Source organism: Brienomyrus brachyistius, chromosome 6 (genome assembly GCF_023856365.1).
Source record: "Brienomyrus brachyistius isolate T26 chromosome 6, BBRACH_0.4, whole genome shotgun sequence".
Lineage (NCBI taxonomy): Eukaryota > Metazoa > Chordata > Actinopteri > Osteoglossiformes > Mormyridae > Brienomyrus > Brienomyrus brachyistius.
In genome coordinates, this window is record NC_064538.1 from 13,535,895 (window position 1) to 13,647,412 (window position 111,518).

At 45.8% G+C, this 111,518-nt stretch overlaps 6 protein-coding genes across 43 annotated transcripts; 1 reads left to right on the top strand and 5 right to left on the bottom strand.

Moving 5' to 3' along the window:
- Positions 1–455: 455 nt before the first annotated feature.
- On the bottom strand, positions 456–16,377 carry wu:fl23c11 (interleukin-17 receptor C). Of its 3 annotated transcripts, XM_049018184.1 has the most exons (18): positions 15,979–16,377; positions 15,290–15,345; positions 14,737–14,819; positions 14,380–14,506; positions 12,700–12,724; positions 11,992–12,117; positions 10,464–10,580; positions 10,235–10,341; positions 9,950–10,055; positions 9,642–9,683; positions 9,197–9,336; positions 9,051–9,110; positions 8,783–8,843; positions 8,373–8,611; positions 7,780–7,830; positions 7,644–7,695; positions 7,142–7,237; positions 456–1,685 (listed from the first exon to the last, which is right to left on the bottom strand). In XM_049018184.1, the coding sequence occupies exons 4-18, from the start codon at positions 14,488–14,490 to the stop codon at positions 997–999; spliced, it is 2,022 nt and encodes a 673-aa protein (XP_048874141.1). In that variant the 5' UTR covers positions 14,491–14,506; positions 14,737–14,819; positions 15,290–15,345; positions 15,979–16,377; the 3' UTR covers positions 456–996. The 3 variants fall into 3 exon arrangements, with proteins under 3 accessions (XP_048874141.1, XP_048874140.1, XP_048874142.1); XM_049018183.1 differs by lacking the exon at positions 15,290–15,345 and having other exon boundaries at positions 14,380–14,819; positions 15,979–16,376; XM_049018185.1 differs by lacking the exons at positions 11,992–12,117; positions 12,700–12,724; positions 14,380–14,506; ... (1 more) ...; positions 15,290–15,345; positions 15,979–16,377 and adding an exon at positions 11,242–11,983.
- A 3,802-nt stretch (positions 16,378–20,179) lies between these two features.
- Positions 20,180–37,629, bottom strand: brpf1 (bromodomain and PHD finger containing, 1). Of its 5 annotated transcripts, XM_049018160.1 has the most exons (18): positions 37,227–37,567; positions 36,289–36,488; positions 35,962–36,112; positions 34,674–35,455; positions 33,335–33,524; positions 32,829–33,116; positions 31,593–32,107; positions 31,056–31,221; positions 30,487–30,618; positions 28,962–29,090; positions 27,384–27,750; positions 26,863–27,171; positions 26,482–26,760; positions 26,249–26,396; positions 22,886–23,019; positions 22,668–22,783; positions 22,428–22,582; positions 20,180–21,785 (listed from the first exon to the last, which is right to left on the bottom strand). In XM_049018160.1, exons 4-18 carry the CDS (start codon positions 35,414–35,416, stop codon positions 21,602–21,604), a joined length of 3,855 nt encoding a protein of 1,284 aa, XP_048874117.1. In that variant the 5' UTR covers positions 35,417–35,455; positions 35,962–36,112; positions 36,289–36,488; positions 37,227–37,567; the 3' UTR covers positions 20,180–21,601. The 5 variants fall into 5 exon arrangements, with proteins under 5 accessions (XP_048874117.1, XP_048874116.1, XP_048874112.1 ...); XM_049018159.1 differs by lacking the exons at positions 35,962–36,112; positions 37,227–37,567 and adding an exon at positions 37,579–37,629; XM_049018155.1 differs by lacking the exon at positions 35,962–36,112.
- Positions 37,630–38,413: 784 nt separating this feature from the next.
- Positions 38,414–78,998, bottom strand: LOC125745370 (serine/threonine-protein kinase WNK2-like). 27 transcript variants are annotated; one of them, XM_049018152.1, is made up of 30 exons: positions 77,178–78,998; positions 65,709–65,881; positions 65,392–65,612; positions 65,085–65,242; positions 63,838–63,926; positions 63,389–63,608; positions 61,845–62,118; positions 60,545–60,660; positions 59,478–60,290; positions 57,631–58,946; positions 57,376–57,426; positions 57,090–57,222; positions 56,298–56,468; positions 55,171–55,401; positions 54,883–54,932; positions 54,277–54,439; positions 53,095–53,211; positions 52,511–52,678; positions 52,373–52,424; positions 51,964–52,065; positions 51,144–51,823; positions 49,582–49,639; positions 48,842–48,918; positions 47,631–48,223; positions 47,052–47,266; positions 45,883–46,095; positions 44,907–45,005; positions 43,206–43,250; positions 41,914–42,221; positions 38,414–41,329 (listed from the first exon to the last, which is right to left on the bottom strand). In XM_049018152.1, the coding sequence occupies exons 1-30, from the start codon at positions 77,820–77,822 to the stop codon at positions 40,985–40,987; spliced, it is 7,896 nt and encodes a 2,631-aa protein (XP_048874109.1). In that variant the 5' UTR covers positions 77,823–78,998; the 3' UTR covers positions 38,414–40,984. The 27 variants fall into 27 exon arrangements, with proteins under 27 accessions (XP_048874109.1, XP_048874108.1, XP_048874100.1 ...); XM_049018151.1 differs by having other exon boundaries at positions 57,090–57,324; XM_049018143.1 differs by adding an exon at positions 57,478–57,528 and having other exon boundaries at positions 57,090–57,426.
- Positions 78,999–81,338: 2,340 nt separating this feature from the next.
- ninj1 (ninjurin 1) lies at positions 81,339–96,652 on the top strand. Of its 2 annotated transcripts, none has more exons than XM_049016897.1 (4): positions 81,339–81,579; positions 90,243–90,480; positions 91,833–92,014; positions 92,923–96,652. In XM_049016897.1, exons 1-3 carry the CDS (start codon positions 81,523–81,525, stop codon positions 91,973–91,975), a joined length of 438 nt encoding a protein of 145 aa, XP_048872854.1. In that variant the 5' UTR covers positions 81,339–81,522; the 3' UTR covers positions 91,976–92,014; positions 92,923–96,652. The 2 variants fall into 2 exon arrangements, with proteins under 2 accessions (XP_048872854.1, XP_048872853.1); XM_049016896.1 differs by having other exon boundaries at positions 91,833–92,008; positions 92,923–96,651.
- A 348-nt stretch (positions 96,653–97,000) lies between these two features.
- card19 (caspase recruitment domain family, member 19) lies at positions 97,001–102,353 on the bottom strand. 4 transcript variants are annotated; one of them, XM_049016894.1, is made up of 6 exons: positions 102,244–102,353; positions 99,852–99,991; positions 99,404–99,560; positions 98,675–98,743; positions 98,007–98,072; positions 97,001–97,850 (listed from the first exon to the last, which is right to left on the bottom strand). In XM_049016894.1, exons 2-6 carry the CDS (start codon positions 99,933–99,935, stop codon positions 97,735–97,737), a joined length of 492 nt encoding a protein of 163 aa, XP_048872851.1. In that variant the 5' UTR covers positions 99,936–99,991; positions 102,244–102,353; the 3' UTR covers positions 97,001–97,734. The 4 variants fall into 4 exon arrangements, with proteins under 4 accessions (XP_048872851.1, XP_048872849.1, XP_048872850.1 ...); XM_049016892.1 differs by having other exon boundaries at positions 102,182–102,341; XM_049016893.1 differs by lacking the exon at positions 102,244–102,353 and adding an exon at positions 100,857–102,167.
- Positions 102,354–104,529: 2,176 nt separating this feature from the next.
- LOC125744735 (sushi domain-containing protein 3) lies at positions 104,530–111,256 on the bottom strand. Of its 2 annotated transcripts, none has more exons than XM_049016891.1 (5): positions 110,820–111,256; positions 107,965–108,147; positions 106,818–106,965; positions 106,155–106,304; positions 104,530–105,431 (listed from the first exon to the last, which is right to left on the bottom strand). In XM_049016891.1, exons 1-5 carry the CDS (start codon positions 110,905–110,907, stop codon positions 105,197–105,199), a joined length of 804 nt encoding a protein of 267 aa, XP_048872848.1. In that variant the 5' UTR covers positions 110,908–111,256; the 3' UTR covers positions 104,530–105,196. The 2 variants fall into 2 exon arrangements, with proteins under 2 accessions (XP_048872848.1, XP_048872847.1); XM_049016890.1 differs by having other exon boundaries at positions 107,959–108,147; positions 110,820–111,254.
- Positions 111,257–111,518: the final 262 nt, after the last annotated feature.

Genomic DNA, 111,518 nt, shown 5'->3' on the forward strand with positions numbered 1-111,518 from the left:
GCGAGAATATTTTAGGGATTATCCCAGCATGTGTGTTATTGATATGGCAACAAATAGGGCATAATTTTTTATCGTACTGGCACCCGTTACCCACCCCCTCCCCCCAAAAAAACACTAACTAGTGTTGCCATGTTTTGCATCAGTGCCACAGCACCACTTTTAGCAGTGCTATGTCTGAAAGCGGGGCTGAATCTATATATTCCAAAAGTGTGATTTATCTATGGTATATAGATACATAAGATTTTAATAAAAACGATTCCCACACTGTGAACTTCACTTTCCTTGTGTCACCTGGGTTTCTTATCGGTTCCCCTGCAGTGTGTGAGTCTGTGCATGGCAGATTCCTCCCCGCTCCTTTGATTCCCCAGTTAATCTGCCTCCCCCTACTGTTTCCAAAAGAACCTGATCCTGCTCACATTTCAGCCAAACAAAATAGGCACAAAAGACAAAACAAAGATGATCTGAGTGCTGTACATTCACAGTAACATGAGCAATCAACAAAATCTGTTACAAAATGTAATACTAATTACTTATTAAAATAACGATGATGTCTTGCGGCCAATAAGGATTTCCCGGTATATGATATCGACACACGCTGTTACACTTGGTAGACAATAATTGGCACTAAGCTAAATTCAGTTACCAACCCTGAAAGAAAAAACTGCAAGAAGACTGAGTGCTGATGCAAACAAACTGAAAGTCTTTCAGAAAGGCAACACAAATAGCTCATGAACAAACCTTCAGCTTATCGTCACACTAACATTCTCATTTAAAAACAACAATATCATAATACAGTTTTGGATATAAAAGAAGTCAACATGACTGCATCTGGCTATGTACAAACATACAAATATTTAAAAGAGAGTGTTTGTTTCAGGACGAGGTGCGTCCGACTAGGGGGTAAAAAGAGGCCTTTTTCAGGCTGGATGTGTCCATGGAACTCAGTTAGCTCTAATCCAGGGAGAGAGGTCTGATAGCGGGGGCAGAGGTGGGCACTTAGGCACTGGGGCTAGGGCGCAGGGGAGCTGTCTCCCACAGCGTTCCCTGTAATGACCTGGTGCCACCCTGGAAGTGCCTGGAAAGCCAGTGCCTATGCAGACCCCTGGCCTTGTAGAGGCCCAGCACCCACACCCACAGCCTACCCTGCAGTCTTCCCAGCCAGGAGCCAGCCCACCCACAGGGTGCCACCAACTCCATCACGAAGTCCAAGTGCTGCGAGGGTAGGCTGTACAGGGACAGGCCTTGGAAAAGCTCGGGGAAAGGGTGACCATTCGCTGGGGCCGTAGGGGGCAGTGTGTCGAACTGCACCAGGGTGAAACGCCTGCCGGCCTGACCCTGCAGCTGGTCCGCCAGAATGCAGCTCAGCGCCGCCACAAATACGTCTGGGTACGGGTAGGAGAAGGGCCGAGTCCTGCCTGCGTCCTGCGGCCAGCTTTCAGCGAGCTCCCAGGCCGTCCGTGTCACAATGAGCACAGCCTTTCCACCCCTCCGCTGCACGTTCTCCAGCTGCGCGTGCAGCCAGGGCACGGCTCCCAGGGTGCACAGTTCTCCTCGGCTCCACAGGTCCCCACTCACGCTGAAGCCTGCCGCCGACAGCATGGAACCCAGCCGGTACACCAGGCCCGGTAAGGCCGGCTCCGTGTCCGGGGGAAACAGGAGCACCATGTGGCCCCGGTTCGCATCTCCTGCGACGAGGGAAGAGAACGTGAGCTGGCACCATGTTCATTCACCTTGCAGACATGCGCCTGAATACACATCAAGCAGCTCATATGGATATCAGCGTCCATGTCAGTGCTCACACTGCATGGCACTTCATAAGAGAGAGAGCAGGAGGGGCCAGAGGATTGGGCAAATAAAGGTTACCAAGAAGGAGAAAAGCAGCCATTACTTGACATGATTATCCTCGACATTTCATTATATTTACTATTGTTATAGCACCACATATTCAGGCACCATTTTCTACCCCTGACGTGCAGAAATGATCATTTATCCTTTGTAGAATTCTGCAGCAGAATAGGTAAATGAGGCAAAGATTCAAATTGTTCTTTTTTTCTTAAACTTTCCTTTCTATATATATATAGACCTTGCCTTGTGCACTGGGACACAATCATGCTGGAACAGAAAAGGTCTTTCCTCAAACTGTTCCCACAAAGTTGGAAGCATAGAATTGTCCAGAATGTCTTGGTATGCTGAAGCATTATGAGTTCCCTTCACTGGAACTAGGGGGCCTAGACCAACCCCTGAAAAACAACCCCATACCATTATCCTCCACCAAACGTTACAGTTGGCACAATGGAGTCAAGCAACGTACCGTTCTCCTAACACCTGCCAATCCCAGACTCGTCCCTCAAAGAAGCGTGATTTGTCACTCCATAGAACACGTTAACATTGCTCCAAAGTCCAGCAGTAGTGTGCTTTACACATATATAACTTTTTCACCTATGTCCAACCAATACTTGGCCTTGCCCTTGGTGATGTGAGGCTTGCATGCAGCTGCTCGGCCATGGAAGCTCATTCCTGAAGCTCCTGGCACACAGTTGTTGTGCTGGAGTTAATGCCAGATAAAGTGTGGAGTCAACAGAGCGTTGGAATGTTTTATACACTATGTGCCTCAGCATATGTTTCTGTTGTTCCTAAAAGCTGCCACTTGTATCCCACTTGTAGTTGACTTTGGAATATCTAGCAGGAACAAAATTTCATAAACTGACTTATTTCACAGGTGGCATCCTACGACAGTACCAGACATGAATTCACTGAGCTCCTCAGGACAACCCATTTCCCATGTCTCTTATCCCCTTTTGGCCAGCAAATGCTCACCTCCTGCTTCACCTGTGTCTTCTTGTTCCATAGCCTTGTTGATTGGTTGATTAGCATTTTACATTAGCTGTGCATTTAAATGCCTGCCTGTGTTCATTTCCCTACTCAGTTGTTGCTCATGGCACCATATATTTGAAGCTCTGCTTGGTTTCCTAGTCCTGCTCCCTGTTTCACCCAGTTGTGTTTCTTTGTGGTTCCTTTAGTAAATTTATATTTTTCCCTGCTTGTTTGCTCCCTCGTTGTCTCTTTATTTGTAGTTTATCCCTTTGTGTTCAGTTTTTCTTTGTGTTTGTCTTGAAGTCATACAGGTAAGTGGATCGTCACCATTTGTCTGGCTGCCACACGCCACACCGTAACAAATGTGTCTGACTGAAACACCTGAATTCAGCGATTAAGAGGCGTGTCCCAATACTTTTGTCCATATAGAACATATTTCACCATAGTCCAGAATGTGTGCAGTCACTAGATATATCATATAAATATATCAAGCTAATCAAATACTCAGGTGAAAGTCATTTCTAAGGAATAGTTGTGAATGATTGTTTCCCCTCGAGTTTTCCCATCCATCCAGCTTCCAACCACTTGTCCTGGACAGGGTTGCATTGTGACAGGGCTTGGAACCTGTTCCAGGAAGCACAGGGCACAATGTGGGGGATTCCAGTATCACTGTGTGTAACTTCATCGTAAATTATTGTACAATATCACAGGAACGTGCACTACAGTGTATTGTCACTAGATTCGTCCAACTCCTCATTCACTTGATATGAACCAACCCCCACAAAACATTTTAATTCTACAACTAAAGCATCTGGACTAATTTGCCTGCCCAGAAAAGGATTAAAACTAAAGTTCAAGATGTTTCAAAGGAAGCTGGGCAGTAATGTCTATTAGAAATGAATTAACAGTTAACAAAGACAGTTACTCATGCTCATATTCCTCCCCCTAGAGAACTGAGGCTTGGTTTGTTCCTCTATCCATGTCTTTTTGCAGGAAGCACAATGATGAAAGCTGGTGCCTCATTCCATCTGAGTGTCTGTTCTTTATCAAGAAGGAGTCATAAACTCTGAGCACATACTCAAAAAATCTTAACTTTATATGCAAGGGAAACGGACAAAGCCCCGATCATACAGTCTGTCAAAGTTATCAGCATGGGAAGATGCAAACTGTATTTTAAGAGGCATTTGTGTCATTTTCATGCCTGTAGAAATGCTTCTTATTTGAACCATATAATGAACTAGCACAGCATCACATTTCCTTTCTTATGTGGGGGGGTCCCTTTATGGTTTAATGGGGAATGCAAGATCCCCAGACCCCTTGAACTATTAATGAGATTCTGTGCATGAATACTGTGTCAGGGACAACTGGCCATTAGGAATATCTCATCTGGTCTTTTTATCAAAGTGTGTACTAAATATCTGACGGATAGGCATGGTGGTGTTGAGAGGTATAGACAGGGTTTATAAGGGGTTAATGGTGAGAAGTTCTCATTTGGCACTGATACGGCAAAGTAGAGCTGCAACAACTAATCAATAACACTGATAATACTTGGAGATAAAAATAACTGAGAAAGCATGTTGTCATCAATTTGTTGCATTTTTGAATTTTGCTTTGGAAAACACTGCCAAAATAGCATATACCATTATATAAAGTTCAGTCCTTAGCAAGCTTAATATGTCGAAGACAGCAGATATTTGTTTCTATGCCACTTTATCATTTTGAGTTCTTCTTTTGTTTTTTTTGGGCTATGTACAAACATACAAAGTTTTGTTGGTACAGTGGTATCTAACACGGAAAAGAAGCTTTTGTTACATACCATCAAAACCACAGCAAATAGCAGCTCACTCAGCATGGAGCCACCTGTGCAGACCAATAAGATCAAGCTCCCTTGCAGCTCATCATGGAAAGAGATGTGTGCCAGTCCTGATTCCAATTAGCACGCACTGTTAGCCCAAAGCTACAGGAGACCATCATGCTACTTCCTGGTGAGCAGGTCTACACACCAGCGAAACAGTCAAAACCACAGGAGCCAGATGTTAATCAGATGACCTTTAGATAAGTCTGTCCTCTCAGGCAGGAGACACATTGGTGATATTTAGGTGAGGCTAAGTACACAACTGTGCACGTACGGCCCAGAATAATAGACTTCATGTCACATGAAACATATTCCCAGAATGGCACAGGTGTCATGATTGTGTAAGAATTGTGTTGATTGTGCATGGGTACAGAGATGATGAGCATGTGATGAACAAGTCCGGTTGGGGACCATGCACTGGTACCGTGTGATGCTGCACCCACCATATGACAAAACTTGGATCTAGGTTGGTAACCCCCCAGGCCGACACGCAATCCAGTCCTACATTCCAGAAATGGCCGTCCATCTGTCGCAGCCAGGCGTTAACTGGGCGTCCCCTTGACCTGGTCCAGCTGTTTGGGTCCTCAACAATGAGGATCCTGTGAGCTGGATCCCCCAAGGAATCACTCAGGGAACTGCCACATGGCTGAAGTACCAAAACTGATTCTCCCTCATAATGCAGGTAATGTGCCTCATTCAGGACTTCATGAGCAACCGCTCATTCAGCACAAAGTCAAACCAGCAGTACCTAAGGATTCTCCAAAAAACACATTACTAAAGGAGTCAAGTTTTCATCTCAGGTCACTGAATAGCCATACAGCAATTAGAGAGCACCAGGACTTGGACCTTCATCCTCCTACAAAGATATTGGGATCACCACACGCCCTTTTCCAGTGACTGCATGATCCCCTTTGCTCCCCCAACGTGTCCACTGACTTCACAGGAAGTTGACATGCCCTCTGCAGACAGACACACTGTTGATGGCTGCACCCATGAGGTCACTACAGGCCTGGGTCTTGGTTTTTATCCAAGACACTCACAAGCCCAGACACTCAGACTCCTCGCTCAGTCTCTTGAGACCCCCAATCAGAGCCTCCATTGACTCTGTGAAGATCATAGCATTGTCGGCAAAGTCAAGATCAGTGAATCTTTCTTCACCAACAGATGGCCCACAACTACTGGATCCTACTGCCTCAACTCTGCACAGCACTCACAGTACAGGTATATAGGCTGGCCATGACGTTCAACAACTTTGAGGGAATCCCGCAAAGTCTCAGGATGTCCCACAGGGCAGCGCGAGCAAATGCTTCATGAAAATCAACAAAAGCTGCAAAGAAACTCCGCCAATATTCACATTTGTGTTTGATAAGAACCCTCAGTACCAGGATGTGGTCGAATGTAAACTTCTTAGGTGTAAAACCAAACTGTTCCTGTCACCGGTAGGCGAACAAGTGATCAAAGATCCTGTTCAGGATGACCCGAGCAAAGACCTTACCTGGCATTGAGAGCAGTGTTATCCCCCTATAACTGCCGAAATCCAGGAGATCCCCCTTCCCTTTCCAGATAGGGACAAGTCCCATTTTCCAGTCAGTTGGAATGATGCCCGTTTCCCAAATGGAAGCAAAGACTGCTTGCAATGCTAGGAGGACAGCCTTTCCACCAGCCTGGAGAATTTCACCCCAGATACCTCAGATCCCTGCGGCCTTCCCTACCCTCAGGTGGTCCCAGAGATGTCCAAAGTTCTAGCTGGAGGATCAGCTTTAGACAGCTGCTCAAAGTAGCCGACCCAGCAAGTCACAACTGCAATATCATCACGTGACTGTGACTCTCTTAGGATAGATTTGGATGCGTATAATGCTTTGATTTTGATTTGATGCAGTTAATTATACCCAGGATGAACAGAATAACCTTATTCATCCAAATGATCACTGATCATCACTTTTGGAATGTTAATTAAGATGAACTACTTAGTCAAATATAACCTTCACATGACTTGTGGTCAGAAAGTCCAATGAAATAAATATTCTCCATTGAAATTAATGACCATTCATATATTCACGTTGACTGTTTGTCTGGCTGATTGGAACTGTCTGTCCTCTGGCATACATTTTTCATAATGGAAAGTACATTCCAACTGATGTGTTAACTCTCCATGCTTGAAGAAGAATGGTGAGTGATAAGTAAGATGGAACTGTGAACATAGTCTCAAGTCATGCAAACACAAATCCTTGTAACATAAAGAGAAAACACCAGCATCAGCACATGTATGTAATCTAGCCCGAATAGGTTTTTATTATCTAATGTGCAATCTCTGAAAAATAGTGTGGAAAGTAACCTTAGGAACAAAATTAGTAGAGGTTTTTCCACAGTGCTTCAAGGGTAATTCCTTTGTATATAATAATGCATGGTCACTTTACAAGCTTGTGCAGTAGGCACCCAGATAATAGACATAAATGTACCATACTCACTCACCTTTGAAGCTGCCATGCAGCACACTGGCTAGAAAGACGACCAGGCAGATTAAGAGTAAGGTAACAAGGACCAGTAGACTCCAGTTCCTCCTAGGGGCTGGAAGGGTATAGTGTGAGAGTTAGTTTGTGTGCAGAGTGTATCACACTGTGAGTCATTGATCTATGTGACATACTATGCTGTGTAGTGTGAGTATAGTTTTCTTACGTCTTTAAGAAAACATCATGTTAACACTGGTATATGAAGTGATCTTCACATAGTTTAAAATGCAGTTATGTACCTAAGTACTTGCCTTAAGTTTTAATGCAGTGGTTCCCAACCTGGACCTCAGGGACCGACAGTCAGTCCATGTTTTTGCTCCCTCCGAGCTCCCTGCCAGACAGTCAACTTTTTGCCCTCCCCCGCCCCCCCACACACACCCCAAACTCAAAATTTCGACTGTCTGCGAGTTCCCGAGGACCAGATTTTGAAACATTGCATTAGAAGATGACGCTTGCAAACCCACCTGCAAAAGGACACTGGATGGCCAACTCGCCGCTCATCCGGTATATTTTCGCCTAAGCAGAAAGCCAGGGAGTGGTTAGACGCAGCTTAATGAACCCACAAGCTAGAATTTAGCCAAACAAGAAAGAGAATCTTACCGCTACGCAGAGCATGGGATGGGGAAAAATTTGATTGAATTCCCCTTTTCCCTGCAAAGGTCGACAGATGTCACCAGATGCCAACATTTTCAGATTTAAGCAAATACTGTCATCAATCGCCTTACATCCTATTGAGTAACATCCACTCACTCATGCTGATGTATGAGGTCCCATAACAGCCTAGATCAAATTTATTGAGAGATGTCCGTAGTGGACGCTAGCGGACAATTTTACCATGTGAGCGGCATAAGACAAGGGCCAAAACAAAGGGAGTGTGCTGCCACTATAGAGGTTCGGTTAAATGTGTGTCATATTGTTATACAGTATTTTTGACCTCTCCCATATAATGATCAAGATACGTCCACTGTGACTTATGTCCTCACTTCTGCAGGGTAATCCGGATGCAAGATAGATACTAGTAATCATTTTGATTCATTTTTTTTTTCTCAAACTTAGTGAGACGAGGAATTAAATAAAGAGAAATTCATAAATGAATTGAAGCTGACATAGCTAGAATAGGTCATTGAAAGCAACTATTCGTAAAAGCAATGCCGCCTAGCTGGTGCATTTAAAAGTCAAATATATACACATACCAGATGCCCGCGGGAACTGACAGACCATTCCGAGTCCTGGTCCTTCCTCAAATGCACCCTAGAACCCTTCTTCTCTTTACAGCTTTGCAGAGCTCCTTCGACCATCTTTTCACACAACCACAGTTCAGCCTCCACCCTGCAGGGGGTGCTAAGATTCCAAGTGAGCACTGTGTCACCCCCATTGCTTTGAACAGGCTCCACAAGCAGCGAGATATTTTTCCAGGTGTTGTTGAAAAACTCTAGGAGAAAGATGTAACACCCATTAAACATTTAATATGTCCAGTGCTCTTTCTGATGGTTGTTTAATGACAAACATATGCCATGAACATGTCAGTTTTTCTGTTAAGATTTCATTGCTTCACTTCTGGCCAGACCTATTTGGTAACTGAAGCATCTGAAATGTTACTTACCTTTGAGGTCACTGAAGGGACAGCTATTGACACGCAAGGCATCCGTTTTCATCCACCATGCCTTATTCCAGAAGGGAGAAGGTACACAGTGTGTGTTGTTAGTATAATAATTGTGAAAAATCATTAAAAAAGTCTTTTCCACAATATACTGTATGTTCTCACTTGTGGAGTATCAATCTCTAGAAAAGGCCATATAAGTTCAGATTACTAAGGTCTAATCATAATCATAATCATATACAGTATAGAAATCATTAGAAGGTTACAGTACCTGAATACAAAGACATGGAGTAACAGAATGAAACGGAATTGAAATATTATCCTTTTGATCCTGCAAATAGAAAACACCAAAGTAAAGATAATCTGCAGAACATTTTGCCACAGAACAAGGTCTCAGGATTAAAGTGCAGAACTGACCCATTTATGATATATGCAATCTCCTGTATCTTCGTATTTCAGACACATGGACAGTGAAGCCGAGCTGTTTTTGTCCTCATTGGTCAGGTGCACTATGACCTCTTCCTTCGTCCAGTCAATCACAGTGTGCAGCGTTGGAACTGACAAGCAAACCAGCCAATCAGAAGCAGAAAAAAATGCTCAAAAGGAGTGTGAACTTCTTGGTTGAAAAGTAGGATGTTACATGTTTTGGTAAATATGGCATGAGCTAACAGGGTACTTCATTATCACAGCTTTTATTACTTATTATCTATAAATCAAATTATTTCATCACAACATCAAAACGCCATTATTGCAATGAATAATTATTGGGAATAATTAACCCCGCCAGGTTAAATTACAAGCATGCAGATTGACCTTTGATCCTGACAACTGGTGAACAGTAAATGTGAGTGTGGTCACTTACCATCACAATCTTTCACAATTTCCTTCTGGGCTGTGGAGCAGACTGAGAGGGAAAGAGGGGAAGTTCTGTGTTTTAAATTCATCACGCTCTGTTTTCATCACATCCCAGAATGCCAGCAATTTCCACAATAACGTAATAGACAGGTATAAGCTCCAGAGCAGCTCTCCTAATGCCAGGCACTACAGTTAATTAAGTGTTGAGAATTCTTGGCATAACAGTCAGTAGCCTTCCGGTGGCCAATCAAAATGACGTCAGGGGCTTTGCTAATGTTTCCCTGTCACATATCATGAAGAGAAGCGCCATCATACCTTCTTGCTGAGAGGGCAACACGATGCTCTTGTTCGCAGCCTGGGCGGACACAAACAGATGGCTTCCGAAGGCCAATTTATTAGATACGATCAGGGACAGCCACATCTGGAGCAGAGAGGAACTCAAACTTAAAGTGCTAATTAGACACTCGGCACTACCAGAAATATGTTTTATGTATAAATGTATCACTCTTGTAGTCTGAAGAGACACGTAGCGTACACAGAGACTTGGTTACACTTCATAGAGTCACGAGCAGTGAGTAGATTAGTAACGACTGTGTTTACCTCAGGCTCATCAGAGTCCTCCAGGGCAGCAGGGGGCAGAGTGAACTCTATTATCTTGCATACACTGATAGAGTTCGGAGTGGTGTGACACAGTACGAAGGACTGAACTGTAAAAAAAACAAACAGGCAGCAAACAGTAAGGGCGTGCTTAATACACACCCTCGCTTACCACCCACACGATTAGGTGAACAGTGAGACAGTTTCAGCAGAGGCAGGTTCTGACTCAGACCTGACAGGTGGGAGGGAAATCTGGGTTGACTGTCATTGCTCCCACTTCCCATGTTGCTCACGGTGGCGCCGAACTTATCGCTGGGCCCCCCTGATCCCTCTGCTTCACCATTGGACCCTGTGGGAGACGATGGACCAATCAAGCATGAGACAATATGGGTGCCTTGAGCACCATCAGCTAAAAGTTTACAAAGCAAAGGGGCCAATAGGGGGCACCCTTCTGACTAACATTACCACCAATCACAGAGATGACAAGGGCGGTGTGTATTTATCAATAAAAAGAACTCCCACATCTGTGAACAGGCCATGTAACATACCTCCCCTGATAAACAGGCCCCTATAAGGTACATTTCAGTTTGAAATGATTAATGTGATGCAATATAAATGAGACTCATAGAGGCAATGTATGAGTGACAGAGAACACGCAGTTTCGCAACCATCGCACGCTCATGTACATGGATGAGTGTGGTACAGTGGAGCTTTGAATCCCTACCAAAAACGAGAGCTGATAACGAATTGGAACAAAGTCAAGTTGACAACAAAGACTATTAGAAGTTAAGCAGAGCATTAAATGTATAAAAACCTTGGCATGACAACAGAACATTCCTGACACCCCTATTAAGCTGTTATCTTGTAAGACACAAAAAACTGTTTCTTTTTAAAGAGATCTTGATTAGGCTGCACAATGGACAAGGCACTAAATTAGCAACATGACACCTAGAGAAAGGAGACATGACTGAGGCCACATGCAGAGTTAGTGCTTAAGTGACTGATACTACCTTCGCAACATCACAGCAGCTAGAAAATGAATGCGCTCCCTTCAGCACAGTCAAAAAGGCAGGACAGCCTTGAGCTGGACAAGGAGAATAAAGGAAGGGCCGTGAAAGTAAATGGCACTATATAACTGCACACACTCTGACATTATTTGGTTATTTGGTGTGACAGCAAGCAGCCGTATAAGCAGGCAAATGGCAACAAAACTCGGTCGCACAAACACAGAATAGTACTCACTGAGCCGTTTGAGCAATATTGGGGGTTGTACTCATGTTGATATGCACAGAGAACATGCTTCACATTGTCAGAAAAAAAGTACCAATTTGTACCTTTGAGGGTACAATTACTTATCACTGGGGCTGTACCATCGAGGGGCTGTCAGTTGTACCCTTAACTGTATGTAAATATACCTTTTTAGCTGCAGGAATGGACTCTGAGGATCATTTTTGTACCATTGGGGGTACATTAATTTGGTTTGTACCTTATGGTACTAAACTATACCAGGGATGTACCCTTTTTCTGACAGCATAGAGTGCTTGGGAATTGTTTAATCGAATAACAAGGTCAGTCTGTAGCTGTCAGACACAATGCATGTTTGGTAGGCTGGACAGAAAGGTGGATAGACAGACAGACAGACAGACAGACAGACAGACAGACGCACAGCAACCCTGGCGGTCGATGAGGGGCATATGAGTGTACCGTGCGTACAGGTATGAGCAGAAGAGGCCAGAGGAGGTGTAGCTGGGTGGGGGTACCTTTGACGGTAAGGTAGATCTCTACACAGGGTCTGCAGTCCCGGCTGTGACGGCAGCACAACAAGGCTTTCAGCTCCAGCGACAATATTGCTACAGGGCCAGATCCATATCCAGGCTGCTCCCCGTCTACAGAACAGCACAGGACAGACACAGTCTCAGAGCAGATATATATGACATACAGCAGGGCAGTGTTTCCTTCAGAACCCTCGTATTTCACATTCCAAGGCGAGATCAACTCATGTGACCTACCAGCCCATATGTTACATGTCACCAAGCAGAGTTCCAGAAAACATCTCTTTGTATTATCGCACGTACATCATCTACAGAGCGGCTAACGTGATCTCAGCGACGCAGAACAAACATGCTCCTTTTTTAGAGATCAGTGATGAGTATCTGCTAGGTTTTGTTTGATAGCTGTCCAAATGTTGAAGGTCATTCATTCACAGAAGCAGCCGTACAACACGTGTGTGCAAATCAAAGGCTTCGCGTTATCCCTTTACCCATCTGCTCAGATAAAGCTTTTATGTCATGCGCTGGCCGTTGTTTACCCGTCCATGTCTTTCAATAGCCTTTAAAAAGCCCTTTCTGATACTTCAAACAGTTCTGCATGACACGACCAGCTTCTCGTCACATGACACCACTCTCTGCCCAACTGTGTCTCCAGCTCTGTCCAGCCAAATCACTCTCAAGGCCATAAGTTTCACTCACCCTTCAGTGTGCACTCGCGTATGTCCTGTGAAGAGACAAGTTACAGCTGGTTATGATCAGTGCAGTAGATTGGATACACTTTAGAGACACAGAACATACAATAGTGCATTTTTCGGGCACACACACACACACACACACACACACACACACACGCGCACAGCCGTATACGGGACCCAATGCGACACATAAACCCATCAGTGTGTCTCCTCGCTCTTTACACTTGTAATCAAGTCCTAAGGCAGGGACAATGAATCGGACGTCACATCATGATGACTGTGCCTATTAACAGCCATTGACATTAGTAACAACAACGTCGCATAATCACGTCATTTTGCTGAAATATGCCACCGCTTTTTAAAATAAATGAGCAGCGATTAACAGAGTTAGCTGCTCACTACACGATGAGAAACACGTCGCTGTCACAACAGTAGGATGAGTAAAGGGAGGACAGAATGACCCCATGCTTTCACTTCTTCATTTCTTTCACTCCCATAATAACCCCTTTGTAGGATATTAATCATAAAATAAATGCACAAAACATAAATGTTACAGTAAGAGTTCATTCATCCAAATCTGAACTTGGGGAAAAAAGGCTCACATACAGACAGACAAAATACACAAGAATCTGTTCTGTTTAGTAAACATTTCACTTCTCATTTTTATATGTCAGTTATGCAAAACCCTGCTTTAGCCACCACCTTATCTGTTAGCGACTCAGGTTCATTCCTACAACACATTCCACGAGGATATTCTGTGGGAAAAAAATCTCCAAAACAACTGGAAAGCTGGTGGATTTCCATATTACACTAAAGTACTAAGCCTACAACTTTTGTAAACGTTTACACATCTCCTTGCACTTTTCTGCGGACCCACAGACATGGGTATGCACATACTGCTAATGAGAAAGGTTCCCCAACTATTTCCCCCCCTAGGCTAAATTCCATCATTAGCAACAAAAACAGTCAAGGTCCACTACATCCGAAAATGCAGACGCGGGGGTCCCCGTTGATGAAACTCGTATAAAATTCACAGGCCAGAGAGAGGTAAAATCGTATAATGCGAATTCAATTGTGTTTCCGTCCGGAAGTGGACCTTGCCAGTTGACCACCAAGAGGGACAGGCAAAAACACACATACATGCCTCCACTTCACCCCCTCCTCTCTCATGCCTGCATGCAAATCCACATCATATCTCACACAAGTAGGCAAATGAGTTGGTTTAAAAGAAGCACCATCAGAGAAAGAGAGAAACAAAATCAAGCTTTGTTCAGGCTATTTGTGGGTAGGACACTCTGTACACTCTTCACAGTATCGCTGTTAGTTCAAGCTTCTTTTAGACCGGAATAAAGTGTCTTTTCCTATCCATCTACCCATCCATTGATCTGTCCATGCATCCATCTATAAATGTCAAATATATTCAATAATCCAAAGCCAGGCACATGCAGGGTGCCGGTCCATAGTACTAAAAGACTCAATAAGAACTAAACACTGGACATGGGTGGAAGGATGGTTGCAAAACAATTTAAAATATTAAATTAAAAAGGAAACATAACAATCATGGAATTTTTGCAGTCAACACCTAAACCTAAGGTGAGAAAAATGTGAAATTTATTAACGTGAAGCATTTCAAAGCAAATCAACCCTGGAATGATGGACATGGCTTTTAAAACTCAGCACTGACCTGTGAACAGGTAAGATGAGTCCTGTGGTCCAACTCAGTCGTTTCCAGGACAGCGGCAGAGCAGATCAGCACACAGCCAAGTGTGCAAAGGCGAAGCACCAGCCTGCTCATGATGTCAGAGTCGTCCCTGCAGCCAAGAATCAAAAAGGTAGGGCTGCCTCGCTCTTTTCCCAAGTCTGTTTGAAGCAAACACCTGATTCCTGGAGGTCTAAGACATTACTTTAAACAAGCATGGTGCATGTACACCTGAGCACGAGCCGTCCTGTTGTCTTGGAAGTCTTCCATTGAACAAGACCGGCTCCTACTACTTTCCAGTATAAAAGGAGATGTTAACCACTGAAGTGTTTTAACACCCACAAAAATTTGACTTGGCTTCGATGTCCTGAAACATGACACCAAATATCTAGTAAAGGGACTGCTTCCAGCGTTCTCGTTGTTGCCTGCGAGAGAGAGAGAGAGAGAGAGAGAGAGAGAGAGAGAGAGAGAGAGAGAGAGAGAGAGAGAGAGAGAGAGAGAGAGAGAGAGAGAGAGAGAGAGTAATCAAACAACTAATGGACAGACATTAACCACCAAAATCATTCATTGACCATATGTAAGGTGGATGACATAACATAATCTACATATACTTACCGTGTAAGTTTCTTTGTAAAGAAACCCAAAGAATAAACACTAAACATAGCATAAATGTAGCCGCAAGAACACCTTTCGGGTTGTGTCATTTGTGAGTAGACGCCATATAAACATGCTATGTTTAACAAGGACTTAGCTAAGGTTAATGACGATGATTAATAGAAAAAAAGAATTTCTTTCAAATACACTATAAATGAATATTTATTTATTCGAATCTAATTAGAATAAAAACTTTTTTTTATCACGAAGTCGGAGAAATTAGAAAGAATAAATTGTATACCTTAACTTAACATGAATTTGGTGCGAAAATGGCCTCGGTGACGTAGGTGACGGTCACTGTAAATGTAATTATACAAACAATTAAAGGGTTTGCCACTGATCTGCGTTAATTCAGTGAGCACAAAATTTTCTTGTGTTCAATTTTCTCGTCTCCCCCCAACCCCCGCCCTCCAATACGCTCAGTAAATTTTGCCGGTGACCCACCGCACCCCCCACCACCCTCTTTGAAATATCTTGACTTCTAGGTATTACGGATTGGAAACTAATATTATACGGGTTATGTGTAAGTTATGTACTAGTTATGTCACAAAACAACTTGTCCCCATCTCTCTCTCTCTCTCTCTCTCTCTCTCTCACACACACACACACACACACACACACACACACACACACACACACACACACTTAAAGACCGACTTAGAATTATCAGTTACCATGTTGGCGGACCTTATATTTTGGATTCTCCAGAAGTCGGAGAAAGTCACACGAAGAACAGTGACCAACTCCCAATGACATAGATGTGAGATATCATGCCCTGGTTTACGTTTTAAAACACTACGTAACGTCAAATGTTAATAAGCTAAATAAATAAGACGTGAATTCATACCCGCAAGTAGACAGCGTGCTAAGTTTAATCGATTAGGATAATTAAGCGGCAACCGGTCAGATTCTAATTCAATTTTTACTTACCGATTTATGGACAAAAGACTTTCAGTCCTTCTATTTAGTTAAACAACACCTGAACAATCTTTCACTGGAGAAAAATAACCGAATCAAGATACCTACAAAGATTGTAAATCAATTAAATATAAGCTGTTCAAAGACATTATGTACGGAAAAAAGATGAGGGTGCAGAAAATGCAGGGTGCCCCGATTCTCGCTGCCTGTACTCGCTAATGCTCGGTTAGCAGGGAAGCGGTGCCGCCAAGCTGGTTAATATCAGTCTAGCGTAGCCGGGCGAAGATATTACTTCCTCCTGCGCAATTCCGTGACAACATCCAAATTCCAAATGAATAATACTTCCTCAAAATTAAAAAGATTGTTTTATTTTACATGTAATATTTATATTACAAGAATGTTTTAATGCTGCACGTTTCTATTTTTCAACGGCTTCTGTAGTATCGGGTCGTGCGGGGGCGGCATAGAACGAATAGCAATGGCAAGAGTGCCTTAAAGGTGGGGTGGGGGGGGGAGCAGTTATAGGATGAGTGACAGGAGCCCTAAAAAATTGGTAACATAATATCATCAGTCTGGGTTGGGGGCCCAAAATTTCTAATGATTTGGATAATGTTTATTGTTTCAGGGACCCCATTCAAAATCACTTTGGGGCCCATCCCCCCCATAGTGTAGTAACTAACTAGGGGGCTCCCACACAATCGCATGGCTTGAGTGGTGGTAAACATGGCCGCTGCCCAGAGTGGATGTCAGTACATTGCAGACCAGAAACACTCACATACCACAGGCGAAGTACACCTACTTGTTCATGGACTGGAGGGGAATAACAGAGGACACCCTCGAGAACCATTTCAAACTTAAATCCATTGGGTTCCACATTGAATAAAAGAGTAAAGTAAGATATTTCCTGTTGCAGAGTTTATAGAATGAATAATTAATCAGAAATTGCTAAAATCACTTTCAGCTATAGAGGCAAACATGACCACCAAGTGAGATGGACTGTGCATCCGTGTTATTTTCCCTCGGCAAACAAGTATCTTATTTTGTTTCTTCATCATAATCCCCAAGGAGGTTCGAGCAATTTCAGCCAGCTTCTCTGTACTTGTGTGTGTTTTCTATTACAGTGCAAAGACCAGCTGGTTGGGTGCATGGCAAATACACCTTCACTCTACAACATGTCTGTCATTAGCTGCTCTACGTGTCTTTGGGCAGTGGTGGCTTGTTGGTTAGGGAAGCGCACTTGTAACTGAAAGATTGTAGATTCAAATCCCCGACCAGCAAGGCACCACTGAGGTACCCTGAGCAAGGAACCTCCCCCAAGCACTGCTCCCCGGGTGCTGAATTAGCTGCCCCCTGCCATGTCACATATGGGTTAAATGCATTGGACACGTTTCGTTGTTGTGCACTGTGTGCTGTGGTGTGTCAACAATGAGCACTGTCTGAGAAACATCTGTGTGTGACTACACGGTGGTTCCATGTGACGGACTAGTAACCTACCTGTAAACATACCCTTTGCTGAGGGAACATTTGGAGCTCATTTAGTCACTCCGAGAGGATATAATGAAACTATTAATTCCTGTGGGGAAACTCTCATTCCCTAACATTTTTGTTCCCCATACAGGTGAGAACAAGCTTGGGGGTCACAGTAAGGGGGCAGCACAGAGAGCTCAGGGTTAAGGGCCCAGTTCCAGGGCACATGGACATGTGACTGTTCTGCTGTGGCCAGCCTCGAACCGGTGACCTTCTGATAACAAGCACAAAGGCTTAGCCCATGTGGTAAGCCACACACCATTATATTACATTACGCAAATACACTAAACATCTTTAGTGTTCCCTCCACCTTAGTTATTAAAAATAATATTAAGAGGATTAATCTCCATTATATGAAAAATTACCTGTCTGGTAAAAAAAAAAATGAACATCTGAACAAACGAACCACCAAGAGCGTGTGTTTGGCCAGGGTCCAACTACATGTCTTTGGCGTGAGGAAGGAAGGCAAAGTTCCCAGTGATAGCCCAGCATAAAAATGCTTGTAGGTACACGCAAGTGCAGTTTGACTGACGTCCATCGCACAGCAGTTTGATAAGCTTAGTTACTGAAACAGCATAGTACATAAAGGTCTTCACCCACTCCCCAAAAAGAGGGTTGTAAAAACAGACAGGGCTCCTGATAAGCTGCGCTGACTTCCTGTTGGCAGACCTCCAAACATGAGCCAGAACTACCAGTCAGACTGATCCACACCTTCTACAGTAACTGTTCTGCCAAAGGCATGATGGCTCATAAATCAGTTATGAAAATTTCTAATAAAATACAACACTATTGCAAAGACGTTCTCCATTGAAACAAAATACTCAAAGTAACATGTCTTCCTGTAATCATTTGTTGGGTTGCCAGTTCTTGTTTGCACATATTACTGGCCACTTGTTGGAAGCTCAGTCTAGCAGCCAGCGTAACTCAGCTAATCTCTTACCTCCTGTATCTGACTCCTCTGTTGCTTTGGACAAGAGTCTGATACAGAAATATGAAAGTTCATTATCAGTTCAACAGTGAGATTGCAACAAATTTGCATGGCAAATATACCTTCACTCTACAACATGTCTGTCATTAGCTGCTCTACGTGTCTTTGGGCAGTGGTGGCTTGTTGGTTAGGGAAGCGCACTTGTAACTGAAAGATTGTAGATTCGAATCCCCGACCAGCAAGGCACCACTGAGGCAGCCTGAGCAAGATACCTCCCCCAAGCACTGCACCCCGGGCACTGAATTAGCTGCCCCCTACTATGTCACATACGGGGGCAATGCAGAGGACACATTTTGTTGTTGCGTGCTGTGTGCTGTGGTGTGTCAACAATGACCACTGATCAGTAAACTCTAATCCTACAGGATTTGTAAGTCTGCCCTCCATTTCTTCCAAAAATCGCACTGTCTGCATGGGTGCATCAGATATCTAAGAAATACAGCATGATTTCATTTCTTAAGCTTATTTTACTGAGGGTCGCTAAAGGGATCTGTGGTCAAAAACTACTAAACCACAAAAAAAAAAAAAAAACGATTAACTCTGAACTGTCTGTATAATGTACAGATAGAATTTAAAAACTGACTGGTAAGTAAGCAGATGTAGGTCTAACCTGTGGACTTAACGAACCCCAGTCCGACATGAACGTGCTGCAGCTGCACTTACCATGATGGAAAGGCTTTGAAGTGAAGACTTTCTGAATCTTACCATGGCGACATCTTAGCTTCTCTGATTGCCGTTACAGCCGAAAATTAATTGCTCACTCCGTTTACCTTGGTCCAATATTTACAACAGCTCCACTGACTCCAGGTGGGAGCACTTTACAATGATGAAAAGGGACAGAACATAACAGCAAATAGCAGTTCCTACAAACTACCACCCAACCTTCAGCCACACATGGCATCACACACCACAAATGCTTAACTGGAAAAAGTGACATTTCATTGTCCTGAATGGTCATTCTTTGAACTTGACTGGGTTTCGATATGTAGATTTAGACATTATTGATGCAATACAATATAAAGAGTACATACTGTTATTCCACAGCCTGTCAGTTTAACCTGGAATATTGCCAGGAATTTAACATATTGCTTATTCAGTTAAACTGATCAGACTATCATTCATATTAACTGGGTATTAAAACCCAATTTTACACAGAAAACAGGTGAAAAGAAAGGTGTATACAGTATATAAGACACAAGGAAGCCGGAGTACAAAATAAACACCAAGCTTTCCCCCTAAAAGTCATTTAAATTGTATTCTAATGTAAATAACCATGGTTCACCAGACATGTATCTCGCAGGTAATCTTGCCGCCTTTTTATTAGGCAGAAAGATATAAACCTCAGCTGCCTTCTGTCTCTGCAAAGAGCATGATACTCATGTCCCTTGTGAAGTTGACAGGCAGTCACACACTTAAGGGAAAAAAAGGCGAGTGAACAGATTCGGCTTGAAAAGGACAGAATCCTGCGACACCACTGTTCTCCAGATGTATCAGGGTCCAAAGGTCGGTGAATTTTTCCTCCATTAACTAGGTTAATAATATACTCTGATGGACTTAAAACACTAACAGATTAAGCTGAAATGAAACAAGAATGGAAAAATAGGTGTAATGACACCAAATGAGAATACAAGACATAAAGGCTTGAATATAAGGCCACTGTCACACCCTCTGCACAAACAAGGCACCACAGAAATGACACAATTGTACAAAACTGAAACCTTTTTATTAAAGTTCTATCTTAATTTTATATATATAAAATTTCTAATATCATTGGCCTGAAACTAGGACAAACAAAACCATGTGATCAGCCACCATGTCACTAGTCCACTCAATGGTAGGGCTGTCATTTTTCCCTATATCCTATATCCACATTTCAGTTATACATTAACGTTATTCACCAACTTACTGATCCCGCCACTAAACAAAATGGGGGGGGGGGGGGGAGGGCACATCAAAAAAATGACTGACATACAATATCCCCACAGTGCAAGTATCAGAGGCTCCAAATCCTTTAAGTGACACATAGGGATCATTGAGGCAAAATAAATAATACAATGTTCATGATCACCAAAGATTCCCCTTCAGTTTTCCCGAACACAAAGTACATCTCTTGCATGCACTGTAACATTACCACAGTTCAGTCTGTGCTGAAATTACACTTGACATTTCAACATGGATCCATGGAGTGTTCTCATGCTTCTGATTAGTAATACATCTAGTCTATTTATATCTTTACCATAGAAAAGGTGGGCTTGTAGATGTACATCTCCAACACCGCGTCACAATCGCGTCCTTAGGACTGATCCACATAGCAAACAGCTTATATGCAATGATAAGTACACATACACAGTAACAGGTTCACAAGGCCAGCAAAGATCTGGATTAGGCTTTAATGAAACAGTACTTCCATACATCTGTGTTGACTTTCCAGACTCTTAAATACAAAATATAAGTCTTGAATGAAATGGGTCCGTTTGTAAACAAGTACAAGTCACTATCGCCATCCTGTGCTTTTGTACTCGCCCGCCATCAGACAGAACCCAAACCTACACTAGTCTTCAAGGGAGTTACTAGACCAGACACACCAGAGGGAGCGACTGAAGGAAGGTCCGAACCGTGGAGGCACTGAACAGTACGCCACCAGAGATGATGATTCGTACACACCTGGACTTACATCCCATTCATCCAACCCGCATGTTCTTTTTTGAGGGTGAAGCGGAAGGAAAGAGACAGTGGGACTGAGGGAAACAGCTGAGCGACATGTTAGTCTGTGTACCACAACAGTCACTGAGTCAGAAACATAACAGTATTACTCTGAACTGCGTCATACTTTGCTCTGGACACTGTTCCTACAAGACGTCAATAAATATTTTCTGATTCAGTTTTAACTTCATTTGGCCCGCCACTGTTGCTGAAACTCCTCAGGGATGTGTGGGTGTGTGGGGCTTTGGAGAGAAGGTCACCTTATCATCTTAGACAACTGTCTGCGTGCACACTGGTGGTGCCCCGGCGATCGTGCGCGTCCTCTTCCGTTCCAATGGGCAGACAGTCCTCTCGCTCGGCACCATCCCACAGAGCACGAGTGCAGGTTCGTTCGTTTGTGTGTCTGTGTGCGCGTGCTGCTCAGTCTGTATCACTTGTGTCGCTGCTGGGGACCCCCTGTACTTTGTTGCGATGCTGCATGGCTCGATGATAAGCCACCTGCACTGACTTGCGAATGTTGGACTTCCTTCCCTCCAGCATCTTCTCCTTGTCCAGTTCCTGGTCCACACCCAAGGGAACCAGTTTGGACCGTGGCAGCCACTGCCTGTGTACACACACACACACACACACACACACACACACACACACACACAGGTTTGTAATGATATCTTTGTGGGAACTCCATTCATTAGGATTATCATTAGGATATCTCTAATCCCAACATGATGACCTTAACCCCTAACCAGCAAAACTAACATTAGTTCCCCACAATGTAATATAAACATAATACACACACATCACCGTAATTGGCTTCACGCTACCATAAAAGGCAACAAATGCATGCCATTTACTAGTCAGACTCATGTCACTTCTGTAAAATTGCAGGACGTTTTATAACTGCACAGATTTTCATGGGCAAGAAAGAATAGTATAAAGAGCTATATAACTCTCTGGAAGAAATGTGAAGCTTAGATATTTCAGCCATTAAGCTTCAAGGCCAGTGTCAAAGGCTTGTCAAAAGTATAGCTCAGGGACAGGCGACCCAGATCCTAGAGTGCTGGTATCCAGCAGGTTTTCCATCTTATCTGGTCTCTGAGGAATCACACCTGATCTCAGGCAGAGAGCAACTCAACCTGCGGGATATCGGCACTCCAGGGAGTTCTACTTATACAAAAATGTTCTGAGAGCAGAAGAAATAATGATTCGTTCATTATCATTAGGTGAGGGGGAGGGAAAGAGCACTGACCAGGTCCTCTTGTTATCAAAAAAGAGCACCAGGAAGAGGTGCTCTCGGGCCTCCTGAGTCATCTGCTCCCCCAGCTTCAGCACGTCCAGTGGAGGCACTGGGATGGGCACACCGCGGTGAAACATGCCCTCACGGGGCATCTTGGGGTCTATGATCTGCATGCAGGGCAGAGGAAGTTAGCCAAGGCATCACACTTCAGTTAAGAGGTGATGCAACACAGGGTGATGCTGGTCTGCTCACCAACGCGGGGTACGAAGGGTATCCCCGGCACTTGGCCCACACCAGGTCCAAAGCGTCAAGCGATGTGTAGTCCTCTGACGTCATCCAGCACCCAGACCTGCTCCGTGGACGCACCACTGAGAGAGACAAGCCTCAAATCAGATAAACAAAACACACATGGCCTCAAGCAGACACCGTTGCACACCCCCACATCTTCTCTGCCCAGGTGCGGTACTTACTGTGCGACATGCCCCTCCCCCCGCCTACAGAGTACGAGTCATTCTCGGTTCCTGACGTGTCTTCGCTGCTGTCGTCTGGGAAGGTGGAGCGGGAAAACGAGGGTTTCCCACGACCCTGTTTCGATGGAGTTGTGCTGAGAGGGACAGACAATGTCAGGTGAATCTCAGAGTACTGTGGCTGGAGGCTAACTTCATTCCCGGTACATACACAGGCATAAACAATATTACATTCCAGATTCCACTCCTGAATTCCCAAGAAGACACATGCAAAGATAACTAAAAAGATGTCTGCCACCGGATGCATGAAAACCCTGGAATACAATTCCCTTAAAACCACCACTGCAAAAATCAACTTATGACTAGAGTCAACTGGGCATACACTTTGGAAACAGGTTTAAGAAATAAGAAAAAAAGTCTAAGGTTTCATTTCTGCCTTTTATGGAAAGCTAGCAGGAAAGACCAAAACAAAGATCACAAGAGATACCAGTGTTAACTGATATATTGTGTATCAACTGATGTTTATTAAAAATCAATATTGGCTGATATTTAGACTTTAGTCAACATTTAAACTTAGCAGCACCAGAGCCAAAAGACTGGAGATGGCTACACTGAGCAATCAGCCATTCTCCACAGTTGAGGACAAGGATGTCATTGACTCATTTCACCACCTAGAACAGGTTTCAAAGTAACAAACGGTTTTATATGGCCCACAAAGTTCTTGATTCTTTATCAAATCTGACCCACAGATCTATGCATAATTTCTCAGAGAATGAAAGACAAAGGTGACATCATTCCACTAATCAATGCCGGAAGGCTCTGTAACTTTCACTGCTTACACAATGTGCTCTGAGGTTAGCTGGAATTGGTATCACAAACAAACAAAAAATACACCTGTATTGGTCAAAATTTCCACATTGCTGCACCATTAATCACATTATTTGTGAAGTTACTGAAGAAAAATTAGCCTTGTTTTTTATGAAGATGAACTCGGAAGACCTCTGAAAAAAAGAGATAGACAACCAAGATTTATTTAATGACACCAAATACCTTAAGTAAGAGTCAGTATATTCCGAAGAGGAACAAGATGCATCATAGCTAATGCATGACTGAAAAACTCAGGCAGAATGCCAGGGCAGTAGAGGATTTTTTTCCATCATAACAAAGCCTTCCAACTGTGTGAACATCAAACCATGGATTATTAGAGGAAAAACCTAATTGAACTTAAAAATTACACTGGACAATAAGCCAAATTCACGATGGAATACTGAGAAACTGACATAGCCCAGATTGCAGGGATTCTACAGCTGTTGACTGAGTTGGGGGGGGGGGTTCCACTGGTAGTGTGCCAAGTCAGCTCCCCACACAGAAGATGCTACCCTAGCCCATCAAGCCACAATCCATCACAACCTGTGATTAGACGGCAATGGGGCTAACATGTTCGAAATGTCTAACAACTTTGCACACATTTTGTATTGTTTTCCATTGACATTTAAGATATTAAGGCAGCCAGTTATCCAGTTACAAAGTTTAAGTTTGCAAAACCAAGCAGGTGAAAACCTGCATTTCCTCATTGTGAGCACTGTACATTGCAAAATAGCCTTCGTTGGAGGTTAAATCAAACATAGGCCCCACAGACACAACATACCCCCACACCTTAGTTTGGGACATTGTACACAGAGTACACACTGAAGAGCACATCTGATACTGTTCAGCTCACACCAGTGATTTCATCAAAAATATCAATAAGTAAATTCGGTTTTTTAGAATACAATACTATACAAAAATCCCAGGCAGTGACATGATGCTTAAATGGTTATTATAGATTTACACCAATACGACAATCACAAGTGTCTTTTGACTCAACCATTACCCTATCTTGTCTGTCTGATCAATGCCGCATTGAGTTTACAAAATCTAAATTAAATTTCTCCACCAGCTCAATTAATTAACAAATACATATACTTTCCTTTTTCCATTCTTATCCAGGATTAAGAACACACCAAAATCAAATTCAAATCAAATTTGCCATAGTGGAAACCCTACATACATATGAACCCTGAGACCAATAAGGACTTAAACAAGGCTGCACACTATCACCATGCATATGCAGCTAGTGCACAGAACATGTAAAAGAAGCTGGATTGAAAGAAAACAAAATGTGGACTGACGGACTACAGGAGAACATTCTTCGATGTGCTGATGCCATCACATAATGGGAAAATAATAAGTGAAGACAGTTACACGGAAAGGTAAAAACAAAAGAAGGTGAGCATACAGCGAAATGTTAAGAAAACAAAAGGCTGAACCACAGTAACAGCAGCTAACTTGTTGATGGAAGACATACAGCTTTTGCCTCCTGAGTACAAATCAGCAACAAAGGGTGCAGCAGTCAAACATGCCTCAGACGGGCACTTGGTAGAGCAGCGATATGGAACAAAGGAAACAAAAATCTTTAAGAACAAAGATCAGAATCGTCCAGATATTTCCTGGGATTCTGTATGGATACGAAAGCTGGACGATAAGAGGACAGGAAGAACACTGATGTCTTTTAGCTATGATGCTGATAAACACTTAATGGCTTCAAAAAGGCAAGAAACCAGAGGAGTCTTCTCTGAACCACCAACACAAATCACCATCGATCTTATTTTTGACATATTATGAGGAGACTTAAGACCATAATGTCTGTAAAACATAGTGGATCAGTACCAAGATGGACCCATCACAATCACCACCACAATGAAGAATGCATTTGGAAGCCTGAAGCCCGAGACAGAGGACAGGATATACTGGAAGAATGCTGTCTATATAGTCATCAGGAATTGACACAGACTGGATAGCAATATTAACAAGAACAACCCATCCATCCATCCATCCATCCATCCATCCATCCAATTCCAACAGCAAAGGGCACCAGGTTGGGTTACACCCTGGACAGAATGATAGTCCATTACAGAGCAATCCTACACATTCTACACTACAGGCAATTTAAAGACACTAATTAGCAATTAACCTAATTGGATGCCTTTGGAATGTGGGAGGACACCATACAAGCTTCACCCACGCACGCAGACAAGCACACAGCAGAAGTGGGATTTGCACCCCAAAACCTGGAGGTCTCAGCCTTCAACAGTATTTGACAGACTTCCAATGGCTTCCATAAAAATTTTACAAAAATATTCCTCCCGTTCACAACCCATGATGCAATACCCAAAGAGATACAATGGCCAAGAGGGGAGAGCAGAGAGTAGGGATGCCGGAGGGCTAAGGGGGCAATAAGGGGAGAAAGCAGGTACCAGGCGAATGGGCAATAAGGGGAGAAAGCAGGTACCAGGCGAATGGGCAATAAGGGGAGAAAGCAGGTACCTGGTGCGGTCGGAGGCTGCGCTGCTGCTGCTGCTGGTGGAGGACTCAGAGTCCGAGCTGGAGCGGGGCAGGCTACGCTCATTCCTGTACACGCGGAAGCTCTCCGTCACCGGCTGGCTGCCCCCATCAAAACCGTTACTAGGCAGGCCTGGGGGGGCATCGGGTATGGTCAGATGGCTCTAGGGTTACCGGGAGCCAAAGCTCATGAGGCTGGGGGGGACCTCGCTTCTCACCGGGCAGCAGGTCGTCATTGTCGCTGTCGCTTTCCGAGCTGGTGCTGGACCGAGGGCTACGCGTCCGCTTGCGCTGCCGGGGAGAAGAGAGCAGAGGCAGCTGGGGAGGCCCTACGGGGCTGGGGCTCACACCAGGACCTCCGTGTCCCACGTCGCGGTTCTTGGGAGGCCGGCCGGGTCTCTTGGGTGGTCCGGCCGCTTTGGGATTTTTCTTGGAGAAGAGGACAGAGGTGCGGCGTCCCACCTCCGGGGCCAGTGCGGAGGAAGAGGCAGTGAGATCTACATGCAGGAAAGGAGGGGCGGGACTTAAATAGGCATCTGCAAGCAGAGGTAGCAGATTCACCCCTCACAAGGGTACATTAGGTCATCAGCTGCTCTCACCCTTGCCACTGATCTCATGGCTGCTACTCTCCCCTCCCTCATCATGGGGCGTCGTGGCAGAGAGGAGGTGGGGCATAGAAGGGCCCCGCTCAGGCCCGCCCCCTGTGTCTCTGGGTCCAGCCCCGCCCCCGCCCTCACGCTGGTGAGCAAGCTTGCGCTTGATGACGGTCATCTCCTTGCGCAGGGCTTTGGCGCGACGCGAGCGGCCGATGCTGTGTTTGCCAGCGCTCACCTCGTCGAAGCGAGCCTGCAGCACACGCAGCTGCTCCTCCAGTGGGAGGCGCCGCCGGTTCTCAGGCAAGTGCAGATCTGGAAAGTACGGTGAAGGAAATTACGGCTATGCTCAAAGCGCCAGAACGCGCAGTATGGCATTTTCAGTCTACCAGCATTCCTTTGGCATATTGTATACACATTCCTTACACATTCATATATACATATTCCACACCATTCCTTATAAGACCTCCCCCTGCAGTATTTCAGGAGGAAAGACCAGATCATCGGAAGGGCAGAGAATCACTCACCATCCTCAGAGGGCAGCGGCCTCTCTCGGTCCCGCTCACGTTCCCGCTCACGGTCCCGCTCACGGTCCCTTTCTCGTGGTGGCTCAGAGCCAGGCTCCCGGGGGAGGTGCAGTCCGGTGTCATAATCAAAGCCGATCTTCTCGGCCTGCCGCCTGGCCTGCCGGAGCACGCCGCCCCCTGTTTCTCGGAGGCGCAGAGCCGCCCGATAGAACACCGTGTCCTTGGCATTGTACTTGAGGCAGTTGTTGACAATGAGACCGAAATCAGCTTCAAAAGCGTCGAAGCTAAGGTAGCGATGAGTCTCCAGGCACTTCCACATCGTCTGGAAGTCCATGGGCTTCTCTATGTGGTCCAAGTAATCAGGCACCTGAGGAACAAGGTACAAGAAATGAAAAATCTGGCCCAGGAGATGGTCTTATAAGTTACACGTTTATTCCACTATTTAATTTGGCCTTAAAATCCATCCTTCATTTTCCACATAGAGTAAAAACCAATGCAACATTGTTTCGTTAATCTGCGCCAATGTACAAAATTACATTCCAAAAATATGAAAAAGTACATTTTTTTGGTAAGAAAACACCAAACCTGGCATACAACAGAGCACTATATTTTATAACTGTATACATATTTATAACAGAGCCGGACTGATCATCAAGTGATAATGATTACATATTTTAATTTTGCACTGAATTTTCTTTTGCCATCAAAGGCTTGCATTCCTGACTCCTTACTCGGCAGGATCGCAGCCTTCATTATTGGAACGGATCTGTTTCTCAAAAACACTTCATACCCTTCACTGTCTTGTCTTTAGGTGAGCAATCAAATTTGCTGTGTTGAAATATCAATTCGTAGATCCTCCTTTAGCAGAGCAATGTTCACAAAATGCAATCCTAACATTTTCGTTAAAATATTAAAATAACTCCATGCCCCAGACATTTTTCTCACCGTTTAAGATAAGAAAAAACTTTATTTATCCCGAGGGAAATTCTTTTGTCCTTTACATGAGTAAAGGTAAGGTGAAGAAAATAATAGTGCAAAATAGCTATGAGTGATACTGTATTGTAACTATATAAATACACATAAATACTCATACTCTGTAAAAAGTTAAAAAAGAAAAAACTATAACTAAACTATAACAAACATAATAAAATAACAGATTATTAGAGCATGTGTAATGAAAAGTGACTAAGTGTTTGTGCCTTGAATAATTGCAATAGCAGCATTGATGATGGATAAAACAAACATTCGATAAACAGAGGAGTAATATTGCCCGATCCAAATGAGTCTTAATGACAGATTCTGAAAAAGTCATCTACAGAATGAGGAAGAGTTATACAGTCTTAGTGCCACCAGTAGAAAGGATTTCCTGTGGCGTTCGGTTCTGCATTTGGAGGCAATTTAGTATGCAGTTTAGTATGCAGGTGTGCAAAGAAGCATCAGTCACCATTTTAATGGGAATTATTGCTGGTAAATATCAGTTCTTTTTTAACCACTGGCCAATGACCGATTGTTGCTGTATCTGCCAATACTGATAGTTGGCCGATTCAATCAGTGCAGTGAGAACCTGATTGGACTCACCTCTGCCAACGGCACCGGCTCGGTGAAGAAGTGGCTGGTGTCTCTGTCCTGCAGCTGCTCCAGCGTGTTTCGCAACAGGAACAGGAAGGGAGTCAGCTGCATCTCTAGGGCCTGCTGCTGCACCCTGATCTGCGAGGACATGGCACCGCATTAAGGCTCTGGAGGCTTTTGTTGGTAATCTTCGTGCGTGTTTGAACGCCTCTGGCAGACCGTACAGCCAGATACAAGACGGTAAAACAAGAAGCTGCGAAGCACGAATAAAAAGACGCACATTTAGAATTTGGTGATCAGTGATCATTGTTGACACACCACAGCACACAACAATGAAATGTGCCCTCTGCATTTAACCCATATGTGACTTTCGTGACATAGCAGGGGGCAGCTAATTCAGCGCCCGGGGAGCAGTGCTTGGGGGCGGTACCTTGCTCGGGGTACCTCAGTGGTGCCTTGCTGGTTAGGGATTCGAAGCTGCAATCTTTCAATTACAAGTGCATTTCCCTAACCATCCTCACCACTGCCTACATGTAAAATACCTGAAGAATACAAACTCAGTGTTGACTCTGGCAGTGCCATGGGCCAAAGGTAGCTGCAAATTTCAAGCAAAGTCAACATAATTTTAGCGATGTATGAGAGCTGATTCGATGCACCACCTGTACAGAGGCAAACTTTTTCCATTTGTTCTGATCCCACCCACTACCAACTGGCTCAGACACTGACACCACTGGTTAGGTCAGCAGGACTAATTATGCAGTTGCCGGCATGCGTTTCATTGTGAACAGTAAAATGTGGCAAGTGTATTTTGCAAATAGCAAATGTAACTGTGTAATGTTTGCCGTGGAATGTACATGATTCATTAGTGTGTAACTAAGTGGCGTGTAAATCGTGGGCTTCTTTGTCTGTGCTGCTGCTAGTATCAGACCTGTAGCAGTTGAGCTTCCATTTGTTCTATGTATGTAGGTCTGCTGCATCAAAAACACTTTGTGTTGTAGTGTGACATAGAATGAACAAGGCAGATTGTTCGCGCCAATAGGTTCGACTCCTCTACAGACGTCGTCTGAAGTATCTGGCCTCCTTAACTGCCTGCGAAAAAGTAACTGGCCATGACTGTTGTGGTCTGAGCGCGGCTGAACGCCAGCGTGAGGCATCGTGGCAGCGTGTAGCGAATCACACACCACTGTCTCCTAACTAAAGGAGTGAGAACTCCTAAGCAGACGGTGAATGGACAGGCTAATGAATGCATATTTAGCAAAGAAGCCTCTAAAGGTATAGCAATTCAGAATATGCAATTCAAAAAAAAAATTTTGGAATCTAGCAGTAGTTTTAGACCGTTTAGGGGAAACTCTGTCTGTTAGCCAACTGCTGAAATCTTGATTTGACTGATACCAGACCTGTGGTGTTCACTTATTGAAAGCTATAAGCCTGAAGGTGTGGTTTCCTGTGTGACCCACACACAGCCTGCTGGTGGACACACGCCGAGGGGTGTGGATCCGCCGGCCCATCAGAGCAAGGCCGCGGCAAGACCCACCGCCTCTCTTTTCAGCTTCTCCCTCTTGCGGATAAGCTCCACCAGGAGCCTGGCTCTCTCCAGGTCGTGCCTCAGCCTCTGCCAGGCCTTCAGCTGCTCCTTCAAGGCTGACTGCTTCTCTTCGCTGTCGTTCTACACACACACACACACACACACACACACACACACACACACACACACACACACACACACACACACACACACACACACACACACACACACACACACACAGGCAGAGGGAGAGAACCACAGACAGCCTTAGACGTCAGCACAGTGGAGGGGTGCATGTGAAACTTCTTATGAATCTGTCGGTGTAACGCTTGTATTAACAGCAAGGCGGGCTGTGTGACCAGGCATGGCATACTCTGCTGATTAGACTTCTGTCCGATATACCAGCCATGTTTACAGGGCTGTTCTCTTGAACTGAACAGTGTTTTTTTTTTTTTTTTTTAGCAGAGCCTAGCCACAGCCCGTTCATACGCACATGGGCAGGTGGCTTTGACGCCCTCTAATGGCGAGACAAGTAATAGCAAGCGGGACAGCACACGGCATGCAGGCACGGCGCTCACTGCAGGAAGCTGCTCTGCATGGCGCTGTGACTGCAGGTGCGTCTGCAGACGGCGCAGCAGCGGCACGCCATTACGGCTCTGCCTCTTCAGAGTCCAGTAGCTGTGCAGCCGCTGCATGAACTGGCTCTTCCTGGGGATGGTCAGGCGGCTAGTGATCTTGCTGAGCCTGATGAGAAGTGGAAGCACACCACTGTTACCACAGGAACGCACCAAACCTAGGCAGATTAATTGAGATGTTCTCACAGCATGCAAGCAGCTATAGTTATCTTCATGGCAAAACCTAGGTTACAATACCAGTTTAAATAAAATAAAAAAAATAAAAAGACAGCAATAACAAGATTATTCCATTTTTTATAATTTGTAGGTAAAGTGCTTTACATTGGCTTTAGTTCAATCCAGAACTGCCTCTGGTTCCAAAGCTAGGCAAAGGGAGGTGTGGAGTATTTAAGGGTCCCCCATTGTTCAAATACCATGGTCTGAGCAGCACTGTACACGTATGACAGATGTTTGCCTGTGTGGCGGTGTACTGGCCGGTACCTGTGCAGGGGGATGCAGGGCACTGACACCACGGGAGCGGCCGCCCTCTTCTCTGCCAGGATCTTCCGGGCCCTCTTCATCTTAAGGCGTGACTTGGCCTTGGCTCGCTTCACCCTCTCTGAACTCCAGCCCTTGGAGTCCTCGTCATGGGGGCCTGGCTCGTCCTCGTCCTCTGGCTCCCCCTCACTGTGAGAGGAGTTCAGGCCGGCTCCCCCCACGCCACCCATGGGCCGCATGGAGCCGGGCGGCGTGTGGATGTCACAGTAGGCCGTCTTGCGCACGCTGAAGGACGTCCCGTTGGCACCGGTCTCCCTCACGGGCTCCATCTTCATGTAGAGGCCAGCCTGCTGGGCGCACGTAACATGGAAGGCCGTGTAGCAGTTGGCCTTGTGGCACTGGATGCAGGCCCCGGAACCACGCTGCTTGCAAATGTAGCAGGTGAGCTTCCAGCGAGCCGGGGGAATGTGCTCGATGCTGTCGATGGGCTCCAGGAACACAGTGTTGGCAAAGCATACCTGCAACAAGAAAATGAGCTCCTAAGATACAGCCAGCATGTGTTCAGTTATTGGACCAGTGAGGGCCACGGATGATAGCACACTCTGGGGCATCACGCCCAGCCCAGCCCATCTCACCTGCCAGCAAATGACTATAGACCTTCACAGATACTCCACCCGCTTGTCGGGGGGGGACATTTTGCCTTAAGGCAAATACGCCGAATACAAACAGGATTCTGAAAGCAATTTCACCCTAGTTAGTCGCTCAAACAGGAACATGCACTATGTGTGTACAATAGAACGATTAGCTGGAATAGTCTAAATGTACATTAGTGGAATCTAAATTTTCATACTGTCTAGACGTGGCATACAGTGTTCCCAACTGCGGACAGGGGGCTAGTAATTGCCGAGTGGTCAAATGTATCAAATGAAACACTTGTTTTATTTTAACACACACAAATTGTGAAGCACAAGATTTTCTGCACGTGTGAAACATACAATATATTACTTATTAATGTTACATATACCCTTGCACTACATCAGTGTTTCTCAAATGACTGGTCACAAGTATGTGGTTTTAAGAAAGAAAAACCCCAGTTTCAAGTCAAATCAGCAAAACCTTCAGATTCATGTAGTATAACTGTAGGGGACGTATGAATGCAAGGAGGAGGTTGTGCATGTGCTTCTGGCCTTTCGCCTGCACCGGCGGACGGAAGGCTGGTGGGCCGTGCCACATCCTCACCTCGGGGATCCACAGAGCGCACACCACGTGGGCCCAGCGCGCGTCGTCTGTCTGCTTGAAGGCACCACCCTTGTTGGGGCAGAGGGCACAGTCGACAGCCCGGGATGGTGACTGCAGACAGCGGCGGCACAGCCACTGACCCTCGGGAATGTAGGGCACGCCGTAACACTCCTGGTGCACGGCCAGGTTGCACATGTCACAGAACAGGATGACGTTGCTGTTCTGGCACTCGCCATCATTGCAGATGCAGCACACGGCGTCCTCGTCGATTAGTGAGCTTGGGTCGGCCTGTGGGGGGGAGACGACACGCTATGGGCTGCGGTTTTCAGCTTCACACATTGATTTTGTACCTAAAACCAGGAAAACTAAGCGATAATACACAAAAAAAAATGCTTAAGATATATAAAAACTTTGAACTTTTGACTCAAATCACTAACACTCCGACCACAAACCTGCCTCTTAACCTTCAGGTCATCTGCTGCGTACAGAATGAACACCATGCACACCTTGTTGTGGCTTTCGAAGTAAGACTCCTTCTCCAGGCGGTCCATGAGGTATTCAAAGACCTCCTGAGGGACAGGGGCCACGCCATCGCTGCGCCGCTTGTTGTTCATGATGTCCAGCCAGATGTAGTCCTCCTCGTCAATGTCATACTCCACCTCCTCATCCAACTCTTCCACTGACTTGTCTATGTACCTGGAATTAAAGCCTTTTCAAAGCCCGGCTGTAACAAACTACAGAGACACATCAAGCCAGATATATATTTTTATTTACAAGTAAAATCTTTATACAACCATCTCAGGATTAAAATCGGGAGGAAAAACTAGCATTTTCATATAAATTTTCATAGTCTTAAATAAAATGGGTAAGAGTACAATTGTAAGTTTGCAAACCCCTTGGAATAATTTCGATTTCTGCCTGAATGACTTTGAAAATGTCACCTGAACATGAGTTTCATTTAAATATAGCAAAAATGCAACCTGTCATAACTTCACTTAACTAACTTTTAAAACAAAGTCTTTAGGGGAAATTATGTGAAGGATATTTAAAAATAATAATAATAATAATAATAAAAAGAACCTAACTTGAGTCAGGTGTTCAGCTCAGGTGTAAGTGTATATTTAAATAAAAATGGATGATCCTTGACTCTTGATAATGTCTGGCATGCTATAAGATGAAGAAGCAATGAACAAGCGTGCCGTCTGTCTCAAGCTAGCTAATAACTTCCCAAAAGTTCAGTGTACAAATGAGACAGAAGTATTACGTTTAGGTGAATACAGAGGGCGCCATGTTTGGAGAAACCAAAACATTGCACACCAACAGAAAAGTCTCACCCCAGCTGTGAAGCGAGGTGGAAAAAACAGTATGGTGGGGGACCCCTATACTCAAGGGACCAATAAATTTCAAGTACCAGGAAATTCTACAGTAGTGTGTCAAGGTGCCTGTCAGACGTAAAACTCAAAAGGTGGGTCACAGAACATGACAAAAATAGTCCATTCAAGCAACACATCCTAAAGACACACATGAACGGTAACTTTTGAATTAATATATTTTGGCCCGTTTCTCATGTCGCTGATTGGTAATCGTCAATGAAGATGACACATACACACTCAAACACATTTTCCATAGATTTTTTTTAAACCATCCGTTTAATAAAGATGTGGCCATGTAAAACATGTGCACCATTTGACTTTATCATGATTACATATAATTACAAATGCAATTATCAGATTACATTTTAACAGCTTGTCATGCAAAAATACTTCATCAGATCTACCAGAAGAGCATGCTTTGATAAAATGCATAGCATTGTGGTCCCTGCGACCATCGTTGAGCAGCTCTTACCTGTAGTAGGATGAAGGTCGTGGGGGAGCGTCGGGCTGCTCCTGGTCCAGCTCCCGGTACACCACCTCTGGAAGTTTCACTGCGGGCCCCGTGGGGACGCTGTGACTGTGATGGTGAGCCGAGCTCCCTTCCCTCTTCTTCTCTTTGCTCTTGTGCTTACCGGACTTGGGCGTGACTGTGCCCTTCCCACCATTGGCGGCAGGGGTGTCAGGTCGGTCCTTATTACTGCCAGCCCCCGCCTCGCTCCCGCCACCGTTCTCCCCGCCATTGCAGCCAGGCCCTGTGGAGGGTGCATCCTCCTCAGTGCTCTCGTCCTCGGACACCACATCCAGACTCTCGAAGATGCTGATGCGGTGCATTTTGCCGTGAATCTCCAGTTCCACCATACGCTGGGCCTGTGCGTAGGTCATGGCTTCCCGTCCAGGGGAGTGTGACCGCTCTGAGAGGCCTGGACTGCCGGGGGTGGCCCCCTGGCCTCCACACCCAGCCCCACTCCCCTTCTCTGCATCCCCGTCGCCATCCTCCACCCCAGGCCCGGATACCCGTGGTGGGCGGCCCTTCCGTTTTCGCTGTGGCGTGCACTGTGCAGACGGAGGGTTGTCATGGTCGTAATGGTAGAGGTGGTACTCAATGCCACTGTAACTCTTGTAGACCTTGCGACAACTCTCCACGGGACACTCGTACGGGGGCTTGGTGGCCCGCAGATTATGGCAGAACGTCTTCACATCAAAATCCAGTCCCATGATGCCAATGGCTGGAAAAAGAATCTGGGCACCTTACATCTGTAAGTGATCAAGGAGCAAAGACAGGGTTAGGGTGCCCACACTGGTCCACGTTACGCCTTTCACTCCATCCCAAATCTCACAATGGACTTGAATTCAAATTCTGAAATTCAGAAAGCTTTTTACACATTAAACACTTCTGAAAGATTTACGGTATGCAAACAGCAAATAAAATTTCCCGCAGACTTCTTTTAAAATGAATGTGTGATGATATGTGCTGAAAATGGTGTTTATAAACCTCGCACCAGCACTGACTGACACAAACCAAAAGCACAAATACATCTAGATGATTTCCAGTTATTACGCAAAACATCTTAAAATAGACAGAGGCTGTTTCGAGAATTAGTTAGGGATAATTACAAAAACCAAGTACGGCTACGAAATGTACAATAAACAGTGGGACCACAAATATTAGTTTTCCGATACGTGAGTTTTTTAAATTTTCACCAACACGAGACGAACGGTCATATCCAACTCACAAAAAAAACACCATAATAAATTCTTACTTCATTTGCAAGTACCCATTCTGCGGCGGGTTCGGCACCGTTTGGGTCTTTGGGGTAAAAGAAGTGAATGATGCCAGGAAATCCAATTAGAAACCGGGACTCTCAGTTCGGGCTGCGTATGTACGGCAGCTGGTGAACGCCAATGCAAACTCTGATGGACATCATCATCAAAATGAATGTTTTTAACCATGAATTTATTTCAAAACCAAACCTACATAGTTTTTTGAACCACGGACACACACGAGTCTTGCCACGGTCTGGCCATTACACACCTCTTTAAAGACGGTAGTATAAATACGGCGTTCGGAACGAAGACAAGTTACTCACCGGCTCTTTACTCAAAGCTCAGCGGCCTCATGGGTGACGCCGAGCCGGCGCTTTCTCCCGACGGCCGACGGCGAGCGCAGCGCCGGCGGCTTCGCTGCTGACAGTGGCGGTGGAGAAGAGGCGACGGTTTGGGGAGAATGAGCGGCACCGTGCCGTGACCCGAGTCGGTCTACCTGCCACCCAGCAGGGCTCGGTGGCAGCTTTCGAAGGGAAACAAAGCAAAAGCGGACTCGGAGTTATTGCAGCGAGGGACGCCAGGGCGAAACGCTGTTTGCTGGTATTTAAAACAGCGGCCGGAACTTACAACCACGAGAGAATAACTTGTTTTAGTAACTAGGAAGTTAAAGTTAGCTGCGGCACACTGTGCTAATATGCGGCGGCTGCCGCCGTCTTTCGCGCGACTTTTCCGCGCGGTGTCCGCAGCACGTTCTGCACTAAACATTTCATTTATTTGGGTAAATTCGTGCCACTATTCGTAACAAACAAACACGAGAAAAGTGTGGGGATGGAAAAACATTGTTACCACAATCCAACACACGTTTACTTCATACGGCAGGGGATACATTGTTTTCCCTCCACATCGGAACCATTTTCCAGGATTTATTTTGGCACTGACTGCTATCAAGGTTGGCTTTTAAAACGTTTTTCCTCTTTCTTCGAAGCAAGTGAGCGGGTAGTAGTCCGTAAAGTCATTATCACGAAATATTTGTTAACGTTAGCTACATCCATAGCCATACGCGTTCAGCCACCATTAACCGACTACAGACCCTGTTAGCCCCTTACGCGGCTCAGCATGCGACGGCTAATCCGCACAATCAAAACACCTCCAAAATTGCTTTAAAAAACACATAGGTGCATGTGGTCACATTGCCCGATTTGTCTCCAAAAACGGCACGTAACCTCGGCGAACGTATGTCTTCATAAATAATAATACTCACAACAACTGCAGGCACATCCTGCCCGTGTAGCAGCCTAAAACCTCTCACCGGGAATCATGACTGGAATGCCCTTTCTTTTTAACAATCTGATTCGATAAATGAAATCAGATAAAAGCGACCCCCCAAATCAGGACGAATTCATTGTGAAGAGAATAAGAACAGAGCAATGCGAACAAAAGGGAAGCCAGTGCTGCTGATCGCCATGGGCGCATGTGGGCACTTTCGACAAAATAAGCGATTTATCTTCCCCCATTTTTGTATCACCTACAGAAGCGCATACACAAGTTACAGTTATGCGTTATACAATTACTGTTAAATGGAAATCTGTAGTAGACATTCAACAAAGTAATACCTGCCTCTCTCGATAATTTTGTTTGCTGTTTTTCCTATTCTTTGCGCCTCGTGGCGAATCTGGCGTTATGTTTTGCACCGCAAACACATTCCTGACACCGATGCGGGTTAAATAAGCGGGCAGATCTTTCACACGGCGCTTCTTTAAAACATTTTTTTAATCCACGTAGAAGGGCACACAAGCATGTGTCGTGTTAGTTAGTGTAAAAAAAATGTACAGATTTCAGCAGAAGTGAATCAGCGAAAGTGGATACATCGACGGGCGAAAGCAGTTTGCGCCACAAATTTAAATATTGGTCAATACACCCGAGAGATCAGGCGTTTTCCTAGTACTCCACATGGGGAGTAAAATCAAAGAACGTTATTGCACTAATGGATGCTCGTTTTTAAAATATATAAAAATGAATATCGCCAAACAGCATTATTTTTGCATAACAGCATTAAGATATAGGGAAATGATTTTGGTGTTAAACACAACAAAATTACCTGAATGTCATTTACGTACAGGTGGACATATGTACAAACACCGGAAAGCAAAATCTGTATTTTACATATTTTAAAACTTCGAACTAGAGCTTCAGACGGCGTTAAATATAAATAAACTGAAAAAACAAGTTGAGCAAGAGCTTTATTAAATAAAGACAAACGCATTAAGCAAACAAGGAATAACAAATGGAGTGGCGAAGGTAAAAATAACGTGAAAGTTTAGAAAAGTTACTATCAAGACGTGTATTACATGGCACGGCGTGGAAAACAATGCTATTTGTGAAAGATTATATAAGAAAACAATACCTGTAAATTATCTTAATATTTTTCCTAATATAGAGAGGACGCAGTTTCGGGCATAAAATATGTTTATTCATTACTTTAAACATGTACAGTCTTTGTGATTGAGCACTGATAACTGGGTCCAAAAAATGCCAGAGGACTATACAGCAGGCAGAAGCAGTTCCACACAAAATTTCAGTGCAAGCCTCAGGGATTTAAACCAAGTTCAGTGTTTGCTTATGTAGCGTTCGCGAATGTACAATAGATGCGTATCTCATGTAACAGAGAACAGAAATCTATTAGTATTGGAAGTATTTTGCCATAACATTAGATTCTGCACAATAGTCTATAAAAATCCAATTCAAACCGAATTGATGTATTATACAAAAAAAGCAAAAATCTGAATTACATGAGAACTGTACAACTCACAGTTTGACAGGACAAGACAGTGATGCCTTTCAGCCTGTGGTAGAAAATATTTCATGACAATGAACATCTGAACCCAGATTTAACTAAATACAGCACAAACTGTATCGTAAGCTTTTCGTCAGTCTTCTTCAACATACTGAAATAAAGGGCTCTTGTCACAATGTGGCGTAAATAAAGATTTGGAATTGATCTTGTGCAATTTCCTTTGAGTATTTATTGACTTACTTTTGTATCTATGGAACAAATAAGACAAAGAACTAACACTTAAAACCAGTGACCCAAAACAGACAAGCGGCAATTTTCCCTCAAATAACCATTTTCAACCTAGACGGAAGATCAGCTAAACAGACAGATTCACCGGCAATGAATTCAAAATGTAGATAATCATAATCATAAGACATCTCTCTTTTAGGGAAGTAACTTAGGACCACGCGGCCAAATACTACAAATTACGATTTCAGGGGAACAGAAACTTAGTCTAGAATCTTTGACACAGTAAAGTTTTGTTCATTGGTGTATATATTACAGAACTTCCTACTGACAAATCATCATGCATATTGTGTTATTAACAGAGGCAAACTAATTAATCTTTCCCATTATGGCAGGAGCACAGTGGACAAACTAGCAGCATTGAAATTAACCTTAATGAGAAAATTAAATAATCAGTAAATAACCACAGTGACTGCATTTATCTCCCCCCCCCAAAAAAAAAAAAAAAAAGAATGGATAAATACTTCCTTAAAAGTAATTGTGTCCGGAGGAAACACAATTTGACACATTAAGTGATGCATTTATATTGTGTGCTCGATGCTTAAATCAATAAAAGAACCCAATGTCTATTTTTGAAAAACATTTCAGAAGGCAGCAACACAAGCTCTGTGAATCGTCACAATTGCACTTAAGTCTCAGACAAGAAACCTCTAGACAGATGAGCTGCTACATTCTCTGTTTCTCATAACCTTCCCCTAAGTCATCAAATAGTTACCCGTTGCCATGTGGCAAAACAAGAAGCAATATGTATAGCTACTTTAGTTACTGAAAGCCTCGGGTTAGGTTGTACCCCAGCGAGCATCCCAAAAAGCAACTCTTACTTCTCTGCGAACTTTGATCTCATCCAAGAAAATAATGCTCAATTTTATTGTAGTAAGAGCTTCTACAGTTAATAGTGCAGTGCTAGAAGGGCATTTGATGTAAACCACAAATCTGTTTATTTTCAATGCATAAAAATCAACCAACAATGTACCATGAACCAATGTGAGATAAAGACAACCAAATGTTTCTATACTTATATGACGTGAAAAAGCTCTGTTCAAGGCACAACACTCTTGCAGGGTAATTCACCTTAAAATAAGTTCAAGTTATTGAAAATCTTTTACAATTTCAAGCAATAGTGTTTTCAAATATGAACATTTAATTTTAATTAAAAATCAAATGGCAATGGCCTAAAATAAACAATGGCAAAATCCAAGGGAACATTTCACAGTGATTGCATGACAAAATGTACACACAGTATGGCTATGTGCTCAAGTAAGATCAAACCCAACAGCACACAAATTCTACACGCACGCAGGTTATTTACACACAACAATTATTTACACCCTTGAAATTATCTGCAGGCGAGTGCACTGCAGAGAAATGCCAGTGACACCTGACCAAAGCGCAGGTCTGAGTTTTCATGCGGAAAATACTGGCCAGGAAAAGACTGAAGCCAGGCGGTGGTCATGTTTGGATCACAGGGCAGGGATGGAGAGAATCTACATGGTCCCTCAATCATGTATCAGGGAATGACTGAAGCTAGCTAGTCCTCATGGTGGAATCATCATATAATAGGGACTGGCTGCTAGTAGGTGGTCCTCAGGGTGGGATCATGTGACAGAGACTGCCTGAAGCTAGGGAGTCCATATGGTGGGATCATGTGACAGGGACTGTCTGAAGCTAGGGGGTCCTTAGGGTGTGATCATGTGACAGGGACTGCCTAAAGCTATGTGGTCCTTAGGGTGGGATCATATGACAGGGACTACCTGATGCTTGGGAGCCCTTATGCTGGGATCATGTGACAGGGACTGATTGAAGCTAGGTGGTCCTTATAGTGGGGTCATCTGACAGGGACTGGCTAACAGTAGGTGGTCCTTAAGGTGGGATCATGTGACAGGGACTGGCTGATGGTAGGTTGTGCGGATGCAGAGAACAGGGGCCAGGACAGAATGCAGTTAGGTAGTCCTCATGTTGGGGCTGGGTGGGCTCACTGGGTTTCGCAAAGGAATGGGAAAGGAGTGCAAGGCGGGGTTGCCCATAGAAGGGAATGGCACCGCCCCCGATGTGCCCAGCACTCCCACAGGACCGCCAGGGCAGGCCAAGCCTGGCCACGGCATTGCAGACATGGGTGCTTGCAGAACCCTTCCAAAGGGACAGGATGGTGCCATGTAGCTGGGCGGCACAGGCGTGAAGAGGCTGCTGTTCATCCCTGGGGCAACTGCAGGGGCCAGAGCCGCCGTCATCGGGCAGGAGAGTGGCAGCTGGTACTTTGCTGCACTCTGCGTGCTATTGCACTTAACCTGCGGAAAAAGGAGAAACTTCACCCATGTGGAAGGATTTCAGGTGATGCAGTGTAAGCCTGGTGAGATGCATCCCAGAAGTTACACAAAAGCTCAGATTTCAAAAGTGCAAAGAGTTGTGACTGAACTCTGAACTTCAGCAGATGCTCCTATAGTCTTATACACTATCAAAGTTTTGGCCAATCGTGTCGCAGGTGATGCAATACACAGATGGTTTGCCATACAGGTTGTGTCATAGAAACTGCACCTCAAACAATACAATCATGGTAAATGACCAGCAAACCAACGTCAGGGAGTGAACTACAGGGTCTCTCAATGTTTGATTGATTTTTAATTATGAGGGTTTCAAACAGGGAGCTGTCCCCTAAAAAGGCTCCTGGCATAAGCTATCATTCAGCATTAGAGGCTTCTTCCCATATATTATCTGAGATACTAAAACAGGATCCGCAGAAATGAAATGAATGACGTTAATTACACTGAAGAGATTTAAACTGAACAAATCCTGTCTTACTCCCTCCCCTATGTGCCCCCCGCATACTTCACCAGCGTGACACTTCTTTTTTGCTCAATCCCCTTCCAATCACCTCATTGGCTGCTGCGCCCATGGGCATGGCTCTGGTGTCCAGGCCCCGCCCATGCCGCCGCCGCCGTTGCTGCTCCCTGCTCTGATTGGTGGGGGGTTTTGCCTGCGTGGCCGCCAGAGTCTCCTTGGCCCAGTCGTCCACCAGCTTATGCAGATCGTCCGTGAAGGTGGCGCTCTTGTTGTTGCTGTTGTTGGTCTGAGCCTGGGTGAGGCCTGCCAGTGGCAGGGGGGCCGTGGAGCCGGCCGGGGGGGCCTGCTGCTGGCTGTGCCGGGAGGCCATCGCAGTTGCCCCGCTGCCGTGATGGGACCCTGTAAGACAGGTGGCTCCTGAATCTGCACTCCACACAGCTAGGGACAGAGCAACACACCACAAGCCCCTTTTGCATACATGTGACATCTTCAGAGTCTGAAACTGTGGACGATTTCTGCCTCACTTAACTAAACGTATATAGCAAGGAACCACGATTTCACTGCACGTGCAGTAGCCTCTTCTACTGCTTCTGCGTGATTCTAGGCTGATTTGATCAAAGACGATTCCAGCTCTTTTTTGAAAGACTAACCGGTAACAGCACCTTCATAATGCTTTTATAATATTCAGTGCATCTTAATAAGCAGCATGTAATTATACCTTAACATCCTAACATACCTCCACAGCTTTAACATACATTAAAAACCAACATTACACATAATTATTTACATAATTATTATATTTGTTCTCGTCACATAATGTTTATTAATGTATATTAAAGCTGTTAAATTAGGATGTTAAGGTATAATTACATGTTAGGTTGACATGAATTTTCTAAGAATAAATTATGAAGGTGCACTGAATGACTGTATACTGAATGCATTATAAAGGTGCAGTTAACATTCATTATGAGCTAATCTTACTGAAGCTTGTCTATTCCAAGTATAATATATATGCAAAAGGTCTAAAAGGATATTTCATTTAAACACTGGAGAGTCATTTCAATTAGTTATCCTTTTAATAAAGTAGGGGAATCCTATGCTCTCAAACTCCACTCCCACATAGCAGAGAACAGCCATACCTTAATGCTGATACAAAAAAGTAAGGTCACAGTGATGCACAAAACAGGCGGTCTAACGTTTTCATGCACTAGGAGGAATGAAAAAGGAAAGAAATGGCAAGAACACTACGCTCACGGATATGACATGACACACACCCTGCGCGCACTTCTCAGCGTTCGAACGGCCATGGACTTTGTGACACAATAATCACATCAGACTGCTCATGCCAAGTGGAACAAGGAAAGAAGTAAATGAGATAGTTACTACTACTCCGCTCTTTGCCTAGACATAGCCGTTTCAGGGTTGACCCTATAAGGGGAGGTACAAGACACACACACAGTTAGGCCTCGACAGACGTAACCAGACAGATCGGTGGACAAGCTGTTTCAAAGCAATACATACAGCCAGTGTTAACGAAAAGTTCAACTAAATGAAATTAAGATTAACTGAAAGGGGGGAGGGGGGGTTATAATCAGTGATTTGGATGCTGTAATAAAGGGCTTATTTTCTTCATAAATTTGTGCTATTAAAAGTTAGCAGGTCTCTTGCAGCAAAAATGATATTGGGGTGAGCCCATTCAATATGCTCTGTCATCATTTAGCACTACTGGAAAAACTGCTTCAAATTATTTCTCTAAACGGATGCTACCAGAATACAAACATAACCCCTGTAATAGGGTTTACTGAGGTACATAAACAATCATCCATGCAAAAAAAATAACTAAAAATAAAAAACATTCCAGACTGAAATGTCAATAAATCTAAATATAGAAGAATGAGCAGTTTTCATTTACAGTGCAAAAAACAGGATAAAACTTCAAGGTATCAATGGTAGCTAATCGTAAATCTAAACGGATAACGATAAATTTATATGAGTAGACAAAAGGAAAAATTACAAGTTCGGTGACTGAGAAAAGGACCTATTTGAGTGATCTATTTAAACATATAGTAAAAGCAGCAACAAAGAAAGAAATAGATTATCCTCAGCTCTTAAACACTAACGGCAGAGCGAGAACATCTATGCACTGATCCTCTAAAGACTACGATTAGAACTACCGCTACATTTAGTGGATGTCATACTGGACAGCGAAAACGCAGTGCTCCAGCCAGAGTATTCTCAACCAATTCGGTGACATGGACATGGGCTGTGCCTCTGGGAGCAAAATGCGGGACAGAGGGGCACTTTAGAGGTCAGGCGAAAGGGACTGGAAGGAGAGCACTGTTAAGAGTATATGAAATGCCAATTGGAAGAGGATGGGCACTAGCTGGAGCACTTCTGTATCAGCATTTTTCTCATGCAAGGAAAGCAACAGAGTAGACAGTTGTATTAAAAAAGTAATATTGAAATACAGCCCTTTTCAAGGAGTAAGTGCCCATCAGTGCCTTCCTAGTTCTGTATCGGCCTGTCACATGCACGTCTTCAAAGTCCCAAACATGTGTGAAAGAGACCGCTCTTCAACCGGAGGCCAGGCATCTTCCAAGTTATTATTTGTGTTTTGGACACTCCGCATAATCGCAAATCAAAAGGATTACTGAACAGACAAAACGGGGGATACAAAGGCTTTGGCACACAGGCTGGTGGTGGTGGGGGGGCAGGGGGGGCAGGGGGAAGTCCGATTCGACATCACTGCCCACGCTTAAGAGAAGAAGACGAGCTCTTCCACATATGCTTTTGGTGTCCAGAGACCAGAAGCAGAGTGCACAAAAGCATTTGTATGGGGGGGTGGAATGGGGGGGGGAAAGGTGGACAAAAAGTACAAGTGCATTATGGGGAGGAAAAGGAAAACCCAAGTGAAAGCAACAGTGCAAAAGGCAGGGAAAAGGTTATAAAAGTTATTAACGAAAAGGAACAAAAAAAAAAAACAAAGGTGAGGAATGAGTCAGGCGGCCTGCTGGAATGACGAAGCAGGTCAAAGGAAAGAGGAAGCGAGTGGAGATGAAAGAAGGTATAAAGAAGAATACAAACAGATGGACAAAGAGACAGGTCCACTGAGGAATCGAGCACGTGGTTTGCTACTAGATTTATAGGTCACTCTCTCAGGAGTTTGGTGGTAAACCGTCCAGCCTGCAAATGAATATAGAGGGAAGAAGAGAAGAAACAGAGAGACTTGTGAAGTCCACACAGCTGGCATGGAAAAAGCCCCTCCCTCCAGAGCCCCGTGGGGCCCTCAGCCCCCCCCCCCCCCCACAGCCACAGAGCCCCGGGTCAGAGGTCAGGTCAGCGCTTGTGGACCACATGTTAAAAGAGTGTGTGACGGCGTCTGCGGATTCACACGCGTGTAGCACGGCAGACTTGGGGAAGCCTTTACTCCTGGCCCTGGAGAGCGTAGCATGGTGCCACTTTTACCGAAGATCATAACTGCAGATGCTGAAACTGCCACAATTTGCTCAGTTAGACATTGTGGGGCCTCCTGTGCCCCCACCACAGTCCTACAGGGCTAGGAGTGAGGACCTCACCTCCCCCCCCCAGTGATTTTGATTTACAGATGCTATGTTGGCATGTTCAGCGTGTGCCGAATGAAAAAATAAAAGAAAGAGATGGAGATGGGACGTGTAAACGTTTCGGGAAATGACGCTTTGGGACCCAGACGCACTGGCCCACTAAACTCCACCCAGCTGTCGGTAGGTCCCGCCCTCTTAGCAGTGCTCTCCGAGTCATCTGTGGAGCATCCCAGACTGACACGCTGGTCAGTAGCGTCCCCTCATAGGCTAAGGTGTCAGAAGATGACATGCCAACTATCCAGAGCTTGGAGTTAGCACGCGTGGCACCAGGTACAGTCCCTGCCAACGTGCCACTCTGGCTAAGCGTGTCACCCAGAGTTTGCTGCATGCTGTGGAGTGTAGCTGGTTCGCACGTGTCCATGTGTGAGAGGGGGGTGCAGCAAGTGTGCGTGCGTGTGCGTGCGTGTGAGAAAGGAGGTGGTGCAGGGGCCGGCGGGTACCTTGGCCTAACCCACTGTGGGCCTCTAACCCTTCGCTCTGAAAGCCGGCATAGATGTTGTCGGAGGAGAGCGAGCCTTTCAGAGAGCAGGGCTGCTGGGTCTGCACAGAATCCGAGGCGGAGGCGGGGAGGGTGCCGGTCGGGGAGAAGGCCTCGCCGTCCGCCAGCCCTGACACTTTGGCTGACAAGTCAGCAGGGGGCAGCGCGGTCTCACCTTCAGGAAGACAATGCACAGGTGTACCATACAAACACAGGGGTCGACATTCAGCACTCAAATACACACGTGGTCCCACCACTGGCCAACGCACACCATCACAACGCATGTGTGCGCCACACAAACATGCATCCTGCCAAACAGAAACAGGAAACCCGCTTGCTGATCCATAACCGAATAAAACACACCATCAGAATCTCCATCAACTGCCCTTCCAACTACTCACACGCCACATTCTGATTCCATGGGCCCCATTTTTTAAAACATACAGCAACACCAAGTCGACCGCAAACACCAAACCCCACACTGGCCACTTTGGATCTGAATTCAGGCCATGGACACAAATCTAGACACCTACTAATGATATGCGTTACACTGAAATAAATGGTGAAGGGGTAACATATTTGAAACAACGCACCATGACTTTTAAACAGACAGAGCAGAGAAAAGGTCCAAATCAGCATTTCCCAATCCGGTCCTCGGGGACCGACACACAATCCCCAGCAGGAAGTAAAAACGTGGACTGTCTGGCAGGGAGCGAAAAACATTGACTGACTGAGGGTCCCAGAGGACCGGATTGGGAAACACTGGTCTAGAGGCGTGACAGGAAGTTGTGGCGTTAAAGCCGTGGCACACAGGTGGCACAGGTAGCCCTGCAACTGACGCATAGTTCTCCCAGTACGTCCCAAGCGTGGGGGTGACCCTCCTCGAGTGTGATCGGCTTGTTCCCCCATTGGCATACCATGCCCCATGAAGACGTTTAGCCATGCCGGTGTTGATGAGATCATAACTCGCAATAAACAAGTGTGGTACTGCTGACGTTCTACTTTATTTAGGCATTGATACAGTTAGGGAGCCGGTCCCGTGCCCCCTGTGGGTTGGGCCCTCTCAGGGTGGGTAGGCCTAGCATCCCTCCCGCGGGCTGCATGGCTCCCACGGCCCCTGTCCACACTCACTGGGGTTTGTGCTGATGTTCTTCAGCTGCTGCACCACTGGGTTGAGCAGCTTGCCGGCTTTCAGCTTGTGCTTGCTAGCTCTTCGCCTCCGGCCTGTAGGGGGCGCCGTGTGGAGGAAGCCAATGGTGGGAGGGAGTTGCTTGCCCAGTTTCTTATACAGCAGTTCGATTTCCCCCCGCTGATGGGCCTGCAGCTCGGAGATCTCCTTCATGTGCCTGCAAGACAAGTGTGAATGTTGTCGGTGAGAAAGACCGGGGGGCCTGCAATTCTGACAGGATGCATACAAGAGAGGTTAAGACGTGCTAGTATGGGTCCAGAACAAGGGAGGGCCAAGATCCTGCTAGTCAACATGTTCTATAGGACTGCAACTGTACATGTATTTGGTCCCCACACTCTCACAACGTAGGACTGGACCTCTTACACTGCAGATGACAGACAGTGCTACCCACTGATTCACCATAATTTGTTAACATCCATGCGGTTACTTAAAGTACCCAAACACTGTCTAACAAGATATCTGCCGCAGGGCGTGAGACAGGTCACGCGCCAGAGGACATTCCCGGTTCCAGAGCTACTTACTTTTCTCTCAGTCGCTGCAGCTCCTTCTTCATGTCAGCGTCCTCGAACTCCGAGTCGTTGTCACTGCTCATGTAGGAGGAGTGCGAGTGCAGGGAGGAGACGGGCACACTGGGGGCGTCGCTGCCGCCATGCCGAGCTGGGGAGTCCGAGCTCTGTGTACTGCCGCCGCGGCCCGATCGGCGCAGGAAGGCCACGGCCTTCTTCATGAGGTCGGCACCACTGCTCTCCGGGCGTGCCTGGCTCGCCGGCGCGGGAGTGCCCGGCCCCGCTAAGGCGCTCTCCTCCTCCGAGTCTGAGGACTGGCGCGGGCAGTCCGTTGGCGTGGCACCGTGTTCCTGGCCAGGGGGGGCGCCATCGGGGTAGAAGTCAGGGGGCGCGGAATAGCGGTTGCTTTGCGTCTTCAGGGTGACGTCATCTTTGGTGTTGATGACCGAGAACCTGCCAATCGTGGTGACGGGCAAATCTTCACCGTCTCCGTTAGACAGGGACCTGCAGCCGCCTTTGCCACTAGGGGGCGCGTGAGAGCCACATGTGCTCTTGCTTTTCTTGTTTCGCTCTAGCCTGCTCACTATGTCCGGTGCAGTGGGGATGAGCTTACGGGAGACGGAACAAACACAAACAAACCCTCAATGAACCACAGCATGCTCTAAAACACGGATGTCAAACTCCGGTCCTGGGGGGCTGGAGCCCTGCACATTGTTGGGTTTCCCCTCATTTAACACACCTGATTCAACTCCTTGTGCTAATTACCATGTCGCTCGAGCCAAATCACTTATGGTGGAACAGGGAAAGAACTAAGCTACACAGGGCTCCGGCCCCCCAGGACCAGAGTTTGACACCCCAGCCGTAAAACAATGCCACATTTGTACTGCTCAAAGCAAGCCTGCATTTAAATGTGACATTTTAATTGCATCAAAAGGAAAACTGTATAAAGTCAGGAACGTTAAGGAGAACAGCATGGATTTATGGAGATGTGACATGCAATGTCCATGTCCCTCTACCTACATGTCTGATAAATGTATTTTAAATCACTGTGAAATGGGTTGTTAACAGACGAGGACAGCTACTGAAACATTAAATACAGAGAATGACTAACCAAATGTCACTACTGTAAGTATTTAAGGACTATTGTGGTAGATGGAAATTAAATCTCTGTTTTTCAAAGAATTACAAAATAAAAGTTTGAAAAAGGCCTGAAATGGAGAGAATACCTGGAATTGGCTCTGGGATTCGGTGTGTGAGCTGGAGTTCGGAACCGAGTCTCTCTTACTTACTGTCCTGGGGGAACCTGCAGGCAGAGGAGACACCCTTACTGTGTCCATGAGCAGAACATCACGGAGAACTGCCACCCACAGCTAAAGCACACCTGACTAAAGACTTCTGTTTTTAGTCTGTCTGCGCTGCTACAGGAAATCGATTGGCAGAAGCTTTCAAACATTTGACAGAGCAGGACACTCGATTGTTGCTTCCTTAAGCGATTACGTCCCCCTAGCGCCATCTGTGGCCCTGCCCTTGTTAGGTCATTAGAGACTATGGGAGAAGGGTATGGGAGAAGGGGGCCCTTGTTAAATTACACTGCAAATGGTGCCTAAAGCAGGCAGAAGCTAAACGTCGTCTTTGGTTTGAAAGACCTTCCATATAAGTTCTCCTGAATTCAGTTTTATACTAGTGGGGTGTTATTCCTTTAAAAATTCTTTTCTCCTCAGATTCTTAAAAACAGGCTTTGTTATGCGCGTGCCCTACATACAACCATCTGACGCTTTCATCCAAAGCAACTTACAGTACAGGGAAGTGTTGCAAATTGTGTGCACCTTAGGGCATTCGAACCCCTGACTTTTGCATTTTTAGCGCGGCGCACTACAGGAGCTGGTCACCATCACACCAACACACAATCTGACATGTTCTGTGGGATTCCTGATTTGTGACGGAAGGTAGAGAGTGACGCACATACCGACCACAGCAGAGTCACTCAGCGTAGCCAGGCTGTCGGTCCTTTCGGGGATCAGGGGCTGCAACACAGAGCAGTGACATTCAGGCAGGCTTGGCACTGAGCTGCAGGCCAGGGAACTTGAGCCAGTTCATGCTCGCCCACTGGCTGTGTGTTCTGTGCTCCTATTTTAATGGAGCCAGCAGCTTTAAGGCTCACGCATCCGCTTGGGGTGGGGGGGTTGAGACAATTAACCTTGGGGCTCACGCCAAAATATCCATTAACCCGTTCCAGGAAGCGAGCGGCATTAAAACACAATAATGTTCTGGACATCAGGCAGGCCCGTTCAGAAGAAGCCTGGCTTGATACATCCCACAATCCTCAGTGCTAAACAGCTAAGTCCAAGGTACAAAGAGGGTAATAATCTGTAATCTGGAAACAGCTGCATTGACAAAGGGTAATCCTCTACAATCCTCAGCGAAATCACTTCCCCGGCAGACTGAATGGATGAATGATGGAAAACCCAAACCTGGAATCACAGTGACTTTCTGTTGGTTAACCTTCAGGGATCCCTTGGATTGGCTCTTTAATTTGTGGAGCACAGCAGTATTATAGTTTAGAATTTTTAGGTTATTTTGTAATTATTTTCAATTTTAATTTAAATTAGGTTTTATTAGTTATTTTAAACTTATATTAAAAACTAAACTGAAATGTATTTCAGCTTCAGTGTGTTTTAGGAAATTTATTTCTAGTGATAGACTGAAACTTGTGAAGCTATTTTATGAGTTCGATCTTCAGAGAATCCTACATGAATATTTAGTGCATTATGTACGAAAATGGGCCAAACATGTTCCAGGCACTATTAATGCTCACCTAAAGGCAACATACTGGATTACGTTTCCCTGAATGATTACCACCAACAAAAATATGTTGTCATCAGTTAACGATAATAATCCTGGTCGTGACAGTGTCGAAACAGGAATGAGCAGATGCAGAAATCTGGGGGGCGTGCGAGGCCCGGTCGCCTGGGACGGCTGGTCAGTACAGCACCTCAGAAGACTGGCAGACTCTGCTGGCCATGTGACAGCGTTCCCTGCAGTCAGGAGGGGGCCACTGGCTGCAGTCGCTCCCAGAGGAACAGCCTCCTCATTCAATGTCATCCACGTGATCTAATTGTGCCCAAACGGACATTTCATTACCGGCTCCACATGGACTCCAAACTCACTTTCTGCTGCAGTTCGACGTGACTGAAAGCTTTGTGTGAACCAGTAAGACGGAGCGAAAAAAAAATACAACGGTAAAGCTCATATTTCGTAATGGCAGGTTGCTGAGCGCAAACGGACTCAGAGGATGTCAGAAGTGAGACTGAGGGACCTTACAGATATCTGAAGGCCGGAATACGATGACATTAGCGGGAACATGAACCTATTCCGTTGTCAGAGTACCAATTTCTAAAAAGCTAAGAAAGCCACATTTAAAAAGAAACGACACAAAGCCGTCTCACACCACGGGGAGAAGAGTAACCCCCTGCAGGTAGGCATCCCCCCCCCAAATCATTGTGAGAATAAAGGATCCCTAAGCTTTACCAAACCGTCCCCCCCAGAGGGAGAGGGGGCGAGCTCCACTCCAGGCCCTGGTGTCTCTGGTGGCCCGGGGGCCGTGTGTGGGGACGCGTGCTCCTGGTACAGCAAGGTGCGCAGCTTTTCATCCAGCGTCTTGATGGTGCTGTCCACAAAGCCGACCCTGGGAGGGCCCTCCCCGTCGGATTCGCCCGGCCCGGACAGCTGGCAGGGGGCGTGGCCTGAAGCGGCCACCTGTGGGGCCATGGCGGGGCTCTGCGGCTGTGAGACGGATTTGGCCCCGCCCACTGATGACTGCATGGGCGTGGCAAATGGCTGCTGCATGACTACCAGCGGCTGGGCTGGGTCACCCTGCCGGAGGAGGGGCTCCCCCCCCGGGGCCACGGCCTGGCCGGCCTGCACGTCCAAGGACAGGGGCGAGACGATGGGACAGCAGGGGATGTCCGACATGACGGCGGCCGCACACGCCACCTCTGCCGCCTGCTGAGCACCATGGGTGGGCGACACAGGGCCCGGGCGACCCCCCGGGGAATCCTCCACCAGCATCGCCCCCATTGCATCATCAGCAGTCCCTGTGGATGACGGCGAATGCAGGGCCTTCCCCCCGTCCGGGTCGGGGTCCGGTGGAGCAGCGGGGGCCAGGGAGGGTGGGGAGGGGACCCCAGACTGGACAGGCAGGGCTGGCTCTGGGGACAGAGTGAGGGGACGAGCCGGGTTTGTGGCAATACAGCAGACATGCAGCATCACGTCTATGTCAGGACAGGAGGAGGGCGCTACTCCCACCGTCTCCTCAGAAAGTGTGCATGTGTGCGAGCGAGCGTCTCACCCTGTGCTGAGGAGCTGGCCGCGGCTAAAGGCTTCCTCTCGTCGGGAGTCGGGGACTCGACCACGGGGCAGATGATGAACCACCTCTTGCCAGTGTGCAGGACTAGCAGAGGCCATGGGGAAAGGAAGGGAAGGTCACCCACCGAGCCGAGCGTAGGTTCAAGCTGCAGACCAGCCCCCCCCCCATTTCTCAGAACAGGGCTTTGAAGCTCTCAGCGGGACTGAAGGAATTACGCTTAAACACACGGTTATCGTTTAACGCACTGTAGGCGAGACCCTCCCTCCACCATCCCTCTTACTGAGCACCACCTGTGCATCACCACTTAAAAATAAAACCCTCCTGGCTTCACCTCCCCAGGCAGGGACCAGAATCCCCCCCCTCGCCTGTGATAAAGCAGAGGCAGGCTTACCGTTCTGCTGGTAGACAGCCTGGTGGGTGTGAAGCTGTGGCGTCTTCGCTCCCTGGAACAGGAGAAACGTGAGCCGTCACACTCCACGTCGAGGAGGGGGGTTGAGGTGTCAGTAAAGCGGCTCATGGGGTCACATACCTCCCCCCCGGGGAAGCTGCAGGGGGCCTGCTGGGGGCTGGTGCCCTGATCGGAGCTGCGCTCGCCCTCGGTGTCCTCACTCAGCATGTCCTCCGCCTTGTCCACGATGTCCTTCAGCTGCTCGATGAAGATCTCCTTCTCCAGGGGCAGGATGAAGTCGTTCTCCACCTGGGAACGCACATGATCATGTTCCAAAGCAGGGAGACACGCAGAAGGCAGCTGGAGCATGATGGGGGGGGGGGGGGTGCAGATCACAGCCCCAGGTCCCCCGGTTCCCCAAACGGCCCTGGCACAGCTCCTCTGCCTGCCCTCTTCACAGAGAAGAGTCCTGGGGCCCCAGGTCATTTTCAAAATCACAAAATTAAAAAATATGATGGCAGAGGGTAGAACTCAGCAAGCCAGTAAAAAGCAGTGTCAATAACTCTAATTAAGGCCAAGTTTGATGAGTAAGAAACAGCCCTACAATGACAGCTCAGTGGTGGGCTTTGGGGAGCCCTCCCGAGAAACACAAGCACTCAGAATAAGGCAGCAGAGCCGTGGCGGGTTGCCGAGTGACAGTGGCAGACGAGCAGCGATCATCTTACCATGTACGTGGCGATCTCCTCCGGGGCGTCCCCGTCCAGGTCGAATTTGAACGTCACCATCTTGTTGTTGTGGGTCTCCAGCTGGCACTCCACCATCTTGTCTCCGGTGTTGCACACCTGAGAGCGACAAACGATGTCAGGGAGACGAAACGGGGTCACAGGGCAGCATCTTCCTTATGGTCCAAAGCAGGAGTGAAATGGAAGCCAGTGAAGACAGTGGCCGTGCAGTGGCAGGGTGGGGGTGGCAGTGGGGGGGCCGCTTCGTCGACACTGCGGCTCCAAGGACCTTTTCAGAGCTGTTTAAGCCGCGGGTCACCCTGGGCTCTCCACGTCACACCAGAATGGCAAATTCAAGAACTAGTCAAATATTTTCTCGTATTCATCATGGTCCCTTGTGTCCAATGAAATCACTTATCAAAAATCTATTATTTCAGGAGCGTGAAAAAATGCATTTCCTCAAAAACTTAAGCTGTCCCTTTCTTCACCGCCACTTCAGTGCTTATGGCTTCCATGATTTACGAAAGCAGTAGCATGTGGCGCTCTGCTAACCGAATTTAATAACCAGAAACGTGCCGAATTTATACAGACTACCGACTTTTGGGCCTCATAATGCACCTCATTAATATTTTAGGCACGTTATTGATCTGCTTACTAAACTGTGGGTGTAAGCAAACACCTGAATAGTACCAAAAAGCTGGGGTTTACACCTGTCATCTAACACCTTGCACATGTATATAATCGCGATTTTATCGCAACGTGATATTGTGCAGCCCTAAAAATAATCCACAAACCACCATGACAAAAATGTTCAACTAGTACTAATTTTTGTTCTAGTTAAACAGATGACTTCATAAAACATTTTTTCATTGGTTAATTAGACGTCAAACAATATCAATAGACAGAGGAGAATTGTATTCCAGAGGTGTATTCCATCTATAGTAAAAAGTCACAATTGTCAGAGAGTGGACATGTGTATGGCCAGGCAGCGATGATATTAATCTTTGCATAACCTTGTCTCTCACTTTGGTCTCTGTATCTGTATGCAAACACATTTCCCCTTCAGATCCCTGTAGTATACATATCCATCCATCCATCCATCCATCCACCCACCCACCCACCAGGGTGCCGCTCCTGCACCCCCTCTCGGCCCATGCCGTGCAGTGTGAGGGCAGGCAGACTCACATTGAGCATGCTCAGCTTGGCCTTGCTGCTCCTCTCCTGGCGGGAACGCGTGCGTGTCGAGCGCCGGTGATGCCTCTTCACCCTGGCATCCACCCTGCTGCCCCCCGGCGTGCCCTCATAGCCGTCGCTCATCTCCTTCCCCGAGGTGGCGTCAGAGTTGACACTGCGGGGGGAGGGGGGTGTTTTCAGTGACTATGCGGCAGAGCTACAGGTCGCTATGTCAAATGCCATAGTCAAAGGCTCCTATGAACTACAGGTAACATGCCTATACGCATCTGCACACTCACATAGATAAACACACACGTATTCAAATCTTTGTGGTGACTATGCATTCATTTCAATAGGCAATACCCTAATCCCAACGACACCCTAACCCCTTACCCAAGTAACCAAATAAAACTGACTTTATGCTATTTCAGTTTGATCACAGTCACAGATTTTTATAAAACTGAGGTTATCCTTAAGGGGACAGAAAAAATTGTCCCCACAAGGTAAAAAGAAACAGGTTTTTAATCACACTTTGGGGACATTTGGTTCCCACAATTTAATATATACATAACCCACACCCACACACACACACACACACACACACACACACACACACACCTGTCGTAGTTGTAACTGTGCAATGGCACTTGTTTGTCTGCTTGAGGTTCCTGGAGGCAAATAAAAAAGAAAATACAATCAGGTACCCTGAGAGGAAAGGCTGTGGGCTGCAGACTGGGGAAAGTGCAGAGGTGTGGAAGGCAGCCGAGGCTGAGAAAACCATGGGAGCTCAGTGTGTGTGTGTGTGTGTGTGTGTGTGTGTGTGTGTGTGTGTGTGTGTGTGTGTGTGTGTGTGTGAGTGAGAGAAAGCAGTGCCCCTGAGGGTGGGGCCAGCATGCCCGTTCACACCTCCTGACTTGCCGCTGCGGGGGTTGTGCTGGCGAGAAACTGCTGACTTGACTGCTGGCTGCCAGGGGGCTGCGCAGACGGAGCTCTGCTCTGCTCCTGCAAGGCCATGTCTACGACGGTCTTTGCCGGTAAAGACGTTGCTGCAGGGGGGCTCGGCTGCAGCTGAGCAGGCATGCCTTGCCGGCCAGCATCCGTGGGCAGGGCAGAGGGCGCTGGTGTGGGCGTGGCCACCTGCAAGCATGGGAGACAGACCCAAGGGCGTGAGAGGTGCAACTGACCGCTGGCATGTGGTGACACCCAGAGAATGCAAATGATCATGCTGCAAGGGGAAAGCAGAGCCCTGGATATCTGCTACTATATCTGCTGTAAACCAAATGCTGTGGTTTAGACGTTACTCTGTGAGAATCGATGGAGCCAATGCGGAGATGTTTACCTCCGGGAGGTTCAGAAACAGACAGAGCTGAAATATCAGGCAAGGAGGAGCTACACTGAGTATGAGAGGAAGGGGTAGGCTGGTGAAGCCTATTAGCGGGGGGTTCCATGTTCATGCCCAACTGCTGGGGTAACTGGCCAGGCACGGCTACAGCAAGTAGAGGGACAGGCTCAACGGCACCCCCTGCTGGGAGGCCGGGGAACCGCAGGAGCAAAGTGAAGGGGGGGGGCAAAAGATGATGATGACCTGTTCCCGAGTCCATATACAAAAGGGAGGGGGGGCAGGTGCCGGGATTGGGAAAGCTGGGCTGAGGATGAACAGGAGGAGGAGTGTAAGAGCAAAAGAAGCCTCTGCTGAATTAACAGGATATCTGGAAGGGAACTGGAATGGCAAACGCCGGAAGAAAGATCAAACAGACTTGGATACTACAAGCCTGTAGAGGATAAATCGCTTGAACTCTGGCCCATGCAGAGAAACCAGCACTGATCCCATTATACCGGCCAGGATTGGTGCCATCTGCGCAGACTCCCAGCCATCTAATCAAGCACAACCACACTTGTCTGGGCCATAAATAGACAAAACATGTCTGGACACCTCAATTAGTTTCTTGTCACGCAAATCATTTCACACTAAAGATTCTGCATTTTGATTCTGCGTGTCGGCAGACTGGGAATGGATGTCGGGCCACGGCTACCTGTGTGAGCTGAGTCACCGGCACGGCCTGCGGCGGCTGGACCGGCGCTGCCTTCTGGCTGCACGGCTGCAAGCTCAGAGCCTTCTGCCCAGCCTGGTTGGCTGCCGAGTGCGGGAGGCTCTGTAGGTTTGCTCCCTCGAGCTGAGGAAAGTTCTGCCCCGTGGAGAGCTGCTGCAGTGAGAAGAGGCGGAAGGTGGGGGGAGAGAAAGCGAGAGAGGGGAGGAGGTGAGGGTAACAGGAGGGGGGGGCCCAGTCACTGCAGGGACCCACGTTGCTCCTTCTGTTCCCGAGTGCAAGCAAACGGCTGGCATTTAACAAGCTGATCTGTAGCCTGAATGAGCTTATTTACCTTCACATGAAAACCTCAAAATAAAAGATGCGTATAAATCCCAGAACCTTCGAAAATGCCATGATGCCATCACTTTAAACCAAAAGACAACTGATGTAAAACATCTAGCGGGACACAAATGTGAATCTGCGTGAAGTTACTTCAGCACCCCCTCAAGTGTGGTTTCAGTCAAACCTGGGGGGTGCAGGAGGAATGTGCAATCAGAGGAACGAAGATCTACCTGTGACTGCAAAGCTGCAGTGTGGAAATAGGGCTGGAACTGTGAGATGAAAATGGAGCACAAGAAAAGCACTCATCTCCTACACAGGGTCACAGTCTGCGGACGCAGCTGTGACTCAGAATTACGCTGCCGGAAACTGGGCACCCACCACTGCAAACGGACAGACTGCCGCCAGTCCCAGCTGAGAGTGTCTGAGCCGTCGGGCGGCCGGTGCCACACTTACCTGCTGGCCATGCTGTGCAGTCAGTGTTGCAGATGCGTAGTTTTGAGAAGCCAGCTCAGCTGACTGTGCTGTGGGTGGGTAGGTCTGGGCAGGCTGCTGAGTTTGCTGTGGGGTGGCTATTGCAGCTGGGTAGGTCTGCGCAGATTGCTGGGTTTGCTGTGGGGTGGCCATTGCAGCTGGGTAGGTATGCGCAGCTTGTTGGGTTTGCTGTGGGGTGGCCATTGCAGCTGGGTAGGTCTGCGCAGCTTGTTGGGTTTGCTGTGGGGTTGCCATTGCAGCTGGGTAGGTCTGCGCAGCTTGTTGGGTTTGCTGTGGGGTGGCTACTGCAGCTGGGTAGGTCTGCGTAGCTTGTTGGGTTTGCTGTGGGGTGGCTACTGCAGCTGGGTAGGTCTGCGCAGCTTGTTGGGTTTGCTGTGGGGTAGCTACTGCAGCTGGGTAGGTCTGCGCAACTTGTTGGGTTTGCTGTGGGGTAGCCATTGCAGCTGGGTAGGTCTGTGCAGCTTGTTGGGATTGCTGTGGGGTGGCTACTGCAGCTGGGTAGGTCTGCGCAGCTTGTTGGGTTTGCTGTGGGGTAGCCACTGCAGCTGGGTAGGTCTGCGCAACTTGTTGGGTTTGCTGTGGGGTAGCCATCGCAGCTGGGTAGGTTTGCGCAGCTTGTTGAGTTTGCTGTGGGGTAGCTACTGCAGCTGGGTAGGTTTGCGCAACTTGTTGAGTTTGCTGTGGGGTAGCCATTGCAGCTGGGTAGGTCTGCGTAGCTTGTTGAGTTTGCTGTGGGGCAGCTACTGCAGCTGCATAGGCCGGTACACCTTGCTGGGTTTGCTGTGGGGTAGCCATTGCAGCTGGGTAGGTCGGCGCAGCTAGCTGACATGGTTGTGCAATTGATGCAGGGGCTGAATAGATTTGTGCAGTCAGTTGGCTCTGCTGTACAGTGTTTGCTGTAGCCGAATACATCTGTGCAGTTACTGAGCCATGCTGTGCAGTGGCGGCTGCAGATACATAGGTCTGTGCAGATGCTGCAGCTGGGTACACTTGCGCAGTCTGCTGACTTGACTGAGCAATGGCTGCTGCAGGTGGGTAAGTCGGTGCAGGTAGCTGGCACTGCTGTGTAGCAGCTACTGCCTGGTAAGTCTGCACAATCGGCTGGCCAGCCTGTGCAATGGGTGCTGCAGCTGGGTACATCTGTGCAGACTGCTGGCTTGGCTGTACAGTGGTCATTGCAGGTGGGTAGGTCTGTGCAGCCTGCTGGCTCGGCTGCACACAGGGCACTGCATCCGGGAAGATTCGTGCAGACTGTTGGCTTGTCTGTACAGAGGGCGCTGCAGCTGGGTAGGTCTGCACAGTCTGCTGGCTCGGATGTAAAGGGGGCACTGCAGGTTGGAAGGTCTGTGCAAACTGCTGACTCTGCGGTACAGAGGACGCTGTAGTCGGGTAGGTCTGTGCAGGCTGCTGGCTCATCTGTACAGAGGGTGCTGCAGCTGCGTAGGTTTGCGCAGCTTGTTGGCTCGTCTGTACAGATAGCGCTGTAGCTGGCTGGGTCTGCGCAGACTGCTGACTCGGCTGCACAGAGGGCACTACAGGCTGGAAGGTCTGTACAATCGGCTGGCTCGGTTGCACAGAGGGTGCTGCAGCCAAGTAGGTCTGTGCAGTCGGCTGGTTTGGCTGTACAGAGGGAGTTGCAGGGTGAAAGGTCTGCGCAGTCTGGTGATTTTGCTGCATAGTGGGTGCTGCAGCCTGATAAGTTTGCACAGGCGGCTGGCTCTGCTGTAAAGAGTGAGCTGCAGGTTGGAAGGTCTGGCCGGCAAGTGGAAGCGGAGCTGTGGCTGTGGCAGCTGTTTTGGGAGAGACAGGCATCCCAGACTGGAAGAGAACAAACCTGTATTAAAAGCAACATATACATGGATTTACACTTACAACTTCAAGCACTTGCTGAAAGAGAAAATTGTTGTGCATCGATAAATCAATACTGAAAAGCATCCAAACTGCAGTGTGGATTTCCTACTGAGGAGAAGACGCCCCAAAAGATCTGACAGACATCCATAGACCAGCCGCCTTCCCTCGAGAGAAAAGTAGGAAAGCAAAGGTAGGGGAATGTGGGTAGTGAGCCAGTCACAGCAGCCTCAGTGCACCCAGAGGAGCAGCTGGTAGTTGTAGGGAGGGGGAGGCATGGCCTCTCAGACGAGGAAGAAGTGACAGACCACCATGTTTTAAAGACCCCTTTGCTGCCAGTGGAAAAGTAAGCGAAGCAGGAATGAAAAGAGGAGTCTGCTGCCCCCTGCAGGCAGAGGCCCAGACCCGCAGACCCCAGAGTAGCTGCCCCATGCTCATGGCATTCGCCAGGACTACAGGTCATAGAGGCAGGTGGTGCTCGGCCTCCGTCCTCTAACCTACCGTGACACCGGGCCAGTTCCCGCACGCTAACTCCACGTGCTGTGGGCAAAGGGGCGCCTCGTCACTGCACCTGTGCAGGCGGCCGGGGCACTCATCCCAGGGCCGGGAGTGTGACCAGCTGGGAGCCTCCTTGTGGCCAAAGGAGGGCCGGCGTGGGCCTCTGTCAGGAGAGCTTGGAGGGAGGGGCGGGCCGTGTCTCTTCATGTTGATGATATAGTGCAGAGACTTGTGTAGGAGAGTGAGTTCTGGGCTCTCAGGAGGGCCCCTGCTGGCCGTGATGGGCGGGGCCCCACACAAGGAGGACCTGCAGCCGGTCCACGGCCCACAGAGGGACATGCAGGCTTCGCAGCAGGGCAAGCCGGCCACGTACTGGGGCGAGCTGGGGCTAAGTGGGGAGCCCAGGTCCGAGTGGCGCCGAGCCAGATGCTCGGCCGGGGAAGGCTCCACGGAAGAGTCACTATGGCGACGGGCATCCCAGTGCAGCAGGGGGGGGTGAAGCAGCAAAGGGGGCTTCAGCAGGGCAAAACCTTCGCATGCAGGGGTAGACTCTGAGGAAGACGCGTTCTCATCTGCGGCCCACATGCCCCTCCAGTCAGAGGTGGTCGCGTGCCCTGTGTGGCAGCAGCACGGTGGTGGTGTTAAGGGACGGTACGTGGGGCTCAGGCGAGCGTCGCATCGCACAGCTTCAACCAAGGAGGCGCTGGCCCGCCTGGCAGAGAGGCAGCCCCCTGCAGGCGGCCAGGCGCTACAGCCGTCGGAGCAGTCGTCAGACAGGGGGGTCTCCCAGATCACACAGGGCACACTGGAACGGTGCTGCTCGCACAGCGGTAGGCAAGAGAGAGAAGTGTCAAGGTCGCCCGGCGAAAACAACATGGCTGCACCAGTCGCGCAGATCTGAGCACGTATCTGCTGTGGGGCTCCGATTGACATCTCAGAAAAAGCGGAGGAATTCATTCGTGCCTCACTGCAGGAATGAGGGGGGCAGTGGGCGTCTGTGGGCACGAGGCCGGCTCAGACGCGCACAAGATGGTGGACAGATAGAGCGGGAGAGAGAGGTGGCCACAAACCTGTGGCGCGGGGGCAGCAGAGGCCTCCAGGAGTGACTGGTAGGGGGCACCTCGCTGGCTGCCATGGGAGTTGGAGTAAGCAGTGGAGCCCAGGCCGCTGTCGAAGGTGCTGTCCGCTGTGAGCCACACACACACACACACACACACACACACACATCCGGGACAGAAGACATTCTGCATGTTAGTCACCCAAAAAAACAACAGGGAAACATGTGGCCTGAACAGAGGAACGAAAACCTGACACCCAAACTCAGGTGCTTTTGGTGGCGAGCCAGTTGCGGTATGCTCGCACGCGCACTTGGCGTGATTATCGAGTCGTTTTGTAAAACGATACGGACAAGCAGGCGACTACCCACAGCGAGCAGCTTCCAACGAACAACTTCTCCTGAATTTCTCGACCCGCACCGGCAAGTGCAGATCGCGTAACGTCTGGACGTCAGTAAAGCAGAGCAGTTAAAGGTTTCAAGATAGCAAAAAAGAGCTTTATCACCCACAGTGAACGAACATTGCAGCACAACTAGAGTGACCAGATAATCCCTGTCAGGAGAGACACTATGAGCTACTTCAGGTTTTACAAACAACTTTAAAACTAAAATGCTCCTGTGCTCGGCTGAATTGTTCAGTTTGTCTTGTACTTTTAATGGTTTGCTTCCTTGATTGACTCATCTAGCTGGTTCACTTTAACATTAGTGACACACACATGATTACAGGAGACTGACCAATCAGCGCACAGCAAGAAATCAGTGCTTAAGTGAAATCTGGGTCCTTGAAATGGTTGAATTGTTAGTTCATAAGCCCTGTCGTAGCTCAGTATGCCATTCCTGACATAGATTAGGTGGCCACCCTAAGCACAACAGATCTGCTCCCTAAACAATAAATAAATGACAAATAAAAGTGAATAGTGTAGTGCGGGTGAGGTAGGTGGATGGCTTGTAAATGTGGGAGGTGCAGATTTATGGTGCAGCGATGGGCTGGAACGGGTTTGGCGAGTCCTGCGACCTGGTTCAGGTCTGGGTCAGGGGCGGCGAGGCCTGCAGGGACGCTTAGGCAGCTGAAATGTCACAGATATTAATCAAACTGGGGAGGGACGTGTGCAGCCAATACACAGGCAGCCTGTCAGCCATCATTCAGCAAACGGACTCTTCTAGGGGGGTGAATGTGTGTATATATAAACACACACACACGCACACATATATTCAAATAGATATGAGTATGAGTCATTTTAGCACATTTAAATCTTTTGGGCATTGGACATTTTGAATGTGTCTGTGTATATGAGAATGCATGTGCAATGCCTCACATGTAACAGAGGTGACGCTGGCGGGCAGATTGCATTGCCGGCCGTGCTGGTCAGCCTCAGGCTCTTCAGGCTCGGGGGGACCGCCGTGTGCCACTGGACCGTCAGGCACCTGTGGTGGGGCCTGCTGGGCGGGAGCGCCCTCCGCTGGCCGCTGCGCATCCCTGTCACACGCCGGCACATTTCGCTCCCTCTTCCACTTGATCAGCGACACCCGGTCCCGTATGGATTTGCCCACGATCTTGGCGTCGCTCTCATGAAAGAAGCCGGACTCCACCTGTGGGGTGGGGGGCACATAGGAGACAGGTGTCACCAACCGGCCGGGCGCGGGCACCATATGGCACGCTAGCGCCACCTACTTACTGCACCAAAGAGCTTTAGTATCTGTTCACTGGCAGAGAGAGCGGGCTGGCTCACTGCACCATTAATCGATATCTTTAGTTGCGGGCAGCAGAGCTGTCGGGAATTACTGCCCCAGCTTCGTCCCCCATTTTCACATGCAAATAATTGCATAACCTCTAATTAAAGCTGAGGAATTTTCCTACCCAGATGGGACAATAAGAGGCAGACAGGAACTAGAGTGTACTAATTCCCCCCAGGAGGCCTGACCCGTCCTGAGGTATTGTGATAACACGGGGCAGCAGCAGCAGCAGAGGCAGCCCCCAGCCCCCCCAACGCCTGGTAAGAACAGCCCTCACTCAGGATCGCAGAGGAGGAGGAGGAGGAAGGCTCTGTGAGGCACGCCACCTCTGCATGCTGACAGAATGGTCACATGCAACCCCGGGCCAATCAAATGCTGCTTCACCGTCTTCCTGAGCTGCAGCTTCACTCTCTGCGCATGTGGGGAATTAAAGACTCCAGCGGCCCGTTGTGACCACTCAGGTGACTGCTCATTAATAAATTATTAAACACACCAGTAATAAAAATCTCCTGTAGTCATATTTATCAAATATTCAGCACCCAGCATCGTTTCAGAATCAGGAATGAAGAGACTCTCAACCCCAGAAACATAAAACAATGAAAGAAAAACGGTACGACTGGCAGGAGTCACTGCGATTCCTTATTATGTCAATCTGAGTGAAAGGCAAGTGAAAGATTCTTGGAATTCAGAAAGAAGTTATCAACCTCAATCTGGATCAGGGCACATTCTTGGTCACACATGAGGAAGCTGTTTGCACAAGCCTTTTGCTCAAGATTGTGGTGTGTGTGTGTGTGTGTGTGTGGGTGTTTGGCTTCTTACCTTGTTTGTTCATTTGCTCGTAAACAGACAGTTTTTTTCTAATTTTAACAATAGACCATTTGATAAAATGAAGGTAGAGTGAGACAGAGACAGAGAGCTATGCGGCTCCTGGATGCAGATGCTGCTCAGAAGACCAGTCTAGGGTCTCCTGAGATGTAGAGGTCACTGCAGTCAGTGCTTCTCATCTGCAGCCAGGTGAAGCTCAAGGTTTAATGATGTGACAGAATATCCATCCTGAAATACAGAACATACACTGGCAGGCAAAAAAAACAAAGACTTAAAATAAAGGTCTCATCTGATAACCCACCATTTCCTGAGCAACACCCTCAGGAACTTCCTTTTCCAGGTCAAAGGTGAATTCTATAGCGCCGCTCTCTTTATATTTCCCTTTCAGCTTCTTGGGATCTTCCACCCAGAGTTTCAGGGCTATAGAGGATTTCTTGCCGTCATCCTCCTCTGCCAGTTCAACTCGGACTCCGGTGTCCTCCGCGAAGAATGCGTGGTTCAGGAGGTCTTTAATGGAGAATCTACACGAACAGATCACACGCGCGTCACAGCCAACGGTGGCGTAAACCGATCAGGAACGGTGGGCATCATCAATGCTGCTCTAAAAAACTGCAGAAACAGTCAAACATTGAGGAAACAGATATTCCCCCAATGGGAACATTTACGGGCATCCAATGCATTTCAGATGCGCAAGACTGTGATCACACGCCATTCAGAAATAAACGGCAGGGCTGTCATTATCAGACTCACCTCTCCTCCTTCTTCTGGCAGATGCATTCCCCGATAATTTCCTTAATTTCTGGATCTGTCACCTTGTTGAAACTTGCGGGTTTCACCCCCTGGGAAATGGAGGCACACGAACAGGAGTAAAATGCACGTGGAAAGCTGAAAATATGGCAGGCTGCTGGACAGCGGCATGCAGACAGGAAGTGACACGTGAAATCTGCCCAGAAGCCCACAGCCCTTCTGCAGGATGCTGGATTGGGAACCCGCTGAGGACCACATAGCACTCCTTCCCGCTTCAGGATCGATAAGTAGCTTTTTACATGGTATCAGGCTGCAGTATCCAGCCCGTGTGACTTGTCCCTTTCTGTCTGTACAGCTCCAAACGGAAGTCCGATCGGTTTACCAGTCCCTAACCTTCCTTCTCACCAGGAACTCTGTACTGCACGCTTAGAGCATTTACCCCCATCATGTAGGTTTTATGTTACTGTAACCATGAAGTGATTCCTTGTTACCTGTAGTTTAGCTCATCAACCTATGAACTCTTAACACTTCAGCCACACTGGTACATTATTAGACTTAAGACCCAAACTCATTGTAAATATAAAGTACTAACGTCAAACTCTGGGCATTTTTTTGCCTGGCACTTGTACTGAACTATTTAAAGTTCTTATGACTAGCCCACACACACACAAATTAATGCTAATTTTATTATTGTAGAGAGAGTATTATACAATCTACATTTACTTATACAATGTATTAAGAAAATCCTAAGAAATCTTTTTGCTCAATGAACTGCAAAGATTTGAACAAGTATAATGAGCTATCAGTTCATGAACTGGATGGTGTGATGTGAGGTGTAAATTCGGAGGGAAAGTCACTTGGTCCCCACAATGTAATGTATTCCTGGACTACACATACACACACACACACACACACATACATACACACACAAACATGCGCGCAGGTTTGTGATTATATCTTTGTGGGGACTTTCCATTGATATCTGTGGGGAGAACTCTAATCCGTACATAACGAGTTTAACCCCCACCCAGCCCTAACCTTCACCATAAGAAACCAAACAAAATACTTTAGGTAAAAAAAATTTTGTTTTTTGATTGCAGTCACTTTGTGGGGAAAATAGTCCCAATGTTCAAATAACAGGTTTTTATTACATTATGCAGAACATTAGGTCCCCACAATGTAATATAAACATTATTCACACGAACACACACACTCAGTACTGTAAGAGTGATGGTTAACCCCTAACTTACACTGGTGACCTTGCGATAAATCTGGGCAGCATTCTGGCACTCGGAGTATGGGTATTCCGAGGTAGCCATCTCCAGCATGCACATGCCGAAGGCGTAGACGTCCACGGATTCGTCGTAGTGCTCCTCGTACATTTCCGGCGCCATGAATTCAGGGGTCCCTACAAAGCAGTTAGACAAACATAGGACAATCGCTCAGCTTCGGATCATCGAAAGGACTCCCCGTGTACAATATGAAGTAACTAACTCATCAAGTAAACATTATGAGCCACAGAGTCAAGACAGGAAAGCGGGCATGATGTTCACTCACCTATGACACTTTTGGCGAAAGAGGCTCTCTTCAGCGTGGCCAGGCCAAGGTCTCCGATCTTGACAGAGCCGGTTGGGCCGGTGATGAAGATGTTGTCGCACTTAAGGTCTCGGTGAATGATGGGCGGCGTCCTGGTGTGGAGGAAGTGCAGGCCTTTCAGGATCTGCCGGCACCAGCTTCTCAGCACCTTGGGCTTCATCACCTTGAACCTCTTCAGGTACCTGTAAGAACACCAGCAAACAGAGCCGACCGCTACTGCTCCGATCCCCTCTGCAGGCCCATGACCCGCTAGCACCCTGGCGCGGACCCCGGCTCACGTTTTCAGCGTCCCCGACGTCATGAGCTCCGTCACCAGCACGATGCACTTCTTGCCCTTGAGCGGCGACTCCCAGAAGTCGTAGAAGCGCACGATGTTGGGGTGCTGGAGGCCCTTCAGCATCTCAGCCTCCTCTTTGAACCTCTGCCGCTCCACCTTGGACAGCTTGCGGTCCTGGGACAGGAATAACCCACATGGCTCATTAGCCTCTCGAAGCACATGCTTCTTAACTTGGAAACCTGGCGTTAAGCCCACCAGCTGGGCCTGCAGTGGCTCAGACTGTTAGATGCAGTGATCAACTCCTGACTAGGGACGAGGTTCCAAGTAGCTGCCCAATGGAATAATGCTCTAGCTTGGGTGAGGACCGATTTGGGTGTGGCTGCACATGGAGGGGTCCATGTCACCACTTTGAAACAAAAATGCTAACGACTTGAAACAGAAACCTTGGGCTCACACAGACGCCATGAGATGATGACTGTAGCCGGCTTGCGAGGATACAGTCATTAATGGCTGCCACTGCTATTAATCAATATTGTTTTAATGTCTTGCGAGGGTAGCTAACCGGGGGATGGGGACAATTTTATTCACGTTCAATACATGACGTGTCAACTGAGCTTGAATGATTCTTTAAAAAAAAAAAAACCCAGCTGACACTCGCGAGAATGAAAGGGTACTCCGAATCGATATCACTGTCCACTGCCATCAGTTCGCAACTGTATAAATCTCAAATCCGCTGACAGCAGGAAAAGCCATTATCTCTATTACTTTAGGGCTCTCCGGCACTGATCTTTAAACGTAGGACCATTACACAACCCTGGAGGCAGTGATACCCAACACCTCACGTTGGGAAATGGGCGCTGAGAGGCACCACAGATCATAAATAATGTCATAAGATGATCTCATTCATTTTAATTATTTTAAGGGAGGACCAGCGGGTGCGGAAGCAGTGAACAAAAGCACCTCCCCCTCCCCCCAGAGCAGTGCTGACGGAGGAGTGCATGGAGACCACCACTGCAGCCCTCACTGGAGCTTTCGCCAGTGTCCGAAAAGGCAGTCGGCATAAATAATGCAAGGCTGCAACGGATCCATTTTGGTCCGTCCCGGGTCGGTCCAGGCCAGCCTGAGGCTGGTGTCCAGAGATGCTGTCAGCACCGGCGAGCATCTCGTCAGAATCGCGGCGGGGGAGCGTGAGCATACCGGCTTCTGAAATATTCATAGTCGGCACGCTGGCAGAGTGTGACACGCACAGCACGGACGCACACGGCATGTATCCAAAAATACATAGATCGATAGGGCTCAGAATATAGACGAGCAGCGCGGCGGAGGGGAACCGTGCTTCCTTAGCATGCTAACCTGAATCAGCGCTAACGAGCACCAATGAAAAGGGCGAAGATTTAGGCGGTTATCTGGAAAAAAAAGAGGCGCTTATGCAAACCAGCGACAAGTGCAGGCATGTCACGGCGAGATCAAAGGCACTTCGCAATGCCGTTTGATTAAAATGTGAAACAGATCGATGCTGACGTGCGCCGAGCTGGGCAGCAGTGCTGAGGGCAGCACTTTTTCCGCCACGGTCAGGCCGACGGCCCAGGAAATGGCTAGTGACATTAACAGGAAAGCATCCATAACCGACTTTCCACCGTGTCAGTCCCCAACCAAAGGGCCATTTAGCCTGGCTGGTGTGGCCGTGCGCGGGGCTCTCAGAGTTGCCCCTCGGGGCGTCTCTGTTGTACAGTTCAGGCCATTTTCTGCCAGCTCCCAGACGTGTATCACTGGCCCTGCAGCTGCCAGGATGCCAAGATAGGCAGGTCTGTCTTCTCACCACTAGGGAAACACTTTCTGTGGTGCCTGATTCCCCCCCCCCACCCCCTGGCTTCAATGCGCTATCACTGATGTGATCTCCCCACAAAGAGCCTTCCCTGTAAAGGCCATGCCTCCATAACCGTATGCCAGACTATCAAATCGTACCCAGCATGGCAGCCCTATCAGGACCCAGGGATCGCATCATGCGGCATAAGAAGGTAGGCAGCAGGCACAGTGCCGTGAAAGATGGGCAACACATGGCAGCTGGCATAGACATACCGGCATAGACAGACCTCGCCAGGGAGGGGCACGCCGGTGTCTTTGCAGTAACGGTAAAAAATGAACTGGCACTTGAAATATATAGGATCATGCTTTTCCAAATGCAATCACCAACTCCAATCCGGTCAATGAATCGTTAGTAGCGTTTTACTGAAATTCATACATGGACGCACCTTTTCTCAGGCCGACGGCGATCCTCCATTCAGAACCCTTGTTAAAAGAATACCAAGTGTTCTCCTACTCAAAATGTCACGTGTGACCCAGCTGAACGTGTGACTCAGCTGAGATGTCACACCTCCATCTGGCAACCTGCTAGCCTGCCATGCACAGGGTGCCCGGGGAAAATGTCCTCTTCTGGTAAATCCCATCACCTTTGCACATCATGTTTCACAACACAGTAGTAACACACACAGAGGACCTACACTGACTTGTTTGTCTTCCTTTAAGCCCTTATCAGAGAGCCATCATCACGTACAACAGACCGGGCGGCCACCCATCTTTACAGACGCAGCCACCCCCCAGCGTGAAATGCAGATGCGGCAGACAGTAGGGTTAGGGCTATGACTCATTACTGGATTCATCATTATGAATAGCTTCGCACTGCACAGGTGACACCAGTGAGGGCCAACCGTCCACAGTCCACTGGCAAGCTGCGCTCGCAGCAAGGGTAGGATGGGGTGGGATTTTGAGTTTACCACAGTATTTCAGGCATACTGTAGTATTTTGAAAACTGGTCCCCAACCCCCGCCCCATATTTAATCATGGGGGGAACCCTACCCCCTTTTCAGTGAAATTCATCACCAAGATTTCAAAATACCAAAATATTGCTGCTTTTGAAAATACCACCAAAATATCATGCTATAATGTAAGGACCATATGGCAGTAGGAAAAATTAGATACTGCTCAAACCTACGCAAGAATCAAACTTTTTCCGTGTCTCACAGGATAAAGGCTTTGCAGCACGTTAACGGCATCAGACGCCCACATTGCAGCACCATGCCCGTTAAAGGCTGCACCTGAAGCTCACTTGTGCAACCGATCTTTATCATGTTGTTCTGCCTGGGTACACTTAAAACCTTATGAAACTAGCAAAAGGTGGAATCTACTCGTCTCCTCACTGGAGCTGAGACAGGCATTAAGCTAGAATAAGGACTGCCTTAAGCGGAGGAACCAGGGAGCCTCATGGCAGGGTACATACATCCTTCATTTCTTGTCTTTGCAATAGATAAAGCGATAGAGCCTGAAGGTCTCATTTAGTTGCGGATTCTGACATCAGAAACCATGACGCTCCAGATATCGCGGGGACAGGAACACAGCACACCAGCTACACCGTCACGGCGACTGACGAGAGGTGCTCAAGCTCCAACCTGAAGAATCAGCCCTTGGAATGTAGCCCATCAGATCACGTTACCAATACCTGCACGTTAAAGATCCACTCTAATGCCAGCCCATACCACACACGTGAAGAAATCCATTTATTTGGAAGAAATGCCTCTGGGGATTGTTGCCCAAGACAATAACAAATTCACGTCCTGTGAATCTAGCTGCTGCTGCATCGCAAGTAATATAAATATGCAACTAGCACTTTAGTTTAAGAAAGTATCTTGCTGACATTACAGGGCAGCATTTTTGTTGCAATAGGGTGTGAGGAAAGTAAAGTTATTATGCACTAGACCAGGGGTAGGGAACCTGATCCATGGGGAGCCTGTGTAGGTGCGGGTTTTTGGGATGACCTCTCAACCAGCCAATGACAGAGGGTCCCCAGGACCGGAGTTGAGAACCACTGCTTTATTATTGGCCGATTGAGAGGTCATCGATAAAACCTGCACCCACACCAGCTCTCCATGGATCAGGTTCCCCACCTCCGCACTAAATTTCCCACACTCTCAATGTGAGAGCCCAGGATATATTCCTTATCGTGTCAATCAATGTTTAACAACTTGAACATGCTTCTATCTGTAAGCTATGTCGTAGTTTATGCATCAGGGCCCCCCTACTTTGCAGAGGTTGCGGTTTCCCCCCATAAAAAGGAAGAGTAGTCAAAGATATGGTGATAACTTGATAAAGAAATAATGTTTAAAGCAACAGAAATGAGAATTTTAAACACAAGGACAATGTACACAATTTCTGAATTTTTGAAAAACGCCCCTTTAAGATGTTCAATGAACATGCAATGACTTCTTCTGTAGGCTCCAGGTTCTTCACAGTCCTGTACTGCATAAGCAGCCATGGAAGACAGATGGGCAGATGGATGAGATATCCATCCACATTTCTGCAAAACACAGCAACAAAAGGAAAGCAGCACAACCCAGGTCCTGACAAGCCATAACATTTGCAGGTTTTCAATCTAAAAGAGCACTTAAGCACCCTATTGAACTAATTACGTTTATTTATCTAATTTAGCTCACTCTCTCTATCAGCACTGGGCCCTGACTGCTTACTGAGAACCGGAACACCTGCAGACACTGCAGTCTGAAAGCCCTCAGGTTAACCAGAACATCCTGGTTTTGCAGGCCCACTGGACAGACCCAACAGGGGTCACTTCTTAGACGCTGCCCCTGGTGGCAGTTCACACGTACTGTCTCTTTGTTCCTCCTTCATGTCACCTGCTAAATCCACAGTATACAAACCAAAGTCAGATGAGAAAATCTTTTAAAAAAGGGTGCTTGTTGTGTTTGTTTGGTGTCAAAGTGTAGATAACAACCACATACCAGAAGCTCACAATATTTAACGAAAACTGGCTGCTTAAGTAGTGAAACAGAATGTATGTCATGGAGTTCTGTGGCCCAAGCCAGACACGACGTGCATCGCATCAGGCCAAGGTGCACGTCGAGGAACATGAGGTAAACTCAGACGAAAAAAACACGCAAATGAAAATAACTGTGGCACTATGCAAACCACAGCAATTACATCCATGCTAAATTATATATCTATTTACAAATCCAAAGAGGAACCATCTGCCACTGTGTACCATGCTCGCGGTGTCCTGCCGAAGGCCTTGGTGCTTCTTGGAAGATGTCCAAATGTCAGAGGGCAAGTTGACTTCCCTGGCAACCAGGAAGTCACGCAGGAGACCCCCTCCAGCATCCTGAGCCGAGTCGGGCTTCATCTCCCCCAGCAGGCAGTGCCAACGGGGCCGCGTCAGCCTGGGCCTGGCCCTCGTGGTGCCTCCTAGACACAGTGCTGCTCGCTCGTGACGGATGTCAAAAGTCAGTGACCTCCAGTCCACTCTGGCAAAAAAGGAACTTCAAGTGACCTCAGGGATGAAGCACTAGGCCTATGCAACCGGGGGGGGGGGGGGGGTATTTTGTGGAAAACCAGATACCGGATCGATGGCCATATCGACAGACAGAGGGACGGGGCTACGGGAAGCCTGGTACACGAGTTGGAGAGCGGTGGGTTGATGGCAAGGAGCGTCTGCAGAGTAGCACGGCACGCTTCACTGTAAACCCAACAAATTCACTGCAAGCTGTGTTTTCCAAAGTAGCACGGCACGCTTCACTGTAAACCCAACAAATTCACTGCAAGCTGTGTTTTCCAAAGTAGCACGGCACGCTTCACTGTAAACCCAACAAATACACTGCAAGCTGTGTTTTCCAAAGTAGCACAGCACGCTTTACTGCAAACCCAACAAATTCACTGCAAGCTGCATTTTCCATTAGAAAACTGCACACAATGCCCAATATACACAGAATGCCAACTTATGGCTGCTAATTATGGCTGCGAAAGTACCTAGACAAAGATCCCACACTTCATCTCAGCAATACCTTATAAGAGCTCATTCTGTGTGCGCAAAGTTCATCCCGATCCTTAACCAGCATGCTGACTGGGACCAAACTCTCCAAGCGATAAATCTTTGGTGCGAGAGCAAGCAAAGTGACAGGCTGAGTTAAATCACTTGCCACGGGCCACTTCCCGCTCAGTCTGCCTGTTACTAGTCCCATATGAATGGCTGGTCTGGCGCAGAGTGGCTCTGGGATCTGCTAGGCCCCGGTCGGCCTTCAGAGGCCTGGCTGTAGCACAGAGGGGTGGTTCTTGCTTTGTTGTGAGGAGAGGCAGCGAAACACAAAGCTGCAGCTCCCTCGACGAGCCTCCTGCACCTAGCAGGATGGCAGGGTCCAGCTGCTCGGCTTTTGTTCTTTCACTTAAGGGACCGAAGTCTCCCCCCCCCGCTCACATGCACAGCCCCCCTCCACAGCCAGCCACACACATAAACCGTAAATCTTCCTAAAACATGCATGTTTGCCGAACTTCAGAGTGTCACTGGCGGCCTTAAGATTTATATGAAAACACGCAAGGAAAGTAAATAATGCCAAGTAAATGGAGTCATTGTGTATCTGAATGATAATGTATTATTGCATGGATAATATATAATGAATAGCATCACACACACAAAAGCAAAGTGCTTAAAGTACAACAAATGGTTTCTGGTTCACAACTCATGAGGGTCTGTGCCCCTGTATTTAATATGAACTGCTTCCATTTCGGACTTAGAAATGGGGGGAAAAAAATTGTCAGTCATCTTTATTGCTTTGGATTAAAACAAAACGTCTAGCAAACAGCTAAATGTTATACATTATAATGTAATTCATAATGAAATAGATTGGGAGACCACAGTCATTTAGAGCCAGATCCATCATCGAATCAATGTGTGAACAAGTAAGAGAGAGTGGAGCAGCACATCCTGCATGTGTGACCTCGCACTCAGAGACACGGCGGCCTTAACAGGCCCCATCCACAGCCACGGCAGGACCGATTCCTGTCAGGCCACTTTGGGGACGTTAGCACAGCAGTGGGCCTTGGTACATCTACTGGAGCATATCTAGAAGGACTCCTGATTGAACACACACACACACACGCACACACACACACAACATCCCACGTTATAAAAACATGTACCAGCAACAACCTTGTTATCATCCATTTTAAATCAAAAAACCCGATAGGATCAGTGACGTGCGCCTGTGCCCGATTACTGCACGCATCTCAGGCATGTCCAACCATCCATGCATCCATCCATCCATCCATCCATCTTTCCTCTTTATCCTCATCAATTGAACCGGACTGAACAAACAAATGCCAGGGGAAAAAAGTCCATTCTCTCAGACACATTCCTCTTTAATGTCTTCCTGCTTTGATACTGAACCAATCAACTTCAGGATGACTCCATATTTACATAAAACCAAACCCACAGTTAGCAGGTTACTTGGAAAATTGGACCTAACAGCTAGCAGTGTAGCAACAGGCCATCCCTACAGTGCACGACCCCGTCTCTCTTATTTCCGCAGTTTATTTACACGCACTGTTTCCTTGTATTACAGTTGTTGCTTTGTACTGTTGTGTCTTCATTCATTTTTCTTCACTTATTTAATTCTTTATTATTCTCCCGCAGTGTTTATTGTTCAGTGTTGTTCGGCTTGGTTCCTTGTTCAGGCTGTATATGCTGCTATCCCGTTTGCTCGACGAGCAAAATTTATTACACTTGCGTGGAAGGACAATAAAGCGAGTCGACTTCCTAAAAGGTGACGCACAGCGGCGAGGCGCGTCCCGCTTTACCAGCACTGCTTAGGGGCTCTCCGGCTGCCTGCACTGCACTTTTTACACTGTAGAATGCGATTTTTTTCTGCAGCAGGACACCACAGGACAGACTGGCCCTGCTACGCTTTACACCTTTGTGTGTGTGTGTGTGTGTGTGGGTGTGTGTCTGTGTGTATATACATACACACACACACACACACACACACACATATATATATACATACATACATACATATACATACACAGGTTGATCTACCCATCCAAATGGGGACTGTCCATTCATTTCTATGGAAAAACCCTAATCCCAATCACGACACCCTTAACCCCCACCCAGCCGTAACCTTAACCATGAGTAACCAACCAAAGCGTAAGACTTTTGGCACTTTGCTTTTTTGATTGCATTCACAGATTCTTATAAAACTGAGGTTATCCAGATGGGGACCTGAAGAAGTGTCCGCAAAAGTAAGGAAGTTTCAGGTTTTACTGCACTTTGGGGACATTTTGGTCCCCAGATGTGATCTATGCAAACCTACACACACACACACACACACACACACACACACACCTGTAATATTCAAATTTACCTTAAAGGAACGTCAACCAAATAATATTGTTCAAAAGCTGAAGCTGGGGGTTAAATGGACACCAAACGGAGCCGACACACGTGATGCGGCAGCATTCAGCACCGCGGTCGGAAGGGAGCCCCCGCGTGTCGCCGCTGGGAGCCAAAACGGTGGGAAATCACAGACGTGCCCCCCTTCCACGCCGGCAGCGGCGCACTCCTCTGCACAAGCTCTGGCACGAGGACGAGTCTCCGCTGCAGTACAGAGTGGGCGGCAGCCCGGGGGGAGACCCTGCAGCTCTCAGCAAGGACCACTGATCACAATGCTCCCTGAGTAGTAGGGGGGCACGTGGCCGGCCGCCACAGCTGATGGACGCTGCTGAAGAACCAAAATATTCCTGCTAGTCTGAAAAGCTCACATTAAATCAGATAAACAGTGGTGCAGCCACTACACTGCGTTAAACAGAATGCTGCAGGCACACAGAAGCTCTACAGTGGGGGCCCTGAAGGGGGCGCTGTGGGCCTGCTGATGTAAATAAAAGTCTACAACCCATGGCTGCCTGGCAGCTCACTGTGACCGTGACTGGTTATTCAAAAAATGGACACATTCACAAGGACTTATGAGATGTAAGAGATACCATATTGCACTATATTAGGCAAACGGTTTGGTGATGGATGGTCAACCCTCAGAGGCTAGCCATTGAAAGGAGCCCGGCATGAAAGCAGTGGAGCCCAGACTGTGGCAGGGTGACGCCCCCATCAGGACAGTGACAGTCTGAAAAGTCCAATATTGTAAACAGTAAATCTCCCATCGCCGACACTGTAGGGTGTGACTGAGATGACGAGGGCACTTTTCAATTGGTCAGCATGGTGCCTTTCTAATAAGATGTACAGCTAACCCCCCCCCCCCCAAAAAAAAAGAAACGGACAGCACTCCGACCGCCTTGGCTGCACCCCCCTCCCCCGACACGCACTTTAATGCAAGCTTCCCGATTTAGCCGCGTCCTCTGTGAGTTGCACAGCATATTCTGGACTCTCTAACATCGAGGAGAAACGTTAATTTCACCTGCATGACTTAGCACATCTATTTTAAAAGAGAAGAGAGGAGCATTATTTTAGGCTGACAGGAGATCCCCGCGCTTAAACACACCCCACCCAACACCTGAGCACCCGCCCAATCTCCCCCACCCCAGATCCACGCACACGGCGCTCTGCTTAACCGTGGATGTCAGGACAGATTTGTAGAACGCGCTAACTAAAAAAAAAAACTGCTCCTTTTTCTCTTCAAGGATGATTTAACATCTTCGAGAGCACCATTTTCAGACTGACTGCACCTAAGACGTTATCCCATTTACAGCTATTTAATTTTGGCACTTTAAATTTTTGATTCAACAAAAACATCTGTCTTTAACAAAAAAAAAAAACACTCCATCCACAGCCCCAGGTCTGGTATCTTAACAGTCCCAGTTGAGATGCAGAACCTGGATGCTGGATGCTACCTGGATATAGCAATCAGTAAACCCTGTAATGCCATGCCGGTGCTCTCCAAATAAAAGGAGCCAACCTTCAGGGACAGCTGTCTGTTTTGACAGCCCTTCCTTCAGCGAGAGACGAAGAACGAGAAGTTCTAGGCGGCTAAAAGGCCACAAGTGAAGGAGCCACATATAGACTCTCCCCACTTCAGATACCCCCCCTCTGGAATGCAGAAATCGGAAAGCGTGAGCCGTAGCAGAGCAGAGATCAGCACTCGCACGAACCCAAATGTGTCCAGAACCGCTTCCACCACATGACTTCTAGGACAAACAAGCATCGAGCCGAACGCAGGTCAGTGGCGCTGAGAGTACCTGGACCCACTGGTCCCTTCATCACTAAGGTCACATAGCAGCTGCGAAAACCAAGGATATTTCTTCAGCGTATCGAAGCGGAAGAGGTCATTTCTGCCCCTGACGCCAGCAATAAGCTACGCCAATGTCCTCCATGTGCGTGAAGCCTCAAGGCAACTTCCCAGTGAATCTTCTTAACTTCCCTCTCCGCCACACTGATCTCTGCAGAGGATGCTAACCACAATACAGCAACCTCAGCGCCAAGTGGGACCCAATCCAACTCACACCCCAGGAACCCAGCCACGGGGAACGGGACCGTGAGAGAGTTGGAAATGGCTCCACTTAACGGCCATTTCCCACTATGACGTGCACGCTCACATATGTACGTCATGTCAGCCTTTCATAAAAGTCCAAAACACATCCTACTACCGACAGCAAACTATGGACAAAAACATACTCCCACAGTCCGGTAACTAACACAGTCATCCAGTGCAAGACACCGGTATGTGAAAAAATGTTCCCACAATTTGGCAGCATTTCAGTGCCGCATCAGCATTTCACGTCCCCCTACCTCACCAAAGGAGCGCAAAGTGAAAATATATTAAATTAATCATGTTAAAAAACAATCAATAAGAGTGTAAAGCTGAAAGCATATGCAGGGCTGAGAGAAAACTTTAAAGTAAAGAAGAGGCAAATGTGAGTATTACTCACTAATATTATATATATATATATATATATATATATATATATATATATATATATATATATATATAGAGAGAGAGAGAGAGAGAGAGAGATAAAAATGAAAAGAAACATTTAATCATAAAATTAGATTATCAGTGAAAGAATGAAACCTTGAAACTATCCCCCATTTTGTGTAGTTCTGCAACAGATCCAAAATTCAAAAATATCATGTGAAACAATGTGCCAGTTAATCTTGTTACATAAATGGAAAATCATTTCATATCACACAAGCTTCAAGGAAGTATAACTATATCAACTGTTACCAAAACAATCATTACTGGTTCAAACGGGATAAAATGATTTTTTTTTTTGGGAACGCCTTTCTTATTTTAAACATGTGCAATGTAAATTATGTTGTATTTGCAGAACTCATGACTTCAAAGTTTCTCGTACATGACTATGTGACCTCAATGGATACATGAAATATTTAAAACACCTGTTACGTATGTAAAAAAAAATACATAAACAGCAATTTAAGTGGAAAATTTTGAGCCAAATAAGATGGTAAAAATGTTTCATAGCGCACATACACCAAAGCCATGTACTGGATAAGTAGTTGGAACATGGATGGATGGATCACCCTGTTAAATTCCCAACCATGTGACAAAGCAGCAACTGTTAACTGCAAAAGACTGAGATGTGTTTGGGAGCTTATCATGCACAGTTAACTTGTAAATTTAGTCACACCATGAAATACCTTCAAATCTAAAAGGCTAATAATTACCTGAAGCTCACACCAGGCAACTTCCACCCAGGTGTCGGTGTCTAGTCCTTTGTAGACAGTCTTGAAAGACCCCCTTCCCAGTTCAATGTCAAACTTGAGGAATCTCCCACCGGGGGATGTGGAGACAGCTTTCATTTCGGCCTCCTCCTCGTTCTCGTCGCTGGTGGTCCTGCCAGCGCTTTTCGCGGGGTCGGCGGACGCTGCATTGACATCGAGCCGGCCTTTCTCCTTCTCCTCGTCCGCGGCGACGCTCTCCGTGGGGCTGTCTTTCTGTCCGCCCTGGCTCTCGGTGCTGGAGCCCTCTAGCAGGCACCGATCGGGCCCCAGCGTCCTGTCCACAACCGTGCGCAGATTTATGCTGGCTATTTTGCTCCTGCTCTCGCATTCCGGCGCTTCGAAGGCTTGCTCGTCGGAGTCGGAGAACCACAGGGTCCTTCTTATAAACCGTTGGCGCACGATTCTCTGGTAACTGGACGGAGGGTAAGCACTAGGGTCGCTTCCCCCTCTCGGCAGCGCCGAGGTATCCATATTATTGACATTGCTGTCACTCGTGGCTTCGTGCACCTTAATGCCCGGCTTGCATCCCGAGCTTAGGCATTCAAGTCCCAGCGGGGGCTCCGAGCTGGATTCGCCCCCCGCTTCCATTTCACCTGAAAATGTTCAATATTTATCAGCGACGACCCAGGGTCGCATCGCCACGCTTGTCTCCCTCCCGGTACCAGTAGCAGCGACGGCCGGCCACAGAGTACCTGCAGATACGCCTACTGACGCAGTTCAGCAACATGGGGCATCACCAGAGCAGCTCCATCGCATCCAGCACGAACAGCAAGAGGAAGATGCGCTGTGCTCATTTATACTCTTCATGAAAGAAAGACGAGGAAGCCTTAAACGGAGACGGCCATGCTGACGCTTAGGAAGAGCCCGGCGCTCCTTGCGAGCTTTCCTCCCCCTTTAATTCTGCAGATAATCCCCATTCCAGTTCAGCCATCTCGAAAACGCACCGATGAATCACCTACGATTTTGCAGCGATGTTCAGTGACTGATCACTTACAATACATCACCTTCTGTAACCGCTAACTAGTTACAACGAGAAAGCCCGATGAAGCTCACGACACATTGCAAGCAAATTGCCCGTAAGCTAAAACGGCTCATTATTAAGTAGTTGGCTCGCCATCTACAAAGCAAGCACACCTAGCTAAATATGATATAGGTACCATTTCTCGGTTCTCCAATCGGCTATAATATCTACACTAATGGCTGGATCTTTTCTGCTGGATTTTTCATATGTATTTTTTAGAAAAGCTGGGTACTTACAACACGCGCCAAGATAAAGCGTTAGCCGGTTAAGTGACCCAAAAGAGCAGAAGTGAGCAGCTCCTAGCATTGAAGGCTAGCCGCTTGCCATTAGACAGCTCCTTCCCACATTCATGCTATAACTGTAGGTGGCTGCGGACGTGCGTTGAAAGAAAAAAAGGCGAAAAACAGTCGTGGACCTTGACCTTAAATACTATAATCTTTTAAATAATCCTTGTCATAAAGATGTAAGTCACTCCACTTGCAAGGCGTGTATCGCTTTCAGCTGCCTATAGGTAGCCAGCGACATAATCCAAAGAGCCAGAAACAGATTTAATCCCAGCATCTAAACTGCGGTTATATATTTTCATCCATAACAAACTACCCATCTGAACAGAAGTGCCACAAAGATCACAGACCCTTTTTCTGCGGAAAATAAAACAATCAATGAGCGCCGCTCGTGTTGCAGACCCACCTCACACACGGTTTCCACTCCCCTAGCAACGACAGCTCGTACCGTCCAATGCAAGCGCTCGTGCTTTCGCCCGCAACGCCTGCTTTATGATAACGGGTGGGGGAATCACGTACCCCCTGCCCACCACACTGTCCTGCCCGGCCCGTCCCAGACCTGTGCACACGTGAGAATCACAGGTCCCGCTTCGTCTGTGCAATTTAAAGATTTCTTCCCTCTCGTTTTTGTTTTATTATTTTAGACTACTAAAAGAGAGAATTATTGTAAAGCGAAGAGGGTGGTAACTGGTATTAGGTAAGAAAGTCACTAAAATCCTAAAAGTAATCCCCCATAACAGGGCATAATTGCATAGTTCACAAAAAAGAAACCAGGGTTTCTCTCAATACTTCTTTCATAGTATTCCTGAAATGACAATGCGCATTAATAAAGGAAGGAAAACAGTAAAGATAAAGTTAAAACGGATATTTTTAAGGCAGGGCTGGAGTGCTCACCTGGCATGCCGGGCATTGTCCCGGTGGACCGACGTTATGTGGGCCGGCAAAATTAATCGTGAGGATCTCCCACTCGGCAAAATCTATCGCTCAACAAAGGATGTCTTTATTTAATAGGTTAGCTAAATACAGAACAGCTAGGACGTAATAGCTACCTGAAAATATCTTTAAATAGCAATATTTACATACTCTACATATTTTATGCATGCAGCATATAAAAAGTGTTTGTCATTTATCACACAATGATTCGTTCTAATCATCCGTTTTGAAGGCAGCATATCCAGGTGATGGCTTCGCTTTCTCTGAGTACTTGTTGCTTTTCACAAAACATCTGCTTCGTTATTTATCAAATAGTTTATTAACTTCATCGATGGTTTTGTTTGGTATTGCATGATGAATTAAAAATACAGCTTGTTAACAATTTATTAGTTCGATGCTGAATTACAAAAATAAAGTCAATGAAACTTTATAATTACGTTACCATTAAACTTTATATATTGGCCTAACTTTATAATTAAATGGACATACAGCCTATCAACACAAGAAAATTTTTTTTAAAATAGAACACAATTTGAAAAAACTCAAAATATTTTAAAATAACAGGATAAATCATAGGATAATAGGATAAATCATTTGTTAAAACGTTTGAATTGTTATTCAGGAATACACGTCTTCTACATCTATATAAGTATAAATGTTAGTTCGGACTCCACTTACACTTGAATCCAGATTTCTACAGACACCTGTCGTTGATGTAGTGGACGGCAGTGTGTAGTGTTAAGCTGAGGGTTCTTGGTGAAATCTGCTGGAACGCCGCTGTGCTGTAACAGAAGGTTCCATCCTTTTTTGGTCGTTTATTTACTCCTATAAACTTCTGTCAAAGAAACAGGAAGAACATTAAGAACAATATCAATAAAGTATGTGCGTGGTGCACTGGTTAGACGTTAGGTAAACTTTCATGGAGTTTTTACCTGGACAAAAGCACTAAATAACGTCCATGAAAGTGTTAGGGTTGGAAAAGGTAGTAATTAGGCATGGATATTACATGTAACGTACAACACACACACACACTCACACACACACACACACACACAATTAAAATCAACTTCTTTAATTCTCATACTGGTATTAAAATACGGATTTGGAATTTCTGTGTGTATTGTGATATGTTTGTACTATATACAAAACTGTAGTTTAAATAATGAAATTAATACTTTGGGGTAATAGTTCACATGCCTTACTTCAAACTTACCCTACTAGAACATAAAATAATCCACTGAATTAAAAATGCTAAATCAATTCACAGACGCTGTATTGTTATGAGTAGCTGAAAGAAGACATGGAATTATTGAATTAGCCAATTTACTATGTTTAAGTTAGTATCTGTATTAAGGCTAGTATCTTTTTTTGGGGGGGGGGGGGGGACTAAATCAATCTGCATAGGGAAATCCAGATATCTTAATTTTAGTGGACCAGTAATTTTTAAATCCGTCATAGACGGCTAATAACTGGCCTAAAAAACATTATACAACATGTCTGACAAACCTTGTTTAGAAACTATTGCTGATGGCAGCCCTAGCTGTACCCTTTCTCAGCAATAGGCGGCACTGTACATCTCAGAAACAATGCGTGCTAACGGTAATAAAGACAAAGTTCTAACATGTTATGATTAGACATTAAAAACATATGATAAAACGTTATATGTGCAAATATATTTAGGTCACAGTAGTGTGCTTCTATTACACAAGTGGTATTGATGACATACAGAATTAGAAAAAATAACTAAATAAATACAACACGAAATACAGTAAATAATTTGTTCGTCATTAAGCGGTTCCTAACTACTAAAGTCTAATCTGCGAAAACAAGATAAAGGTAACTGAGTAAGTTGGAGTTTATGAATATTATGCCGCTGGTGACGAGTCTCCGCGGAGCGCAGCGCCTGACGCCCCCTAACGGAAAAAGGGAAGTTCAGCGCCGTCCTGTCCGCTGGTCTCGCTTGCGAAAACCATTGAAAAAAGACATTTTTGGAAATTCCTCTAGATAAATACACTTGGCCAGCTAGGTGTTTAAAATACTGACGGTGGTTATGTCTGCGGGAAGCATGGAAATGAACGGCGATGCCGATGGAAACGCCGGGGCGGAGGTAAGATGCTGCCGGCACAAAGGCGGGATCTGTGTATGGGAAGCTAAGCGGCTAGCGGAGCGTGTAAAGTCTAGCCGGTTATGGGATTAGGTGAATAGAAAGCTCTTCATTACGATCAAGTGATAAGCACACAACATTATCGGCATGCCGACAGGCTCCCTTTAAATAACGATTCACTTAGGTCTGTATTAGTGGCTGTTATAGATGGTAACTGCATTCCGCCGCACAGTGTCTGCTTCCTTACATTAGCTTACATTACCGTCGGGAGGTTTAACCTGTCCTTAGCGAGCGCTCGCAAACCGATTAGTATTGTATTGTAAATATTGTAAAGGGGTTATACACCGATGACTTTCGCGGGTGGTTTTTAACTGTGTGGGCTTTCTTAATTCACCAACTTAAGATGGATGTTTGTTAACTCAATATTAGACACACGTGTGTACGTGCCATAATGAGGTAGAAAAGCCTACAATGAAATACTATATACCTGGTAGAGTTTGATCAGTTTAAAAGTGAGTCTCTGTTATAGCATAGGTTGAACACTAGGGGGTCACATATTATCCTTTTTGTTTTGGATGAGATAACGGATAGTAAATACTACTGTTTGGCTCCGGATGTTAGTTTAAACGTCATACAGATCCCACCGCGGCTTTGGGTCTGCGGAGAAGGCATGTTCTCCCTGTGTCTCGTGGTTTCCCCCCATAGTCTAAAGCAGTGTTTTTCTAGCCAGTCCTCGGGGGCCTCCAGACTGTCCACATTTTTACTCCCGTCCAGGTCCTAACATACCTGTACTGGTATGTTCGTGATTGGGAGGGAGCGAAAACGTGGACTGTCTGGGGCTCATTGAGGATCGGGCTGAGAAACAGTGGTCTCGCTTCTAAAGCATTCAGGCCTAGATTAATCGATGTCTCTAAATTTCCTGTAGTGTCCTGATTTTAACATGAATCGACATGCAAGGCTAAACATGCCGACTGTTTTATTTGAAACCAATTTTACAAATTTGTTAAATCAAATTTGTAAATCGTATTTCCTTCCGGAGGTTCTTGTTTTACAGTGATATATAAATATATATAACCCATTGTTTCCCCCCCACAGTTAATTTATAAGATGGCCTTCAGTGTCTCGCTTAATCTTTCGGTCCAGCTGCATTCCCCGTACCTACTCTCATGTTGCCATGGATTACTGTTCCTGACACCCCCTACATTCTTTTCTTATTTTTTTTTCTTGGGCTTCTGTGCTGCGTGACGTTTGCTTGCAATCCTTTTGGCTGAGTTTGTTATTTGTGGGTGTAAGTTGTCACCATTTGTATCTTTGTTGCGCTAAGTCTTTCGGATGCTTTGCTTTGAAAAACGTCAGTTTCACTTTCAATTTTCAGTTTCATTATAGGTTGACAAACGGTCAGTCCTACTTTTTGTCACAATGAAAAGGAGTAGGCTAGAAATATAAGAAATATAGAAATATTTTACTAATATGTACACATCTTACGTACGTCTATTTATATACCAGCCCACCCATATTGAACAGTAAGTGACTTACTGTCTGTCCAGTACATTCATTTAGTGATTGTTTGGATTGTGGCAATTATCTGGTCTGTAATAGTGACTGTACGATTGCTTTACAATATCATGAATCCTCTTTGAAATCAGGTTTCTTTATTATTATGTTTAAGACATATATACAAAGAAAATAAACCATATTTACAAAGAAACTTATAAATGAATTTGACAGTGTATGGTTAAGGATGGCTTGGTGCTTCGTAATATAAATTCAGAGAAAATGCCTTGAAATTTTTTCAAGGAGCACATGAATTATTCATGCTGTATTTCAAAGCAATTTGACATAAATCAGGGCTATTGACTAGACCTTAATTAGACTTCATGCGGCGATACAGATGAAAGCCATAAGGGAATTTCCTTCTTCAGTCCACTTAGATGGAGTGTGTGGGGAGCCGTCCAAGTGCCTGGGATCCTAAGCCATAATGGCACTGGCCATCAAAAGCTACATCATTCACTTTTCAATCCGGGCTCCACACCGTGAGTGCAGAGCTGGCCTAAAGGCTGGTAATGAGCGGCAGCATCGACGCTGCCCCGGCTGACCTGGAAATGCTCGGCTGCACTGACTCACATGTCTGTCTGGGGGGGTGGCAGGATAACTGACATCCTTAATTTGAGCTTTCATATCACACCCTCTTATTTAGTTAGTCTCAGCTTTCCTAAGTGTATATTTTTTGATGGGGTACAATAGTGATGTCAGTGGTTTTCATTAAAACAACACATGACTTTTGTTTTAAAAGTAGAAACACTTTAAACATCTCAGTGTAGTGGCACCCACAATAGACCAACTGTCTGTAAGTGATGTTTGTGTGTATAAACACATGCAGCTCCATTGCTTCCTACAGCCCACTGGCTGCCGTCACTGGAACTGCAGAAGAGCTCTCGGTCTTTAAGCTGACACACATCCTGAGGTGCTTCAATGTTTGGCTGCATAAATGTAAGAAGCTGTCGCACTTTAAATTCGTCAATGATACTGACAAAGCGGTGAGAATAAGGGTAGTAATGATGCTGTGGGAAAACTGTCAAATGACTGAAGCCTTTGTGTAGAGTCAGATTTCCAGATTAAATCTTCAAATGCAATTGACAGAGCTGGTCTTTCTCTGCACCTGCCTGAAAACCCTCTGTGCAGCCTGTGTAGGGGATTCCAAAAAGAGGGAGCCTGGAAAAATCTGTGACACATGTCCTGAGGCGCAGCGAACTGGCTGAAGGCCCTTTTGAAGTGCTAATCTGAAAGTGAAGAAAACAGCATCACCGCTCAAGGTCGTAGCTGAGCCGTCCGGCCAGAAAGGCCACATGTCTTCATCTTTCTACAGGAAGACAAAGTAGACGAGGTTTGCCTGCCTGAATCTGTAACAGTCTCCTGTTAGCTTTGTCAAGAAATCCTTGGATGAAATTTTCTCTTGGATCAATGCTAAGGATGAAGAACACTTAAGCTAAAGGCACTTTGCGGCCTTTTTCTGGCTTGTGACCTCATTGTTGTCACTGTGACGTTATGTAACCCAACAACCATTTCCTGCTGATTAGACAACTTTCATTTCTTGTCTAATGTGTCCTTCATGTGGCCTTCATGGGATTATCGCTGTAAATATTGTCACTCATCTGACTGTTGTATTCGTACAATCCAAGGGAAATGAAGGGCACACTGTTTCCCTGAGAGTGACCTAAGTATGACAAGGGAAAAGGATGTGACAGCAATCATGTGACAGCAACCATGTGACAGCAACCATGTGACTGTTTATGTTTCTTGGTGTCCAGGTGGGGTGGTTTAAAAAAAAAAAACACCCATCCTGGAGGTACCAATTCTACGGGCGGAAACTCTTTGTTGATGATAGAGGTCAGCGGAAAATAACCAGACTGGTTCGAGCTGACAAGTAGGCTGCAGCCTTTACAACTCTCTACAACAGTGGTGATCAGACAAGCATTTCTGAAAACACAGCATGTCAAGCCTCGAGGTAGATGGGCTGCAACAGGAAAAGGCCACAATCAATTTTACTTCTGTCAGCCTAAGAACAGAAAACTGAGGCTACATTGGCCATAGGCTCACTAAAAAACTAGGAAAACATTTAATTTATCCAAAGTAACATCACATTTTTTGACAAGTGGGGTCAGACAGTTCCTGGAACAATTGGGGGTTATGACCCTTGGTCAAGGACCCGATGCTGAAAACACTCTGCCAACCCTGGGATTTGAACCAGCAACCATCCAAGCACAGCATTCTAATCCACTGAGCTACACACTTGGTCTCTTGTTGCCTGGTCTAATGGATCTAATGGTTTCTGCAGATGGTAGGATGAGAATTTGGTGTAAACAGCATGAATCCATGGACCCAACCTGCCTTGTGTCTTGGGTTTGCCAAGGTTCCTACGACTTTCTGAGTTGGAACTCTAACGTCTGGGATGTTCCAGCTGAAATTTCTGACTGGGAAGTTGGAAATTCCGACTTCCGAGTTGTAATGGAATACACCAGTATTCCTAATTCCTAATAAAGTGGTCGGTGAGTGCATGTGCATTTATTATTTTTTTTAAGTCAAAGTCTAGCCTGAATGGTGCTGTGGCTCAGCAGGTGGATCTGTGGCCTCAGCACTCACAGTGACCTCGCACTAGATGAGCATCGATGGACAGAGGGTCTGTTCTTATGAGGGTGGGAAAAACACTGTTTCCTGGGGAACATTTACGCAACGGCTTGTGACAACTTGATTTTAATTTTAATAAAAATGCTTTGAATGTTTTGACAGCTCCCTGATTAATGAAGCAATGACGGCAAAGAGTAGCCAAAAGCGTGTGGGGTTTTAATTACCGTACAGAAGTTCACACGCGGTTGTCTGAACAGATCTGTGCCTGTGCTGCATTTTTTTATAGAAGTAGTCCTTCATTCCCGTAGGTAACTCTCCAGGCCTGAGTGCCAGGTATTGGGCAGACAGGAGTATGTGATGTTCTCAGACAGCACGCTGACCTTGTGCACCCTGCAAATTGGTGTATTATCATTCATTTGCATTAAAAGAGATGAGATGCTGTTGCCTGGGGTGGTGCTGAGGGCTTAGCACAGTTAGGTTGGCTGCTGTCTAACGTAACTGCAAATCTAATATATCTATCCATCCATCCATTCAACCATCAATCTTCTAGCCACTTATTCTGTTCTGGATCACAGAAAGGCTTGGAGTCGATCCCAGGTAGCACAGGGCGCAAGGCTGGGCAAGACCCTGGACGGGATCCATAGCAGATGTCTAAATAAGTTCACCTCGACTGTCTGGATATCCACTTTTTATGCTTATATACTCTGTGATGTTACAAGCTCCTTTGAGCAGCTGCCCACTTCTGCACATTTGTGCATTTCACCCCTATAACCTCACTAATCTGACTACTGCATTTGTATAATCCGAGGGAAGTGAAAGTTCCACGATGGCTCAGTCAGTAGCAGTACCGTTTGAATGACCGAATGTTAGCGTGTTCCCTCTGAATATCTGTGCCCACTGCCTGCTCCAAAAGGGAATCTGTCTTTGGCCAACCCGCCTTTTCTTTTGAACTCCAAGAACTAACTGACCGTTTCAAGTCCCACGTTATTCGCAAGACTGCAAGCAGCCGCAGCTTGAAACTGTTTACAGTATAAGTAGCGGTTATAACTTTAAAGTGCATGGAGCCAAGAAACCAAAATTCAGAGTAAAATCAACATGCAGGGCGATGCTTGTTTATCTGGTCTTTTAAGTTATTCATTTTCATATGCAATTTTTATATACAAATCAAATCTAAAAACAAGCTCTTCTGATCAAAACTAAAGCAAATTTTTTATGTATGATAACTGAATGTAAAGCAATGCAATCTTATGCTACATCCTAAGAGGAAAGAGGATAAACCACTGTATCTTAATGGAAATGTACATACACATTTGCTGAAACCATGGCAGATATCCGCAGGGTAACCTCACTGCACTGTGGCAGAGGTTTAAAAAGTCGATCCCACGTTAGAGTTTTGTACCACCACATATATACATGTTACCTGAGAGGTTTGTGGCTCTGAACTTCTAGGAATGGCCAAAGTGGAAGAGTCTGGGCATTAATTGTGCAGGAAGTGGGAAGGCTTGAGGCATGCCGTTAAAATTATGCACCACAAGCTTTTGGTCTGTGTAAACATTACAGTCTATATATATTTATATCATGACTGCTTATTTACAGGGAAGTTAATGAGAGCTGTAGCCATGAAGCTTTTCTAAATTACATCATTTTACTTATTTAACAGATGCCTTTATCCAAAGATTGTGAGGCTCAGCTACTTATAGGAGCAACTGGGTTTAAAGCTCTTGCTAACGGGCTCAATGCTGAAATCACTCTGCTGGCCATGGGATTTAAACCAACAACCATCTGATCACAGATACCGATTCCTAACCCACGAGCCACAAACTGGGCCAAATATGTCTCTAGTCACTTTCAGTGTGAATTGAATACCACAGCATGGAGCTTGTGTAATAAATTGTGACAGAGCTAGTGCTGCTTTGGGAGGGACCATCAAGATATGCACAGATCCTCCAGCACCAATGGACAACAGGCTCTAGCCAATTATGCCTGTATTTTTATGTGTTACAATTATACAATGTCATTTCTGTCACATACTTCCAGTCAAGCAGAAAGAGCGAGGGGTGCAATATATGCAAATTTACATAGTTAATATGCAGATTTACTTGTATAAATCAGCATCACTCAATTTAATGCATGTAACCACCCTCCCCCCACCCCCCATCCCCCAGCTGGATAACAGTAATCCTGCAGGCACACAGAGGAGTGTGAGGGAAGGCAGCTTAGTGTCACTGTTAGTGGGGCGGGGGGAGCATTGTCGCATTTCCTTCTGCTTATTGGAGATGTTTTTCGAGGTGGCCAGCAGCCGCGTTTGGGGGGGGTTGGCAGAGAGTTGCAGTGGTGTACACAAGGAGCCCGCTGTTTGGAGTACCGCCTGTGCGGCACCCAGAAGGAAAAACATCCACCCTCCGTCTGAAGCATGCAGAGGGACCTGCGCGATGTCAGACATATCATCCACGTATCTGCAATGCGTCCAACACAAGGGTCCCTTTGCTGCTGGATGCCATTTGCCTAATGTTGGATTTTGCTAAGAAGGACCAACTCTGGAGACAGATGATTTCTGTAGTGGTTCACTATAATGTATAATAGATAAAACAGTAAGAGTATGAAACAAAAGAAAATAAGATGCACTTGGATCTGTGAGAAGAGAGTGAGTTTATTTCTGAGTCTCAGTCCGTCTAGGACCCTTCACAAAGATACGCCGTTCTAAGGTTCTGCAGCCAAGGTCAGGTCCCAGAAGACTCCGCCTCCGCTTAGACCTAATAAACCTGATGGCGCCATATGGAAAAACCAGTCTGTCCATGTCGAAGGTCAAAAACTGCGGAGCCCAACATATGTGAGGGAGAAAGACAAGGAGCCAAACATGTAAAAGTTTTGATGAGAATATATAGTAATGGTATGCAGATACTGGTGTTGGGGGCGGAGTAGTGTGTCATCTAGCAGTCATCTAGTTCGAGTTGAAACGCGAAGAGGAGTCTTGGTTCTCATCTGAAAAGTCCTCCTGTCTTTTGCAGTGCATGAATTTCAAAGCTTCAATGAAGCCGGCCGCTGCCTCGCCTCTGAAGTCTTGATTACACAGTACGGCACTCAGGTTGCAATTATAGCCTGCCACAGCTGAGGCCATTAAAGTGAAAGCTTCCCCTGCGCCGTATCACATGGGCCTGTTTTCCCTTTGTTCTGTCCATTTTTCCAAGGGGTTACTCACAAACACTCTGGCCTGCCTCTGCGCGGCTCTCTCCAGGAAATAATATCACAGCCGCTGAAGGAAACGGCAGCTGGGTGGAGATGGTTGGTGGAAGGCTTGGCCACCTGATACTTTACTGAGTCATTTCTCTGGCACCCTGCCTCCCTTAGAGAGCAGCCTGGAACCTCCGAGAGCAGCAAATGTGGGAGATAAGTGAGCGAGCCTTGGGCGGAGGAACCATGTGACCCCTTTATCATCTGAGGTTCAGGAATGTTTCAGAGAAGCTCACACCGCGCTTAAGCTGGCCGTCTACTTCAGGCGAAAACGCCGGAATCTACGTCGTCTGGGCAGTATGACGCTGCATAACGTGTAATCACCATGTTGATCGCCATTTTGTCATGCCGCCTGTGCAGGGCCCCCAACAGAACCTTTTTCGTTTGTTCTGGTCCCACCCACTGCCCACGATTGGCTGACATAAATGTGACTCCGGGGGATTGGTCAGCTGGACTAATTATGGAGTTACCAGCATGTTTTGCACTGCAGCTCGTTTTAAATATTGTAAACTAATATGTGTATTTCTGTTAAGAGTAAATGCTTGACTGTATAATTTTTGGAATGCATGCGTTTCGTTAGCATGTAAACGTGAGACTTGTTTAAATTGTTGGCTTCCCTGTCAGTGCTACTTCTAGTATTAAACCTGTGGTAGGCTTTGGATAAAGATGGTAACGTCCATTTTAAAAGAGCTCTCATCTCCTTTATTAAAATGACTCGTGCCACAATATGTTTATTTGCACTCTGTATGTGTGTCTGCTGCATCAAAAACATTCTGCGCCCTCTGGACTTGTGATATGAATGAAGTAAGAGGCGGGGTTGTTTAAATGTTGTGACAGATTGTTCGGGCCAACATATTCGGTTTCATTTAGTCCAGACATCATTTGAAGTATACAGCCACCAGAGTTGGTTAATTCAGGTCCAGAGAGTAAAAGTCCAGACCAGGATTTTGTTTCAACCAACCAGTTTAATACTCTTTCACTCTTCATGCGCAACTGGTTGGTTGAAACAAAATCCTGGTCTGGTCTTTTACTCTCTGGACCTGAATTACCCAACTCTGACAGCCACTGTTAGCAAGAAGACGATAAACTCAAAATATCTTTTTGATTTCAGTGAGATGGGGGGACAGAATCCATCCGTGATCCTAATTGTCTTATTTAGTACATGGTAATTAGGTGAAGGATAAGATTTGGAAGATGGGTGGATGGTGATTAGGTGGTAAAGACATTGCCAGTGACAGATGTGTGTTTATCCTCTATGGTTGTGGTCGTCTTGGTTTGCTGAATGTGACCGCACATGCCTTCTCCCACAGGTGCCCCACAGGGGGCGCTGGAGGCATAACGACGGGCCGCTGAACATGAACCACTACGCCAATAAGAAGAGCGCGGCGGAGAGCATGCTGGACGTGGCCTTGCTGATGGCAAACGCCTCTCAGCTGAAAGCTGTGCTGGAGCAGGGCCCAGACTTCGTCTTCTACGTACCCCTTGTGGTGCTTGTCAGCATCTCACTGGGCCTGCAGATCATTGTGGGCATCCTCCTCATCTTCATTGGTGAGGGATGAGGCAGGGTGGGCACGGGCCAGCCCTGCTTCTCTTTCTGTAGGATAGATGCCTGAATGATTTCTTTATTTGGAGAAAGTCACAATAACACTCCTCAGAGTTAATGAGTCAGTCGATTTTGATTGAGATTCACTCTTGATAGTGTGAATTTGCACAAAACAAAAAACAGACCACATTCTCCAGCATGAGAACAGCTAAAAAAAAAAAAAACTTTCATCATTGTCTTGCAATGAATATAATTGAGTAGAAACCGTAAAACGTATCAGGAGTTCATTTATGTGAATGAATGGGGAGAAAATACATACTCATTTAGAACAAATGACAGAGACTGAGCACTGGGGGGGGGGTGAAGAAAGACTGTTCTCTTTGTGAGAACATTTCCTGTCAGGCTGGAAAACAGAATCACATGACAGGGACTTGGCAGCGAAGAATGGGATTATTGGCGGTATTTTCCACTTCAGGGTTAAACAGGAGCAGAGTGGGCTTAGCGCCAACATGACTCAGTACCAAACAAAGGAGCTGGATTCACAGGGAAACAGGAAGGTGAACACAAACAGGACTGATGAGGTGGGGGGGGAGAAGATTACAGGTTATGGGACCCTGAGCTCCAGGTGACTGGGGGCAAAACAAAATAGAAGTTATCCTTATTGTTGAGAATGAGCTCGAATGATTCAGTCAGATTAATCCAGTCACCTGACACGCCGTGCGAGACTGTGGGTGGTCTGTGGTTCACATCCCTCCACTTCAATCTTTTGTTCCCAAGGTGTTTTGGGTGCTAAATAGGAAGAAAACCTACCTCTGCATACATGGGTGAGTGAGTTACCTTGATTAGAGCCCTGTATTGTGCCAGCGCGTTGAAGGAAGAATGAATTGCTGGAGACCCCTGAAAAGAGCCCTTGCTGCCTGGGAGACAATGAGAGTACTGTGATTTCCCGACAGACCTGAGCCACAATCCACAATCTCAGCGACCGGCCTCAATGCCCAGCTGAAAACCTGACAGACTTTAATTTTAGTAGTGGGCTCAGAGCAGAGCGTGTTGCCCTGACCAGCTACTGCTCACTGCAGCGGTCCCACGCTGGCTTTCCCGTGACATGTCCTGAATGTGACAGTGACAGGTTAGGGCCGAGGAGCAGTGTAAGCATAAGGAGTTAGAGGCATATCGTCTAGATGCAGGGTTTTTTTTTTTGCGGCATGTGCTCAGCAGCGCCACCTGCCCTCTGGAGGCCGTAAAGCATGTCCTGAATGACCTAGATGCTGGTGCCCTCCTCCAGACAGACACAGGCAGCTTCCTAACGCCCTTCCTTACCCAAACATAAAGTGACCGCATTGTCTCACTCCCACAGTGAAATGGGACCTGAATGATGTGAACAAGCACTTCAGGCTGAACGTGCTGGAGAATTTCGCCACGGGCCTGGTCTTCATCATCGTGGTGGTCAATGTCTTCATTACGGCATTTGGAGTCCAGCGGCCTGGCAGCAGCTCCTGACCGCGAGAGGCCACCGTGGGACACCCTCAGACGGTAAAGGTGCAGCATCTGCCGGTTATACCTGATCTTCACCTGGACGTCTAGCATGCAGCTCCTGAACTTACTGTCTACAGGAATCTCAGGCTTTCCGCATCACTGTATGCCCCCCCCCTGCCCCCCATGCAGGGACATCTCAGCTTCAACATTTCACAGAGGGAGTAAGATCTTTGCAATGGTGGTGGAGCCCACAACCTCTTATAGGGTCCTCGGCTGATGTTTAATATCTTATAAATATTTTAGAGATACCTCAGGATACCCCGTTTTCCCCCCACAGTCCAAAAACATGCTGAAGCTAACTGGGGTTACCCAAATTGCCCATTGGTGTGAGTGTTAGTGTGCCCTGCAATGGGTTGATGCCCTGTCTTGGGTTGTTCCTTGCCTGGCGCCTGTAGCTTCCAGATAGACACTAGATGACCCAGAATAAGACAAACAGGTTCAGAAAATGGATGGATGGATTAAATAATTAATTTAGCAAATATTCCTGAAATAGTCTGGAAGTATATTTTAACTTGCTGAGCTACCAGCTTGTTTTGTTTTACTAATGTGGTCATATGATGATTATGATAGTTAACACTAGGGGGCGCACTTATACTGTTCTGCTGCATCTGACATGGAGGCCACTTAGTAAGAGTAAGAGGGAGCTGGATCTTGAGTTACCCCCCTGAACTACAGGCAGGCTGGGTCTCGCTTTTCTGTGCCTCATCTACTCTCACACAGCATACTTCAGAGCTCGTCACTGAGCGTGAGCATTCTTGGGAACCGAGATGTCAGCAGTCTGAGTGATAAGCGGATAATTTCTCAGCTGATACACGATGGATGCAGTGCCGCTCCTGCCCGGCCTCAGCACCCCATGTCAGTGCGTGTGCTCGCTGTCTCACTGCACACGCGCGCCTTCTCCTTCCACACAGATCCACCTCATCAGCCACCTGAGGGGAAGCCATGGACGGGGCGAAGCTCGAGTGTGTGTCAGAAAGAAGGAAGTGCTGGATCCTGTCCCCCCCCCATGGGACACAGAGAAGGCCCTCAGCTGAGAGAGCAGGGCCTCTGGATCTTCACATCTTATGGGGGTTAACAATTATGGGGATTTAAGGCAGATAGATAGAACAGCAAGTCAAAGCAAGTGAGATGCTGAGTCTGTCACCCTTCGTGATGATCTAGCCTTGTTACTGGTAGGACATTCGCATGTTAGACGCAGCTTTCTAGAGTCCTACCCGCTGCATTAATATGAACATTTCCTTTATTTCAGCTATTCATGCACCCATACATCTTCCACTACAGAGTGTATCCTGTTGTAGTATCTTTGAACCTGTGTGTTATTTTTTCCTGCTTTCTCTTATGCTGGGAAGGCTTATTATTCCAGTGTTCCGATGCTCCCCCGTACAGTGCTGAGAACAGGCTAGGTCAGGTCAGCCCAATTAGGTCTAAGTTGGGGTGGGATTGTGAAAATTATACCAATGGAGATGCATAAAAACTTGAGTATGTTGGTACATGTTGGGTGACTCATTGGGATGTTAATTCCAATAGGGTTGGTCAAATAGGAATAATTGACAGGACCAATAAGAGGAAGGGAAAATGATTTTTCGTTCCATTCGTTGACAAGAATCAATCAAAAGGCCGGTAAAAAAGCAGATGGGGGGGGGGGCTGCATCCTACCTGGGGGCCAAAGCTGGGTGAAGATCGGTGCACATGACGTAGCTGTTTTAATAGAGAATTAATCGCTCCACGCTGAGGGAGCCGTACCAGTGATGTGCAGGAGAAAAGCCCATCTGTAAACTCCAGCTTGTATGATACAGGCTTCTGAGCCACCCTGCTCCAGGCAGCCAACGTGGCGCGGCCAGCATCAAACCTGGCTCCCCACTGTAAGATACGCCTCCTTCAACTGATGGTGTGTTTTTGTGCTGCATGGGCAGCCAGTGCTGTGAGAGGGGAGATGAACCACAGCCAAGCCAGGCCAGGCTTACCTCTAATCCAGGGGATAACTCAGGGTCCAGCTCCGTCTGAGCTGGGAGGTGGCCCCCATGTCAGATGCAGCACAACGGTTTAAGTATGCCCCCTAGTGTTGGCATAATCGTCATATAACAGTATAACAGGAAGTCACAGTATTAGTCACGCAAGTCCAGTAGATCAGGGGTCCCCAACCACCGGCCGTGGACCGGTACCGGTTTGTGAGCATTTTGTACCGGGCCGCGGCGAACGGATAACAGTGGCTGTTTTACTTTGGAAAACGCTTCCACTTCTGTGTCTCATAGGTGGCGATAAGGCAACGCACTTGGTGATTATAGTAAAATCCCGTTATAGTGGACTCGCTTATAACGGAATATCGTCTATAACGGACAAGGTCCGCTGGTCCCGGCCGTACTCCTTTAAGAACATGCAGAAAAAGCATCGGATATAGCGAACTGGCATATATCGGAATTTCGCTTATAACGGACAAACAATTTGGTCCCCAGAACCGCTTTTAGATGTAGTTTTGTTCAGTATAACGGGCATGCAGGCTCCGCCCACAAGGCGCACGGCGTGCCAGTGATATCCAGCACAGATACGGAGTCGGGATTATTAATAGTCACGCTTCTGGTTAGGTAAAGTTGGATTACTACATGTACAGTATAATAATCTCTACCACAAGTGTGTCTGTTGGGGTGCGGCATGAGTAAATGGTCTCCTGTAGTTGTGTTCTGGACATACAGCAACTCTGGATATAACGGACTGTTTTGCCTGGTCCCATGAAGTCCGTTATAACGGGATTTTACTGTAGTTAAATATTGCGCACCTCGTTATTTTTGTTACGCGTCTCCGCTCCCTCCCCCAAACCGGCTCATAAGAGGGAAACAAGCTCAGGGCTCCCACTAATTCTGCAGGATGGTGAGTTGTATTTTTACGTACTTTTTTTTAGTTGTTTCTATAACGGTCCGTGGAAATATTGTTTTACATGAAATTGGTTCATGGCGCAAAAATGTTGGGCACCGTTTCACGTCCCTGCACGTCTCTTAACACGCTCTCCCCCGGTACGCAGAAATGTTAATGGAATAAAGCCGGCCCGTGGTGGCAAAAATGTTGGGGCCCACTGCTATTCTTTACTGGTAGCTCAGACAGTTAAGATGTACACCCTTACCTCTAGTTGTGTAAATAGTTGATTATGAGTTCTTTGCCATGAAATGTGTTTGCTGCTAGATTCAAAATTAGAAACAAGCCAGTAGTGGTAAAAGTGGGGAGGGGGATTTCATTATACTAAAATGGGGAAAAATGCAGAAATGGCTGTATTATCTATCTAAGTCAGATAACTAAGCAGAGACTGATATATTACAATGTATATGCAAAATATCAATGAATGTGTTCTATATTGAGCTGTGCTGTTCTTGGAACGTCTGAGAACCTCAAAACCATAGACTTCAAAGTGCCCCTCTGCTGATGTCAGAAAAAAAAAAACTTTGCCTTAAAACGTTTCAAAATCTAAAGAAAAAGGGATATGATACAGAACCCAAAGAAAAAGTTTTTTAAAATTGCTGCGATTCTGCTAGGTGGTTGAGTAGCAATCTCAACGAAGAGATACATATGTAATGAGCTCTTTAATGTCCACGTTGGAACTCCTAGCAAATGTTTGCCATCTCTCTGTTCTTACTGCCTTTTCTGCCAGCATGAACAACCCTGCAGTGCTTTCCGCCTGCATAGGGAATCGCTCATGGCAGATTGTGTGTTTACAGTCATTCTTAGGTATGTATGCACATGTCAGACTTACAGTCCTCCACTCCCACTGTATCTGCGATGTTGGCTGATCAGATTTCAGGGGGTCTTGTTTTTTAGGCTTGCGGTCAGTCTTCAGAGTTGGTGCCTTTGTGAATGTGACAAGTAGGACTCCGGCCATTTCCCACACTTTATTTTTTTTTTAATAAGATAATCTTATTGGGGAGATTCAGAAGTGTTGTAATGTTGTGCACATAAAAAAATGGGTGGGCTGCTTCTGTTTCGTAGTAGGGTCATGGTCACTGGTGATCTTTGGACACGTAACATGGGAGTTGCTGCGCCTGACTTGGGAGGGGCCCATGCGTAACAAACTTGAACAAGACACTTACCCTGAATTTATTCAGCAATTTATCTGGCTGCATTAGCGAAGTAAATACTTCAAGTACCTTTAGATAAATGCATATTTTAAGCAACTTTATGTAGATTTCTTCTACGGAGCTCCATATCAATTTTATTCTTTTCATTTTTATTCTTTTTATTTAAAAATATTTTGTAGTCTGTTCTTTTTACAAAAAATTGTAATAAAGTCTAATAATCTTGGCTGCTTTGTCCTATCACTGTGTATAGCTTGTTGTAATGGCTGGTTAACACTATGCAAAGCAGTACTATCGAATACGCCTTTTTAGCTATGGTTGTCTCTAACATGCATAAGTATCTGGTGCCCTGCACATGTCCAGTGTAGTCTATGGACGCGCCACATCTGTTTCTACGCTTAAAAAGGTTGTCCCTTAATAGCCTCATCCAGGCTTGGGGTAACAGAATGGACAGAATCTGTTTTGTGATTCTGGAGAGACTGTGTGCTACTTATACTGCCCTCTAGAGAAGGATGATCACTTACTGGCAGCACACTTAAGGCTTGAGTTCAGTGAAAGCAACTTAAATGTTCCCAAGCATCACATCGTTCTGCCCAAGTTCATAAAGCTAGACTCACTTCTCCGCATTGTACTTAAACACATGTTGTCTTGTAAACCAGCTGTAGGTGGCACATTTTCATTTGTTTCCAAAACTTTCAAGGAAGCCAGCAGGCGCTGGGATGCGGCTGAAGGTAGAGGTTACACACCGGTAAGCCAGATGGGATGTATTTCTATACCTTCGTATCTCAGAATAGAAAACAAAATGCTACTAAAAATGATTTTCAGCCAAAGCAGAATCAAGCGGGCCTGCTGTCCTGAAGGCTTTACTGGCATCAAAACCGTCTACGACATCATATGGGATAAACCTTATACATCACCAGTTAAAACGAACTCATTTTCTTAGAAGTGAGTGATTTATTAATACCACATATAAAATACAGAAATTAGAATATAGCTCTACACTTGTAACAACGCATTTCGTTTTAAACAACCCTTAGCGTTCGGGTGCAAGGCGACAACAGGACAAACGTTAAAATATCTGAATGTTTCCCAAAGCGAACATGCAGCTTTCTGGAAAAGAGACTGTAGCTATTAATAGGCGGCATGTGTAACAGATGGTGGATGGTGAGTAGGCATTGTTCCGCAGTCTTTGTGGTCAGGCCTTTAAGGTGACAGGGAATGCATTAGTGTTCAGAACCACGGGAGATGTCTTAAGGGCGTAGTGTCCTTATAATGATGCTTTACGTCTTCTTATGGTAAAAATGAAGGTAGACTGAGCAGTCCTGAACAGATATGTTGAGGCTACAAAAATATCTGTTACAACCAGATCTAAACTGGGTCAACGGTAAAATAACAGCAAAGACCATTGAAGGAAAGAGGATATTAAAATTTAACAAGCAAGTGTTACACTCTTATGAAGAGTACAGAAACGCCATGCTTGGCATAAACAAGTGTCCACTTAAAATATATGTTCTTAAATATTTAGAAACTCCAAAACTACATTCTATATATAAAATTTGCATGCATTTTTAAAGAGAACCTGACTGTCTCATCCTGTTTCATGAGGCAAACCTGTTTTTTTCCCCTGATGTTAGCAGTGGTTGGTTGGTGCAGGAGCTTGGCCTATTACTTTCTCCTGCAGTCACCTATGTAGGATATCAGCACCTCTTTGGCTTGCGTCCCAAGCCCCAGTGTTGTGAATCCCAGCACCTTCCTGGTGTCGTTACCCAGGCCTTTGCCCTCTGTGGATGAAGAGACGGGTCACTACTTGAGATGAGCTCTCACTTATTGGGAATGCCATTGATATGACAGCATCTAAATATATTAGCATTCTTGGCTTTACTGTTTCTCTCCTAAATTTGAGATGCAAAGTGTTTCTGGTACGAAGCGCAACTCACCACTGTGGTAATAGAGGAACGCCACTCCAACCACCACTGTGAAACAACTGAGGAAGAACCAGGGACCTGCCGGACAAGACCAGCATCAGTGTTAAAGACCCCCAACAAGAGACCATGCCAGCAATAAGCTGAGGTAACACTATGCATCTCATCTGACGTTCAGATTTAAAAGAAATCCTCACTGCCTTAACCATGTCCTAAGAGAGATGGCCTCATGTCAGTTTCATCCAAGTATGACAGATCAATTCCAACAGAACTACGTGCTTGATTAAGTTAACAGTTACAGAATTATAGTACTTTGATAAATATGCTTGTTTCCGACACCCAAAACCATGATGCGATACAGGTCATTTGGATAACTTTAGTCACACGTACAGTCCAGAGGCCAAAGGTGTCACATTATGATGTTTTAAAATAAAAACTTTATAAGCATGTTACAATACCGAAGATTCAAAATCAAAAAGACTAAAATTATTATACCGAATGATTTCCAAAAGCCGTCGTTAAATATGTTCATTGTTCAATGGGGTGAAATCCCTAACAGAGCGTGGCATTGCCCTGAAATACCAATACCATTGTGTCTTTGGACACAAACACCATTCATCTGGAGGAAGAAAGTTAACATTTTTTCGGACTGAGCTTCATTAGTACTGTATTATTTGATTTACCCCTGTCATTTAGAACAAATTTCTCCCTTAGGTCGTCAGCAGTGTTAGTCCATTTTGGTTCTGTAGTTTCTAGAAATGAAAGCAGCAAACTGTTAGTTCAACTGCAAATACAGAGTACAGAATATCAGTCTGTGTTAATCAGTCTATGTCACAGCTCACTGCCGTAATCCAGCTACCATGTGGTTAAAAACAGAAAAAACAACAAAAGAGGACCGTCTGAAATGACATTACATTTAAGTAGTGGAAAAAAAAACATTCCTGTCTATATAAGTTGAACCAAACATCTTTATCACCCTCAGGAAACTACTGATCTTAAAAAAAAAAAAAACTATCACCAAACCAATTGTTAGCATTTCAGAAATAACAGCAAGGAAACTGGTTAATTACAGGTTCAAATGATAATGATACACCCAAGTCAGACATGACTATAGTGATTACAAGGATTTAAAAGGTCTAAAAATCACCTGCTTTATACAGGGCAAACCATGCAACTAAGACGTTAATAAGCGCCTTCGGTGTATCACTTGAACAGGAAAACTGAATATTCACATAAACAAGCCATGCTGTTCACTGCACACCTGTGTTAAATTTCACCGCCCCCTGAGCCTGACCACGTGTCAGCGTAGCAGGTTGCTTTGACTGTGCCAGACACTAGGTGGAGCAGTGCCAGCCTCTCAGCAGCGAGTGCATGCCACCCTGAGACCGGAGTGTGTTTTGGGAGGCTCTCACCCCTGCGGCGGATGCGCGTGGGCAGACTGAAGTACACCTCCTCGGCGTGGATGTGCAGCGCCCGGTAGAACTCGTAACAGGCCTCCTCCCCTTTGCCTTGCAGGTGGGAAAGCAGCTCCAGCAATCTGATGGCCGTGGGCACACCCAAGTTGCGGAACTGCAGGGATGCTTAGGTTACTCACCTTAAGTTACATCATGAATCACACCATCAACAGCCGTTTACTGGGAAACTTAAATAATTTATCTTATGTCACAATTTCACAACAGTAATTAACTGTTGACCGCTTACTAGGTTTATTCTTCTAAAGAATTTACAGAAAATTTATTTCAGATTCACAAACTGGGTTAATGATCAGCTTCACAGTAAACAATGTTACTCGCACTCATGAACAGTCCACATGACCCATTCAGCCCTAAACAGCAGGGGGACTGAACCCCCGGTTCTCACCTTCCGCGCCTCCTTGTCATTCAGTATCTGTGGGTAGATCCTGTTCAGCTGTAACACCAGCTTATCCACCAGCTCAGTGCCCATTCGCTTGTCATTTCTGAGGAATTCGGAATCCTTAATCAGCTGTTCACGGTAACTGTCTGCCAGTGGGAGAGAAGTTAAAAATAAGCAGTCATTCTGCCATCGCCACTTTATCAAAGCGGGACCACTGGATCGGAAAAGCCTGTGATGTCATCAAACCAAACAGGTGGGAAAGAATCTACGTTGCTGCTCACGGGTCACACACACACACAGGTTTGTAATTATATCTTTGTGGGGACTCTCCATTCATTTCTATGGGGAAAACTCTAATCCCAACATAAGTACCATAACCCCTACCCAGCCCTAACCTTAACCATCAGTAGTGTTTTTTTTTTTTTTGATTGCATTCACAGACGTGCGGACACAAAAAACGGTCTCCACAATGTAAAATAAACATAATTCACACACACACAAAAATTACTTTGGCAGATATTTGGTCCGCATTCAGTACTCATTTCACCTTGTTAGCATTTACTTTGCTCCAGACAATATATAACAAAGACACTCTGTGACTGTTAATTGCATTATTCTTTTTAAACTAGGAACAAAGTGTTACTCTAATTTTATATATATATATATATATATATATATATATATATATATATATATATATATATATATAAATCATGCTACTGTCTTTGCGCAATTAGGTTTCAGCTTCTAAGAAGGTTATATATTACAAATTTAATATAAATGAATACCTACAATGAAAACAGCACTCTAAACATTTACAGGTAAACCTCAAAAATTTCTCTGAAATCTTCCTCATGTCTTCCTCTCTATTCTCTATAGAATCATCTGGGGATTCTCCTTAACATCACAATGTCAAGGTGTAATATTTACAACAGACCACCTGTTTCACAACTATTTTGCACATCAAATAATACTGTATATTATCGTAAAGGACAAACAAATTTTTTCCACCTATGATTTATCCAGTGCAGGTTCAGCCTCAGGCCTATCTTGTGTTGATACCCTACAATGGAGCAGCATCCTGCAAAGACATCATTTTTCTTTAAATAAAAATATTACTATCCTTTTCTGGTCTCCTCAGCTGTAGATCTGTATGCTTTAGAGCAAAAATGTCTCATGTTCAGACCCAATGCATCATTGTCTTTGACTTGTTTCCATGTTTGAGCATTTCAGATTGTGACACGTTAACTCCAACCACACCCTTTCATCGGAAATATTGCAAACTTGGTTCTCTTTACCGCCCCTGTCGGTACGTGTTTTCACACACCACTCAATTTTTAAAGCACAACCATTATGCATGACGATATTATACCAAGAGCAGTTTTGACAGTGACTTCAATACAATTCTGTGGTTATGTTGTCCTGTGCACCCCATTTCAGAAATTATGATCTTTTAAATATCCCAATAAAGGGTATTGATTATAACTTCAAAAAAGCGATAAAAATCGTATAGGATAAACAGGAAACATTAAAAGCGCACTGGTATTTTTGAAAGGGTCATGTACCATTAATAAGTATTAATGCACGCATTTATAATAAAGCTTAAACGCAAAACTAACAAATTAGTCGGTAATATTTTGCACTTAAGAAACTCGAAAGAATCTTTTTAACAAACTTTATCGATCGACTCTGAACAAACACCGAAGTGCACAGTTCCAGGCTCTAAACAACTTTCCCGTCAATTTTGTTGCAGCTCGTCTTAGCCCCACCACAGTAAACTGTATTTCGGTAGCCTTAAAACCATTCTGACATTTACAGGCTGCTACTAAAAGCAGAGCAATGTCACCATTAGAGAACTCCAACAGCGCATCGGCATATTGTGCAAACAACCTGTGAAATCGTTTGCTCTTTTAACAAAATGACTTTTATATACAGTATAAAATGCAATACAGACGCATTTTTCCCGATGTTATGCTTATCTCAATTTAAAAACCGATATTCCATAATATTAAGGTTAAGTTTGCGCACAGTTGTTTTAACAACACCACTTTCACATCACAACCAAAAAAACACTGGAAAGTCGCATTTTTCGCCAGAGGTTGTCATGATCTTTTGAAAGCCAGCTGTGTATCTGAAGTCAGCCTGGTAACCGGGCTAAGTTGGCTAATATTGTTAGCTCCTTTGGAAGTTTACAAGCGAAGGTCACCGACGGGGCGGGACGCCCGACTCCTCTACGCGGCGCGGGAGGCCATTTTGCTGCGGAAACTGCACGCTGTGTAAACGAACCTCATTAAAGTTCATTTCAGATCACAGGAGCTGAAAGGAGACTGACAAACCTGCCATAGTAGAAAGTGCTGTAACTTTCGCTCTTCCCTATGACTAAGGCCTCTCCGGTTACCTCTCGCACTTCGTTGCGCCCGGCCCCCCCATGCTGCTGCTCCAGCTGTTGGACGCCGCCATCTGTTCGCTGGCTGTCATGCAGCCCCACGTGTCCCGCGAGCTGGCGGCGATATGCAAAGTAGTCCGCGAATTGGCATCTTTAAACGTAGGTGAAGTGAAAAACAGGCATTCAGATGTTTTCATTTTGTTGTGCTGGCTCCTTAGCCACTTGATACATAAGATGTAAATATTTAGATATATAAATATACCAGTTATATAAGTGATGGTATGCATAATTTAAATATGGTGAAAATCTCCAGGATACACACACAGTTAATTAATTTGTTTGTTTATTAATTATTTCTAATTCTAATTTAAATCCATCCGTCTTTTAACATTGCTAATTTTTAAAATCGCAATTACAATCATTTTTAAACTTGAATATTCTCTGCCTTACACTGATGTACGGCAAATGATATTCAACAGTCACTCCCCCTTCCCGTATTAGACTACAGGAGTTTTGCTAAAATTGCTGAGGACAGTTAAGCCTTTGGTAGGGCCTCCTTTGGCGAACCTCCTTTGGACTGGGGGTGTTCAATGGCAGTAACTAGCCTGTACGCAATTTCCAACACAGTTCTAGTGAAACACATCCCTTGTTATGATCCCACTGGCCAGCGGCGGACGCGGACTGGCCATCAGACTGTTTGGGAATGCTCCCAGTGACGACTGACCTTTCATCTCCAATCCTGGCATAATATAGCCTATATACCAGGGGTGCCCAACCTGTTGGTCCATTTTGGCGTGTTTCTCCAGGTCAATCGCAGTAAATGATTAAAGGATAATTCTTCATTTCATTGGTAGCCAACTGGTTGATCATGATCTGCAAAAAATACCCCCCCCCCCCTCCAATGGTGAGTGGCAAATTCCTGGGCTGCTTTTTGCTGCCAGTCTGCCACTGTCCTTCCCTGGCTGGAAGGACATAGACTCACATGGGGGGGTTCACACTGAGCGGTTCATTGCTGATGAGAATCAGTGCATCCAAATCCAAAGCTATAGTGTTCTCATGGAAAATAAAAGCAGATTGCTCCATTCAGTGAGGGGAACTCCTGCTCAAAGAGAAGGAGTTTCAGTATCTCAGTGATGGGGTATGGGGTATGCCTACTTTATCATGCTGGCCTGTTTATTTATTGTTTATTTATTGGATGTTTTATTGTTACTAATGTGTCTATCGTTTTGATGTGACAGTGGAGAGGATGCGCCTTTAAATTTCGTTGCTGTGGAAACAACAACGACAGTAAAACATCTGATGATGAGGAGGAACGTGAGACTGACAGGCCGATCATTCCTGAAGGCACTGAGGAGGTCCAAGGTGGCAAAGAGATGCCAGACTGGCACCCGGTTCAGCAATTAATCTCTGTGCCTGTCCTCACCTATGCTCATAAGTTGAGGGGACTGTCTGAGAGAAGAAGGTGGTGAGTATAAGTAGCCAGGTGTCGATTTCTATGCTGGGGAGCTCAAGGATCTGGAGGGACCTCAAAACAGGGCATCTGCTCCTTTAGATGGAGGGGTGCCCGCTGAGGTGGTTAGGGTATAAGAGTGCCACTGGGGCAGCTCCCACTAGGGAGAAGCCCGGCAGGGTGAGGGGGGGTCTAGGGTACACTGGAGAGCTTATATTTCTGAAATGGCTTTAGTGTTTCCGGAGATCCCCCCCAGAAAGTGAGCTGGTGCCCCTGGCCTAAGGGTGCTCTGATCGAATCCCCTTGGCAAACTGCCAGTACCCCCACCAGGAAGAATGCTGTATGGCAGATGAGGTCTGCTAAAAATTCAAGTGAATGAACAGCTAGTGAGATAGGAACAGAAAGTTGAGGCTGCAGAGTTCCCTAATATGCAAAACAAACACTGAAACCATGTCATGCACCCAACACGTTGTTGTGGTTACCAGCCAAGGAAAAAACAAACAAGCCAAGCTAACCCGGTTTCAGAAAGCAGGCTTCAAATAGTAGGCGCATAAATATGCTCAGTCATGTCAGGGAATATCTAATGCCGTATTTATGCTCATTTTCATAGAGATGCAGGGTATCAGATGCACAGTGTTTGTGTGCGTGAGCTGGAAATTCACACTTATTAGCTGGAGTGGGCTGGCAGAGAGGTGAAGACATGCAAACAGAGCGTCAGTGGAAAAAGGGCTTTCCTGTGCATGTTAGCCCTGGAACAGTACTGTGTGAGTCAAGACAGTAACAGGAAAACAAACTGCTTTTCTGAGAATTATTAGCAAGGCAAAATTTAGAACAAAGAGGAAAAAACGTATTTTAAAATACTTTAATACAATCATTTTACTCTGCAAACAGTATAAAGTATTACAACTGTGATCCTACAAATTAACTGCCTGGCACCAATATTCTGCTTTTGTCAGTAGTCATCCAATGTTTTCCATAGGAAATTTTAAAATGTTCTTCTGTCAACAAGCAGTTCCATAGACTCACCTGATTATGAAGAATGTTCTCAGCTCACATGTGACAGCATTCACAACTATAACACTGTGAATATTCCTTGGTTTTGGGGAGGGAAGACATACTCCATTCAAAGAGCAATTTTTCTCACTTCTGATTTACAAGGATGTTTTTTGTCCATTTTATTTTGCCCTGGTCAAAAATAAGTTCCTAAGCTATGAAATACATATGGACCATTCCACTGACTGGTTACTCTACACTTTAGTTTTTGCCAGTAAAAAACAAATCTCTAAGTTCCCAGTAAAAACATGAAATGGAAAAAAAGCTGAAGAAATATTTCTTATTGCTACATCCTATCTGTTAAAAGTACCAAATGGTCATGACGATTCCTGGCCATCTGCAGCATTCATCTGGTAAAAGTTTAAGGCAAGAATGATGCTTGTCCAAGGAGATCGGTGATTTTAACTTTGACCTGTGTAGCTGGTCAATGTCCATTCATTGTCTCATCTTCACATTGTTGACTCACACGTATATTAATTGCGAGGGTTGCCTCTCAGGATTGAGGAGACGTTGACAGTTCCCATTGGGGTCGTCCATGTACGGTCTGCTGATCACACTAATCGTCTGTTCTGCAGGGCTGCAGCTCTTGGTTGGAGCGATACACTCGGGGTGGGGCCCAACAGGATTGCTGTATGCACTGCAGGGGAATGGGGCAGGGGTAAAGGCGAGGCTATCCATTGCAAGTAGATGATGGCACCTGGTGGGGGGGGGGGGGGGCACATGAAAATTGCTCAGAAAAGAAGGTCTACCTGTGCAATCGCAGATACAGAGGTGGACATTTCTGGTCCAGAAAGTAAAAATCCAGACCAAGATTTTGTTTCAACCAACCAGTTGAGTATAAAGAGTCACAGTCACAGAGTACTCAGCTGGTTGGTTGAAACAAAATCTTGGTCTGGATTTGTACTTTTTGGACCGGAAATGTCCATCTCTGCACAGATATACATGTCAATCTATCTAAATACAGGAATCATAGCTGAGTTAGTCTTACACCTTACATGTGACTTATTCACTTTAAGAAATCATATGCGCATTATGTTATTAAAAACAAACTTATCTGCTTAATAAAATAAATATATCTGTCCATTATATAACTGATATTCCCAGTTACTGGGGCTCCGTTTTTCTGCAAGCGCCGCAAAATAATAAGTATGTTTCTGCAAAGTGGGCAGTGTGATATTAATGCTATTACCACTTGTTATGCAGTGGAACTAAAATAGGAGGGGGGCCAAAAGTAACAGGCCTTAGAATGAACAATGCTGAGGCTTCCTCACAAAACTGGCAAGTGCTAAATGATGCAGGGCGCAGATGTAGCATCTAACGAAGTTATTAACTGCTACAGAGGCTTGCAGCCAGGGCCGATCTGTCGGCTTTTTTTAATTTTAAACTCCTTCTCAGCATTTTGTCTGTGGACTCTGCTCACCCATAGGACATTCTTTTGTTACACTCCACACAGTCGCAGGTCAGACTCGATGTGGTCTTTTGCTTGCTTCTGTTGTTCTTCTTGTTTCGGCCTTTGTGTGGGGCCTGTGTCTCACCCAGGTGCCCTTGCCCCACCCACAGATGTGTCTCCCTGGACATAAGATGACATCACCCATCATTAAAGCTGAGCACATGAGATACTAGGGTTGATTCCATGGATCCCGATGGATAAATAATCAGCTCACGGACACGCTGCAGAATAAAATGATCTGATTTTGCTAGTACAAGAAGAACTCTTAGTTTGTAAACATTTCCGCTCTCGTCATTAAAGGTCACTTTCTGCTGCCAAAAATCGATTTGAAACGTCAAACGAGTTGGTTTTTTTTCTACGTTGCTTTTTACAGAACAGTTACAGAAGACAAGATTCAAATTCAATCCAGTGGGTACCATGAGTACCATGAGTACCATGGGTACTATGAGTACTATGAGTACCACTCATTATTTCTTTCAGGTTGATAAGAAGACTAAGTTAATAACAAAGTCAAACACAGGGAAAGTGCTTAGTTGGACAGGCTTATTATTACACGCACACGACAGCCATCCAAACATAAGCTCACAGCTTTCCACAATGAAAGCAATAACGATGGGAAAAGCTGGCCCTCACCTCTCACGCCTCTGCCTCTCCTGTCTCTTGATGCACTTCAGCAGGCAGCAGGTGAGAAAGGCCATAGACATCAGCAGGATGACAACACAGCTCACAATGGAGGCGATCACAGCCACCCTGAATCCAAAGTCCTCAAAGCGCGTCAGGGCTGAACGCCGGGAAAAAGCCAAGTATGAGAACAAAACAAGAGCTGTATCAACATTTAAAATTCAATAAAACAATCAAAGAAGGTTCTTAAGCCGCAGCAATACATTAACTCTGATGAGATGTAATGCAAAACACTGAAATATTAATGTGAATGCTTGGAAAATTCAATCAGTGATATGGCTGTGATGTCAATGCCAAATTTAGTTTTTTTATATATTAAATTAAACTTCACTGTCTCCATGAATTCACCAAGCCGCTTAAGTCTGTCATTTATTTTAACCCTTTGCATTATATCTTTAGCAAAGCAATTACGTCTCAGTCTTCCTGCAATTATTTAAATGAATGACAATAAAAATAAAAATGGTATACAAACAGATGGCATTTCTGATTAGTTTATGCAAATACTTATTTTCATTTTGACAATAAACAGTCCCATAATTCATTAGACATTTATGAACAGTGCCAAGCCTGCACATTTAACTTAATGAAGTCAGAACTAGTTATTACTTAGTAAGGCAGGGGAAACACATCATTTTTGAGGTGATTTATCTATTTATTTTCATCTAGAAGACTTTCCAGGGAGGGGCAGAGTGACAAGCACTGTTGCCTACCATCTTTCAGACCAGGGTTTGAGTCTTTGCCCTGATGACTTTGCATAAGACCCCCCACAGTCCAAGACATACACCAATGTTAATTAGTTACCAAATTACCCAAAGGTGTAAATACCTGTTGGTTCCATAAAAACGACAAGTGGGAGCAGAAAATAGATAGGCCTACCAGGTAAATTTCTCCCATTTTTAAAAACCCCCTCTCTCTCTCTCTCTCTCTCTCTCTCACACACACACACACACACTGACTGCAGTAATCCACCCATCTGTCCATTCTCAAAGCAGGGGTCGCTACGTATTATTAATTACTTATTTGGAAGATCTCGGTGTTCAGAAACTAACAACAAGAGCAGCGCAGTGTGGTCTCCTGCCACAGCGATACATACGCTTACACCAGGGCGCTCCTCCCGTCCACTGCGAACTGCTGCTTCGCCACACGCAGGTCACTGTACCCTCGCCGATCAGCCGGTGCTTGGACGGACATTGGAAGGATATTATGGTGCCTACGCTAGTTCCATTCCCGTGGACGAGTTTTAAAGTGCCCAGGGAAGGAGGTGGCATCGGCTTGCACTGGCCTGTGAAGCAGAAAAGAAGAAAATAACATAAAATAAGTGTGGAGAATCTCCAAACAGTTCTATAGTTTATCTACAGGACGTGTCTCTTCTGAGTGACCTTCTATGGTCATGCTATAAAAACACCTTAGTGATCGTCCCTGGTGCCAAATATTTAGCATTAGAGAATGTCTGTAGACCCCAAAACACCCATAGATGATCACACTGTGCTATATTAATGCTGCCTGCTGTGCAGTTCAGAGCTGGCGCACACCTACTTACTCAAAGCAAACCTAAACTTAGCGTAGTTCACCTCGTTAAAATTAGTTTCTTTATTGACTTCAACAAAACAGGAAACTTAATGTCTCAGACGTGCGTGCCCGATATTGACGTTGGTCAACGTTAACGAGCTATCTTAAACATCAAGCATCGGATCAGCAAAGCCTTCCTGTGGTTGTATCAATTTAACTGCAGGCTTCCGCAACGCTACATAAATATTCTTGGAAGTGACAGTGACATTAAACATTAAAATTAATACAGCTATGTTGTGGGGCTGGGTCAAAAATAACTACTTCTGTGCACCAAACAATAGAGAAATACTCTACAGATGCAACTTCTCAAATGACCACTAGAGGTCCACACATTATGTAAACTGATGAGCTCCACAGGGGGCCAGTAACTCCTACCGTCATATATCATAAACACGCCTCATAATAATCAAATTGAACAGTGTTCTTTAAATTGTGAAGTGTACTTTTTATCGATATGGATGCATGTATGCAACCAAAAAATACATTTTAAGACCTGACACATATAATAGTATTTATATTACAATAATTCTCAATTTTCACTGACCTAACATTTTTTTTCAATTACTGTCACCATTTTAAAAGTCAAATATGTGACATAGGGCTACGCTATGCAGGTGTTTCTGGTAATAGCCTATTGTAGTCTAGACACTAATTCAACTTAACCTACAAATCGGTTAGGCTACGCCAGGGTAATGAATCATATTTTATTGCTATTTCCTGTAACAATAGGGGAAAACAAGCAAGATGGAAGATGACTCACTCCTGCTACTCCGAAGTTATCTTCAAATAAAAGGTTGCATTAACTTTTGGATTCATTTAATAAACATCCATAATCTCACGTGAAACGGGGCATATCTGAATGCAATACATAACATTTTATGCATCGTAAAGATTTACCTATCTCATTGTAATTTCACTTTCTACGTCAGATTCAATTTTCAATAATGCTGACTCGATAACGGTAATAGACTTTGTATTTTTCAATGTTTTCAAACCATAATATCTAATATAAATGTGGTGTTCAGTGCAGCACCAATTACCAACATCCAGTTTCTCAAACTATTCTTAATAAAAATGTAAACGTATAACAATAAAATGTACTTGATGGTTTCCGATATACCATTTGAAAGTAAAAATAATAATAATAATAATAATTTAAATTAGCTGAAAATGTTGCTTCTTATAACACTAGTGAGATAATTAGCAAATATAATAACATTACGCAGACTTATCTCAAAAGAAGACTAAAATAATCTAGCCCCTGTTCAGATGACACCGTTCACAGTAACTTGAACACAGTTTTCCAGTTAAATATTCACGCCTTAAGTAGTCAGATAGGGCAAATTACAATAAAATACGTTAAAGTGTATTCATATTAACCCATATTTTAACAGATATACACATAAACTGATATACACGGTGTATTCACTCTGACATAATTTGAAATAGAAAGAGTCAGCCTGAACACGGACGCTTCGTTAGAATGTGAGATGTTATTGCGAGGCTCTTACATGACTTCATTAATGTCATGCATTTCTCTTTTTTCCTACCGTTTTAACGTTTATTTGCATATTAACGTGTAAATGTTTTTGCTATAAATAGACTAAAATGATCTTGTTATGGGATTAAGATAAGTATTAAATGTGCCATTCAGCTGAAATAAACAGTACAGGCTGTTATGTTGCTCGGCGCTGATAGATAAATAAATTCAGCATTAGCAGCGGCAGGCTTCTAGCATGCTTCTCTTTCTACTATATGGGCATCTCAGCTAAATATATATCTGATAGATGATCATACATTCCAAAACATCTGCGTTATACAGCATTTGGCCTGCATACGATCGACTACAGAAGAGTACGATCACGTTTAATTTGTTCACGCCACACCTTTTTTTAAAATTTAGGCGAAACGTGCCTTATCTGCAGTATAATAAAAAAAAAAGTGTTAATACTTTTCCCCAAGAATTAGCATGAAACACACTTGAGCTAAATGAGGGTATATATAACGAATTATTTATCAAAATGAACAATATTACCATTTACATGTAAAATAATAGTATATAGATTAAGATGATATGTATGGTATCTAACATGTCACTCTTGTATTCATAAAAGACGTATTCAGTTAAACTTTTAAAATGTTGTCTTACTCTTCCCTCAAACGACAAGAATAATTATATTCTGCACTTGTTTGCAGCAAAGAAACGGTAAGGGAAGCTGAGAAAGATCCTCTATGATCGCAGGACGCGTCGGACTGCTGCACGCAGTCAGGGTGGCCTTAAATGACAATGCATTCAAGTGTCACTTAACGTGAGATTCTCGTGTCTGCAACACCCAAACCAGACACAGCCAAAGGCGACCGAACCGGTGGCACTCTTGCTCTTACCTGTCTGGTTACCTCCAGCGTTGTTCTGATTTTCAATCGCGAAAATAGTCCTCGGAATATCAAACATGGAAGAAGTTACGGCTGACATATCGGATCTCTGACTACCTTATTTTTGCATGAAGAGGAACCGACGAGCAGTGCTCGATCGCGGCGGTCCAGGTGTAAGAGGCTGTGCTGGATGTTCTTTTAAAAGGGTTAATGATCCAGCAAGCCTCTTTCGGATCGTACTTTACTGTATTAGCGATGCAGACAGGGCACGCTGTTCCAGATGATCCTCCTCTGTCTGTAGTCTGCCCTTTGTATATTGTCCCACAGCGGTACCTTTAGCATGCAGATACCGCTTTTCTTTCGAGCGTCGCTCACACTGCGATACACAGCACTTCCCTTCTGTTGGCAGTGTTGCGTGCAGACCGAGCGGCTGTTTGATCGCACTACCCACATCGCCCCACCTCTTACCATACTTAAATATAAAACTATACGCTTGTTGTTTTCCGGACTACCCATCGTACTGTAGGTACAGTACGTATAACTGCGTATTTCATATATTACATTTAGGACACAGTATAGACAGCGCAACAATATTCAGCCGTTCTTAAATATTTTGGGGTAAATGTACGATGACTTTTTAAACGCAGCGTTACATCCGTTAACGCACGATTGTTGTAACTTCAATGTACTGCTGAAGGGGCTCTTGAGTCG

What these genes read in the sequence shown, in the direction of transcription:
- wu:fl23c11 (XM_049018184.1), bottom strand. Translation starts at nt 14,490, where the DNA reads ATGAGCAGGCTGGTGCTTCGCCTTTGCACACTTGGCTGTGTGCTGATC. An exon ending in GTTGCCCTCTCAGCAAGAAG is followed by an intron (nt 9,684 to 9,949) that starts GTATGATGGCGC and finishes TTTCCCTCTCAG; the next exon opens with TCTGCTCCACAGCCCAGAAG. An exon ending in CATCCAGTGTCCTTTTGCAG is followed by an intron (nt 7,238 to 7,643) that starts GTGGGTTTGCAA and finishes ATACCCTTCCAG; the next exon opens with CCCCTAGGAGGAACTGGAGT.
- brpf1 (XM_049018159.1), bottom strand. Translation starts at nt 35,416, where the DNA reads ATGGGACTGGATTTTGATGTGAAGACGTTCTGCCATAATCTGCGGGCC. An exon ending in CAATGACGACCTGCTGCCCG is followed by an intron (nt 26,397 to 26,481) that starts GTGAGAAGCGAG and finishes ATGCCCCCCCAG; the next exon opens with GCCTGCCTAGTAACGGTTTT. An exon ending in GCAGCCTCCGACCGCACCAG is followed by an intron (nt 23,020 to 26,248) that starts GTACCTGCTTTC and finishes TGTCCCTCTCAG; the next exon opens with CACAACTCCATCGAAACAGG.
- LOC125745370 (XM_049018126.1), bottom strand. Translation starts at nt 77,822, where the DNA reads ATGGAAGCGGGGGGCGAATCCAGCTCGGAGCCCCCGCTGGGACTTGAA. An exon ending in CTGCTGCCCCCGCGCCACAG is followed by an intron (nt 60,291 to 60,544) that starts GTTTGTGGCCAC and finishes CTGTGCGAGCAG; the next exon opens with CACCGTTCCAGTGTGCCCTG. An exon ending in ACCTGTCTCTTTGTCCATCT is followed by an intron (nt 43,251 to 44,906) that starts GTTTGTATTCTT and finishes CTCCCCTTATAG; the next exon opens with GGTCAACCCTGAAACGGCTA.
- ninj1 (XM_049016897.1), top strand. Translation starts at nt 81,523, where the DNA reads ATGTCTGCGGGAAGCATGGAAATGAACGGCGATGCCGATGGAAACGCC. An exon ending in ATGGAAACGCCGGGGCGGAG is followed by an intron (nt 81,580 to 90,242) that starts GTAAGATGCTGC and finishes CTTCTCCCACAG; the next exon opens with GTGCCCCACAGGGGGCGCTG. An exon ending in CATCCTCCTCATCTTCATTG is followed by an intron (nt 90,481 to 91,832) that starts GTGAGGGATGAG and finishes TCACTCCCACAG; the next exon opens with TGAAATGGGACCTGAATGAT.
- card19 (XM_049016892.1), bottom strand. An exon ending in CACGCGCATCCGCCGCAGGG is followed by an intron (nt 98,744 to 99,403) that starts GTGAGAGCCTCC and finishes TTTCATTTCTAG; the next exon opens with AAACTACAGAACCAAAATGG. An exon ending in ATTTGTTCTAAATGACAGGG is followed by an intron (nt 98,073 to 98,674) that starts GTAAATCAAATA and finishes CTTGTCCGGCAG; the next exon opens with GTCCCTGGTTCTTCCTCAGT.
- LOC125744735 (XM_049016890.1), bottom strand. Translation starts at nt 110,907, where the DNA reads ATGTCAGCCGTAACTTCTTCCATGTTTGATATTCCGAGGACTATTTTC. An exon ending in CGCTGGAGGTAACCAGACAG is followed by an intron (nt 108,148 to 110,819) that starts GTAAGAGCAAGA and finishes TCTGCTTCACAG; the next exon opens with GCCAGTGCAAGCCGATGCCA. An exon ending in AGGAGCGCCCTGGTGTAAGC is followed by an intron (nt 106,966 to 107,958) that starts GTATGTATCGCT and finishes CCCGGCGTTCAG; the next exon opens with CCCTGACGCGCTTTGAGGAC.